At 43.2% G+C, this 144,179-nt stretch overlaps 4 protein-coding genes and 1 long non-coding RNA gene across 5 annotated transcripts; all 5 read left to right on the top strand.

The window, feature by feature from the left end:
* Positions 1-16,311: 16,311 nt before the first annotated feature.
* Positions 16,312-18,297, top strand: LOC311034493 (uncharacterized protein; the record flags this gene model as incomplete). Its single annotated transcript, XM_084042372.1, has 4 exons — positions 16,312-16,528; positions 16,763-16,852; positions 17,951-18,025; positions 18,146-18,297. 4 exons carry the CDS (start codon positions 16,312-16,314, stop codon positions 18,295-18,297), a joined length of 534 nt encoding a protein of 177 aa, XP_083898498.1.
* A 28,579-nt stretch (positions 18,298-46,876) lies between these two features.
* On the top strand, positions 46,877-47,956 carry LOC311034492 (homocysteine-responsive endoplasmic reticulum-resident ubiquitin-like domain member 2 protein; the record flags this gene model as incomplete). The annotated part of the gene is made up of 1 exon (XM_084042371.1): positions 46,877-47,956. One exon carries the CDS (start codon positions 46,877-46,879, stop codon positions 47,954-47,956), a length of 1,080 nt encoding a protein of 359 aa, XP_083898497.1.
* Positions 47,957-50,776: 2,820 nt separating this feature from the next.
* On the top strand, positions 50,777-57,629 carry LOC311034491 (beta-1,4-galactosyltransferase 2-like; the record flags this gene model as incomplete). Its single annotated transcript, XM_084042370.1, has 5 exons — positions 50,777-50,792; positions 51,661-51,830; positions 52,304-52,659; positions 54,261-54,434; positions 54,903-57,629. The coding sequence occupies 5 exons, from the start codon at positions 50,777-50,779 to the stop codon at positions 55,108-55,110; spliced, it is 924 nt and encodes a 307-aa protein (XP_083898496.1). The 3' UTR covers positions 55,111-57,629.
* A 24,938-nt stretch (positions 57,630-82,567) lies between these two features.
* LOC311034921 (26S proteasome non-ATPase regulatory subunit 5-like) lies at positions 82,568-84,076 on the top strand (the record flags this gene model as incomplete). The annotated part of the gene is made up of 1 exon (XM_084042950.1): positions 82,568-84,076. One exon carries the CDS (start codon positions 82,568-82,570, stop codon positions 84,074-84,076), a length of 1,509 nt encoding a protein of 502 aa, XP_083899076.1.
* A 48,326-nt stretch (positions 84,077-132,402) lies between these two features.
* LOC311034755 lies at positions 132,403-136,643 on the top strand. The gene is made up of 4 exons (XR_014599626.1): positions 132,403-132,490; positions 133,782-133,871; positions 135,398-135,469; positions 135,926-136,643. It is a non-coding gene; the product is annotated as an uncharacterized lncRNA (long non-coding RNA).
* Positions 136,644-144,179: the final 7,536 nt, after the last annotated feature.

Genomic DNA, 144,179 nt, shown 5'->3' with positions numbered 1-144,179 from the left:
ATAAAGGACAACTTTGTTTTTTTACAACCAATGTTTATTTTTTAGCTTGTAATTAAAGTAAATAAAAGATGAGTGTTATTTTCTTTTCATTTACTGCTTTCTATAGTTTTAGCAATTTCTGCGATATTTTTTACAGTGGGCGGGGGCATTCTGTCCAGTGGCTAAATGTGCCTTTTTTACACAATAAAAAAGGTCCTGTGGTCTTTCATGGCCAAATGTGAGTTATTGGGGGCTAGAAGAGCTACTGTAAATAATAATAAAGAAAAGTGTCACTGATCTCAGGTCTGTTATGTTTCAGTGTCACCCAAAACTTTACACTTCAAAATAAAACACCTTCACCTTAAGTGAATTTTATGTGAGACCTCTCTATATTGAGCACATTTGGACAGCAGGGACTTATTTTTCCTTTATGGATTTTATGCAATATTTAATATATTTCTGATTGTATTTTAATATTCATGACAAATATGCCTTTTGAAATCTTTATTTATTGCTAATTCCTTGTAGCTTTTAAATCATATTTTAAGGCATGGTAACATAGGTTTCACAAGGGTCGCATTTTAAGCTTTTACAACAAATAACATTTCTTCATGATTTTTGCAGTCACTTGGTATAAAGAAATTTGGTACAATATACAGTACAGCAATTTTTCAAATGTAATTTATTTGAAATAGCACAAAAGGTAGTTGCTCTGTTCATACAGTAGTCCCCCCATAGTATTCATGTGCACAAGAATGACAAATGATTGGAAGTTAAAGCTGCACTATGTAACTTTCCGCTTCTACCCCGGTTTCCAGCAGTGCTGGATTACTTTTACCTACTTTTGCCTGGTTGCTCAGGGGATAAATTGAATCTTAACCTTCAGGTCAAAATTCATGTCAGATCCTGTGTCTAGGTGAGACATGACCTTTGACACGACCTAAATGTCCCAATATAAGTGCAGCGACACAAAATACACCCAGCCTAATTGTTTAAGTTATATTCTATTAACATTATATATCACGCACACACACACACACACACACACACACACACACACACACACACACACACACACACACACACACACACACACACACACACACACACACACACACACACACACACACACACACCACACACACACACACACACACGTCCCAAAAAGAAACTTAAATTAAAAAAGGTGTTACATGACAGAGCCTAGCAGATGTTGTGGTTAGATGTGCATGTGCGTGCGTGTGCGTGTGTGTGTGTGTGTGTGTGACGTGGTTTATTTTCATCTGTCATATGTGATATAAATGTAACGGACCACATGAGGCAGGCACACAGATAAGCCTCTCCTTTGAGTAATAAATCTACGGGGAGGCTTGTCATCATATAGCTAGTCTGGCTCAGCAGAGAACAGGGCTGGCACGGGTGGGGGCCTTTCGCTCCCCCGCCTATTCAGAGTGCAGGTCGCTCCATCATTCTCTCTCTCTCTCTCTCTCTCTCTCTCTTGTAGCTTCAACCTAAAACTATAAATTAGTTTTTTTTAGGTTTTCATCTCCAAAAAAGCTAGCTTGCAGAACTATAGCTTAGAGGGAAGCAGGCCTAGGAGAAAGGGATAGAAATATTGGGCCCGATTCATGAACCGTACTTATGAACAAATTTGTTCTTAGACCCACTTAAGAAGTTTTTTAAGAGATTTTGGCATTCACAAATGTTTTCTTAGCTGTGATTTGTTCTTAAGTTAAGAAGAAATCTACGCATACTAGAGAGCACTCTTAGGGTGGCCTTTGAGTTCTTAAGTGTGATATGTTTGTGCAAAAATAATTAATTCTCGAAGTTTCTTCAATTCTACAGTTGTATAATATAGGATTTAAATTACAATAATATTTTTATCATATCTTTAGAGCAAAAAATGTTCTCAAAGGTGTGGTCTGAGGACCCCCAGGGGTCCTTGAAGCTGTTCCAGGGGGTCCACAGCAAACGAGGAACAGTTTAATCACTTTAACCCTATTTTATACTTTGTTTGAAAATAGCTGATCTACAAGCTCACAACGCGTCCCATTACTGGCAAGTTTGAACTTGTAGATCGGCTATTTTCGAAACATTTTGATAAATCTTGAAAACATTTCCCTAGCAGAAAATATTTTCAGGTGGGGGTCTGCAGCCAAATTACAATCTAACCCAAACAGACGCGGTTGAGTTGAAGCCCAAGCCCCATACCCACCCCATAACCCCCCACCCAACCCACCCTCATCGCCCCCCCATACCCCCACCCCCATATCCCGACATTCGCCACACCCCCATTTTCAAGTCCCCTTCCTACCTGAAAGCCCCCCTATACCCACCCGTCACACCCATCCCCATACCCCACACAGCCCCCTACACCCCTCCTTGCACCACCATATCACCCACCACACCCCTATTTCCACCCCATTACATACCAAGCAGCTGCTACCTTAAAGACCCTCTATATCCACCCACCAGCTTTCAGTACTAAAATGTTTTATATCCACTACTAACGCTACTCCTGAACATGAAATATGGATAACATTTTTAACGGCTAATTTCAGCAAATTTACATCGATATCGAGTGGTGATATGTTGATTAATGTGAGAGAAATAATAAAATACATTCATTAATTAAATAAAATCATTTGCTGTTCACTTCAGAAGTACCTCCACAGAAATATTTATTTATTTTTATGTTTGGGGTCTGGTGTTCCACCATCTTTAGGCTTTAGTTTAGGTATTCTTTACTTCATTCTCTCAACTTTATTTCTCTGTGTGATTTCCTGTGATTTCTGTGTGCAGCAATCACACACAGGTGTGACTGCAGGCAGAGCCTAAGAACATTTCATGAATCTGACTCGACTTCTCTTAGGAATTCACTTAGGAAGAAATTTAAGAAGACAACTTACGAATTTATTGCTGAATGAGGCCCATTGTTATTATCATTAGGGGTTTAAACACTTGTGTTCACATATACACATATAACAAAATATTTAATCACCTTTTTATGGGATTATATTATTGTTTAACAAAGTATGTTTTAACTTGTGAGTTGAGAAGTATGATTATTTAGCTGTAATGAGTGAAAAAACTGACGATGATATCATATACAAAGGTCACTGGGTTGAGCTGACCGCTAGCTAGCTGAACTCAGTCTATCAGCTGTAAATACATGTGCTTTTAGGGGAAAACCCCATTAAAGTACCTAGCGAGTTCTGAAGTCTCACACGTGGCCTAAACTGGCTAAGACACCTGTATACATGTGACTGACCTGGGACAAACATGTGAATCTTAAGGTACATTGTTTACGAACCCGTTTGACCCTGGTTGTCACTCATTCTGAGATGAACCCAGTGAACTTTTAGCCAATTTTTTTTGTATAAATAGTGGGTAAATTCGAGGTAAGCAGGCGCGGAGGAGAAGGTGACTGGATTTACGGCCGGGGAGCCCCCCAACGGGGGTTCCTCCGGACTTAGATTTCTTTTGGATTTCGACCTTTCGGACTTATTAGGTTCTGAACTGAATCTCAATACTCTAACTATTTTTGACTTTTTGGTTTTTATGGGAAAAACATTTTAGTTCCCTGTAAACCTCATTTTACTGACTTTTGACTTATACACTGACTTTCTCTGGGATGTTGGCATTTTAAACCAGTATCTCAGTTTTTGGGGGAAACTATAATTGTATCATGAAATATGACTTATATTTTAGTTTTTTTTTAAAACAGTTTGGTGTACTTTTTATTTTTATGAGTAACTTGTTTCTTGTAACTAATTTCTACCGAGATAAATAAATACATTATAAAAATGATGTTTTTATTTTTTATCTCCTTTCACGAGAATCCTCCCTGGACCGGTACGGTAAGGCACACTGCAACGCATGGCTGCACACGCACTCACACACACATGCCATTATTGATATAAACAACACATGACTCATGACTCATGATTACGACGGGAAATAAGATGGCAGTAGGATTTATGCGTAATTGCCAGACTCATTAGTATTTTCTGAAGTCAGGGCTAATTCATAACTGTTGAATTTAATGACGCTATAATTCAAAACTGAGATAGAAAATAAGGGGAAAAGGGATATCAGTTTGTCAGTACAAGGAGTTTAGAACCACCTGAGTTCCGACCAGTTCTGATAAATGTTTAGGGGGGAGACGGGTACCGCGCATACCGGTCTGTCCTATAGCTGAACAGATATCTCAGAGCTCGTAAATAATTCTAAGTCGTAATCGGTGGTAATAATTCCTTGACAATACTGTATTCGAGGTGGTAACACTCTGAGCCTGTCATTTATTTTTAAGGAAAGTTACCGGAGACGAGTTATCGATACCTTAATGACAGTATTATTATAATGAATGGTTAACGCTGTATTGAGGACATACATCGTTTGGTCTCTCATCTTTTGTGGCTTTGTGGGATATAAACATAAGGAGGCCCTTTCCTCCTCCTCCTCTTCCTTATAACTCCGGGGTACTAATAGTAAATCATAGGTTGTTTGCTTCAAGGACAAAACTAGTGATTTTTGTTGATACCTTAAGTTATTAATAGTGGTCCCAAGTATTGACCGGACGAATTCTGACTTTTGCACTCACGCTAAACTTAACTCATTTCCTTGAAAGCTATCGGCCGACTCGCAAACGCTCAGTAGATCCGTGATCTTTAGTTTGACAGATAAACTGAGCTGTCAAAACGCCAGCGAGTGAATGACAGTTTGACATATGTCTGTCTCTCAATCGTACCTTAGAAAACCCTTTGAGCAGGGATCTCGTCTCAAAATTAGCCGAGTGCGCGTGGGATTGACCCGGATAGTTCTCTGGATGTCTGGGAGATTGATTTATTGATTTTTTGTGTAACTTCAGAGAGTTCATGAAGCTACAGGAAAACTGTTCATCTCTTGCTTCTGTCAGTACAGCCTACGCCAAGTGGTTGATATTTATGAGGAACTAAGCTAACATCATCAGACACGATACAGCCTATATACTGCCGTGGTTCGATGTGTGTGTGTGTGTGTGTGTGTGTGTGTGTGTGTGTGTGGGGGGGGGAGCTACAGGGAAACTGTGGTCACTTCTACGTAGCTACTGTCAGTACAGCCTACCCTACGCATTGTGGTTGATATGTATGAGAAACAAGAAGACTTTCATCAGATACTAAAATGTTACACAAAATATAAATGTTTTATACTTTAATATCTAATGGTTAACTTTTTAGAACTTAACTAGAAGTCAAGGAACAGGTGGCTTTAGCTGACATCAGATGAGGAGGCAACATCCACTTATTATTATTATTATTATTATTTAACCATTATTTAACATTTGTTGTGATGTTTCTAATGATGGACAGTTGTGTGTGTTTGTGTAACTTTAGAGAGATCATGAAAGTACAGGAAAACTGTGGTCACTTCCAGCTGCTTTCAACACAGCTTACTGTCGTTGATATTTACGCAAGATAAACAAAACTAACTTCTTCATAATACAAGGTGTTGCACAACACGCCTAGCAGAGTAGAAGTGATGTTGTGATTTATGTGCGTGCGTGCGTGCGTGCATGCACACACATGAGAGAGAGAGAGAGAGAGAGAGAGAGAGAGAGAGAGAGAGAGAGAGAGAGAGAGAGAGAGAGAGAGGATTATATTGGTGCACAGAGTGTGAGCTGTCATATGTCATACACATGTAACAGTGCTGTCTACGTTTAGGACAATCAATGGCTGTGGCTGAGCATTCTGACAACATTGAGCTCCAAGAGGAAGATCATATAAACTATGAGAATGAGACCATGACTACAAAAGAAATTGATGAAGAGGGTCACTACGAACACCTTGATCTCCAAAACATAGACGATGCAACCTATGAAGATCTTCAGACCAAGACCAAGAAGGCGAAAGACCTACAGAAGATACTGCTGTCCGGTATAAGAGATGTTACTAAAAATGCAAATCACAATTTGTTTTTAAAACTTTTTAAACAAGATATTTAAAGATTTGAACTGATCTCACTCTAACATCTTATTAATGTGTGTGTGTGTGTGTGTGTGTGTGTGTGTGTGTGTGTGTGTGTGTGTGTGTGTGTGTGTGTGTGTGTGTGTGTGTGTGTGTGTGCGTGCGTGCGTGTGCGTGCGTGTGTGTGTGTCCTGCAGACAGAAGACGGAACAGGCAGGTTGGAGTCGGTGTTGGATTGCTTTGTGCTGTTCTAGCTCTCCTCAGCATTGCTGTCCCACTCTATCTCTGTAAGTCAAGTTTCAAAACAATGTATTTTATTACAATGTTATATATATCTGTGATGATCCATTGTGTTGTTTTCAATACACTTGCTTATTATACCTCATAAAATATATTTAACCTACAACCAACCGAGGTTGTCCGAGGAATAATTTTTGAGCATTGAATACTATATTGTATTTGTCCAGCGTGATTGCGGTCAAGGCCAAGGAAGAACCTCCACCCCAGTGTTTTTTTCTAATTGGCCTTGTGGTGGCGCTATAAGGCTGCTTCATATTTTGTCCTATAACTCTTAACTGCTGTACAATACATAAATAAATAAAAATCCCTGAATTCCTGACGCAACTCCCTATATAGCTCACGCCCATGTCCGCCTGATAAGATTTTCTGCCATTTTGCATTGTCTTCAAAACACACTTTTTGCTACTACTTCTACAAATTTGCTATTATATATATATATATATACATACATATATATGTATATGCGATTACAGTACAATTGAAATGACAATCCCATTCACAATCACTTAATTCCTAAGTGAACTCTGCTGCCGTACTGGGGCACTGTAAAGTCAGACACCATACACCCGACGTTTACTTCATAGGCTCTAACCTTTGATTGCCTTTCAATAAAAACAAATTTGATAGACATAAGTATCACCTACGTGTTACTGATTAGAGATCATTTTATATTCTTGTAATCAATTCATTATTTCCTGCGTAATCGATGAATAAAACTGAAGTGTGTAATTTGGAGAGCATTGCATTGCGCAGTGCAAATTGTCTTCTTTGAATAGACTATCGTCTTATATAAACACAAATGACACAAGGAATTGACACTCTCACTTCTGCTGATTATAGGAAAATTAGAATCACAGATATTCATTGAGAATTAGGAGAGAGAGCCTTTGAATGTTGTGCTGTTGTGCACTCCGGCCAACGACATGTCCATTGCAGGCGTGCTCAACCAAACAGATTTGGCACAGCGGGTGGTTTTAACATCGCTTTTTCCCAAATGTGTGTGGGCAAGATAGCAATTTTAACAACACGGCCACGGTCACACCGCTAGGCGCAAATAACGGAATCGGCATAATGAATAGCCGGTATAGCGGCCGCAAGATACCGTTTAGGGACAGTGCCAGCTCCCTTAGGCGTAATTCACGGGTAGCGGGCAGCGGCTGCGGGTATAGTCACAGGCAAGAATAAGGCCCTACAAGTTTTAACATCGGATGAAGCAGCCTGGATGAAGACAGTGTCCATTAGCCGATGTAGACAGCGAATAGGTATTTTAATCCAAAGGACGAATTTCCCCTCAGTGATCAATAAACACTTATCCATAATCTATCTCGGATAGTGGCACTCCAGAATGTCTTGGACTTTTTTTTTACCTCATCAAAGTTGAGCAAATGCTCATTAGAAAACACGTATATATACATACAGTAATATAATATCCTCATGCTTCATTGTTTCCGCCAAGCCGAAAGGCATGGCGAGAGAGTATGTCCGTCTGTCCGTCCGTGTGTCCATCTGTCTGTGACCAGCTAATCTCCGCCACCGTTGGCCCGGTCGCTGCGAAACTGTGCACACACACTCCCTGGATGCCAATTCAGAACCTCTACCCCAAGTTTTTCACATGGGCCTGTTATGGCGCCACCAGGAGGCCGATTTGTGCAAAACACGTTTTTTTTATATTACTCCTGCAGATTGTATCCAAACATCACGCGAATCGGTACACAGTATCTCTAGTCTATAGTCATGTGATCAATACGGATCTGTCCGATTTTCCATATTCCATCTGGATTGGCTAAGATTGGGTTCCAAAGTTTGCAGGATTGGTTCATTTTGAACAAAATGCCTCAAATCATCAACGCAACATGCAGTTTCCGTGAAATTGTGCACGCACATTCCCACTAGGCCGAGGAAGAAATGCCACTTGAAAATGTTCAAATCATGGTGGCGCTATAACAGGCCGATTCGCGTTTTTAATTATAACTGCACCGAAAAAATTTGCACGCACTCTCCCTAAAGGCCAAGGAAAAACCTTTGCCATGCATTTTTCACATCTGCCACCAGGAGGCTGCCTTTTGTACAACTATTTTTTTGCCATTACTCCTTCACATTCTGTCCAAAAATCACTCAAATCGGTACCCAGTATCTCTATAGTCATGTGATCAAGATGGAAGTGTCCGATATTTCATATTCCATCCTAATTGGCTAAAATTGGCTTCCAAAGTTTGCAGGATAGGTCCGTTTGAACAAAATGCCTCAAATCATGAACGCAACGTAAGATTTCTGTGAAATTTTGCACACACATTCCCACTAGGCCGAGGAAGAAATGCCACCCTTTTCACATCGGCCTGTTATAGCGCCACCAGCAGGTCTAATTTAGCTAAACCTTTTATGGTGTGGAACGGGGTGTGGAACAATGCAAATGAGGCATACATGAACGTGCCTTTGATTTACGCACAGCCTGGGATTCATCATTTGATACACCTGTCATCCGCCCAAATTTAGGCTGTACCCTCCCTTTCGTGAATCGCACGTCTGCCTTTACTTACAAATATATATGTTACAGGTAGATTGGCATTACAGGTAGATTGGAAAAGAAGCGCTTGTTTTCACCGCCCCCCCCCCCCCCCCCCCAGGCAATTCTGTAGAACCAACGCCAGAGGGCAATGCAAGCCAGACATGAGTCCCACACCACACACGCACGCATGCACATGCGCACAAACGAGCACGCAAACACGCATGCGCACACACACCTGCGAACAGCCTTATTCCATGCAGTTGAATCACAAGGGGGCGAGCCTGAGGAGGCGGGGCTGGCGGGCTATGTTAGTGCAGTGAGTGGCAGTTGGGGCAAACCATAGAGGGGCAAAGGCAGTCGGTACATAACTCGGACGGCGCTTAGTCGACTAGGAGACCATCGGCCGGTCGTCGTGGGCACTCGCGCCTGGAGACGCTCGGGCGCGCCTCCTTGGCCTCAAGGTCTCCTGAGTCGACACGCCTCCGTCATGGTCCAAAACTATACTTTATCGGCGAAAAAAAAGTAGTCCGCGGTTGTTTGAAAAAGTAATGTCCCAAGCGCGAGTCAAACCCAGACTCCCAGTGATAGTGGATGGGGAGTCCAATGATTATCGAAGTGCCGGTATGTATGTATATTCATGTTGTCGTAGTCGTCGTCCTCGCATCGCAGCCCCGCCCCGAGCCTAAAAACAAGCGCTCCAATCCAATCTACCTGGAATGCCAATCTACCTGTGACGTATACACTAAATTCCAGTGTTGGGAAAGTTCACTTAAAATATGAACTAGTTCAAAGTTCAGTTCACAAATTTTAAAATGAACTAGTTCAAAGTTCAGTTCATAATTCAAAATTTTGAACTAAAGTTCATGGTTCAAAAAATGAACTAGTTCAGTTCTTTTTCGTTCTTTTTTTTTCAATATATATTAGTGCGATTAATCGCATATTAATCGCATATTTTTTATTGGCTCAAACTTGAATGATGAACTGAAAAGCAGTGCATTTTATTGTATATGGAGCAGGATGCATCCAAATATATTATTTATTATTATTACTATACTTCTATTATTTATCCAATTCATTATAAAACCAATGTTATTTATTTAATTTTCTTATACATTATATCCTCTCTGGTGTACATACACAAAGCACCCTATATTTATTATTTCCAGTGGTGTAAAGTAACTAAGCACATTTATTCAAGTACTGTACTTTATTTTTAATTATTTCAAAACTTGAGTTACTAGTTACTTTGTAGATTTTACAAATACATGAATCACTTCAGCCCTATTTAGGTTTTGGCTATTGGAAAGTAGCCGATCTACAAGCTCACAACAGGAGCTTGTAGATCTGCTATTTTCTAAAGATTTTCATTCATCTTGGGGGCGGGCTGGGGGCTTGTCAAAGTGAGTGTATGACACTGTTAACATCAAAAGCCAGATGCAGAAGTCCACTTTTAATGCCAAAATAAAGTCGGGTCGGACGTCCAGACTACAATATGACGGTCATTCAGAGGTTCGGGGGCCGGGGCTACCGTCCTAAAGTCGGCTGTGCTACGACGCATCAGCCACGTTGTTGTTGTGATATCCCAAACTCATCTCGCCGTTCCGCGGTGTTTACTTATTAATTCAGCCCAGCTTCAAGTTAATTTTGTCGGCAGTGAAGCCAAGGAAACAACACCGATACTTTGGAAGAGACACAAGTCAACTTCCAAATGCTTGTGGCCGGGAAATGAGCTTCGCAGAGCGGATAAAGTGTCAGCCCTTCGCCCTGGCCGAGTGACCGTAACTGTCTGTGCTGCTCGGACTCCGCGCTCGGCGCGCTGCGCAGATGAATGTTAGACACAGCCTTGCTTTTCTTTTTTTGGGCTGATGGTGCGTTCAGGACGCCTCGGAAACACAGAATAGGATGAAATACAACATGACAAACCGATGTAACCATGGAAATTTGGGACACTCTTGAACGAAGTTGAACGAAGAGAGAACGCCGTTCACAAACGCCAGAATGAACGCGTTCACAATAACGTTCATCTAGCGGATATACAGTACGTTCAGTTCACGTTCGCCCAAAATATGAACGAGTTCATGAACGATCGTTCATTGAACGCGTTCAGGCACAACACTGCTAAATTCTACCCTAAAATATGGTAGGAAAGTTTACAAACAGCTTAGAGAATGAGGCCCAATGGTCTTGTGAGTCATGTGACAATTCTCTATTTTTCGTTAAAAATAAAGGTGCATGTTGAGGATCCTCTATAGCTTGGTAAACCATCAGGGTCGCGAGTAACCAAAAATTGGAAGAGCCAATCGGCATCTGCTCTCAGGGCCTTGTGATTGACAGACGCAGATTGGCTCCTTGGGGCCAGAACGGTCTGCAGAAGACACATGATAATGTGAGTTCACACGACCAGGATGATTTACCAGGCTAGAGCCTCTATGGTGCACCTTCAAAACCGCTTGTCGTATAAACTCTCCTTGTGTCCTGACGGCTGCACCCCACGACTGACTGTGGCGCGGCGTTATGTACAGTAGGCTGCACATCGTATTGCATTTATTGTAAGATGTAGGTGTTAATGATGGATCTCCCATTTTGTAAATATTGTTTCCATACAGATCAGTCCAACATGGTGGAGAAAGAACAACTGGTGAACAGTTACAACCAATTACTGGACAGCAACAACAACCTAGCTGAAGAGAGGGACCAATTACTGGACAGCAACTACAACCTGACTGAAGAACGAGACCAATTACTGGACAGGAACAACAATCTGGGTAGGCAACCAGGCCCGGCGAAGATCTGCGCTCAGAGGAGCACACTTTCTAGTTATTTTTTCAAATGTAAGTGTTTTAAATTGTGGATTTCATTTATTTAAAATATGGCTTCCATACAGATCAGTCCTACATGGTGGAGAGAGAACGCCTGACAGAAGAGAGGGATTGCCTGAAGAGGATGCGCTGTGGTCAGTGAGACATCACTGTTTTTCTTCATTGTTATATCATGCTCATCATTTGTCTTTAATTTCAAAGGCTAACTTCATTGTTTTGTTGTTAGAATCACCTGGATGGCAGAAATTTGACACAGGTTGTTATTACATCTCTACTGAGGAGAAAACCTGGGAGGGGAGCAGACAGTGGTGTAGAGACAGACAATCTGACCTGATTGTCATAAAGAGCCAAGGAAAACAGGTAGTGTGTGTGTGTGTGTGTGTGTGTGTGTGTGTGTGTGTGTGTGCGTGCGTGCGTGCGTGCGTGCGTGCGTGCGTGCGTGCGTGCGAACGAACGAGCGCGCGTGTGTGCATTGTGTGCATGTTTGAGGCTAACCTATTCCAATTAGTGGAGACTAAATTGACTATTAGACTATATTATACAGTTTCTACATCAGTAACCAGCAGCTTTTCTGTCCAGGACTTTGTTGCCAGTTTGAACAAGAGAGTGTGGCTGGGTTTGACTGACACAGACAGGGAAGGATCTTTCAAGTGGGTAGATGGAACACCGCTGACCACACCAACGTAAGACTAATCATCTTCATTTTACCTTCATCTCTATGAATTATGCAAATCTGTGTGAGCTTGTAGATCCACTATTTTCACTATTTTAAAAGGGTTTAAAGGAATATATTTGGACATCCAAGGTTTCCACCGAACAGCAATGGTATGAAAGTGTAATACCTTATAGTGTAGTTGTACATTAATTAACAGGGACAATTGTGTTTGGTTAATTTAAACATTAGAATGTTCAGGAGCCCCGTACTAACTTTCCTTAACTAGAAAAAGTGCTCCTCGGAACACAGGTCTCCGCCAGGTCAGGTAGGTTATTGTGGCCTCCTGGTGGCGCTATAACAGGGTAATGTGAAAAGGGTGGAATTTCTTCCTCGGCCTTGAGGTCATGATTAAAAACAAACAATTTAGAGTGAAAAATCATCCGTGTACAGATATTGTAATGAATTAAATGTTCCTTCTTCTCCAGGTACTGGGTGCCTGGTGAGCCTCATGGTGAAATCAATGACCCTGAAAAATACCATTTCCCTAATGCAGAATCAGACTGTGTTGAGTATTATGATGGGTCTCATTCTTCCACTTCTATCAGAGGATGGAACGATGCACCGTGTTCTACCAGTGTCACCTCCTGGATCTGTGAAAGAGTTGTGTGCTGAAACCGTCATGTTCATGTGGTAGTGTGTGTGTGTGTTTGCTTTGGTTTGTCTCCCTTGCAGTTCTACCCAATATGCACTGCAGACATTATTCATATTTTCACTATGAACGTTTCTTCTTTTGCTTCCTTTAAAACTATATTCCTGCTCATCTCATATCTTTAAAATAAAACAATTTCAGTGTATGCCTATGCTATGCAAATAAAGTTTATTGTTGCTATTGTTGTTGATATTGTTATTATTATCATCATTGTTATTGTTATTATTATTTCACTTAATTCATCCTCCATCTGTTCTCAGTATGTAATTCCACAGATAATAATGTACAGTTCTTTATTCACATTCTGCAGTTTTCAGGTTTATTGTCAAATATTTTAGTTTGATTAAGTGAACAAAAAAGATAAAATGCTGTCCATACAGTATAATATCGTCTCTGTCGGGTGGAAAACTGTCCAAAACTGCAAAATAACTACAAAAATAGAAAAAATAGCAGATCTACAAGCTCAAAACTTGTCGCTTCGCGCCGCATTTTGAGCTTGATCTGCTGCTTTTGATGCTTTTGTGTGACGCTGTAGTATGATCAAGTAGTAGGGCATTAATTTACGAATAAATACAAAAATGTAGAATATGGAGATAAGACGTTTCTGCCCGACAGCAACGATATATATATAAACATGTAAACTAATAAATAATGTGGATTTCAGGATCCATGTCTATGTCTCCAATGTGGATCTGACTTCATGTGACCAGACTGAGACATCAATTTGGCCCATGTTTGACTATTTTGTATAGTATAGTTTGTTGATCAGTTTGACCGACCCCCCCCCCCCCATGAATATGCATATCTCCTATATTGTGATAGATCTTTATGGATTTTTAACATGTTGTACACATATTCCTTACCTATATTATACCAGATAAGCCCATTTTTGTTCTGTTACTGTAGCCTACTATGTTTTTAACTATGTGTAAATAAATAAACGAAAACTAAAGAAATACAAAACTAAAAGGACCCCCCCCCCCCCATCCTGACAAGCACTAGGAATTGTAAGAGTTTAGGCATCACATTTTGTTAGACTCAGTTTCACAGATACATATTGTGCAGAGAGTCGATCTTCAAGCTCACGAGTCAGTTGATAACATATTCCATTGACAGTAGCCCATCTTGTTTATCCAAATTTGTCCTGATGTTTTAAATAGTTGTAATTTGGAGATTGAAAGCTCTGGCTTGGCTTGCTTAGGCTAGCCTTTGTTGTAAAGCCTAAAAGCTATGCAAACTTTACTAAATAACAAAATGTGTCTTGGACAGTCTGTTTAAATATTCCCAATTCAACATGTTGTTTGTCTTTCTGTGATTGAACTTCACTGTTGTTCATGTTTGCTGAATTTAAACGGATGAACAGCAGCAGCACTGCCAACAAGTTGCTGATGATAAAGCCATTCATTATGGCAGTGGTTTTCCAACTAAATATGACTCAGTCAGGGGATAAGTTAATTCACGTGAGGTGGTAAAGACAGTCTAGTTACATTTTTAAACGTTTCTTTTATTTGTACTTTTCCAATGCATCAATCTCTGCCATGCCAATCTGAAATCCATTCTCCACTATCAGTTTGAAACTAGTGTTGCCAGGTTATGCGAGAGAAGTAAGCAACCAGATCTATGAAAACAAGCCCAAAATTATCGCTTAGATCAGCGGTTCTCAACTTGTGGGTCGGGACCCCCAGGGCGGTCCCCACATGATTTTGGGTGGGTCCCCAAAATGTTTTAATACGTTTTAATACCTTAAAAAAAGAGGAAAGGAAGAAAAGAAAAAGAGCATTACTGCATGAAACGTAATCAACAAACTATACTATAAACACTGGTCAAACATTGGCCACATTGTCAAATATTATAAGACAGAGGCCAGCTATTTTCACAATAGAACCGAGTCAAACAAAATGTAATGCGATGCCTCAACTCTTACATTCCAAGTGCTTGTCGGGGTGGGGGGTCCGAGGTTTAAATATGATTAGAATGAGTAGAAGTAAAAGTGTTGGAAATTGGAAATACTCAAGTAAAGTACAAATACCTCAAAATTGTACTTAAGTACAGTACTTAGGTAAATGTACTTAGTAACTTTTCACCACTGGGTACAGTAATGGTTAATGATGCTGCCTGCCGCAGAGCAGATCAATATTCAGTCGTCTAATCACACTGATTTTTTAGAACTGTGACTTGTCTTGTCATGTCTGTTTGGATCATTGTGCGCAATGGAGCTGTTTGTTGCAATAGCAAGAAATTGAAATGTGATGGTGCAGTTGCTTGCTATATAGGTTTGTGTCATTGAATTAAACCTTGTTGCCATGTTATGGCATTCTTTCGCACTGAGCGCACTGCGCAATAGCATGTTTTGATGTTTGTGAAACTGATAGCAGTGTTTTGTTTTGTGAATCAGTTATGGTACCTGTGGTGAATATGTGTCTAAGCAGCCTGACTTTGCATTAGAGGTATGCTCCTTAACGTAACACGTTAGTCATGGCTTTGTTGTGGTGTGTTATTATCATAACAATCTTGGCTTCATGACAAGTGAAGAGTAACAATTTTAAAGAAGCTCAGCTCAGATAGCAGCATTGGTCTCCTCTGCTTTTGATAGCCCCCCCCCCCCCCCCCCCCCCCCCTTTAACTTTAGAGGAGATCATGAAGCTACAGGGAAACTGTGGTCACTTCTATACGTAGCTACTGTCAGACAGTACAGCCTACCCTACGCATTGTGGTTAATATTTGTGAGAAACAAGAAGACTTTCATCAGATACTAAAATGTTACACAACGTATACAACATGAAATGTTTTATACTTTAATATTTAATAGTTCACTTTTTAGAAATTAACAAGAAGTCAAGGAACAGGTGGCTTTGGCTGACATAAGATGATGAGGCACCATCCACTTTTATTATTTAACCATTATTTAACATTTGTAGTGATGTTTCTAATGATGGACAGTTGTGTGTGTTTGTGTAACTTTAGAGAGATCATGAAACTACAGGAAAACTGTTGTCACTTCTAGCTGCTGTCAACACAGCCTACTGTGGTTGATATTTACGCAAACTACAATTTACAAGAAACTTCTTCATATAATACAAGGTGTTACACAACATGCCTCGCAGAGGAGAAGTGAGGTTGCCTGTGTGTGTGTGATAGAGAGAGAGAGAGAGAGAGAGAGAGAGAGAGAGAGAGAGAGAGAGAGAGAGCGAGAGAGAGAGAGAGAGAGAGAGAGAGAGAGAGAGAGAGAGAGAGAGAGAGAGAGAGAGAGAGCGAGAGAGAGAGAGAGAGAGAGAGAGAGAGAGAGAGAGATAGTGAGAGTGAGAGAGAGAGAGAGAGAGAGAGAGAGAGAGAGAGAGAGAGAGAGAGAGTCATATGTCATACAAATGTAACAGTGCTGTCTACGTTTAGGACAATCAATGGCTGTGGTTGATTGTTCTGACAAAATTGAGCTCCAAGACAACATTGAGTTCCAAGAGGAAGATCTGGACTATGAGAATGTGACCAGGACTACAGCAGTGGATGAAGAGGGGCACTACGAACACCTTGATCTCCAAAACATAGATGATGCAACCTATGAAGATCTTCAGACCAAGACCAAAAAGGAGAAAGATCTACAGAAGATACTGCAGTCTGGTAAGAGATGTTACTAAAAAATACAATTTGTTTTTAAAACTTTTTAAAACAAGCGATTCAAAGATTTTAACTGATCTCCTAACATCTTATTTGTGTGTGTGTGTGTGTGTGTGTGTGTGTGTGTGTGTGTGTGTGTGTGTGTGTGTGTGTGTGTGTGTGTGTGTGTGTGTGTGTGTGTGTGTGTGTGTGTGTGTGTGTGTGGGTGGTGTGTGTGTGTGTGTGTGTGTCCTCCAGACTTAAGACGGTACAAGCGGGTTGGAGTCGGTGTTGGATTGCTTTGTGGTGTTCTAGCTCTCCTCAACATTGCTGTCCCACTCTATCTCTGTAAGTCAAGTTTCAAAACAATACTTTATTACAATGTTTTATGTATATATATAAATGTACAGTATGTGTATATATGTCTAAACTGGCCAAAATCTACCTTGGTTAAAGGAGACATCCGTTCATTTTTAGTGTTATCTTTGATATGTGGCAAATCACTTACCGACGTATAGAAATGCCCATCGAGTTACTCCACAAATCCCCCTGTCGACCCCCACCGTTGGCATAATACGAAGGCGCGAAGATAGCCCAAATTCGCCTATTCTAACAAATGCAAAGTCTGTTTTTTTTCCTGAGCACTCATTGTGGAGCCCCATGAGACCCTTACGGGCGATGAAAGTCCCGACAAGCTAACCGCTAATAACAGAACGGGCTAACGCTCGTTGCTTGTTTCTCTCCGAAACCTGGCAACCTGGTGTTGCCAGGCAGAGAGATAAGCAGCCAGCGTTAGCTCCTTCTGTTATTAGCGGTTAGCTTGTCGGGACTTTCATCGCCCGTAAGGGTCTCATGGGGCTCCACAATGAGTGCTCGGAGAAAAAAAACAGACTTTGCATTTGTTAAAATAAGCGAATTTGGGCTATCTTCGCGCCTCGTATTATGCCAACGGTGGGGGTCGACAGGGGGATTTGTGGAGTAACTCGATGGGCATTTCTACGTTGGTAAGTGATTTGCCACGTATCAAAGATAACACTAAAAATGAACGGATGTCTCCTTAAGACCCAACCTGCAGTATGTCAGATGTTTTTGTACAGGTATATTCAATAGTTTTTCATGTAGCCTATGTGTAACACAGTTATAGATCCTAATCCATTATCTGCATTGTTTGGGGCAGTCCTGCAGGAGATTTCCATACCAACTATACTATATACTATATTGTGTTTCTCCAGTGTGATTGTTGTTCAATATTGTCAAAAATCAATACAAATATTTGAATAATGAATATATTGTTATTTTGTTGTAGCAGCAACAGAAGCTGTAGCAGCATTGGTCCGCTTGGACATAGGCGAGACTTTATGTAGTCTGCACATCATATTGCATTTATTTTAAGATATAGGTGTTTTAAATGGTGGATCTCACATTTTGTAAATTGTTTCCATACAGATCAGTCCAACATGGTGGAGAGAGAACAACTAGTGCACAGTTACAACCAATTACTGGACAGGAACAGCAGTCTGGGTAGGCAACCAGGACCGGCGAAACATCTGCACTCAGATGAGCACACTTTCTAGAAATGTTTTCAAATGTAGTTGTGATAAATGGTGGAACTCCCATTTTGTAAATATTGTTTCCATACAGACCAGACCAACATGGTGGAGAGAGAACAACTAATGAACAGTGTCAACCAAGTACTGGCCAACCTGACCAGAGAGAGAGACCAATTGCTGGCCAGCAACAACAACCTGACTGAAGAGAGAGATGACATGAAGATGAGGCTCTGTGGTCAGTGAGACATCACAGTCTTTCTTCATTGTTAAATTATTTTGTTCATCATTTGTCATTAATTTCAGTGGCCACCTTCATTGTTTTGTTGTTAGAATCACCTGGATGGCAGAAATTTGACAGAGGTTGTTATTACATCTCTACTGAGAAGAAAACCTGGGAGCAGAGCAGACAGTGGTGTAGAGACAGACACTCTGACCTGATTGTCATTAAGAGCAAAGGAAAACAGGTAGTGTGTGTGTGTGTGTGTGTGTGTGTGTGTGTGTGTGTGTGTGTGTGTGTGTGTGTGTGTGTGTGTGTGTGTGTGTGTGTGTGTGTGTGTGTGTGTGTACTTTTTGTGTGTACTTTTTGTGTGTGCTGTAGGCTAACATATTCCTCTTTGTGGAGACTCAAATGTATTGTACAGTTTGTACATCAGTAACCAGCAGCTTTTCTGTCCAGGACTTTGTTGAAAGTGTAAACAAGAGAGTGCATCTAGGTTTGACTGACAGAGACAGAGAAGGATCTTTCAAGTGGGTAGATGGAACAGCGCTGACCGAACCAACGTAAGACTGATCATCATCATTTTACCTTCATCTCTATAAATCGTGCAAGTCTGTCTGTCTGTCTGTCTGTCTGTCTGTCTGTCTGTCTGTCTGTCTGTCTGTCTGTCTGTCTCTTTACTAAACTTCTGCTCTCTGTTTTCTATGGGGATGGATGAGGCATGTGTGGTGGGAATGTCTTCCCCCCCCCCTAGCCTAGTTCTTCTAAATGGTATTAAATGTAATGGAATATTCTTTATTAAATTAAACAAGGAAACAAGTAATTGAACATTTTGTGATTCTACGAATCAGTTCCTAATCGCACTTATCTGCAAGAACGTACAGTATAGCTGCAGTAGGCCTCTCTGTCACCTGTCTAAGTTATGTATCTAAGGTCACATACAGTATCAAAACGATGAGTGAATACTATAATCACTCCTGTTTGAAAATATGCTCACCATATTCAACAGGTTTCCTATAAATTAGATGCACAACACGGTCAATATGTTATTATGCACAAATTGGCCAACACCTGCTGCTTCATCATACAAGAGTGTCCTGCAAATGCTCACAACGCCTCATGATGCAAGGTGGTGTGACCTTGTAGATCAACTATTTAAATATATATATTTTTTAATAATGACAAAAAAGGAATATATTTGGACATACTGTACAAGGTTTCCACCTGACAGCAACACTATGATTTAATCCAAAAGCGTGCACTCAAAAAAAAAAAAACAGCTCACACTGTCACTGAGACATTATGTTATCTACTTCACTATCCAGTTCATTTGCATCTAATATCTAGAATATAATTTTAGGTCATGATTAAAAAACAAAATATTTAGAGTGAAAAACCATCCTTGTAAAAGTAATTATATGTTCCTCCTTTTACAGGTACTGGATGGCTGGTGAGCCTGAGCTTGAAAAAAAGTACTCTAATGAAGAACAAGACTGTGTTGAGTATTATGATGGGTCTCATCCTTCCTCTTCTAAAAGAGGATGGGACGATGTACGGTGTTCTATCTATATCACCTACTGGATCTGTGAAAGAGTTGTGTGCTGAAACCATCATGTTCACAATGTATGTTAGCTGGTGTGTTGGTATACAGCTACATGATGGCTGTGTTTACATGTGGTAGTTTGTGTGTTTGCTTTGGTTTGTCTGCCTCGCAGTTCTACCTAATATGCACTGTAGACATTATATTACAATTTACATTGTCATTATTTAGTTAAAGGGGTACCTATAGAATGTGAATAACATTAATCTAATAGCCATCTGTTCCATTTTAATACCATGTTTCATGAAGATTAATAAAGCTTTATACTTAAATTCTTAAATTAATGCAGAGGAACATATTATACATCTAATTCTCACCATTTTCTCACAATGAAATGTATACATTTTAGGCACTTAACTTAACTTTCTTACTGATTGATTATACGTGCTTAAGAATGTTTCTTATTGCAATGCAAATCATTGTTTATCTTTTTTGCTTCCTTTAAAACGTTATTCCTGTTCATCTCATCTCTTTAATATTAAGCAATTTGAGTGTATGCTATACAAATAAAGTTTATTGTTGTTGTTAGTATTATTGTTGGTGTTGTTATTATTATCATTATTATTGTTATTATTATTACCCTTATTATTATTATTATTAAGGTTTCGAGGCCAATAGAGCGTCGCAGTTCCCGCCCACTTCCAGTTGCCGGAAGTAAATACTCAATGCATTTTTCCCATTGACTTTTCCGAAAATATTTATATAAATTAATTTAAGCCTAGAATCAAGCTATCCAGGATGCTGGTGAATCATGACCCTAAAACGTTTGATTCTGTGAAAAAAACTTTTTTGAAAACGGCAAAACAAAGGGTATTTATTAAACATAGTATATCATATCATTAAATATAAAATTTAAAAAATCACAGAAAAAAATGTTTTATGGTCATGATTCACCAGAATCCTGGATGGCTTGATTCTAGGCTTAAATTCATTGATATAAATATTTTTGGAAAAGTCAATGGGAAAAATGCATTGAGTATTTACTTCCGGCACCCGGATTCTGCGCAACTGCGATGCTCTATAGGCTCGAAGCCTTATTACATCTCTACTGTTTCATGATCTTCCGCCGGTTTTGCCAGTTCTGGTCTAACCGCGTGGTCACTTTTGACGAAATTCGGCAATATGGTAGAGGGCTATGCCAAACGGCGAAAACCCGAAACTCACAACCATTGGCCAAAGGGTGGCGCTGTAGCACTCAATTGAAATATGCCAACTTTGAACAGGTACAACTCATGCCCTGTTTGACCCACAGCCATGAAACTTCGATGCACACATGCGTCTCCTCATGCCTAACAACTGCCACTGTTTGACTTTTGACCTCTGACCTTTAGATCTCCCACCATTTCGAATTCTATGAAAAGCAGTAAAAAGCAGTAAAAATCAAACTCCTCCTGGGATTTTTGAGCAATCTGTACGAAACTGTCTACACATGAACTTTGGACCAATGCCGACAGAACTAAGCAAGCGGATTTTCCATAAGTGAAAACGTTAAGCTTTTATAAGCCAATGAAAATTGCAAGTTTTATGACAATTATTCATCTGCCCCTAACACATACATGCAGACTCACATTTGTTTGACACTTTGCAATATTGTAGAGGGTCATTCCAAGTATCACTGAAACCAATCTTACTCCAATTGGTCAAAGGGGGGCGCTATAGCAATTTTTTGAAAATGCAAACTTTAAACAGGCAAAAGTCATGCCTCGTTTGGCCGACAGCCGTTAAACCTGCTTACACATGTGCCTTGACTCATGAGGAACACATGTATCACTTTGACCAGTAAGCTCTGCTCTTAGATTGTCTGCAATTTTGAGCAGTTTGAAAAACATTTAAATCCAGGATTTCTGAGCAATTTGCGTGAAACTGTGTCAAATACATGTTTGAGGCCCTTTTTCACAGGTTCAAGTGTGTTGGTTCAATAGCTTGATCGCTTAATCATCTGCCTTGAAACCATAGGGTAGCCGGTTCGAATCCCACCTCAGGTAGACTTCATTATAATTGCATTGCACACAACATGACTATATCAATGAATACATGTGCAATTGTTAAAGATGACGAGAAATGCATACTTGAAAGTAGTTATTTTCAATGTATGACGTACTTCATTCGCCCTTTTGTTTTGTTTTGTTGGATTCTCCCTTTTCACTGTCGAAGGCCGTGTATTGGATAGCTCCACCAGTAGAGTGTGAGTCTCATGTGCCGAAGGTCCCTGGTTCAAATCCCACTTATTACAGTCCACATTTAAATTGCATTGTACAAAACATGACCCTGTTAATTCAGACATGTGCAATGTTTAGACAATAACACGAAATGCTTTTGAGAGTAGTTGTTTTTTATGTATGACATACTTTCTTGTGAAAATAGCCGATCTACAATCTCACACCTTTTTAGATAGCAACGCGTTGTGAGCTTGTAGATTGACTATTTTCCACTAGTTTCCATTCCGAAATATATTGAGCAGTTTGAAAAACATTTAAACCAAGGATTTCTGAGCAATTTGCGTGAAAGTGTGTCATGTGTGTGAACTCCCTTTTCACTAGTACAGGTCCGTTGGCCCAATGGCTTAATCATCTGCCTTGATACCGCAGAGTCGCCGGTTCAAATCCCACGTCATGCAGACTTCAACTCAATTGCATTGCACACAACATGATTGTATCAATGAATAAACATGCAATTGATAAATTAAATGCTTATTGAGAGTAGTTATTTTCAATGTATGACGTACTGCATTCCCTCATTTGTTTTGTTTTGTTGGATTCTCCTTTTTCACTGACTATGACTGTGCATTGAATAGCTTGATCAATACACTGTTAGTCTCATGTACCAGAGGTCCATGGTTCAAACCCCACTCGTCACAGTTTACATTTAAATTGCATTGTACAAAACATGACCCTGTTAATTCAGACATGTGCAATTTTTAAACAATAACATGAAATGCTTTTGAGAGTAGTTGTTTTTTATGTATGACATACTTTCTTGTGAAAATAGCTGATCTACAATCTCACACCGGAAGAACCTATAGGACGGAAAAACCTATAGATACCAGTAAGACTCCCTAATCGGGAGATAAGCGACCGTAGGTCACATGTATACAGAAGAGGGCTGTAACGGCGATTGGTTCCTAGTTGTGTGGGCAATGGATAGTTTTGTTTGGTGGTCTAAATGTGGGGTTAGCTGTGACATGGTGGCGTTACGGCATTTTATGTGAGCTGCAGTGGCAGGGGGTCCTCCACTGGGGGCGCCACCACTTTTGCATCCGTTCTGGAGCACCAGGAGTGGGTGGTCCCCGGGAATGCCCCGTGAGCAGCCCCGTTGGGGTGGTCATTTGGTAATTTGTCCACATGTGCTCATTTTTTACACTTGGGGGTCCCCGAGGCAGCTGGGGGTCCCTGGAGCTCCGGGGGTCCTTGGAGGGTGTAGTTTGGCAGGTAAGGAGTGTGTGTGCAAAATGTGGCATGGATCGGGGCAATGGGTGCGGAGATATGAGCAGGGCAAAAGTGTGACGTGTGTGACGGAGTGACGGAGTGACGGAGTGACGGACGGACACCTGGAGCAGCTTTCTGTAGTAAGTGCGACCTACGGTCGCAATCAACAGACACCATCAGGGAGGCCATATCTTTAGCTCAATGAGAAGAGAGGCAGCCTGTGAATCCATAGGTCGCTGGTTCGATCCCTGTCCCCAACAATGCGTTGAGGTGATCATCATTTGGAATTCCCCCTATTCCCATGGATTGGATCCACCCCTCTCACCTGCTCTCACTCATCACCAATCACACCTGCCACATGCACAGTACAATTTTTAGGTACTTTTACTTTACTACTCTACTCTACTACAATTACAGCAGATGACAGCTTTAGTTACTTGTTACTTTGCAGATGTAATTATTAATACAACACCTACAGTAACCACATACAGCCGATCTACAATGTGACGCGTTATGAGCTTGTATGTATATAATAAGCAACCCATGCTGTATGATAACTTACCACATATGAAATCCAATTCTGTCTATCCAATGGCTCAGTCTGTACTGTGGCCATAGCTGAGTGGTTAGTGAGCCCACCTAGAGAGCCAGAGGCCCTGGTTGCCCCAGGTACGATTCCAGGCCAGGCCAGCAAATGTGTCGATGAAATTTGTCCCTGAGCAAGACTCTTAACCCCTAATTGCTCACAGGCCCTCGAACGGACCTGGAATTATCCTTATCCTTTACACTGTCTACCCACAAGTCTATAGGTCCCTGGTTCAAACCCCAATTTAACTGGTCCAAATATAATTTACTGAACAAAAATCATGACTTTGTTAATTAATGCATGTTCACTTCTTCTCTCTCGCTCTCTCTCTTACTGCCTCTCTCTCTCGCTCTCTCTCTCTTACTGCCTCTCTCTCTCTCTCTCTCTCTCTCTCTCTCTCTCTCTCTCTCTCTCTCTCTCTCTCTCTCTCTCTCTCTCTCTCTCTCTCTCTCTCTCTCTCAGTCTGCCACTCTGTCACTGTCTGTCTGTCTGTCTGTCTGCCACTGTCTGTCTGTCTGCCACTCTGTCACTGTCTGTCTGTCTGCCAGTCTGCCAGTCTGTCACTGTCTGTCTGTCTGCCAGTCTGCCACTCTGTCACTGTCTGTCTGTCTGCCAGTCTGCCAGTCTGCCACTCTGTCACTGTCTGTCTGTCTGTCTGCCAGTCTGCCACTCTGTCACAGTCTGTCTGTCTGCCAGTCTGCCACTCTGTCACTGTCTGTCTGTCTGCGAGTCTGCCACAGTCTGTCTGTCTGCCAGTCTGCCAGTCTGCCTCTCTGTCACTGTCTGTCTGTCTGCCAGTCTGCCACTCTGTCACAGTCTGTCTGTCTGTCTGTCTGTCTGTCTGTCTATCTGTCTGTCTGCCACTCTGTCACAGTCTGCCAGTCTGCCACTCTGTCACAGTCTGCCACTCTGCCAGTCTGCCAGTCTGTCACAGTCTGCCAGTCTGCCACTCTGTCACAGTCTGCCAGTCTGCCACTCTGTCACTGTCTGTCTGTCTGTCTGCCAGTCTGCCACTCTGTCACAGTCTGTTTGTCTGCCAGTCTGCCACAGTCTGTCTGTCTGCCAGTCTGCCACTCTGTCACAGTCTGCCAGTCTGCCACTCTGTCACTGTCTGTCTGTCTGTCTGCCAGTCTGCCACTCTGTCACAGTCTGTCTGTCTGCCAGTCTGCCACTCTGTCACAGTCTGTCTGTCTGCCAGTCTGCCACTCTGTCACAGTCTGCCAGTCTGCCAGTCTGCCAGTCTGCCACTCTGTCACAGTCTGCTAGTCTGCCACTCTGCCAGTCTGCCAGTCTGTCACAGTCTGCCAGTCTGCCACTCTGTCACAGTCTGCCAATCTGCCAGTCTGCCACTCTGTCACAGTCTGCCAGTCTGCCACTCTGTCACAGTCTGTCTGTCTGCCAGTCTGCCAGTCTGCCACAGTCTGTCACAGTCTGCCAGTCTGCCAGTCTGCCACTCTGTCACAGTCTGCCAGTCTGCCAGTCTGCCACTCTGTCACTCTGTCACTGTCTGTCTGTCTGTCTGCCAGTCTGCCATTATTCTCGAAACCGCTCATTGCTGCTTGCAGCTATATTTATTATTATTATTGTTATTGCCATCATTATTTCACTTATTTCACCCTCCATCTGTTCCCAGTATGTAATTCCATAGATAATAATGTACAGTTCTTTATTCACATTCTGCATGTTTCAGGTTTATTGTCAGATATTTTAGTTTGATCAAACAGTGTACAAACAAGAAATGACAAGTCATATTGGTGCTTCTCTCTGTGAGCGTGTGTGTGTGTGTGTGTGTGTGTGTCAGTGGCGTACCCACCATATAGGCAGTGCAGGCGGCCGCCTGCCCAACTAAAATCTAGCCTCCCCTAGAAAATAAAGTAAAAGACTGAAAAACAGGCAGTGAAAAAAATCCAAAGAGGATAGTGGCCGTCGGACCTCCTCGTCCATTCACGCGGGCAGGCAGCCAATCACTACCGTATCCATTCAGCAGAGCGACGCCGCCTATAGTGATGCAAATGTGTGCCTTTATCTTCATGGGGTGCCAGGAGTGCCAGGTGTGGGGGTCTGGGCCATCACCTGTACTCACCTGGCATAAAAGGGGCTCTGAGTCTGAGAGCAGCTTGAGCCATTAAACTACAACATGAAGAGACCACCGCTGAATAATTGATTGATTGATTATACTTGCATATCTTTTTTTATTAATGTTTTTCAGTTTTGTAGTCAGTGTAGCGTTGTTGTTAACTTGTTTCCCCCGACATTTCCCCCCGGGGGGGCGTTAGGTAGAGAAAAAAATCTCGCCTGCCCTAAATGTAATTTCTGGGAACGCCACTGGTGTGTGTGTGTGTGTGTGTGTGTGTGTGTTAGCATTCATTTGTTGTTAGCACTTACTAGCACTCTTTAGCATGGTCTGTAGCAAGCAAACATAGTCAACCAAAACGGTCGCGGAGGTTAGACTGTTGCCCAATGCCCACTTAAATGAGCCTCTGAGCTTACACACCTGGAGCAAATGAATTAACGAGCGACATGAAGGTGCACTGACAGCTGGCCAATGATACACGCTCGTCAGCCCCAGCCAGCTGCGTGAAAATGAGAGAGGAGGAGAAGAGAGACAGGGGATGGCGGGGCTTATGATCCCATAGCATGGGAGGACGGCCTCGTTCAGAGTATGGGGAAGCCTCGGGGGAAGTCTCCCCATTGGCTTAAAGGACAGCCAATGATGAAAAAGTGTCGAGAAAGTGCTGACTAGTCAGTCTGTTCTTAAACCCGGCGCTCTTCGAGCACCTGGTAAAAATGTTATGTTGTCCATAGAGTTATAGGCCTATCGTCTCTTTTCGGGTGGAAACTCATGTCCAAAACTGTTACATGTCAGGATTCAAATTCAAAAATAGATCTACAGCACAAGCTCAAGCTTGTAGATCTGCTACTTTTGATGCTTTTGTGTGACGCTGTAGTATGATCAAGTAGGACATTAATTTACGAAAAAAACACAAAAAGATGTAGATAAGAGGTTTCTGCTCGACAACCCCCTCAAGGACCCCTGGGGATCCCCAGACCCCACTTTGAGAACCAATGTTATACAGTACGTATAAAACAATGTTTGGGGATGATGAGTATGTTAATAAACTAAAAACTATTCTGTTGTTGAACACATCCATTGCTCTGTGTGTTGATGACATGGCACCCTGTGTAAGATGTGTTGCACTGCTGTGTACTGATGGTGTAAGAGACATGGCTGCTTTAAAAAGAGAAGGATGTGTTTCCACACAGGCCCGTGTGCAGACTTTTAGAAGGGCAGGTTACCTAATCTAATTGCCCAACCACCCCCACACATATGCAAAACATAAATCTAACTTAAACTGAATTAAAAGAAAATGAAGAAAAGTGTCTGTTCATTAGTGGAGGACAGTAGCAACTTAGAGCCCAAAGAGATGGACCCTGCAGTCAAGCAAAAAGTTTGCATACTTTATATATTAGCTACAAATATGATGTGCAGATTTCAGTTTACAAGTCAGGGTCACTGAACTTGCACAATACATTTTGTGTATTTTGTGTGACAGAGTGGAAAAGTCACAAAGGAAGGGTTGACCCAACAAACGCAGAACTCACACCAAACCCAAGAGACAACGTACTGTAGCCTATACGCAGTTGACAAGAGACTTTACGAGACACAACTTACAAAAACATACACTGTTCACACAAACAATAACAAGCACACAAAACCCAACGTACTACATTAATTACATACAACAAACTAACATAAACTCAAACAACCAACAGAGAGATGTCTCAACAACTTATGATCCAGCACTGATCAAACTCAAGGTCTTATTAATAGTCTCTGGAGCTCATCTCCCAACCAGGCTCAGCTGGTCCTCACAGGTGACGGCACTCAGGTCAATCTGATTCTTCTAGACCACAGGGAGAGAGGAGAGGTGATTGGCTGAGGGGAGGGAGTGAGCAGGACATGGGAGGGGCTGAGGCAAATCAGGGACAAACGGGGAGGGGCTGAGGCCGTGACCATGACAGGAAGGCTTTCTCATTAAAACAATAAACTCAATAAAATAAAAATACAAATCAGACGATGGAGAGACCAATATCGTTGCTGTCGAGCATAACTCCATATTTTAACTTTTTTTCTGTTAGCGCTAATTAACGCCCTGCTTGATCATACTACAGCGTCACACAAAAGCATCAAAAGTAGCAGATTCACAAGCTCGAAAAAGCGTCACGAAGCGATGCGTTTTGAGCTTGTAGATCTGCTACTTTTGAATTTGAATCTTGGAAAGTAACAGTTTTGGACATATGAGGTTTCCACCTGACAGAGACCATATACAAAACAATTATATGCAATGTTGTCCCTGCTTCAGCTAAAACATAGAGCCTGATCTAGAGCAGTGGTTCTCAAACTTTTTCATGTCAAGGACCCCTAAATTGACACTTATTACCCCACGGACCCCCATTTGAAAAGATATGCCAGGGACCCCAATAAGAGAAGATTTTTACAGCTCTCTTGCAGTGATTCTCAACCATTTAATTTCAAGGACCCCCAGTTTGACATGCATTAGAGGCTACGGACCCCCATGTCATGGCATTTATACCTCTGGGACCCCAATTCATATTGTAAAATCAATGTTAATTTAACTCTCAGAGTTACAGACCCTAAGGGTCCATTTGGTTCCTGTCCATCCTTTATCTGGGTACCCCCTGGAACCCCCTCAAGTACCCCTGGGGGTCCCTGGACCCCACTTTGAGAACCATGGATCTAGAGTATATAATAAAGTTGTCTATGTGTCTCTTAATTACTTCCACACCCCTGGTGGGATTGGGCTGAAACTTTCCATAGCAGTGTGTTATGATCCAGGGAAGGTCAAGGGAAGCTTTTTGAAATGTTTTATACTTTAATATTAAAACTTTTAGAACTTTATGGAAGTCAATGAACAGGTGGCATTTGGCTGACCTCAGAAGATGAGGCACCAATGACCATCCACTTTATTATTTAACTTTTATTTAACCTTTCTGGTTTATTTTTATTTGTATAATGGACTGTGTGTGTGTGTGTGTGTGTGTGTGTGTGTGTGTGTGTGTGTGTGTGTGTGTGTGTGTGTGTGTGTGTGTGTGTGTGTGTGTGTGTGTGTGTGTGTGTGTGTGAGATCACATTAAAGAGATCATGAAGCGACAGGGAAACTGTGGTCACTTCTAACTTCTGTCAACACAGACTACGCATTGTGGTTGATATTTACACATGAGAAACTAAACTAACTTCTTCTAAAAGATGTTACACAACAAAGCCTAGCAGAGGAGATTTTGTGTGTGTGTGTGTGTGTGTGTGTGCGTGTGTGTGTGTGTGTGTGTGTGTGTGTGTGTGTGTGTGTGTGTGTGTGTGTGTGTGTGTGTGTGTGTGTGTGTGTGTGAGAGAGAGAGAGAGAGAGAGAGAGAGAGAGAGAGAGAGAGAGAGAGAGAGAGAGAGAGAGAGAGAGAGAGAGTATGATTTGTCATATGTGATGTAAATGTAACAGTGCTGTCTACATTTAGCTTAGTGAAGACATAATCAAAAAGGTAGACATGGCTGTGGCTGAGCATTCTGAAAACATTGAATTCCTAGAGGTAGACAATGTAATCTATGAGGCTACTGAGACCACGACTACAGCTCAGGAGAAAGATCCACAGAAGATACAGCTGTCTGGTAAGAGATGTTACTAAAACAAAGAATCACAAAACAAATATTTGTACACTTATTTTAACTGATCTGATTTTAACTAACCTTCTCAATGGGTGTGTGTGTGTGTGTGTGTGTGTGTGTGTGTGTGTGTGTGTGTGTGTGTGTGTGTGTGTGTGTGTGTGTGTGTGTGTGTGTGTGTGTGTGTGTGTGCGCGTGCGTGCGTGCGTGCGTGCGTGCGTGCGTGCGTGTGTGTGTGTGTCCTCCAGACTTAAGACGGTACAAGTGGGTTGGAGTCGGTGTTGGATTGCTTTGTGCTGTTCTAGCTTTACTCAGCATTGCTGTCCCACTCTATCTCTGTAAGTCAAATTTAAAAATTCATTACAATCTTTTATACATCTATGATGATCCAACATGTGTTGTTTTCAATACACTAGCATTATGATACCTCATTAAATATATTATGCTTTAACTGCTGTTTAACCCTTGCATTGCACCACTTGTGGTGTTAGCGGGTTGACCCGTGATTGAACTCTGCCCAAAATACTCAAAGAATAATTATTTTCATTTATTTTTTTCTCCCACCTCATAGCTGACTTGTAATGCATTCTATCCATATAAACACTTTTTCTACATTACATTTCCTATAATGAAGACAATGGATAATGATATTATCTAGCTATGATAGAATAATTAAGAATAATAATTAGAACACACTTCCAAAAAAAAAAAAAAAAAATATATATATATATATATATACTTTTGTTTTAGTTTTTGAACTTTAAACAAATGTTAATATTATTAAAAAATAGTGACACCTGTGGTGTTAGCGGGTCAAAATGTACCCGTATTCCATAGAAGGTAAAAGGTAATTTATTTTTCATGAACTCAAACTTTATTTTAATCCTGATATCAAATGCTAATTGAGGCCAAGTCTCTCTCACTTTCAAACATGTAAACATTGAATATTGACAATTTGGGGGGAATAGAGCCACACTTCTCTGCCGGGTCAAATTTGACCCGCTAACACCACAAGTGTCACTTTTCTTTTTAAGACCATCAGAACTAACAAAAGTGGTGGTAATTAATTTTGCTCCGTTAAAATAGCTGTCTCTGAGGATATCATGAAGCCTTGTTCCAATAAATAAATGTAAAGGGTATACGTTTTACCTATTTAAACTTGAAAATGGGTCAAAAATTACCCTAACACAATGGAAGGGTTAAGGTTTTACATAGATTACATCTATGTAATCATCATGTAAGCTGGACAGAATCTACCATGTTTAGGCCCATCCTGCATTAGGTGCAGTCAAGGCCCAGAGCTTCTTAGCCACATGCTTTGGTTTTGTTAAAGGCATTGTAGGGAACATTAAGCCTAAATTTAAAAAATATGCATATATATATTTTTTGCATTTTCTCCCCTCTATCAGCCACTATATAATGATGCTGGGGTGTTTTCCTTCATTGAAACACAGTCCTCTGTCTGAAATCCGTATTTTCCCTTCTGTTTATGTTCATGTTGTTTATGTCCGGGTCGTAAATTAACGCACGCATGTGCGTGTCCGTGCGCGTCCGTGCCCGTATCAACTTTTTACTTTCGGTTTTAAAACACTCTCAAACTTCTTTTTTGAGGCACATAATTTACTTTTAAAAAATCGTTTGGATAGAATTTAGTTGTTTAGCTTCATATATGTGGTCAATTTATCATGAAAGAGCCTATTTAAAAATATAAATTCAGAGAACCGTAGGGTCGGGCATTTCCGCGAATTGTATCCGCATAAGGCAACCTATTTTGGGCATGACTCATTTAAAAAGTCCGCCCTGCGTCACCCCCTGGTGGTCGGGGAAAAGAACTGCTGGAGGGGCGGTGTTTGACAACAGTTTTTTTCTTTGATTATGTCTGAACTCCCTACAATGCCTTTAAGGACTGACAGAGATCCGGTAGTCCAGAGCCACAGATCCAACCGCTATGACCATATATGGTCATGTGCATTACGTACAGTATGGGACCGACCCACTTTAAACTCTGCACGCGCTCAGTGGCAAGGATTCGAGGGAGTTACGGTGACCACCGTAGAGTAGTTCGGATATCCAATTGTCCAGAACCGCCGATCCAACCAATATGCCCTTATATGGGCATTCCAATATAGATGTATGGGCATACTGATGACATCAGTATATGGGCATAAAAGGGAAAAGGACTGACAGATATCTCCATATATGGGCATAAAAGGGGAAAAGGACTGACATATACAGATATCTCTATATGGGCATAAAAGGGACACAGGTCAAGTCCCCAGAACCCAGTGGTAATCATTTATGAACAGCTTAGTGTATGAAGCCCAATGGTCTTGTGAGTCATGTCACAATGACACACAGGGTTTTAATGCATCATACCGTATGCCTGTAATTGCCTTCTCTAATTTGTGGGCAGGGCTTATTTTATTTAAAAAAAATAATGTTGAGGAGCCTCCATAGAGGGCACCTCCAAAACCACCAAACTCTCCTTGTGCCCTGACGGCTGCACCCCATGACTGACGTAGCCCTGGGTAGGCAACTAGACCCGGCAAAGATCTACGCTCAGAGGAGCACACTTTCTAGTTATTTTTCGAATGCAAGTGTTTGACATTGTGTTTTTCCATTATTTATATTTTTCCATACAGACCAGTCCAACATGGTGGAGAGAGAACAACTGATGAGCAGTTACAACCAAGTACTTGCCAACCTGACCAGAGAGAGAGACCAAGTACTGGACAGCAACGGCAACCTGACTGAAGAACGAGACCAATTACTGGCCAGCAACAACAACCTGACTAAAGAACGAGACCAGTTACATGTCAGGATCAACAAGCTGACTGAAGAGAGGGATTTCCTGAAGATGAGGCTCTGTGGTCAGTGAGACATCACTGTTTTATTATTTATTATTTATTGTTCATTATTTGTCAATAATTTCAATGTCTTCATTGTTTCGTTGTTAGAATCACCTGGATGGCAGATATTTGACAGAGGTTGTTATTACATCTCTACTGAGAAGAAAACCTGGGAGGAGAGCAGACAGTGGTGTAGAGACAGACAAGCAGACCTGATGGTCATAAAGAGCAAAAGAAAAGAGGTGTGTGTGTGTGTGTGTGTGTGTGTGTGTGTGTGTGTGTGTGTGTGTGTGTGTGTGTGTGTGTGTGTGTGTGTGTGTGTGTGTGTGTGTGTGTGTGTGTGTGTGTGTGTGTGTGTGTGTACTTTTTGTGCATGCTGTATAACCATCTATTATACAGTTTGTACATCAGTAACCATCAGCTTTTTTGTCCAGGACTTTGTTGCCACTTTCAACAAGAGAGTGTGGCTGGGTTTGACTGACAGAGACAGAGAAGGGTCTTTCCAGTGGGTGGATGGAACACCACTGACCACACCAACGTAAGACTGAACATCTTCATTTTACCTTCATCTCTATAAAATATGCACATCTGTGTGAACTATTTTCATGCCAAAACTGAAAACTACCCACCGTACCCTTCCTCTATGCCTGGCCTACTTGTTGTTAACTAGTTGTACGAACTCTTGTTTTATTGTTGTATTGTTTTATTGGATCTTGTTTAGTCGATACACTTATTTGTTTTAGCTCTTACTCATTTGATTTTGCTATTTTGTCTCATCTGTTTAAGAAAGTAGGTAGCTGATATATTGCACTTTTACCTTAGCGCTAGGTATACTCTTGGTTGCTTCTTTTTGCAGAAAATGCACTTCTGGTGATTAGTAGTTTCGTTCCCTACCTATGTTGAATACACTTATTGTAAGTCGCTTTGGATAAAAGCGTCTGCTTAATGACTGTAATGTAATGTAATGATCAATCGATAAGGTGAACCAACTATTGATTAATGATTTTATTGATTTAATACTACACTGTCACTAACACATTGTCTACTTTACTATCCAGTTAATTTGCATCTAATATCTAGAATATCATTTGAGGTCATGATGAAAAAACAAAATATTTAGAGAGAAAAACCATCCTTAAGGTATTATAATTAACTAAATGTTCCTACTTCTACAGGTACTGGCACCCTGGTCAGCCTGGAAACAAACAACCCACCACTAATTCAGAAGAAGACTGTGTTGAGTATTATGATGGGTCTCATTCTTCCTCTCCTACCAGAGGATGGAATGACGCACCTTGTTCTACCAGTTTGAAAAACTGGATCTGTGAAAGAGTTGTGTGCTGAAACCATCATGTTCACAATGTATCCGTTAGGTGGTGTGTTGGTACAGCTACATGATGGCTGTGTTTACATGTGGTAGTTTGTGTGTTTGCTTTGGTTTGTCTGCCTTGCAGTTCTACCCAATATGCATTGCAGACATTACAATTTATATTCTTATTTCATTATTTAGTTAAAGGGGAGTCTATAGAATGTGACACATAACATTAAACTAACATCCACCATTTAATACCATGTGTCATGAATATTAATAAAGCTTTATTCTTAAATTAATTCAGAAGAAGATATTATACATCCATCTCTCAGCATTTTTCTCCCCACGCCGTATCCTTTTTTAAATTCTATTTTCCATTTAACCTTCTTACTGATTGAGTATGTGCTTTCATTTGAAGCATTTCTTATTATTAAACAAATAATTGTTTATCTTTTTTGTTTCCAGTTCATCTCATCTCTTCAATATCAATCAATTTGAGTGTATGCTATACAAATAATGATTGTTGTCATTGATTGTTGATGTCATTCTTATTATTCTTGTTGTTGTTGTTGTTGTTGTTGTTGTTGGCATTTCTTCCTCGCATTTCTTCCTAGTGAGAATGTGCGTGCAAAATGTCACGGAAATCGCACACTGCGTTCATGATTTGTGGCATTTTGTTCAAAACGGACCTATCCTGCAAACCTTGGAAGCCAATGTTAGCCAATTAGGATGGAATATGAAATTCTGGACACATCCATCTTGATCACATGACTATAGAGATACTGTGTACCGATTTGCGTGAATTTTGGACATAATCTGAAGGAGTAAGAGCAAAAAATGTGTTTTTACAAAAGTCAGCCTCCTGGTGGCGCTGTAAAAGGCAGAAACATGCAGGGCAAAGGTTTTTCCTTGGCCTATAGGGAGTGTGCGTGCAAAGTTTCACACAGATCGGTGCAGTTATAGGTGAAAACGTGAATCGGCCTGTTATAGCGCCACCATGAGTCTGATTTGAAAGTTTTTAAGTGGCATTTCTTCCTGGGCCAAGTGGGAATCTACGTGAAAAATTTCACGAAAATCGCAAGCTGCGTTCATGATTTGAGGTATTTTGTTCAATACAAACCAATCCTGCAAACTTTGGAAGCCAATCTTAGCCAATGAGGATGGAATATGGAAAATCGGACAGATCCGTGTTGATCACATGACTATAGAGATACTGTGTACCGATTTGCGTGTTTTTTTCGGACAAAATCTGTCGGAGTAATATCAAAAAATGATTTGGAAAAGTCGGCCTCATGGTGGCGCTATGACAGGCTGATCAGAAAAATGTGGGCAGAGGTTCTGCTGTGGCATCCAGGGAGTGTTTGTGAGCAGTTTCACAGCGACTGGGCCAACGGTGGCGGAGATTAGCTGCTCGCAAACAGAAGGTCAGACGGACGGACGGACGGGTGGACACACGGACGGACGGACGGACAGGCGGACGGACGGACAGACGGACACACGGACACACGGACAGGGAGCAAAACATACTCTCTCACATGCCTTGCGGCCTAGCGGGGACAATAATGTACTTTGCAGCTTTACAGTCCGTGACCCCCCCCCCCCAAATTAAATAATAATAATGATTGTAATAATGTGATATATCTTTATGGATCATTATTATATTTATAACATGTACACATATTCCTGACCTATATTCGTTCAAGACTTCATCATTTTTTTGTCTCCATGCATTAGTACTAATGTATTCTCCTGTCATTGTTTATCTTTCCTATAAAGCCACCTGATAAGCCTGTTTGTGTGTTTTAACCTCTCCGGCACATTTATCTTTCTTATTGTTCTGTTACTGTTACCTACTACTTTTAAGCATTTGTCTTATCCGCCCCTTTTCTCATGTGTTTTTAATTATGTGCAAATAGCTAAACTAAAACTAAACAAAAAATAAATACACTAAAATAATCATATTTGAACTGGGACCACCCCCCCGCCCCCCCCTACCCACCCCGCCCTGACAAGCACTTTGAATTGTAAGAGTTGAGGCATTAGTTTGACTCGGTTTCACAGATAAATATTGTGAAAATAGTCGATCTACAAGCTCACAATGCCTCACATTGAGAGCTACAAGATCAGCTATTTTCATTTTGTTTACCTCTCCTATTTGATATGTGGCCAATGTTTTAATATTTTTTATAGTATAGTTTGTTCATTAAATTTGACGCAGTAATGGTCTTACAATTATATCATTTTTCGTCATTTTAGAGGCATAAAAAGGTAAAAATCATCACAGGTTTAAAGGTGTAAAACAGTGGGTGAAATTAGTTTTTTTGCAACCAGCTCCATCGTTTTACATGTAGTTGTTTCCAGAAAAGAGAAAGAAGAGAGAACAAGTGCTTTTGCACACAAACATTTAGGTCTTTGAAATACTAAGTCACAGGAGAGAAATAATTCACTGGAGGAAGAACAAGAAGGAAAAAAACAGATAACTGCATATCTATATTTTTATGAGTCACAGGAGAGAAATAATTCATTGGAGAAGGAAAAAGAAGGGGGGTAAAAAGAGAAAAGATTTATGTACATGAGATTTCGAAAAATAAAGTGCGTGAGCGTAGCAGCTGGCATCTGTTTACCCCACCTGGGGGTCCCTATCCACAGTTGGAGAACCCCTGATCTATGACATATGACTCCAATTTGTTTTACATTTTGCTTGTGTCAAATTGGTGTGATCTCTCCTTTTATTGTATTTGTTTTCAGCCCGATCACATCCCTAATGACTTCCATTATAAAACATACATATGTTATTTATTGATGATGACTTTAGTAACATGGTGAAAACAGTACGACAGTAAAATTTTACAAGCTACTGCTAAAGGGTAACACAAAAAGCCCTGGGGGCTTGTTCCCATTGTGGTCCTGTGTACTATGTATGTACATATGTGCATAAATATATACATACATACATACATACATACATACATACATACATACATACATACATACATACATACATACATACATACATACATACATACATACATACATACATACATACATACATACATACATACATACATATATATATCTATATATATATGCATGCGTACGCACGTGCGTGCGCACATACATAAATACATACACACACACACACACACACACACACACACACATGGTACAGTATGTACATACGTGGCCCTTGCCCTGACACAGGCTAGTTAAAGTGCAGCGTGTCAAGAGTCTCAAGACAATCTAAAACTTACACAAAATAGGCTAAAATACAATACAGGCATGCACAGGCTCGTAGGACAATAGAGAGCATTGGTTAAAACTGAAGCAAGGCAAAAGTGGAAGTTTAAAATATTAAAAACCCTTTTACAGCGGCCTCTAAACGCCCAATAAAATACAAATACAAATAACTAAACTAAATCTAAAGCATAACCTAACAAACAATAAAACAAGCCGCGATAATGGCAATGATGGGCTGAGAAGCACAGCAGGTAGGAGACTTCACACACCCCCACAGCCCCTATGGAGGACAGAAAGACTGGGCAGATCACAGGTACAATGGATATTTAAGCTGGTGTCGTGGCATAGACACGCTACGTAGGCCAAAAAACGTACAGACGGGGCGGAGTCCATGACTCTGCCGCTGCGGTTGGTGCACACACAGCACTGGCAAATCTCTCTGGGTGGTCCCGTCTCCTTCCTCCACGGCCCCTATGGAGGACAAACTTACGGCAGATCACCCGTATATGACGACTCAAAGGATAAAGGAAACATTCCGTCTACATGTCCAGTTTGCTAATTCACAACTACTACTACTACTTTTGTATTTGAAATATTATAAACTTTCACGACAGCCTAAGTACAAATATAATTTATGAAAAGGCTACTGTAGGCTACAGTGAAGTCAGACTGAATGACTGAAACCTTATGAAAGAACAAGAAGAGAAATTGTATCATGAGTGAAACGGCTATAGTCCATGGGAAACTGTAGGCCTGCATCTAAATGAGTTGCCATATTTACAATTCCTTATAAATTGCAAATCTTTATTAGCTATTATTTCTGGGATAACATTGAAACTCCATCAAGATATTCCTCTACAGCTGTCTGTGCCATGACTTCTGTGCTCTGACTGCTCTCGCCAGGCTCTCTCCCCACCCGCACCCCCGCCCCTTGGTAGAATCCTCAGGGAAAGGCTGTTCGCTGTCAGGAGACCTTCTGCCTGTTAGTGCTGTTGCAGTACAAAATAAGATATAGACAATATAGCTACCAGCTACTGTTCTGATCCAAAAACAGTAAAGCTAATGTGATTAATATAATTGGGGGAAAAGAAGAAAGAAAAACAAGAATGACCAAAGTAATAATAAAGCCGCATGCGGCAGGCTTTTTTGGCCCCCATCTTTTCATAGACCTGATTACTTGTTTTTTGGATTACTTGTTTCTCTCGCCAAACCTGGCAACATTTAGCGTCGCAGATTAACGCTCTAATGTTTTTTATATAAGTGGTGGCAACATCACACGGGTCTTCCCAACAATAGCTAAGATTGAAGTCAGTGTGAACATGGCCAAATAATAACTTAATAGCCAAACTAGGTCTAATGAAGCACGCTAGCATTTAGGCTAACCCTCCCTTTCTCTCTCTCTGCTGCAAAGAAGGAGAGGCGGGTGCTGCAAAGCGCCGTCTCCGGGTGCTGCAAAGCGCCGTCTCCCCATTGGCTTAAAGGGGGGGAAGTGTGAAGGACAGGCAGGACAGCCAATGACAAATAGGTGTCAAAGGAGGAGAGGCGGGTGCTTCAAAGTACCGTCTCCCCATTGGCGTGAAGTGTGAAGGACAGCCAGGACAGCCAATGACACTTAGGTGTCACTAAATGTCACTCGGGTGTCGACACTTTGTCACTCGGGTGTCGACTAGGACTAGTGCTGTTTATAGAGCCGCGCTAGCGCATGCGGCAAAAAATTAAGTGCAGACCACGGGTAGTTGTTCCTGGACAGTTACAGAGGCTGCGGTTTGTCAGTCCAAACTAACACTACTGTATGTGGTTGTTGTAACTTACTGGAACAAGTTACTCCGTTCGTATGTTCCTGAGGACAGATAACACATCATCAAGACCCTTAACCTGGTGTACATTGGAGTCAAAATCATCTTCCTCACACTTCACACACACTTGTCTGCAGTTAACAGCGACTGCCGCACACATGTTTGGCATCCAACCAGTGAATTGCAGCATGTGGCAAACATGGGCACTTCCATTGTAGCCGCAAGGTTTAAAACAAAGAATACATCGATGCAGAAAACATTTAATGATAACTGTAATCATAAAGAAAATTAACTGAAGTCTACTGTATGTTTTGTACTATACAAGTAAATTTACCTTCTGTTACATATCTTATACATACCTTCACAATGAGACAGCTGAAGGCATCCTTCATAGGGTCCTGCAGAGAGGCTGCTGTGCATTTGATCTTCGCTAGATGAGACATCTGGTTAAGTGCTGAAGTGATTGATGTCTTGGAGGCCCTGGAGCTGCTTGTTTCAGTTGGCCAATTTGAACACTTATGTCTTGTACGCTCAAACTGTCTTCGAACCTTCGGCTTGAATGTGGGAACAGAAAAGAAAGGATTCAAGATTTTTTTCAGATGGTGCACCTGAATCCTTTTTTATATTTACTACACCATGAATTTGAACTTTTTCTTCTTTTTTGAGTGTTTTTGGTCTCCCCTAACTCTCTTCTATCCCCAAAAATACCCCAGTTTGAACACTCAGACTTTCACAGCAAAACTGGGGTTTTCTGTAAATTGGTCTCAAAACAAGCCAAACTGATTTGGTCCCTCCCGTTTTTCAGTTCCAACCAAAAAAATAAAAAAAAACGTTTTTATTTTTTTATTTTTCTTAATTTATTTTTTTACTTTTTCCGCCCAGAACCAGGAGATAACATGCATACAAACTGGGTAAATAGCGCCCCCTGCCAAAAAGGACAATGTGGTATTGCAGGTGAAAGTGCTTTATAAGCCAGAGAGAAGTTAGTTGGAATGAGTATATCTGAGGCTTGATTTAGGCTCAAACCTTTTGAAAAACGTTTGAGGGACATAAACAATATTCCTCTATTTTTTTTTATTCATGGTGTAGTCCCTTTAAAGGTGTCAACCTATGAGATATTCTTAATTTTTTCCATGTTTACAATTATGCAGAGAAAATCATAATGACTTCATTAATGACCACAAAAAAACTGATTATAATCAAATAATTGTATTTGTCAACACAGCCTATACGCAGTATGGTTGATATTTACGCACTAGAAACTAAACTAACTTCTTCATATAATAAAAGATAAAAGGTGTTACACAACACGCCTAGCAGAGGAGAGGTGATGTTGTGGTTGTGTGTGTGTGTGTGTGTGTGTGTGTGTGTGTGTGTGTGTGTGTGTGTGTGTGTGTGTGTGTGTGTGTGCGTGTGCGTGTGCGTGCGCGCGAGAGCATGCGCGCGAGAGAGAGAGAGAGAGAGAGAGAGAGAGAGAGAGAGAGAGAGGAGGGGATTATTTATATTGGTGCACAGCATGTGAGCTGTCATATGTGATACACATGTAACAGTGCTGTCTACGTTTAGGACAATCAATGGGTGTGACTGAGCATTCTGACAACATTGAACAAGTGGAAGATCATATAAAAATAGAATGAGACAACAGCAGGAAGAACTGCAGTAGAAATGGATGAAGAGGAACACCTTGATCTCCAAAACATAGATGATGCAACCTATGAAGATCTTCAGATCAAGACCAAGAAGGAGAAAGATCTACAGAAGATACTGCACACTGGTAAGAGATGTCACTAAAAATACAAATCTCAATGTTTTGTTGCTTATGTTGTTCTTTTACTTTTTAAACAGGAGATTCAAAGAATTTAACTGAGTGTGTGTGTGTGTGTGTGTGTGTGTGTGTGTGTGTGTGTGTGTGTGTGTGTGTGTGTGTGTGTGTGCGTGCGTGCGTGCGTGCGTGCGTGCGTGTGTGTGTGTGTCCTCCACCAGACATAAGACGGTACAGGCGGGTTGGAGTCGGTGTTGGATTGCTTTGTGCTGTTCTAGCTCTCCTCAACATTGCTGTCCCACTCTATCTCTGTGAGTCAAGTTTCAAAACAATATTTTATTACAATGATAGACCTGGGATGTTATAGTTTAAGGTTTTACATAGACTACATATATCTGCAAGTAAGCTGGCCAAAATCTACCTTTGTTAAGACCCAGCCTGCATTAGGTGCAGTCAAGGCCCAGCTACATGTTTTGGTTTTGTCCAAACCAAAACCATTGGTATTCAATAGTTTATATATATACGGACTGCCGGAATTGCGGGAAACAATGCAAACAATGGATTAGGATCTATATATATATGTGTATATCTATATATATATATATCTATATATCTATATATATATATATATATATATATATATATATATATATATATATATATATATATATATATACATACACACACACACACATATATACACATATATATATATAGATCCTAATCCATTGTTTGCATTGTTTCCCGCAATTCCGGCAGTCCTGCAGGAGATCTCACAAAGCTGAAGCTATAACATTATAACATATAACACTATAACAAAAGCTTAAGTACACACTCAGAGGTTCCATCTAGAGGTATGTTAGGTCTGGCAACCATTTTTTATCCTACTTCGATGTTTAATGTCATACCAGCAGCATAGGTATGACAATAGTATTATCTCCGCCAGGCCGGAAGGGCTGGGGGGGATAATATTTTCGCCTCATCCTTGTGTTGTTGAGAAGCAAATCTCTATCAACGTGAAACCTTGCACGCACACTACCGATATAGTAGGCCTAGGCCAAGGAAGAACCTCCACCCCACTCATGGTGGCGCTATGAGGATGCTTCGTATTTTGGCCGATAACTCTTGAACTGTAGGGTTGTACAATAATAACATCTGATTCTTTGAGTCATGGCGCAACTTCCTATAGGTGACTTATGTACACATTGTATTGCATTTATTGTAAGATGTAGGTGTTTTAAATGGTGGATCTCTCATTTGGAAATATTGTTTCTATACAGATTATTCCAACATGGTGGAGAGAGAACACCTGACTGAAGACAGGGATTGCCTGAAGAGGATGCTCTGTGGTCAGTGAGACATCACAGTTTTTCTTCATTGTTATATCATGTAGTTAATCATTTGTCATTAATTTCAGTGGCTAACTTCATTGTTTTGCTGTTAGAAACACCTGGATGGCAGAAATTTGACAGAGATTGTTATTACATCTCTACTGAGAAGAAAACCTGGCAGCAGAGCAGACAGTGGTGTAGAGACAGACAATCTGACCTGATTGTCATTAAGAGCAAAGAAAAACAGGTAGTGTGTGTGTGTGTGTGTGTGTGTGTGTGTGTGTGTGTGTGTGTGTGTGTGTGTGTGTGTGTGTGTGTGTGTGTGTGTGTGTGTGTGTGTGTGTGTGTGTGCGCGTGTGCGTGTGCGAGTGTGCGCGCGTGTGTGTGTGTACTTTTTGTGCGTGCTGTAGGCTAACCTATTCCTCTTTGTGGAGACACACATATATTATACAGTGTGTACATCAGTAACCAGTAGCTATTCTGTCCAGGACTTTGTAGCCAGTTTCAACATGAGAGTGCATCTGGGTTTGACCGACAGAGACAGAGAGGGATCTTTCCAGTGGGTAGATGGAACACCACTGACCACACCAACGTAAGACTGATCATCTTCATTTTACATTAATCTCTATAGAGTACAGAAATCCTGACATCACTCGTTCATCCCCAGGTTCGTAAAGTAATTTCGCTATGGAGAATAACATTGGGTCATCTTAGAATCGACTCATATAAGAATTGTGGTCTAAAAATAATCAACACTGTCTCGGCGATATTGTCAGGGAGGAGGTTCTGTATCGTTTATGATAGTCAGTCACTTATATTTGATACAGTCTGTTTCTGGCGAAAATGTAACTAATTCGGCGGAAGTAACATTATCGTTTTCTCACCGTCAGGTGATGCTTCATATCCATAAGTAAAAACCACCAGGGTCATTTGTTTATTTTTGGAACACAGTTCTTATTTGACGCAATATTAAATACGTCTATGGGGATTCATAATGGGGGTGGAAAACCGCGAACCAGGTAGACAAACCTAGGATGTGTAAATTACGTCAGACTTTGGTGCTCTATAAATTATGCAAGTATGTGTGTGTGTGTGTGTGTGTGTGTGTGTGTGTGTGTGTGTGTGTGTGTGTGTGTGTGTGTGTGTGTGTGTGCGTGCGTGCGTGCGTGCGTGCGTGCGTGCGTGCGTGTCAGTAAGATGGTTGTCCAGATTCCCCTAAATCCAAATCTCTGTGTGTGTCTGTCTGTCTGTCTGTCTGTGATCCCTGAAGTAATCAATAAGACATCATAAAACTGACATAGACTGGCTTCCAAATACTAATGGCATGCGTCCCAATGGGCCTGTAATATACATATATTATTAAGTCAACAATTTGATTCTTGTTAGATCAGCAGATAAGTGCCCCATCTGAAAATGATTTGACCCCCAGAAGCAAAGATTTGAGTTAAAAATGTCCGATTTAAAAATATATATACTGTATATTAGTGTGACTCTATATTAACACATTTTGCTGGGGACCCCCTGGTACCCTCCCAAGGACCACTAGGGGTCCCCGGACCCCACATTGAGAACCAATGATCTAGAATATCATTTGAGGTCATTATCAAAAAACAAAATACCTAGAGTGAAAAACCAAACCTGTGAAAAGTATTGTAATGAATGAACTGTTCCTCAGGTACTGGAAGCCTGGTGAGCCTGATCGTGAACGCAATGACCCTGGAAAAGGCCTTTACCCTAATGCAGTAGAAGACTGTGTTGAGTATTATGATGGGTCTCATTCTTCCTCTTCTGTCAGAGGATGGAACGACATACCGTGTTCTAATGCTAGCATGCATGCCACCTACTGGATCTGTGAAAGAGTTGTGTGCTGAAAACATCATGTTCACAATATATCAGTTAACTGGCGTGTTGGTACAGCTACATGATGGCTGTGTTTACATGTGGTAGTTTGTGTGTTTGCTTTGGTTTGTCTGCCTTGCGGTTCTACCCAATATGCACTGTAGACACTATATTACCATTTATATTCATATTTTCATCATTCATTATTCCATTATTGAGTTAAAAGGGAGCCTATAGAGTGTGAATAACAACCATCTGTTCCATTGTAATACCATGTTTCATGAAGATCAATAAAGCTTTATTCTTAAATTCTTAAATTAATGCAAAATAACATAACAATATACATCTATTTCTCACCATTTGCTCCCCATACTGTATACATTTTTTATTTTATTTTTATTTTCCATTTAACTTTCTAATTGATTGAGTATGCTTAAGAATTCTATTTACATTTGAAAGTTTCTTATATTTGCAAATCACTGTTTATATTTTAGCTTCCTTTAACACTTTATTCATGTTCATCTCATCTCATAAATATCAAGCAATTTGAGTGTATACAAATAAAGTTAATTGTTGATGTCGTAGTTGCTGTTGTTGTTGTTGTTGTTGTTGTTGTTGTTGTTGTTGTTGTTATTGTTATTGTTATTATTATTATTATTATTATTATTATTATTATTATTATTATTCCATTATTCCATTGATAGTATTGTACTTAATTCACATTCTGCAGGTTTCAGGTTTATTGTCAAATATTTTAGTGTTTGATCAAACCACGTATGTTGTCCATTCAGTATTATTTATCGTATTGTCTCTGTTGGGTGAAAACCTCATATGTCCAGAACTATTTCTTTCATTCAAATTCAAAGGCATCAAAAGTAGCAGATCTACAGGCTCGCGCCGCGTTTCGAGCTTATAGATCTGCTACTTTTGATGCTTTTGTGTAATGCTGTAGTTAGTATGATCAATAGACCCCTTAACAGACGACGTCACACTGATAAGAACCAGAATGCGTGCAACCAGTATGCGTGCAATGAAACCCATTCTATCAGGTATCGCTAGGACGCGCCTCACTAGCCAACACAGAAGAGGGGGTTGGGATGTGCTGAAACCAGCGCACCCCGAAACAACAGGTTGGGAATTGATAGCGTGAAACAATCACCTGTGCGTCTCAATGTTAGTAAACAAATAATTCGTCTATAGGGCATTAATTTACGAAAAAACACAAAAGGTTAGAATATGGAGATAAGAGTTTTTTTTTCCGGCAGCAACGATATATAAACTAGTAAATAATGTGAATGTCAGGATCCATGGGAACGCTGTGGCTCTAATGTGGATCTGACTTTATGTGACCAGACTGAGACATCATTCATGATGTCAAGACCACACACTGCATGAGTGTCTGATAGACGTAATGACATGGTGAATCAGTGTGCATGCACATGCACAGGGCGGCGACGACGCTGGGAGGGTTAATCCGCCCCTGTGTGTTGACAATGTGGTTGAATGATGTTTATGGGCATGAGGAACTACAAGAAGAGATGTTAAACCACAGAGTCTGGCAAAGGAGAGAAGGAGAGGTGATGTTGCTCCAATCGCTTGTGTGTGCGTGCGTGCGTGCGTGCGTGCGTGCGTACGTGCGTGCGTGCGTGCGTGCGTGCGTGCTTGTTGTTTTCAATACACTTGCATTATGTACCTCAAAAACTATATTATATTAGTTGTAATAGATTTAGTTGCAGCAGCATTGGTAGTTACTAGTTGGACAATGTTATTATTTAACACGTAGGGGTTTTAATATAGTCAAACTCCCATTTTGTAAATATTGTTTCCATACAGATAGGTCCAACATGGTGGAGAGAAATCAACTAAACACCAGGATCAACAACCTGACTGAAGAGAGAGATGACCTGAAGTGGAGACTCTGTGGTCAGTGAGGCATCATCATTGTTTTTATTCATTATACAATATCATGTTGTTCTATATTTGTCATTAATTTGAGCAAATTAAAGAACAGTGGCTAACTTTATTGTGTACAACTGGATATTATACCAAACATTCCCTTTGGACTTCTTCAGAACATCTGACGGTATGCTTACACCTACAGGTCACACTTAAAGGAGGAGTTCACCCAAAAAATGATTTATTTTCTATCAATTACACACCCCATGAAGCCTTGATTTCAAGGATTTATTTTTGTTTTTGTGGCATTCCTAAGACAATAATTTGATGACCGTGTGTATTTCCGGTAGGAGACAGAAATAATCTACTTTGTGTCTCCTACCGGATACATTAGCCGGTAGAAGACGGGAATCAAATTATTAGCTTAGGAATGTGACAAAAACAAAAAAGAATCCATGGATTCAAGGCTTCATAGGGTGTGCAATTGATAGAAAATAAGTCATTTTTTGGGTGAACTCCTCCTTTAATGGACAATTGATATACATCCAGCCAGGGTAATTCCTATGTTAATTCACGCTGTTGACACTCGACAGCTTTTGTAAGCTTTGGCAAGAGATGTCAATGGTTGTCTTTAAGCGATACGCAAGGTAGATGCACTCACACGCGTGTGCACATGAGATCTAAAAGCTCACAACATGTCGCATTGCAACACGTTGTGAGTTTGTATATTTTCAAATAGCCTAGGTATAAAATAGGGCTAAAGAGGATAAAGTATGTTTTATAATGTAATCATTTATATCTACAAAGTAACTAGTAACCAATAATTGTAGTGCAGAGTAAAAGTACAATATTTGCCTCTGAGATGTAGTGGAGTAGAAGTAAAAGTATAGACAATTGGAAATATTGAAATTGAAAAAAGTGGAATGAGCATGCAGTGAGCACTGCACCACTGGTCAATGCAGCAACCCCTGCAACACCAGGGTTATAGGTTTTCAGCCTGTCCTGTAAATAAACTATAGGGACTATCTGATGTCATAAGAATGACACCATATTGATGACGTCAGTGAGGAAGTCCATTTGGACTGGCAGAGATGTTTCCAGTTGCTATGGGTTGTGATAGCCAAACCTTGGCTGAATCATCAAATCAGATCCGCTCTCAGGCATGCTGCTGATGACCGCTGTCCAATCACAGCTCTTCTTTCTGCCTGTGAGTGTCGTAAACCATTACGTACGGCCGTGAGAGTATATAAGCCTGTGTAAAGGGCCGAAGAGTTCAATGAAGAACATTGAAAAGCACCATGTCACACACGTATCCCAGCGAATCGTCCGCCAAAGACCAGCCTCAGGTGCACTCAGGCAGGCTGCTGCGGGACCACCCACAGCTCCGAGATGTGCTCAGGAAGCAGGACGAGTACATGCTGCACCTGGTCAACTCCACTCTTCACGGTCCCGCTGTGACCGGCGACCCGCCGGCCTCTGACTCTGTCGCTGGATCCACGTCCCCCGTCGCCACCATGCCGGGTCACGAGAGCCAGCCGGCCCCGGCCCCCTCTTACTCTGTACCAGGAAGTCACGGCGGGCCGAGGTATCGCGGCGGCTTCCCCCAGTGCAAACCCGACCACCCCGCTCCTTCGGGTGGTGACGCTCTGTGGCCACACGGAGCACAGGGCCCCTTTCAGGGGGACACGGACCCCAGCTGCGTCCCATACGTACCCATGCAAATGCTGTGGTGGCAGCAGATGTACGCCTGGCACTACTACATACAACAGCAAGTAGCGATGGCCGCCTCCCAGCCTCCCGGCACCATCGCCCCTCCCTCGCCTCCGAGCCCCTCCCTCGCGCCCAACGAGGCCGCGCCACAGCAGCCGTCGTCGGGGCCTAACCCCGCAGCCGCCGAGCCCGCGGCGCAGAGCCCCCCGGACATCCGGGCAAACGCGAACGCGCAGCAGCAGCAGGGCGGGGCCGCCGAGGACGAGCCGGGCCCCGATTGGCTGGACCGGCTGTACACGGTGTCGAACGTGTGCGTGCTGCTCAGCATCATGTACTTCTCCTCCTCCGTGAGCTTGTTCGTCATCGTGGCCGGCGCCATGCTGCTGGTGTACCTGCACCAGAACGCATGGTTTCCCTTCAGACCCGAGCAGCAGAACCCCGGAGCGGGAGAGATGGACGGGGGCGGGGCTCCGCGGGAGGAGGCGGAGGCTCGCCAGGACGCCCAGGAAGTGGAGCGGCCGGTGGACGGTGGCGAAGGAGGAGGCCCCGAGGACGGCAATGCCTCAACCGCCCGACGACCCCCGGGCGTCGTCGCCGCCGCCTGGACCTTCGTCTCTACCTTCTTCATCTCGCTCGTCCCAGAGGGACACCCCTATCCCGCCAATTAGACCAGCCATTCTCAGCCTTTTTTTGCACTTCCACGACCCCCAGTTTGATATGCATATTAGGCCACGGACCCTCGTTTGATACCATTTGTCTCTAGGACCCAATTTGGGCCCTATATCTTTAGCCTTATCCCTTATGCCTAAACCTTTTAGAATTATTCTACTGTTTTGAAAAACATTTTTAAGTAGTTGATATTTTTTAACTTGAATCTCCTTGAATTCAAGTCTCCATGGGGTGTGTAATTGATAGGGAAAAAAGTCGTTTTGGGGGTGAACTACCCCTTTAATAGATGGAATCGCTATGTTATTGTCACTATTACATATTCATTTATTGATGTCTTTATTTATCTCTTCATTTATTGTTCTGCTCAAAAGTTACTGTCACCTAGAAGCTTCGTTCAGACCTCACCATGTCCGTCTCCTCTAGGAATAGCCGGGGCCTTATGAAATGTCTTGATATCTTTAACTTTATTTTTTTTAAATGTTTTTATGTAAGAGCTTGTGAGGGTCCTCCATGTGGAAGGACATGGCAGCCTCTCATAAGGGCCCTTCCTATTCATTTATTGTCTCCGCCAGGAGACTATGTTTTCGTTCTCGTCCTTCCGTGTGTCCACCAAGCTAATATTGGTCAAGCTTCACGTGACACGTGACAATATGTTGAAAGGGTGTGCTTTGATTGGCTAGCGAGACGCATGATGAAATAGAGACCTATAAATAGGTGTGTCACTTCAAAAGATCATCTATATCTTTTGAAGTGAGGTAAGACAGGATTAATCAGGAACAGTACTGGCGGAGACCTGTGCTCCGAGGAGCACATTTTCTAGTTTATTTTTGTTCTATAAGGCATTGGTTCCAAAGTTGTGGTCCGGGCAGGGACCCCCAGGGTTCCTCCACGATCATTTTAACCACTTTATCCAATTATACGTTGGCTATTCAAACATAGCAGATCTACAAGCTACATCTGCATGTCGCAGGGACTTACCCTTAATCCAACCCTTGATGCTCAGTGCTAGTGTTTACTGGTTAACAATTCTCCACCAGGTGGCATGATGCCTCTACAGTACCTCCCTCCATCAACACACACACACACACACACACACGCGCGCGCGCGCACACGCACACGCACACGCACACGCACACACACACACACACACACACACACACACACACACACACTTCACTGCAGTCAAGCACTCTACAGTGATGCTGTGAATATATAGTTTTCTGGCAATAACCTGCCGCCCCACCACTCCACCCCCCCCCCCCCTCTCTCTCTCTCTCTCTCTCTCTCTCTCTCTCTCTCTCTCTCTCTCTCTCTCTCTCTCTCTCTCTCTCTCTCTCTCTCTCTCTCTCTCATTCTGCCCTCCTCCTAAATGTTTGTTTTCCTTTCATCTTCCTCTCATTGGTTGCCCCGCTTCTCTTCTCCACATGACTGACTTTCATTCAATTAGTATAAAAGTATTTATGTGTGAGAAAGGAGGTACTGAGTGAGTCAAACACACACACACACACACACACACACACACACACACACACACACACACACACACACACACACACACACACACACACACACACACACACACACACACACACACAGCTTTACCTGTAAGTAGCCTACCTCTGTTATCAGTCATTCACCTGGCTTTCCTCCAAATTACCCAGGTAATGCTTACTGCTCTCTCTCTCTACCTCTCTACCTCTCCCCCTCTTTCTTTCTTTCTTTCTCTCTCTCTCTCCCTCTCTCCCTCTTCCACTCACTCACGCACGCACGCACATGCACATGCACATGCACATGCACATGCACATGCACACGAAAAGCTACGTAAAGCTTCCATGCATGGTGAACCCATGGCAGCAACAGTTTTCTGGCTGGCTCCTCCCTACACAGAAGATGAAATATGTTTATTTGTTTATAGGGTAGCCTACTAGTTGCTATTTTTTAAAACACATTTAAGGAAATGCTTTTCAAAAAACTGGTAAAATATAAAAAACCCGGGTCATTTGGAATATATAGAACCAGAAAAAGTGCTCATCGGAGCACAGGTCTCCGCCAGGTGAGGTAGGTTATTGTGGGTCAGCAATGTTTGGAATTGGCCAATCAGGATGGAATATAAAAAATCTGATGGATCCGTGTCTTGATCACTTGACTATAGAGATAATGTGTGCAGATTTGCGTAATATTTGGACATTTGTAGATTAATATGAAAAAAGGTTTTGCAAAAATCTGCCTCCTGGTGGCACTATAATAGAGCAATGTTAAAAGGGTGGCATTTGTTTCTCAGCGTAGTGCGAATGTGCGTGCAAAGTTTCACCGTGATCGGACGGTGCGTTTATGAATTGCCCCATTTTGTTCAAAATGGGCCACTCCTGCAAACTTTAGATGCCAACTTTATAGCCAATCAGGATGGAATATGAAAAGTCAAATAGCCTAATATTAAAAAAGTTGTTTTACATAAGTGAGCCTCCTGGTGGCAATATAAAAGGCAGATAAGAAAAATGCAGGGCAAAGGTTTTTCCTTTACCTCTGGGAGTGCGCATACAACGTTTTACACAGATCGGTGCAGTTACAGGTAAAAACACGAATTGTCCTGTTATAGCGCCACCATGAGGCTGATTATTATTTATTTTTTCCAGTGGCATTTCTTCCTCTGCTCTCTTATTGTCTCGGCCATGCCGAGACAATAAAACGTGACTCTTATCATTTCATCACCACCTGCAGACAGTTCAATGTCCTCAAATTACTGTTGTTATAAACAACTGTCATGTCAAACAGGTTGGACGTGAATATTTCCCTGCAGGGATCAAAGGTTTATTACCATAATGCTGGCAGACTGCTGTACTGTATTGTGTCATGTCAACGCTCCGCCCTACAGCACCGCACCAAGCATCTGAAGGAAACTTCCTCTTTATACAGTAGGCTTTGAGTAATAACGACTCAGTCTAACCGTTTGTGAAGTTGGTTTTACTTTTATTCCAGGCTAAAACACTGCAGGTATAATATATCATAGCCTATGGATTATCAGCAAGATGAGGAGGGAGTTTGTTAAAAAGATGTTTCTGTGGGCAGTGCTCCTTAGTGGAGTTTATTTGATCACATACAGTATATACTTGTACAGTAGACCTCTCTCTCACTCTCATGGATTGCATGATGGCACCTATGGACATGGAAAAATAAGAGCTACTATAAGAGCTAATATAACAACAACTACTACTACAACGACAGCAGCCAGTGGTGGTAAAAGTACTCAAATCTTTTTTTCTTCTTAAATAAAAGCATCAATACTGCCATGTAGAAATAAACGTCCGGAATTCAAAATGTACTTGAGTAAAAGTTTAAAAAAAAAAGGATTGGTATCAAAATGTACTTAAAAAGTAAGAGTATCCATTATGCAGAATGTCCCATTTCACAGGTTTCAAATGTATAAAAATCTTTTTGAAAATAGCAGATATACAAGCTCACAACACGCGTTGTGAGCTTGTAGATCGGCTATTTGAAAATAGAAGTTTAAATAGAGCTGAAGTGGTTAATGTATATTTTGTAATAATAATCCCCAAATACAAAGTAACAAACTAAAGTTTTCTAATAATTGTAGTGGAGCAAAAAGTACAATATTTGACTCTTTGACGTAGAGGAGTAAAAGTAAAGTTGAAAAAAAAGTTGAAACACTCCAGTAAAGTAAAAGTACCTCAAATCTGTACTTAAGTAAATGTACTTAGTTACATTCCACCCCTGACAGCAGCAGAAGACACCCAGGCTGTGACTGTCCCCATCTGTCCAGACGTCTCTCCTCACCTGCTGGGCCCGTTCAGGGTGGATGTCCACCAGGCGCTGGACCTGGACTCCGTCCGGGAGCAGCTCTCCCCTAGTCTACAGGTGGTCTCTATAGCCTTATGCTTTATTGCATTGGTTCTCCAAAGTGGGGTCCGGGGACCCCCAGGGGTCCTTGAGGGAAGTCCATTTGGTTCCATTTGTACACTCTCAGAGTTACATTAATATTGATTTTACAATTGTCACAACACGCCGCGCTGCAACGCGTTGTGAGCTTGTAGATCGGCTATTTTCAGCGTGCAACCAAGTGTAAAATCAGCCAGTACGACGCCATCAAGGCACAGCCAAAACACATTTTAGTCGACCAAATCAACTGTAGATTTAGTCGACTATAATGTTATGATATTTTGTCGACTAAATCTAGACAAAAAATAAATCTAAAATATGACTGAAAATAAGTGGAACTTTATTCAAAAGACTATGACTAAAACTAAATTGAAATTTGCAGTCAAAATCAACACTGGGATACATTTAGAATCCATCGCACGTTTTGTAATAATATCGTGTTGTCTACACAGCCGGGGGGTCGCTTCACACCCAAGGACTGCGCGGCCCGCCAGAAGGTGGCGCTGATCGTGCCGTTCCGCCACCGGCACCACCACCTGAAGTACCTGCTGCACTACCTCCACCCGTTCCTGCAGCGGCAGCAGGCGCGGTACGGCGTGTACGTGGTCAACCAGGCCGGCGACGACGGCACCTTCAACAAGTGCCGGCTGATGAACGCCGGCTTCCTGGAGGCGCTGAAGGAGGACGGCGGCTACGACTGCTTCATCTTCCACGACGTGGACATGATCCCCATGGACGACCGCAACGCCTACCGCTGCGCCGACCAGCCCCGGCACCTGGCCGTGGCCGTGGACAAGTTCGGCTTCAGGTCAGTTTTGGATATAAGTAAACTAAGTATATTCCCTCAATTGTGCGTTACATTCACCCATTCACACACACATACACCGATGGCGGAGCAAACCACGCAAGGCACCAAACTGCTCATCGAGAGCAATTAGGGGTTCAGCGTCTTGCTCAAGGACACTTCCACACTAACTCTGGGGTATCGAACTGGGAACCTCGCGGTTCCCATCCGGCCGCTCTACCGGCCACTCTACCCCTGAGCCACTGCCACCCCAAAGTGGGGTCCAGGGACCCTCAAGGGTGTGGGACGATATGAAAATTACATGTCACGATTATTGTGGCAAAAGATTAATTGCAATTAACGATATTATCGCGATAATCAAAATATGCTTAAAACCCCAAATGACACTTTTGTTAACCACTTCAACCCCCAGCATCCCTACTCTGGTGGGATGGTTTGCCAAAAATAGCCGATCTACAAGCTCACAACGCATTGCATCGTAACGCATTGTGAGCTTGTACTATAGACTCAGTTCAACACGGTAATAGGTTCTTCTCAATAACTTTTACTAAAGTCTCACAGCCAATCAGTACAGTCCAACAGACGTAAACAATGAATGAATGAATCCCCCGGTCGCTCTCTCTCTCTCTCTCTCTCTCTCTTCTTCTCTCCTTCCCTCTCTAGCTTTTTCCCTCAGCGCCCCCAGCGGAAACTCTCATACTGAACAGTAGTTATTTCTTATAACCTAACAATACTCCATGGCTGCATTTCACTCTTACACTAGGCTATTTTGGTGAATTGATTTGTATAGAGTGAAGTAAGAGCGTACCAAATGCGTTCTTTACAGATCAGTTTTATCAAGTACAGAGGGGTTTAAGTGCTACTGAATTTGCAGCTCAGCAAAAGCTAATTCATCCTAGTGTATTACAGAGGACGTGATAAAATAAAATCTCTGCGATACGATTATTGTGAGCGCACGGTAAACGATAATAACGATTATCGTCGGCAATTCATTTAACAAATTTAGATTAATTTCACACATTTTGAGTATCAATACAAAACATGTATTATTATTATTGGTTAAGCTACCCCGCCTCACACAAAGTCATTCAGTACCACTTTTACCAGCTGCAATATTACACTGCTGAACACATTAATGCATTACTAATTATAATAATCCATTGTGAAATGGGCCTGCATAGTGACTAATGAGTAACCTACACTACTTTTACCTTGGCACTGTAAATATTTTCATTACAGGTCTTTTGTACCATAGGCTAATACTCAAGTATCTTTTTTAATATGGGAACTTTTACTTTGAATTGAGAATTTCTACGTTATGGTATTTGTCTCTGTCGGGTGGACACCTCATTATGTCCAAAAATGTTACTTTTCAGGATTCAAATTCAAAATGAGCAGATCTACAAGCTCAAAGCGGTTTAGAGCTTGTGAATCTGCTACTATTGATGCTTTCGCAGGGCGTTAATTTTACGAAAAAACACAAACAGTTTGAATATGGAGATATACTGTATGTAGATTTCTGCCCGACAACAGCGTATTGCTACTTTTACTTGAGCTAAAAAAAGACTGAAATCTGAATACTTTTTCTTCCACCTCTGGTTCAGGTTGACGCTGCTTAACTTCGTGGGTGGAGTCGTGGCCCTCTCCAAGGAGCAGTTCATGAAGATCAACGGCTTCTCCAACAGATACTGGGGCTGGGGCACGGAGGACGACGACATCTACATGAGGCTGCACTACAAGGGCATGGCCGTGTCTAGACCGTCCGAGCAGGTCGCCAGGTACCAGTGGTGAAAAGTAACTAAGTACATTTACTCAAGTACTAGTACTTAAGTACAGATTTGAGGTACTTTTACTTTACTGGAGTATTTCTAATTGTCCGTACTTTTACTTCTACTCCACTACATCTCAGAGGCAAATATTGTACTTTTACTTCACTACAATTATTTGAAAACTTTAGATACTAGTTACTTTGCAGATATAAATTATTACATTATAAAACATACATTAACCTCTCCAGCCTTATTTTATACCTAGGCTATTTGAAAATTGCCGATCTACAAGCTCGATCGCGACGCGTTGAGAGCTTGTAGATCGACTATTTTAAAATATTTTAGTACTTTTACTTTTGGTACTTTAAGTACATTTTGATACATATATATATTTTAAACAGAGCACTTCTACATTGCAATATTGATACTTTTACTTAAGTAAAACCATTTGAGTACTTTTCTTCCGCCACTGCACAGGTACACCATGATCAAACACGCCAGAGACGCGCACAACGAGGTGAACAAGGCCAACTGGAAGGTCCTGGAGGACTGCAACAAGACCATGGCCACGGACGGGATCAACTCCGTCCAATACACCGTGGTGCAGAAGGAGACGCACCCGCTCTACACGTTCATCACCGTCGACGTCGGCCACCCTGAGGCAGTGGCGCCGGCGCCTGTTTAATTAAAAGACACTGTGTCTTTTGATCTAGTCCAGTCCAAAAAGAAAATGTGGGGGAAAAAAATGAAAAAAGATTCAGTCCAGTCCCCCACACCTCACGACCACCGCAAGGTGGGTCCCCGCCGCGGTGCTCGCCGCGAGGTGGTAGTCCATTTGGTTACAGCAGACTTTTGGGCTGAAGAAAAAAGAAAAAACCTCCGACATCTACACTTCATGGAGTACATTTTTTGTACCGAATTAACCGAATGAACCAAAATAAAGTAACAAGAAAAAAAAAAAGAAGTAACAAACCCAGAAAAAAAAACACTGGGAACGCATGCACGTGTGCGCATGCGTTCCCTTCGGTGTCCCCCTTTGTCATTTTCCATGCCAGTGCCCCTGGCCTGAGGAATAACCCGGCGTGGGACGTTTTATTGATGTTTGACTATGATGATAAAGCTTTATAATATTTACATAGATGCTGTGTTTGTAGACGCACACTTCCTGTCCTACAAAACATACAGTATTCTCACACTCGCAATTCATGCTTGACCCATTTAGACCGGGAAAGAATCTGTGGCATTTTTAGATTTCTTTGGCTATTCAAAAATAGCAGATCTACAAGCTCATAGTGCGGCTACGAGATTGTAGATCTGCTATTTTTGAAAAATCGTAAACATTTTGTGCAAATCTTTGAGTATATATGTATTTTTAAGGCAAACATTGGTAACTCAAATCTTTGCTTCTGGGGATTCTACAAATGTCTTCTAAATCGTAACAGTTTTTTGAAAAAACATATGTTGCTATAATATCAGTGGTTCTCAAACCTTTTCCATGTCAAGGACCCCCATAATGATATGTATTTGGCCACGGACCCCCATCTCAAAATATGTCGTTCCAGGGACCTCCCAGAAGCACAGATCGGAGTAAAAAATGTTCGCTTTAAAACATATATGCAAAGATTTGCACGAAATAATTTTCCACGATTTTTAGATCTGAGCTTGTATATCTGCTATTTTTTAATAGCCAAAGTATAAAATATGGATAGAGCGGTTACACAGATACGTTCCCGATTTGAGTGGTTAAAGGGATATTTCACTTTCAAACATGTTTAGGGTAATTTTAACGTCTAGTCGGGCTGTTAAGAGCACCTAATGCATGCGGGTGCCGTGTTTTTTCAATTTGACGTTTTTTCATATTTTTCTTTTAAATGTTTGGGGAAATGAGAATATTAGTAATTGACAAAAGTAATTGACAAAACACGGCCCCCCACGCATTAGAAAGACGATATCAATCAGGAGAAACCAAGGACGGGTGTTTTTGAAGAATCTATCATGGTTAAAATGGAGTTTGAAGTTACAATGGGTTTGCATAGGAAGGAGGCGTGTCTGATAAAATATATCGAATATCAAATATGTAAATACTGAATCAAGCAACTTAAAAACTGCCTTGTGTGCTCACAAAAGCCTGAGTAGACTCAGGTAGACTAAAATATAAGATAATGGTTAAAATGGTTAAAATCTAAAGTGACAGATGCTTTCACGGTCTTAAAGGGTTAAAACAACGCAATACAAATGCACTTGAGCCCTGTGACTGAGCGGCGTGAAGTCCGCTTCTGACAACTCAACACCGTTCGTTCGAGTTGCATACAGACAGGCTTAGCTCATGCAGTCTATAGGGCTTGATTCTAGTTCAATGAAGGCTATTTTTTGCACATTCATAATGTTAAATTATTTATTATAATGGACACTAATATGAATATCATATAAACACACATAACAATACAGGATGCTACACCTCATATCACACAAGAAGGAAGTAACATAATGTAGAAGTTATGTCCATTACACAGAATGACCATGATGCAAATGTATGTTTTGTACAGTATGTGTTCTCCTCTAATTTAAATACGTTCTCTGACATTGTATGGCAACCATTTCTAGATCTGTTAAAAGAAAAAGAGCACAACAAAAAGTAGACCTTGTTGGTCGAAAAGTAACAAAACTATTGACTAGGAGCTATTATTATTAGCTATCATTTTACAGTGTGCAGAGTGACTCTATTTTCTTTTAACCATTTCTAGATAACCTCACTTGATCACATCGGACCTGTTTGTTCAACAGCAAATTCAACAGAGTGTGAATGCCATCCACTGCCATCCCATATCTATTTACTATGCTGGAAGGGGTGTGAGTGATAGCCTAAGTATGTTTCTGCTGGGTTGGGTGTTTAGTGGCTCTGTAAATTCAAAATTGTCCTGAAAAAACATCTATCAGGAGACCACTATAGGGGAGGTAAATGTAAATTCCCATCGAAAGGATGCACTGCTGCGGTTTTTCCTTTTACTCCTTTGTACATATTAGTGTTTTGTATTTGTTGACGACATGTATTATTGTGTAATTTTGTTATGCTATATTGATGAATTGAATACATAGGACCACAATAGAAACAAGTCCCCAGGACCTTTTTTGTGTTATCCTTTTGAGCCTTAATGTCTGACTCTACCACGTGCTGTTTACATTTCTGACTAATAAAGCATTCAATCACTCAACAGTGTGAATAGAGCTCTGCTGTGTGGGTGTGCCTGGGCGTGTTCAGGTAATGGGCGAACCAGCCTTGTACCTTTTTGGGTGTTGGTTCTTAGTGATGGGCAGTTGTGTGTGTTCGTGTGACTGTTTATAGAGGTCATGAAGCTACAGTTAAACTGTGGTCACGTCTAGCTTCCGTCAGTACAGCCTACGCATTGTGGTTAACATTTACGTAAGAGAAAGAAACGAGAGGAATTTGAACAGATTAGATCAGATGTTAAACCACAGAGCCTAGGAGAGCAGAGGTGACAAACCGGTCGCGCTGGATGAAATTCCAACGCAAGACATTAAGAAGAGGAACTGTATCTCTCTCTCTCTCTCTCTCTCTCTCTCTCTCTCTCTCTCGTAACTAAAGTTTTCAAATAATTGTATTGGATTAAAAGTATAATATTGCCTTTGAGATGTAGTGGACTAGAAGTAATAGTATTGAACATTGGAAATACTTTAGTAAAGTCAAAATACCTCAAAATTCTACTTAAGTACAGTACTTGAGTAAACGTACTTAGTTACTTTACACCACTGCCTATTAGAATACTGCATGGCAATCGAGAGTTAAGGGCTGTCGTCCACACCAAGCACTATAAGATGAGACCATTACATATTTCTCACTTTTATTTACCCAGGGAGCTGAACACAGGTGCTCATTTCCAGCAACGCCCTGCACACACACATAGACACACACAGACAAACACACACATTAAAACCTGGGAGCTGACGAGTACAACCACAGCCTGGTACTGTTGGCCACTGAGCAGCTCCACTGGAGCAGTTGGAGGTTCAGTGACTTGCTCAAGGGCACTTCAGCGGTGTTGGGGGAGCCTAGGCGTGAGTGGTGGCCATTCACTTCCCCACCCCGATTTTTTTTCCTGCCGGTCCAGGGAATTGAACCGGACAGCGGCGTCAATCGGGGGGAGACGCGGGGGACTTGTGAAGTTTACGTACAAATGCGATAATTATCGTACATCTGGCAACACTGGTCTTCACCTCGACTCGTCCTGCTCACCCCTCGGCCCCTCCCCCTCTCTGTGCAGCGGTTGGCTGAAAGACTGGTTCCACCTGGGCAACCCAGCTGAGGCTGATTGTGTCCCCCAAATATAGACCCCCAAAATAATATGGATTTGGCCGCGGACCCCATCTGAAAATATTTGGTTCCAGGGACCACCCCCCCCCAGACACAAAGATTTGAGTTAAAGATATGCAAAAACTTTCAATATTTCTCAAAAATAGAAGATCTGCAAAACTATGAGCTTGTATATCTGCTATTTTTGAACAGCAAAACAAATAATGATCTAAAATGACACAGATGCGTTCCCGGATTGAATGGGTTAAAACAAATGATACCCGATACTGGCCCTCAGCATCAAGGGTTGGATTGGTGGGCTAAGTCCCTGTGACATACTAGCAGTGGTGTAAAGTACATTACAAGTACTGTACTTAAGTACAATTTTTAGGTATTTTTATTTTACTGAAGTATTTCCAATTTTCAGTACTTTTACGTCTCCACTACATCTCAGAAGCATTGCAAATATTGTACTTTTACTCCAGTACAATTATTTGAAAGCTTTAGTTACTTTACAGTAACTCGTTTTTGTTATAATATAAAACAAACACTAACCACTTTAGCCCTATATTTTATACCTAGGCTATGTGAAAATAGCCGATCTACAAGCTCACAACACGTCCCATCGCGACGCGCTGTGAGCTTGTAGATCGGCTATTTTCAAACATTTTAGTACTTTTACTTTTGGTGCCAAAAGTAAAAGTATATTTTGATGCCAATACTTTTGCACTTTTTCTCAAGTAACATTTTGAGCACATGCCTTTTACTTGTAACAGAGTATTTCTACATTGTGGTATCGCTACTTTTACTTAAGTAAACAAGCTTACAAAGCGGCGTGACACACTGCATGACCAATTGTAGATCAGCGCAAGCGAGTCCCTCACACGAATAAACGTTTATGAAGTAAATAGCCGACTCTCACGTGTAATGAAGAGAATGAGAATTTTGTTTACAGTTTAACCTCACGACCAAAGGCTAATATAACTTGGAATAGATATGTCCCTGTATAGGGGAAAAAGAGATGCAACATAAGGTGGGAGTGAAACCCGTTTTTATTTAGAACTTAATGTATATTTACATGAACTTAAATATACTTTAACATGTGTGTGCGGGCAGGGGTGATGGCCTCCATAAGATGAATTTGAGAGCGGAACACACACGTGTTGCACTTGCATAATGAACTACATGTAAAAACGTCAGAGGCGGACTTCCGGTAATGGCGGCGAACAGGACGGTCGCGTAAAGCTGAGAGCTCCCGTTCACCAACTTATTTAAAACCGCGCTACAAACTAGAAAACAGGACTATAAGAGTATAAACTGATGGGAAATGAGCGCAAGACAAAGTACGAGAAACCAGGATAGAAAGAAAAAAGAAAAAGACCAGAAAAGAGACGGAGAGAAGTGCGCGCTAGCGCCCGAAGCTAACAAACAAAACATGGAATCGCTTCAGACAAGTTTGGATGGGATCAGCAATCAGATATCGGCCCTTCGGAAAGAAATGAAGGACGACCTGAGATCATTCAAAGAAGAAATTACAGCCCAAATGGACAGTAAACTGTCTGGATTCAGCGAGGACATTAATAAGAAATTCACCCAAGTTAACACGGTAATGGACGAGCAGAAGACTACAATGGAGGCCGCGTTGGAACGCACAGAAGAAGTGGAATTGTGGAGCACAGCAGTAAACCAAACACTACAGGAGTTGCTGGAAGAAAGAAATAAGATGATAATTAAATTAGACGATTTAGAATGTAGACAAAGACGAAATAATATGAGGATTTATAATATGGCAGAAGAAGCTGAATCGGGAAGTGAATCGATGGCACAATTCATGGCCGAATGGCTAAAACAGGAGTTGGCAATTGACATTGATTTGTCAATACAGCGCGCCCACCGGGCGTTGGCACCGAAACGTAGCCCAGATAAGCCACCGAGATCAATAATCATCAACTTCCAGCAATTCGATGTGAAGGAGAAGGTTCTGAAAACAGCTTGGGGAAAGAAAGTAGTGAAATTTGGCGAAACAAGAATCTACTTTGACCATGACTACTCTGACAGGGTTATGCAAATAAGAAAATCCTTTGCAAAAATTAAGAGTACATTAAAAGAAAAGGGTATTGGCTTCAATACACCCTTCGACAAGCTGCATATCCACTGGGACACTGGGAAAGTTATCTATTACAACGCCGAGGATGCAGCCAAGGACATGCGTAAGAGAGGAGTGGGGAACCAGGATGCAGAGGACGGAGCGGGGGACGGCGCGGCGAGCGGCGTGGAGAACGGCCCGGCGAGCGGCGTGGAGAACGGCCCGGCGAGCGGCGTGGAGAACGGCGTGGTGACCGGCGTGGAGAGCGGCGTGGTGAACGGCGTGGAGAGCGGCGAGGGGAGCGGCGGCGAGGACGAGACGGATGGAGGCGGAGGCGGCGGAGATGCGGGAGAGGACAGAAGAACCACTCTTATTGAAAATCTACAAGCGGCCAAACTCGCCTCTTGGTTAAGAGTTGATAGAAGAAGGGGTCGAGTCACGGAGACGGGCCGGCGCGCGAGAGGAAGGCTGCAGAAATATGTTAACTGACTTTCTATCAGACAAGCAATCCAACGACGTGAGTTTAATTAATGAAAAAGGGGGACAAATGGGGTTATTTAGTGTTAACATAGGGTGTTAAACATGTACATTCCCTGTTTAGATGTGTGCATGGGGACGGGGGGTGTGTGTGTGTGTGTGTGTGTGTGTGTGGGCGTGTGCGGGTGGGTGCTTGGAGCAGGGAGACAGCTGAGGGAAGGAATTTGAGGAATGTATGGAGAGGAGAAACAGAAGGGGGGGGGGTGGAGAGAGAGAGAACTTGAAGCCAGAAGGAGAAACGTTAAGAGGGAGAGGGGGGATGTGTGTGTGTGTGTGTGTGTGTGTGTGTGTGTGTGTGTGTGTGTGTGTGTGTGTGTGTGTGTGTGTGTGTGTGTGTAGATATGAGTGGAAAGGGGGGGGGGGGGGGGGGGGGGGGATGGGGGATGACTCATTTATAAGAAGCGTGGGTGCACAGGCAATCGAGCAAAAAAGGAGGTATTTGGGATTGGAATTTGTTTAAATAATTTGTCATTATATCTGTCACTGGGAAATATATTTAAAAGATTTTTGGTTGGTTTGAAGGGAAGCGGAACAGCTTTTCAACCTAGTATGGGTTTTCCTTTTGGGGTAATCGATACTGGATGGGGGCCCCTCTTTAATGTAGGGCTTTCCCCCACAAAAATGGAAGGAGGTCAACGGGAGGCGAGGGAGGTTGACATCTCTTTTTGGAAGTCCAAGGTGTTTTTGTTGTTGTTGTTTTTGTGTTTATTTCAAGATATAACTGAAGGATACTATTTTATGTTTTTGCACTTTACATGTTTGATCACTGTTACCTTTGTATGTGACCGCAGTATTAACCTAGGGGGGAAACGCTATAACCAATTGTACATTCCAATTTTATATAACCATACATGAATACGAAGCAAGAGATTAGACTTATGTCTTTGAATGTGAATGGTCTGGGAAACCCAATCAAAAGAGCTAAAGTGATGACTAAAATTAGGAAAGAAAAGACACAGATACATTTTTTGCAAGAAACTCATCTGTCACGACCAGAGCACGAAAAATTTAAGAAATTTGGATATAAGCATGCTTATTATAGTTCACATACTAACACACGTAAAAGGGGGGTTGCAATTTTAATCTCCAACCAAGTTAAATTTGAGTTTCAAAAAGAAATAAGAGACAAGGAGGGAAGATATATTATTGTCAAAGGAACGATTGATGAGTCAAAAGTAACACTGGTAAATATATATGCACCACCGGAAAGCGACAAGCAATTTTTCAAATTATTATTTGATACTATAGCACTGGAAGCAGAAGGAATTTGCTGGTGTGCGGGAGACCAGAATGTTATTATGGACTACAACTTAGATACAACCAGCCTTAATAGAAGTAAAAAACCTATATCAAAATTAGTGAAGCATACATGGGAAGAAATGGGTTTTATAGATGTTTGGAGGGACTTTCACCCCCTGCAGAGAGACTATAGCCACTACTCACAAACCCATTCTGTATATAGCAGATTAGATTACTTCTACACGCAGAAAGAAAACAGGGAACTAATTCAAGACTGTTATATTGGAGTAACTGATGTGTCTGATCACAGTGCAGTATATATGAGGGTTTGTTTGTCAGACAGAAAGAGAAATACGTTATGGAGATTGAACGCAGGGCTACTAAATAATACCCAAGTAGTAGAACAAATCAAAAAAGATATCGAAAATTATTTGATTGAAAATACTAACGACGAAACTAATCCAGCAATTTTATGGGATTGTTTGAAATCTGTCCTGAGGGGAAAACTAATTGCAATTTCAAGTGGAATAAAAAAGGAAAGAATAGCAAAATATAAACAATTAGTAGGGGAATTGAAAATTTTGGAACAAAAACATAAAGCAAAGACCGAGAATAGAATTCATAAACAAATGTCAGAGGTGAGGAAAAAGATTGGAGACCTGTTACAGCAGGAGGTTGAGATGAAAACAAGATACTTAAAACAAAACTATTATGAAACAGGTCCTAAGGCGGCGAAGCTGCTGGCAAGACGCCTAAGGAAACAACAGGCAGATATAACAGTTCATAAATTATATGACCCCAAATCAAACCAATTAAATTACAAACCAAGAGAGATAGAGGATATATTTAAGGATTACTATAAAGAATTGTACACTCAAACACCCACCTCCAGCGAAGATGATACTAGAGCATTCCTAGATAGTTTGGATTTACCCAACATTGGCAAAAAACAAAACAAGGTAATGACAAGGGAAATAACTATAGATGAAATAACCAAAGCCATTGGAAATGCTAAAGCAGCTAAGGCCCCTGGAACAGATGGGTTCCCTAGTGAATTCTATAAAAAAATTGTCAAAGAACTGGCCCCACTATTACATTCCACTTGCAATTGGGTTAAACAGAATGACTCTACTCCCCCCTCCTGGAAGGAAGCTGTAATTACCGTTTTATCGAAACCGCACAAAGACAGGAATTACTGTCAGAATTACAGGCCAATCTCGATGCTGAATGTTGATTATAAAATGTATACTTCAATTCTGTCCGACAGGCTTCAGTCAATTATACCAGAGTTGATAGACGAAGATCAGACTGGCTTTGTAACAGGCAGGCAAACACAAGACAACATTAGAAGAACGCTACACATTATGCACAAAATAAACAAAAACAAGACACCAGCAGCAGTGGTTAGCCTGGATGCAGCTTCTGCTTTTGATAAGGTTTCATGGAGGTTCCTGTTCCTAACATTAGAGAAATTTGGGTTTCAAGAAAAGGCGATTCAATGTATTAAATCAATCTATACCAAGCCTACGGCCAGAATAAAAATAAATGGCTCACTGACAGATAGATTTGAATTAGAACAAGGTTGTCGGCAGGGTTGTAATCTTTCACCTTCGCTGTTCGCGATTTTCATCGAGCCACTGGCACAGATGATTAGGCAGAAGGAAGCAATACAGGGGATAGAAATTAATAACCAAAAACATGTCATAAGCCTATTTGCCGATGATGTAATGGTCTATTTAAAAAATCCAGTGTCTTCATTTGAACATCTTATACAGACCCTGGATCAGTTCAGCTTATACTCAGGCTACAAATTGAACAAAACCAAAACTCAGATTCTCATGCTTAACTGCACACCAGACCAGAAACTCAAGGACATGGACCTAAATTGGGGAGCAAAAACAATTAAATATTTAGGCATAAATATCACAAAAAATCTATCAAAATTATACAAAAGTAACTACGAGGAAATTGACAATAATATAAAGACAGACATAGAAAGATGGACTACTTATCCGATGGGGCTTAGCGATAGGATAGATGCGGTAAAAATGAATATCTTGCCACGCCTGTTGTATCTGTTTCAGTCCTTACCTGTGCCGGTTCCACTTACTCAGTTTACGAAATGGGATAAACTTATATCAAGATTTATTTGGGAAGGAAAAAGACCTAGAATAAGATTCAGTACACTACAGTTGCCCAAAGATAAAGGAGGGATGGCTCTCCCAAATTTAAGAGAATATTACCATGCAGCACAAATGCGCCCACTTATTTACTGGTGTAGTGCAGACTACACAGCTCGATGGAAGGAAATTGAGACACCTGGGTTTGCATTCCCGATTCAAACTTATATTGGAGAAAAGGAGGTTCCGGCGGGGGTAAGGAGTGCGATAGAATTAGACCCAATAACAAGCTACACTTTAAATACATGGTACTCCATTGTAAAACAATTGAAACTGGGAAAGGAACTTGGCCTGTTGAAATGGGTTGCATACGATGGAGCATTTAAGCCAGGGCTACTGGACCTGAGGTTTAGACAGTGGACGGAACTGGGTGTGACAACCATGTGCCTGTTGATTAAGAAAAATGAAATGATAAGTTTTGAGGAATTAAAAAACACATACGATTTGGCAAATCAGGATTTATTTAGATACTTACAAATAAGAGACTATTATAACAAGAAAATTAAAACAGCCGAGGATGACATCCATCCCTTAATAAAACTCTTTATACGGGCATATGGTGAAGTTGTACCCAGGACTATATCTAAAGTATACTCATGCTTGATGGAATCCAAAAAATGCTCAACAATATATGTTAAGAGTAAATGGGAAAAAGAATTGGGTGAGGAGATTCCGGAGGAGACGTGGTATGGTATGTGGGAAATGCATCAGACAACAACGCAGTCAAAGGGATGGAGGGAATTCATATGGAAGAATCAAATCCGGTATTTTATCACACCCCAGATTAAAAGCAAACAAATTAAGAATCAACAGCTATGCTGGAGAAACTGCGGAAACTCTGACTCCAATCATACACACGTCTTCTGGAGCTGTACGAAAATCCAGCCTTTTTGGGAAACTCTGCACTCAACAATATGTGAGGTTTTAGGCTATGAAATTCCCCATTCTTGTCTTGTAATGTATTTGGGTCATATGGAGGGAATTGTACATCCAGGAGACTGTTATCTAGCCAAAATCCTCCTAGCGGCTGGGAAAAAGGCTATCACCAGGAACTGGCTCAAGACTGATGCACCGGACTATACACAGTGGAGAAATATAGTGGACAATATTCAGGACATGGAAAAATTGACATTCAAACTGAAAATAAGGGAAGATCTCTATGAAAAAAGATGGGAAAAATGGATAATATACATAATCTTAAGAGAAGGGATGTGATGACGTAAGAAAATGAGGTTAATGTGCACCCCCAAAAAGGTCTAAAAAGGTAATATGTAAATATAATTTCTGTTTTGTTTTTTGTTTTGTTTTTTGTTTGCCAAAGTTCTTGTAAATGTCTGTTCTATGATTTGTTTTGTTTTATTGTATTGGAAAAAGTGATAAATGTAAATGCTTGAAGTATCCTCAATAAACACAAAGTTAAAAAAAAAAAAAAAAACGTCAGAGGCTTGACATGTTTGACATTTCAAATCTGTTTCAATATGCAAATAACTTGACCTGTGTTGTTAGAAGGGTGCATTCCAGATCGTTCGGTTACGCTGTAACCTTTGTTCTCTGAGTGAAGAGACTATCTCTCCACCCAACATATTGCATATGTATGGGGAATGACCCCACCTCGCATAGAACGTGGATATTTCTTTAAGACACACCAGTCCTACTGGCACGCCCAGCCCTACAGTATATAAGGCCCGGCTGTGCGTGATTACACTGGTTTTACTTTGATCGACACCGCTGACGAGCGACATCTAGGTGGAGAGATAGTCTCTTCACTCAGAGAACAAAGGTTACAGCGTAACCGAACGTTCTCTATCGTATCGAGACTATCTCTCCACCCAACATATTTCATATGTATGGGGAACTCTGTAAGACACCTCGTGAGGAAGCGAAGCAGTCCCAGACCCCAGAGCCAACACCAGCGGGCTACGACCCCGCACATACCGACGTTAAAATATTCTACAATTATTTAAAATATTTACAGGTATGTACAATTAGCATATTTCCAATTATGTACATTTTACAATATGTACAGTACAACTATGTACAATTTTAAAATATTTACAACTATGTACAAATTTACAATATTTACAACTATGTACAATTTTTTAAATATTTACAACTATGTACAATTTATAATATGTACAAGTATGTACAATGTAGAATACTTACAAGTATGTACAACTGAAAATATGTACAACCCCTGGGGCGGCCGGACAGCCAGACGCCATCCGCCGCTAAATGCCCGGGCGCAAGGCGCTACCCAGAGCCTGGCCCCGCAAGACGCTAAGGCCAGTGACCACAGGGGTGAAGTGCCGCTCAAGCCAGCCCGCCAGACGCAAGGCCGACTTGACTGGTGAAGGTGACAGTGACACCTACCGCTGAGCCGTACGCAAGACCGACTCCCCAAAGGGAGCGGATGCCGCCACGTTCAGCCGGTAGATTGATTGATTGAAATTTTTATTAGGCAAAAAGAATGTAAAACAACACAGTTACATTTATAATGCTTTTGACTAAAAGGTCCGGCCAAAAAAGTCCTTGCGGGCTTGTTTCCATTGGGGTCCTTGAATTAATTTCATAGACATATATAGTAGCAACCAAACAGTTCAAAAAACAACATAAGAATACAGAGGGGAAAAAAATATATATACCATTATGTACAAAAAAGGTCATGGGAAAATAAAGAAATATATACAAAACAAAACAAGATCAAAGTAAAAAAAAAAAAAAAAAAGTGTGTACAAAAAAGGGGGAGGGGGGGGGGGGTCGTCTGTCTACAGGGAAACTGGTACTAGCTCCTCTTTAGGCCTCCAGAAAGATGAGTTTTTAGGGCTGTTTTGAATGAGCCCAGTGAACTGCATTTTTTGAGGGATGGGGTTAGACTATTCCATTCCTTGGTGGCAGTGCTATAGAAGGAGAATTTGCCCATGTTTGTTTTATGGGTGGGTGTTACCAGATTGTTGTTTACGCTCCCTCTAGTTTTGTGACTGTGGGTGTCACTAACTTTTTCGAGGTACTTATACAGATATGCAGGTATAGGGGGCATTTCGGGCAAATCTGCATTTACAATTTTGAAGACCAGTCCCATTTTTAATTGTATAACCCTGTCTTCCACCCTGAGCCAGCCTAGGCTGGCAAAGTGAGTGGGAGAGAGGTGGGTCATGGGCCCCAGTCCGAGAAGTAGTCGAATCAGTTTGTTTTGGGAGGTTTGAAGCTTAGTCTTCAGTGACACTGAGGTGTTGGAGTACCAAGAGGAGCTAGCATAGTCAAAAAGGGGCTGAATCAGGGCCCCTGAGAGGGTCCTGAGTGCCTGAGGGTTGACAAAAGAGGAAACTCTGCCCATAAATCTGGTTCTCTGGTTTACTCCTTTGAACACCTTTGTTGCCATGCTTTCACCTGTCAGGTGTTTGTCAAGAATACATCCCAAATAGGTAATCTCTTCTTTGCTAGTGATGATTGTGTCATCGACTTTGACCTTGAAGTCATTTACCTTCATTTTACTGAGGGAATGTTTGGTCCCAAATAGGATGGATTCGGTTTTCCCAAGGTGTAGTGACAGTTTGTTATCGGTAAGCCAGGTACGGATTTTTGAGAGTTCAGAGCTGAGAGCTTCCTCGACTTGCAACTTGTCCTCTCCCGAAATCAGGAGTGCCGAGTCATCAGCGAACAGGAACAGTTTGCAGTTACAGGCAGCATTCATGTCGTTAATGTATAGAAGAAACAGTAACGGCCCTAGAATGCTGCCTTGAGGAACCCCGCAGCTCACCGGGAGGGATGAGGACATGGTTCCGTTGATGTCAACCACTTGTTCTCTACCCTCCAAGTAAGATCTCATCCAATTTAGTGATGTGCAATCAAAACCAATCGCCCTCAGCTTATCAAGTAGAATTTCGTGGTTTACAGTGTCAAATGCCTTTTGGAGGTCCAGCATGACCATGCCGCAGTATTTGCCCGAGTCTACCTCACGTTTGATGTGATCGGTCAAATACAGTAGGCATGTGTCAGTGGAGTGGGATGTTCTGAAGCCCGATTGGAATTCAAACAACAGCTTACGCTCGCTGAGGTAGCTGTTGATTTGTTCTTGGATTGATCGCTCTATAACCTTTGAGATTGAACAAAGGATGGAAACAGGCCTATAGTTGCCAGGATCTAGTTTGCTTCCTTTTTTAAATAGAGGGATTACTCTTGCCAACTTGAATTCTTGTGGGACATGACACTGACTTATGGATAAGTTTGTAATATGGGCTACTAAGGGAGCAATGGAGACCGCTGCGTCTCTGAGGAATCTGGTGGGGATGTTGTCAAGGCCGGTGGCCTTGTTTGGCTGTAGGGCGAGGAGTTTTTTTTGCACATCAACAGTCAAAACAGGTTTGAAAGAGAAAGAATCCTTTTTAGCCCCTAGTTTCTCATAGTGAGCTTGAATGTGGTCGGGGCCATACAGACCTGAATGCTGAGGGAGTTTGCTTACCAACTGGGTTGCAACTGTGGTGAAGAAACTGTTAAAACAGTCCGCTACCAATTGCTTGTCGGTAGTGAGCGAGCCACTTGAAATAATGCAAATGTTTGTAGATTTTGTCTGAATTTTTCCGTTGCAGCCTAATTGTTTTAGTGCCTCCCACAGTTTTTGTGGGTGGCTTTTGTTAGCCTCTATGTTCTCATTTAAGAAATTCTTTTTGGCATTTCTGATCAAATTAGTAACTACGTTTCGTAGTTTTCTGCACTTTTCAAGTAGCTCCTCACTTTTGTTTTTTCTGAACTCGGAGAAGCTTTGGTTCCTGAGTTTGATGGTATTCAAAATATCACCCTTCATCCAAGGTTCTGTGCTAGCTTTGACCCTCACCACCTTTGTGGGTGCGATGTTATCAAGTACACACAAAAAAGCTTTTTTGAAACAGGACCAGGACTCCTCCACAGAGGTGCAATTTAGGACATGGGACCAGTCCATTTTTTCAAGAGCTGTTGTTAGAAGATCACTAGAGTAGTGTTTCATAGACCTGCAGCTGATTGTCCTGTGACAATGAGCTCTAGGTCCGTGAATCTTCCGAGTGCAGAAAATGATATTGTGATCACTTAAACTGCACTCAATAACACCGCTCTTGGAAATTCTGGACTGGTCCGTCGTCAACACTAGGTCTATGATTGATTGAGAAGCAATGCCCACCCTTGTAAAATGCTTTATCAGCTGGGTAAAGCTGTGCAGGTCACAGAACTTTCTGAGGGACTTAAAGGTAGCTGAGTCTTCCTTCAGAACACAAGTGTTAAAGTCACCAATTAGTACCGTCTCAGTGTTTCCTAAACCCACAACATGTTCCTCAATCAAGTCATAAAATGCATTTTGATCTGGGGGTCTGTATATGGCGCCAATTATCAGTGGTTTTGCATGTGGGTATAAGATTTTGACCCAGACCGATTCTGTGGGGTTTTTATCCATATCTGGGATCACCTCGTAAATAATGTCTGATCTTACATAGATGCAAACCCCACCCCCATAGAGATTTCTGTCTTTTCTGATGACATTGTAGCCCTTTATTTCAATCTCAAAGTCTTTGATGGAATTATCCAACTTAGTTTCTGAGAATGAAATAATGTCCACCTTGCCATTTCCAAACATGGATCTCAGCTCAGACATTTTGTTTGAGTTTTTAAGACTGTTAACATTCAAGTGAACAATGTGAGTACCTCTAGTTGAAAAAATGGTGTCCATGTCTTCAGTTGAGTAGTAACCATTGTCCCTTTCAGCCTCTGGGGGGTCGGTGGGGGGAGGAGGAGGTGTGGGTGGGGGAGGGGGGGACTTTGTGATGTCTGCGGGGGAGCTGTGGATGTGATTTGAGGCAGCATATCCTTCCTTGGACCTGTCTCGGGGGAGGGGAGGTGGGGGTGGTGGTGGTGGAGGGGGATGTGGGGGAGGGGTGATGTGGGGAAACCCTTGAGTCGACCTCGACCAATATCCCCCAGGCAAAGGACTGTTGGGAAACTCAGAGAGAAAAAAATCTCTGTTTCCACGACGATCCCACAGGGGAAATCCTTGCAGATGACCAGTGGCCGCTTGAAATACAGGGAAAAGAACTCCATTTCCCAGCATTCCTCTCGGTGGGATGCTGTGCATTTGTCCTGGTATCGGCTGGTGGTGGTGGAGGAGGAGGTGGGGGGGGGGTGGGGGAGGGGAGAAGCCTTTGTCCCGCGTCGACGCCAAGCAGTAATCCATCCAGGGGATAGAGGAAAAAACACCGTTTTCATGTGCTTCCCTCTGGGAGAAGCCCTGCGGTTGTCTAGGGCCCATGTAACCCATGTGGCGCATGGGGAAATCCTCTTGATGACGTTGTTGGGAAAGCCCTTGTCTCGTCATCACCGGCACATTCCTCATTCCTTCAGGCGGTGGTCTGCTCGGGAACGTATGTCTTGGATCCCACACGGACGTTAACCGGGACAGATAATCCATTCTTGTTTCTCCAGCTCTTTGCTGGGGTTCATTCTTATCAGGTGAGGTGGTCCGTTGCCAAACAAAGTTATTCGTCTGCATGTTGTGGACCGGGCATCGTCGGGCGCTTTCGTCGCGTGCGTAAACAGCTGTGTTGTTTTTGCCATTGTAGTTGTGATCATAGCTAGTCTCCGTGCTGTCCACGGTCGGTGGGCCGGGATTTGGATGTACGTTTCCCGATAGCAATAGACTCAACCAAATGATCTTTCTTACTGTAAGGCCGTCAAGCTGGTTTGGGGTTCTTCTCCGTGTTGGTACCGATTTACGCGCGTCGAAAACTTTCAAAAGTAACGTCGCTGCGTCTTGTGGTATAACTCCGTTTGCACTCGCTCTCCGTTGAAGCTGCACATTGTGGGATTCGATGAAAATTAATCCTTGCAGTATAGCAGCGTAGCACAATACCAGGTAGTTGCTGGCTGTGATACTCCTCTTTAGGCGAAGATGTTGTTTTCGCCGCCGAAGAATGGAGCGCGGGGTGGAATGCGTGGAATGCGGGAGAGGGGAAAAGGTGCGACTGTCCTCTCTGAATGCCATGACTGACTGACTGAGAACCGGGTGAATGTCGATGGAGTCGAGCATGTTGCTGCTGTGCAGATCTCTGACAGCGACGCACCATTCCATAGAGCCCAGGAGGCCGCCATCCCACGGGTGGAGTGTGCCCGCACACCAAGCGGCACTGGTACTCCTCCCTGCGTGTATGCCTGCTGGATCACTTCTGTGATCCAGTGGGACAGTCTGGCCTTCGACAGCGGTCTACCCATGCACTCCTGCTTAAAGCACACGAAGAGCTGGTCCGTTACTCTGTGGGCACGTGTGGCCCTGATCTATGACTCCAGTGCCCTAACAGGGCAGAGAGGGGACCGATTCTGTCCCCGTACTCCATCTGTCTGTATGTCAAAGAGAGGACCGAGCTCGATCACCTGGTTGAGATGTGCCTCTGAGATTACTTTGGGGAGAAAGGTCGGGTTGGGACGTAACACTACTCCTCCATCGTCCGGCCTAAACCTGCAAAGCTCCTCATGGACTGACAGAGCTTGCAACTCCCCTATTCTTTTTGCCGACGTGACCGCCAACAAGAATGCTGTCTTGAGTGACAGCCATTTTAGACTTGCTGACTCCAGGGGTTCGAAGGGGGCTCGTTGTAGAGCCTCCAGGACCAATCCCAGGTCCCAAGGTGGAACCAGTGGGGCCCTAGCCCGAGCCCTGAGTCCCCGGCCTTCAGGAAGAGTGTAACCAGGTTACAGCATTCTGCCGAAAGCCTGCACTCCCCTTCACGGGCAGCTGTGATGGCAGCCACCATACCCCTAAGGGTTGAGAAAGCTTTTCCTTTGTCCAACTGATCCTGGAGGAAAAGTAGGATCTCTCGTGACCCACACAAGAGTGGGTCTGCTTGGTGCTCCCGACACCATGGCTCAAATAACCCCCATCTGTATGAGTATATGGCCCTTGTAGATGGAGCTCTTGCCCCTTGCAGGGTTCGCACCACCGTGTGTGGCAGACCCATTGCCAGAAGGCCGGCCCTCTCAGGGTCCAGGCCCAGAGCCGAAGTCCCTGCTTCTTGGGAAAGGGGTGACAGGCTCTGTGACGGACTGAGGGGACAAGGGGGAGAGCTGGGTTCCTGCTGGCGTCAGGACGAAGGCGACGTCCCTCGGGGGCCTCTGCCCCGAGCTCTGCCACCACGCCGACCGCCGCGCCTCCGACTACTCTGCCTAGAGGCATCCAATATAGTCCTCAGGTCGTCCGAGAGCCCCTGAGGGTTCCCATCCTGCTCCTTGCCTGCAGCCGCTGGTGTCCTACGCACACCCCTGCGGCGGCCGAAGGAACCGGACATTTCCTGTGCACATCTACGGGCTTCCTGAGCTCGTTGCAGCAAGACACTGGCTCCTTGGCCAAACATGGCCGATGGCTCAACAGGCAGCTTCATCAGACAGGCTCGGTCCTCCTGCTGCAGCCTGGACTGGGACAGCAGCAGATGGCGCCTCACCGACCAGAGAGCAGCCAGCGCCTTGCCCGCTGCCTGTTCTTTGAACAGCTTGGGGAGTATGCACGCTAGTTGCTGTAGCTCTTCAATAAGATCGGGGCTATTCTCGTCCCCCAAGCGCCGTGTGAGCTGGCGCTGGTATAGTGACAGAATAGCCCCTGTGTTAGCTAGCCGCGTCTGGACCGCCATGGCTCCGTGCATCTTAGCCAGTAAGGCCTCCATCACCCTACAGTTCTTACTGGGGGAACCTGCCACGCCCAGAATAGATTTTGAGGGCAAGATCAATGCGGCCAAGGTCCTGTCCACAGGGGGCAGCCGGTCACAACCGATGTTACCCCCATCCTTGGTAGCAGCAAGTAGCCTGCCCTCTTTGGAGAGGCGGAAGGGCCGGGAGGGGTCAGCCCACTGCCCCCGGATCAACTTCTCGAAATCTTCGAGGATAGGCACTGAGAAGGGAGGCGCTGTAGCCTCCCCGATGTCATCGAAGAGGGAGGGGGCAGAGGCCTCTGCTGAGGTAACGATCCCCAGGGTCCTCGATGCCCTTTCTACCAGACCCTGAATGATGGGGGCCAACGGAGTGCGCTCATCGCCCTCTTCATCCTCTGTATCCTGTGGCTGGGCAGAGGGAATGGCCTCCTCATCTAGGACTGATACGACATCAATCTCCTCATCCTCGTCGTCTTCGTCAGCCTCTTCCGACCAACTTACACCAGGCAGGGCGAGTAACTATGTTTATATATGTTTATTATATATATGTGTATATATATATATATATATTCTCTATTTCTTCTCTTCTGTTTGGCCGTGCTTAGAATAGGGATTTATAGGAATTGAGCAATTTATCAAGCTTGCATTACCTAATCAAGGCAATAGCCGGTACCCTAAGACCCTGCATGGCACGGGGCTCCAGCCTCAGCCTGGAGCTCCCCAAACACTTCCTGCTTCTGTGTTGTGGAACGCGCACCACAATGCAGAATCGCACCTATGTGTAGCCGGCTCCACCGTACAACACACCATATATGGTGCGCCCCGCTTGGCCCCCGGCAGTATGGATGCTCTCCGCTGGTATTACCAGCGAAACTACGCCACAGCTGCGTAAACCGACACAGTCGGCGATACACTGTATAGCGCGCAATGACTGTCCAGGGGACCCCTGGTAGTGATGTGTCGGTCATGATCGATCCGTTCTTAAGAACTAGTTCTTTGCCGTGAGCGTGAACGAATACGTTCATGACTCGAAACTGTTACGTTCATGATTTCGTTCATACCCCCTCCCCCCTCCCCAGCACACCGCACACACGACGGGCGGGCTGTTATTCCTCCCGCGACAGACAGACCATCAGAAAGCTGTGCTGTAGAGTTTTCCAGTATAGACATGCATGCGTATTGCAATTTGAATTGAAATAAAGGTAGCCTACTGTTGTTCCTGGACAAAAGACAGATAGTGTTAGCACGACATTTAAGTATCAAAAGAAATAAACAGCATGGTCCTAGACAAAGGACAGATAGGTCAATTAACACGTTTTAGTTTGAGTAGAAGATGCAAACAGTATGCTACACAGCTACTATTCATGAAGTTAATAGTAGGCTAAAGACATGGTTGGAAATCGATAGTCATGTGAGTGTACTGACTTGGGCTGCTTTGTATACAATTATTATTGTTATTATAAATAATTATCGACAAATAAAAATAACTTTACATTATATATTGCAGTAATGTATTACTTCTACACATTATATTACAAAGAAGATGGTGCAATTAGATTGTGAATGACAGTGCTGTGTTTCTGTGCAGACTGTGCAGTCATGTCAGTGGGATCAGATGCACAGTTTCATGCAGTTACCGTTTCGCATCGCATACGCTCCGCCGGGACCGCAAGCGCTACTGAACGAGAACGTGAACGAATCATTTGAACGAGTCTTTGCCGTGAACTGAACGAGACTCGTTCGTTCACCGAAATGAACTGTTTTTCCCATCACTAACCCCTGGCCAACCAGCGTGTTCTGTCTAGTGCCACTGCCACCAGCTCCATAGACAGAACTCCGCCACGAACGCGTGAACCGACACGATCGGTACAACGCCGTATAGCGGGCTATAATGGCCACCCAGGGTATATTTTGACAGACCACCAGCGCGCCTCGTCAAGTGTTCCCACTGACGAGACTCCGCCACGAACGCGTGAACCGGCCTCGCCGGTAATGCGCCGTATAGCGGGTATAATGGCTGCCCCGTTTGTTATGTTTGCAACAGGCCACCAGCGCGCCCCGTCAAGTGTTCCCACTGACGAGACTCCGCCACGAACGCGTGAACCGGCCTCGCCGGTAATACGCCGTATAGCGGGTATAATGGCTGTTTTAAGTGTGTTTAATCAGACCACCAGCGCGCCCCGTCAAGTGTTCCCACTGACGAGACTCCGCCACGAACGCGTGAAACGACCTAGCCGGTGATACGCCGTATAGCAGGCTATTAGTGACTGCACACTTACTCACTTTGTTTGTTTGGACTACACACGAGCGGTGACAGCAACCCCGAGAGGAGCGCCTTGGCACCGGCTCTCTGACTGCACCTTGCCGTGGATTTCAGTGGCTGCCAACCCGTGAGTAGTTTCTACTAAAAATGTGATAATATATTTGTTTTACAAAGATACTGTTTTCCTAACTATGTAACTATTTTCTGCTCCGAAGACCACGCTCTTGACTGCTTGGTGGAGATCAAAAAATCAGTGTAATCACGCACAGCCGGGCCTTATATAGGGCTGGGCGTGCCAGTAGGACTGGTGTGTCTTAAAGAAATATCCACGTTCTATGCGAGGTGGGGTCATTCCCCATACATATGAAATATGTTGGGTGGAGAGATAGTCTCGATACGATAGAGAACATTTAAGGAGTGCTGCATACATCCCTAGGTATGTGCAGGAACCGGTTTATAAATTCATGGTACAGAAAGTACATGACGCGAACATCTGTGCAAAATGCACATGCAACGGCCACGTGAATGGCAATGACGTGTGGTAAAGCACGTTAAGTCACATTTCATAAGACTTTCAGAGGTTCTCTCTCTCTCTCTCTCTCTCTCTCTCTCTCTCTCTCTCTCTCTCTCTCTCTTCCAGGAGATAATAAAACACCTTTCTATCTACTCAGATAACGCCCAATACAAATTCATTAACATTAATATATAATAGTTTTGTTTTAAATGTTCTAGCCTTGACGACCATGCAGTCTTATGCAAACGTTGAAATGTAAATTAGATAGTATTTTATTAAGACAGATAAGTGTGTGTATAGTTTCAATGTACATCATTTATTCATTGTTTTGATATTATTATAATGTTTAGACTGATGATAGGTTATTGGTTTATTATCTATGATCCTAGATTACTGAGTTTATCTTGCTTACTGTAAATCACGTCTGCTAAATGCCAAAATTGTAAATTGTAATTTGGCTTTTGTAATTTACACGGTGTCCTAGTTATTTGTGTTTGTGAAATAGCCTTATTATTAAATAATAGGCTCTTCAATCTGACCAGGATTCAACGGGTTTCCCATATCTAAGTTGAGAACACTATCCATTCTGCTACCACTACTACAGACACTACACTGTGCATTTAGCAAGACTGACTACAGTAATGTTCTAATCAATGTGGAAAGCAAAACATCGGACAGGGATGATCATATTCTTGTCATCTGAACTTTACCCACCAAGTGCAGCCTAGTTATTTCCAACAGCTCAAACAAATCTATAATATCAGATACAGTATAATACCATGTAAACCATCTTAGATTAGATGTAGGCCTATTTGAGGGTGTTCACTCTCCATTCCAACATCTCACCACTCCGACTAGTGGCTTCCGCGTGCGGTTAGGGTTAGGGTTAGGGTTAGGTATAGGGTTCGTCAACGTCGGAAAGGCGACATGTCGGAAAGGAGAAATGCACCCCTATTTGAGAGTGCAGAGGCATGGTCAGGATTCAAACACTTCACTACATCACTGTAAAGCTCTTACACACTACGGCAGGGGTCTTCAACGTTTTCAGGCCAAGGACCCCCTAGCTGAGAGAGAGATGAAGCAGAGACCCCCTCTGTGTTGTATAAAAATGTGTTTCAGATACATTTTTGCAGCTCTTTTTCCCCTCTACACCTATAACTCCAAAAATAGCCGATCTACAAGCTCTCAACGCCTCGCAGTGCGAGGCGTTGTGAGCTTGTAGATCTGCTATTTTCGGCTAATGTTCCCCTCAGAAAAGGAATTCTAGGGTTCAAGTGGTTAATGTAAAAAAACGAAATCCTATCACACAAAGATTTGGTGGACTCCCTAAAGTAGCTCTGAGGACCCCCTAGGGGTCCCGGGTCCCCTGTTGAAGACCCCTGCACTACGGTGCACACTACAAACCACACACAGCATGCAGTGGATAGGAGGGGGGCAAGAGCCCTCATTTCAATGACTGATTGATTGATGTACTTTATTTAGTAAGACATGAGATCATCAGTACATGGAAGTACACATTCACAATACAAGGGCAGATGTGACTAGAAGTCACATCTGCCCTCCAGACAGTTCTCCCCCACAGTGCGACTGCAGTCGCCTCCAATTATCTGGGTAACAATTGATTGATTGATTGATGTACTTTATTTAGTAAGACATGAGAACAGTACATGACAGTACATGGAAGTACAAATTCACAATACAAGGTCTACTAAACTGGAAATCTCATTAAGCACTAAGCTTGTTTAAGATGAGAACCCCATGCACACAAATCATGATGAAAGGGTTAGAAGACAAGACATGACAATTAGCAAGTGGCAGTTGCGGGTTAGCAATGAAATACAAGACAATACAAAAGTAGTAACAACGGTCTAAAATTAGGGGCAAATTAAGGCAGCAATGGAGCTAAGGAGCTACGCCTATAAAACAAAGCAAAATGCAACAGTTAGCCCCCACAATGCATTATAATTATACATCAACAATACATTATAAACAATATACAGAACACTGTAATACCTCAACAGTCAAGGTCTGTGCACCTGGTGCATGGCAGGAGTGGGGCACACTTGCTAGTACACAGGGGCACAATGTGGAGTACACAGGGGGACAATGGCTGGAGTACAAGCCTACAAGTATTTATGTTAGAATGACAATATGAGGGCACAATATATACAGAGGCAACATTACTCCACTTACCTCAGGTTACGTGAGGTTTGGCCCGAACGCCTGGTCTACAAACAGCCTCTTAATTGGCCTTTGATCCTCGACCTCAACACTGAGGCATATAGAAGTGCCCCAACATAGAACCATTAAAAATAAATACAATGGTCTAAACAAATACGTTTAAAAGCAAAACAACAATCCATTGCCTACCTTGCTCAGACAAGCCAATGCATATAGAGAGCCAAGCAGAAATAAATGAATGAGCGCCAGGCTTTATAGGGAAGGGGATAATCAGTGATTACTTACACCTGAGTAATTGCAATTGGGACGTGGACACAGGACCCTCAATGGAGACAGGCAGTGGTGGAACAAGTACTCACATGTTTTACTTAAGTAAAAGTATCAATCCTGCAATGTAGAAATACTCTGTTACAAGTAAAAGTCCAGAAGTATTGGTATCAAAATGTACTTAAAGTACCAAAAGTAGAACATACTCATTGTGCAGAATGTCCCTATTCACAAGTTTTCAAATGTATAAAAATCTTGAAAGTAGACGATCTACAAGCTCACAATGTGCTGCATCGCAACACATTGTGAGCTTGTATCTGGTATTTTCAAATGGCCTAAATGTATATACGGCTGAAGGGGTAAATGTATGTTTTGTAATAATAATCAAGTAACTACTAGTAACTAGTATATATTATATATATAGCAATATTTGACTCTGAGATGTAATGGAGTATAAGTAAAAGTACTGAAACTTGGAAATACTCCAGTAAAGTAAAAAATACCTCACAAATGTACTTAAGTACAGTACTTGAATAAATGTACTGTTTTACACCACTGGAGACAGGTCTCCCTGTTACACATGCCTGCCTGAAGAAGAGCCCCACAGAAATAAAGGATAGACCAGCAAAACTTGGAGGAATTAAAATAAATCTGTTAATCTATGACATCAGTCATCTATGATGATGTCAGTCATCTAGGATGTCAGTAATATACAGTGTGACATACAGTGTATCTATGACGTGTGATTCCATATTTGGGGAAAAGATTTCAGCGCCGATCAGAGTACCTTTGACTTTCTGAGGTTGCTCTGCAGTCTGGGACAGTGCAGTGGGACGGTTGCCCTCGTAGACCGATAACCAACAGCCGCGGTGAATTCATTCGAACGGCTAAACATCATGACGCATCGTTCTGGCTACATAATTCTGTGTAGGAAAACATGAATTTACATCCAGGTGGATCTCTACAAAGCTGCAAGTGAAAAGAGACCATTGTCTGCACGTATGCAAGAAGTTTTGAATGATTTCCTCCACTGTGCAGGTGACAACTACCATAAACAGGTAGCAGACATGGTGTCCAAACACAGACATGAGATTCTTGAACTGAAGAATCCACCTAAAATCAAATGGCAGATAGGCGGGCTGGCGGGGATGATGCTGAGTTGGAGGTTTTGCATGCCTAAAAACTTTAACTGAAGACTAAGAGTGAAACATTTGAGTAAAAATATCAAATATACATGAAGTGTGTGACAGTGTTCCGCAGTCTCTTGTACAATATATCAAATAACAGCAGATATCAAATTATTACATAAAATGCATAAAGTGAATGACCCTGTCATTCATTCACAGGTCATTTGCCAGTGCAAATGAGTGCATGAGAGACTTGCATGGCCATCTAGTAGCCGCTTCGAGTAACAACAGGTTACAGAGATAATTGTCGATCCAGTCAAGAATATCCCAGTGGTTCTCCAATTCTCAAATCTGAAATGTCAAGGACCCCCAAATTGATATGTATTTGGCCACGGACCCCCATCTGAAAATCTTTTGTGCTAGGGACCCCAGAAGAGAAGATTTATGTAAATGTGACAGGGTCAAAAACCAGTGATGAAAATAAATTTTGTACTATTTTATTGATGCGTAAAAACCTGTATAATGCACTGAAAATAACCATCATCTTAAATGTATCCTATGTAATCTCTCACTGAACGTTTTAACCTGGCAATATATTTCCCCACGGTCCCTGAGACACTTGACAATGAACCCCATGATAGGCTGCATGACTTTGACCGTGTGACTCCAGCCAGCCAATGTCCCCAGGTCACGCTGTTGGCAGAGCGAATGGGAGTAGGATAGGGTGTGGTCCACACTGTTCAAAAGTGGGCGCGGGCATTTGGACAGCAGAGAGACAGGCACACAGGGCAGTGTGAAGGTGACAGCCGAGGGAGCAGGTTGTGCACAGGTATAGGAGAGCCACGGAGCAAAGGTGGAGAACAAGGATACAGCGAGACGCACCAAGCCACAAGCAGCGGACGGTGAGCTGAGACGTGCCCGCTTCCAGTGACAAGAAGCCGCAGCGGTAGACGAGAGCGACGGGGAGGAAAAGGAGACGAACCGAACCAAGGAGCAGAGGAGACGGCCAGTGGCGATAACGTTGCGCGCTCTACACACTCATAGCCAGACGTTAAGTCTGGCGTGCGTGTAAGTACCTTCCTATGCAACGTTACCTTTATAAAACCACGGTCCTAAACCTCCCATGTGAAGTTACATTGAACAGATGAACTGGTTCTAGTTTCTATAATTGCAGGCAGCGCATACGAAGAACTGAAGAGGCAGAGATTCCTGGCCTAAACCCCCGATCCATTACACCCATATAAGGACATTCCCCACCTTTTGCATTCAAACCGTGATGAGTATTTAGCACTTTAAATCAGCACCTGTCACTTTACTGGTTCAGTAGAAGTAGGCACTTTATGCTAGATTTATATTTATTTGCTAAATTTGCACAAGCCCTGTGTTTTAAGCCTTGTTGTTGAGTTCCTGTGATTGTGTATTTTAGTTAGTTAGCGGGCGCCATAGGAGGTTGAGGGTTTTAGTGTTTAGTGTTATATTTTTGTTTATGCTTTTCATTGTTTTATGGCTTATAGATGCCGTTGTATTAGGACAATAAAATTAATTACCTTTTTATACAAACCTGTTTCCGTCCAGTTTTCTCCGAGGGATATTTTATAAAGTGTTGTTCTCATTCAAAAGTGTTATACTTACCTGGGTAAACTCGAACCTGTGAATAGCCTAAGAAAGTGTTGCAGAGGACCCTACCTCTTAAACAAAAGGGTGGCGTAGTCTTGCAGTATTTGACAATCATTATTATTCTCACAGTAATTACGCACCCCGCACTTTATTGTGCAACTGATATTTTATTATTGTGAGTTTAATGTGTATTGTTATTTATTTATTTATTGAGAAAGAGTAAAGAGTGCCAGCATTCTAGAAAGAAGTGGCAAGTCACATGTGACAACCTGGCCACCGTCACATAAACAACTAAATTCCAAACATTTTGTATCTAAAAAAAATAATAAAATAATAACAATTTGATATCAAAATAGCAGATGTTCGAGCTTGTAGATCTGCTATTTTTGAATAGCCAATGTACGTACCAATGGATAAAGTGGTTAAAATGATTGTGATGCTATATTAAATAACTTTGCTGGGGACCACCTGGGGGTCCCGTGCTCCACTTTGGGAACCACTACAGTATATCCTATGGGTGAAATGTGCGGCAGGGTTCAGTTAGGGTTTGCCGTTAGCTTTAGAACGTTTTCGGCTGGAAACCGGCATTGAAATTCAGTTGAATTTCACTGCCATTTAAGTTATTTCCAATTTTCTGTACTTTTACTTCTCCACATCTCAGAGGCAAATATTGTACTTTTACTCAATTACAATTGTTTGAAAACTTTGGTTAGTCAATTTGTTGATATAAATTATTAAATTAGCCTATTATAAAACATACATTTACCACTTTAGCCCTATTTTATACCTAGGCTATTTGAAAATAGACGATCTACAAGCTCACAACGCGTCGCATCGCGACACATTGTGAGCTTGTAGATCTGCTATTTTCAAACATTTTACTTTTGTTACCTTTAGTACATTTCTATACCAATACTTTTGTACTTTTACTCAAGTAAATTTAGAATTCCGGACTTTTACTTGTAACAGAGTATACTTCTACATTGCAGTATTGATACTTTTACTTAAGTAAAACATTTGAGTACGTTTTCCACCACTGAGTGTGTGACGTCATTGAAAAACTCTGAGCAGCATATATAAACAAGGTGGTAACACTATTCGTGCTATCTTATTAGATCATGTTTAGTGCACCGCACAATAGCCTCTAACGCTAGTCAGTTAAAACATGGCATCTTCCATTGAGAGCCTGCTGGAGAACATATCTGGTGTTGACAATCCAATCGAGCATTTGCAGAATCTGAAAACGGCCCTTTTGTCCATCCCCGCGAGCGGCCTCAGGGAGGTCGTTCACGGGCAGTGGCTCGACGTGATCTTCTCCCTTTTGTACACGAATGAAAGAGAACAGATCGAGCTGTGTGCGGACATCCTCCATCACATTCTGCCGGCGCTCAGTCCTGTTCACGTGGCCCAGAAGCTCCAGTCGGAGCTGCGGGCCGGTTTGGTCCACCCCGATAAGACGGTCAAGACACTGGCTCTGGCGCAGATGAGCAGGATGGCGGGGGACCCCGAGGCGGCTTCCGAAATCCTGAAGAATCACGACATCCTTCGCGAAGTGATCCGTTGCGTCAGCGGAGAGGAGATATCTGTGGCAAAAGAGGCGGTCGGCTCCCTGTCCAAACTGAGCCGGTCCAAGGCTGGATTAGAAGCGTTGTTCCAGAGCAGCATGCTGAATGATATAAAGGATGTGATGGCTGCAGGCGACATTCCCAGATACAGAGTATATGAGCTGGCGATCAACATCGCATCCGTGTCAGCCATCTCTCTTGGTTATTGTGCCAATATCCTCTCTCAGTTGCTGGAAGAATTGACTGGAGATGACGTATTGATTAGGGCGACAGCCATTGAGATGGTGACCAATTTAGCCCACAGCCAGCCAGGGCGACAGTTTCTCGCGCTGCGTGGCATAATGGACACGTTCTCCAACATGATCCAAGGAGCCGACGCGGACTCATTCTCCTCTCTATACCTGCCCAGCTTGGTGACGTTTTTTGGGACGCTGGCCATAGTGGAAAGGCCCCGGCAGGTATGCGAGCGCTACCCAGCCTTCCAGAATAAGGTGTTTGAGATGGCTCTGGGCCCAGACCCTGCAATGACCGGGGTAGCTCTGGACACTCTGGGGCTGCTCGGATCCAACGTGGAGGGCAAACAAGTCCTGCAGAAAGCAGGAGAGAAGTTCAAGGCGGTGTTGTCTAGAATGAGTCAGCTGGCTGCGACCGGAGCCACGGAGATGAGAGTCCGCTGCTTGGAGTCCATCTCGCGTCTGCTCCGTCTGCGGGCAGAGCAGCAGACGCCGGACCTTTTGGCTCTGACGGAGTCCTGGTTCCGCCTTCTGTCGGACAATCCAATAGATATGATCCTCAGAGTCAGCACGCAACCCTTCCCTGAGCTGAGCTGTGCGGCGCTGAGCGTGTTCACGGCAATCGCTCCTCAGCCTTGGGGTCAACGGTTAATGATCGGTACCCCGGGATTCATGGAGTTTGTCGTAGACCGCACAACGGGAAGAACTAAGGAGGTAAAGGATGCCAAGTTTGAACTGGTGAAGGCGCTCGCGAACTCAACGACAGCAGCGAGTGTCTTAGGCAGCCAGCATTACCTGCATCTGAAGAGCTACCTCAGAGAAGGGCCCTACTATGTTCAGGCTGGGGCTGCAGTCGCCACAGAGGAAGCAGATTGATTCACTGGCAACCCAGCCACAAGAAGCCCAGCATACTGGGTGTTGCAACGTGACCTATTTCCGTGCGCTATTTTCGGTTAAGATATGCTGTAGTGTACAGGGAAGAAAGGATGTGGCCTTTTATAGACCCCCGGGGGGACTCCAGTCAACTGGGGTGTAAGTTTAAGTAAAGGTTTTAGAGTTTTATCACATTATCACATTGGTTTGTTTCTCATACATCACTTACAAATCACTCTGGTGCAGATGGTTATTATAAAGACAAAAATTGCACAGCTTCTCCATTGGTGCAAATGGTATTGACGCTGAACCCGCTATTCTTGTTAAAGATGTTCCAGAATACACAGGAATAGATTTGATTTCATTGAGAGGATGGATGGAATCTATCAAACTCTGGATTTGTAAGAATAAGGGGAAGGACTTATGATTCTAAATATCATCACTGTCAGGCAGAAACCTTGTATCTCCAAATGTCAACATTTTTGTGTACCTTTGTCATTTAATGCTCTAGTTCATCATACAAGAGTGTCAGGCAGTTGTGAAAACAGCAGATCTACAAGCTCACACCGTGTCACATCACGTTCTGACCTTGTAGATCTGCTATTTTTGCTATTTCCTGAAAAGTAACGGTGTTGGACATGAGGTTTCCATCCGACAGCAACAATATCAAAGTCTAACTGTATTATGAGAGTGTGTTGTAAAGGTGAACACCAAGACATCATATCAGTAGTAGCCTATGATGTCAATAATCTCCATATTTGGGCAAGGTTATAGCTCAATCCGACCTCCAATGACTCTACAAAGTTGAATAATTAACAATAATATTTAATAGGTCCCGATCTGACCCCCGTTGACTTCCATTAAAGAAATAAAGCAAAATGATGTTCAAAAACAAAAAGCATGGAGGTACTTCCTTGGCCTATCGGCAGTGTGCGCAAGGAAAGTGTTACGTATCGGTCCAAAGGCTTGTAAGAACCCTCTTCTGGACAGCCCACCCCACAGGGGTCACGTCTTTAAAACCAAGACCAGGAGACCTGGTTCTGCCAGACCCAGAATAGATTCCTAGTATGTAACACATACAACCACCCCTAGTGGTTGAAATCTGAATGGCCGGACTTCGCTTGACGTGTGTGCAGAGGAAAAGAGGAATTCAATTCCGACATCCCCATATATGGACAAAAGAGGGACAGACATTTATGGCCATGTATGGACGAAACAGGGACAAAGCCTCATGTAGGCCGACCCTCTGGGTCTGGCAAAAAAGGTGACGGCAGCAGAGAACTGTTTGATTTAGATTTGCCCAGAGAGCCATGGCTGTGCCAATGAGCAAGCATAGACAGTAGTAAGCAGTACTGTACTGACACACCTAAATCATGATATATTAGCCAAATCTCACGCCTCGCCACTAGTGTCACACATCTCCTAAGTGACAACAATTTTATGTCAGATCTCGCAAACGTTGACTCGAATAAGGAAGAGAGTTTAAGTGACAATTCATATGAATGGCCTGTAGTTTTGCTGTTTTACCCCTGCTGGTGTCAGAAAGAATTTATCTCAACGCAAGCGGATGGGTTTTTGACGAACTTTAGACTTGATTTTCTTACCTTAATAAACATTGTCATAAATACTATATGCTTCCAGTCGCTAGTTTAAAGTCTCCTTTCAATCATCATCGATATTGAAATTCCTGAACAATCGGCTTCATTTACGGTCTGTAGCAACCAATGGCGTCGCTTCGTCCATTCTTTTTATACAGTCTATGGTTACAATGCTGACACAGACAGGTCTTGAATAAAGATAATTTTCTCCTGAGTTTTCCGTTTCTCAATGGATTTGTCATCTAAGAGGGTTATTAAACACATTTAGCAGGGGTGTATTTTTAGGGGCGGGGGAACTTTTTAATGGTTTGATCTACAATGATTACATGGTTTCAGAGCTTATTTTGGTCAAGGAATACATTGGTGTTTATATAATGATTTGACCTATTTTTGACCTTCAAATGCAAGATGGCTGCCAATTATGAGCTCCAAAAGTTTTTTTTTTTTTTTCAAAATTGTCATAGAGTCATCTTGGCTCTAATGAAAGCTCTGCTCATGATGAGTAGAATAATATACAGTCTAAGTACACAGAAGTAATTTTTGAGGTCAATAAAGTTAATGTTTGTGTGTAAACAACAGTTACTGATTTGCGGTTTCCCATTAAATAGTGTAGGCTACTGAGAATATGGTGTCCAGTTCATGCCATCACATTTTCATATAATGAAAAAAAAAGAAATTAGCACTAGCCTAACATAAAATAGTATTCTGTATGCAAAGATAGAAAGGTTAGTTGCTTGAGGTGAATTTAAAGGTGTAGTGAAATGAAAAATATGTTTTTCACACTTTTAGAGCATATCCGTGGTCATCATATGGGCATACCTAACAATAGATGCCAAAAATAATGAAAAAAAAACATTTTTGTGTATTTTTACATCTAAAGTCCCTAAAAAGCCAATCTTAATTACTTCCTGTAAACGAAAACGTGCTGCGTGATGACATAATACAGCCTTCACGAATATAAATGAATCTTGATTACATGCACCTGTTTGATTCCCATAGCTGCACGTTCTTCAAACACAGCTGATTTTAATTACAGAGATACTCCGTTTTGAATCTCATTGAAGATGAGTGTATTACTCATTTTAAACTTCATCTGCACACTAAAATATGTATCTGAAAACATTATAGGTTAGAAATAATCCAGGTAGTAGCAAACGTGCTTCACTGGCCGTCTCTCTCTCACTTGTAAACAAACACTAGCCGTGTGCCAGCACGGCTGAAGTGATTGAGATCCAACGTCCCATAGCCTGAAGGGATGGGACCTTCTGATTGGTTTAGAGTCGTTGAGCCGACGTTTTGGGCTGAACCTTCAAAATAAAATGACCGAAAATGTCACTTCAGTGCGTCTTTAAAGGTCAACTCATTTGTCACCCTTATTTTGTAGTATTGCTCCCAGTGCACTGGGAGCAATACTACAAAACTAACTGCAGACACTGTTTCCTGTCTGGCTAGTTACCTGCCTTGTCTAACCAGTCTTGTGATTTTGTCAGTGTTTCCACCTGTGTCTTCTTAGTCCCCCAGCCTATCCCAGTGATGATTGTCTGTTGAGTTCACCTGTGTCCTGTTATTTAATCCCTGTCTATATAGTCCCTGTGTTTGCACTGTAGGCTTGTTGGTCTGTAGACCTTTGTCATGTGAGGTTGTTGGTCCTTGTTCTTTGTGCTCAAGAGTCTTGGACAGGGGTCCTTGAGGGATTGCAAGGGGTTGCCAGTTAAATGATAGGAACCAAATGGACCCTTACAATTTGTGTCTGTAACTCCGAAGGCGTGCACATGGAACCAAATAGAACCTTAAAGGGATAGTTCACCCCCAAAAGGACTTTATTCCTATCGATTAGTCACCCCATGGAGACTTGAATAAATGGATATTTTTTTGTTTTTGCCACATTCCTAAGCCAATAACGTGATGACCGGCAGCGGTTCCGGTAGGAGACACAAGAGTCTCCTTTGTGTCTCCTACCGGAACCGCTGCCTACCGGTCCGCTGGTCATCAAATTATTGGTTTAGGAATGTGACAAAAACTAAACAATATCCATGAACTGAGAGCAGTCAGTCCGTATTCAGTTTATTAAACCAATTCAGTCACGATCAGTATTTGTTTTGTTTTGGGGTTTGAAAATAGAAAGTTAGGAAGTATGCAACTTAATAGCATTCAAACATATCGTTACTATCGGATGGAAACCTTGTATGTTCAAAACCATCAATGTCTTATGTATAATCGAAAATAGCCGATCTACAAGTGTGTTGTGTGTGAGCTTGTAGATCTGCTATTTTCACTAATTTTATGCAACACTCTTGTATGATGGAGTAGGGCATTCATTTACCAAAAACAAAAAGTTGAAATATGGAGATACAAGTTTTCTGCCCGACAGCAGACGATATCATATCATAAATCATATATCATAAATGTCCTGTATATGTACACTTGGTTCATAGAACTTCATGCTGTACAGAACACACTGTACATTGCACTGTAAGCAACCAGCAGAGAAGATTCCGAAGCTAGTCAGAAATGAATCAGCTTTATTTGTCACATCACAGGTTCACACAGGTGTAAAGAAGTGGGTGGAATGTTTCTTTCTTTTGTGCATGCTCCATCATTTCAGTGTATTTTTTTATTATTTCAAAAGAGTTTTTTGATTTTCAAAATAACAGAAATGTTCAGATCTACAAGTTCATAATGTGTCACATCGTGACGCATATATTTTTGTATGTTTGGGTCCTTTCGGGTCTCGAGCTGAAGGTTTGGGAACCACTGGAGTAGATGATCACAATGACTGACTGACATGTTTGCCTAGACCTGGTCCAAAACGTCAGAAGTTGCTGAACTGTGATCTGCTTTTCATGAAACAAATCTAAATCAGTGGTAATGATCATTAGACTCGGATCATTAGCAATAACCCAACTATCTCCCAGACTCCCTCCCCAGTCAGAGTTCAGAGTTTAAATGAATCTAGAATTATGTGCAGGATATCATTTACATAAAGATGTGAGGGAACTTTAATTGACTACATTTTTTAAAATGTAGTCAATCCTTTCCCTCCCCTGTGCCAACGTTGGCACCCGTGCCTAAGGTTGCCTCCCATGCCTAAGTTGCCTCCCCCTGCTTTACACCTTTCAAGCTCTGCTCAACCGATGCTCATGTGAAAGTTATGGCGTTGGCACAACAGATGTTCAGGAGGCGGAGAAACACACCTTTACTCCACCCACTCACCCATCGAACTGGCACTATTTATACCGTGCCCATTCTACCCAGAAGCCTCTATGCTTTTCGTATTGTACCAAGCTCGCTCGCGCTAGCTAGTACCGCTCTCATAAGCAAAATGAGTTCTATCGACCTTTTCACGTCAGAAGACGAATCCGTCATCCCACCCAGCCAGTCCAGCAACCAGTCTGGACATACCACCACTTCACGCCACACCAGGAGTAGCTTACCTGCCAACCAGCCTCAGAACCGCCGCCACCGCCACTCCATTTCACCCAGCAACTCCGTCTCTTCCGCCTTTTCCAGACAGTCCAGTTTCTCCCGTCGCTCCTCCTTCATCCCACTTTCGGGTCTACCCTCCACCCCAACTCCAGGTCGGTCCCGCACATCTACACACCACCACCCGAACAATCGGGAACAGGAACGGGGCCGAACCTCCAGGAGATCGGACCAACTACAACACAGAGCGGCTCGGAGATCCCCGCCGGCTATCCCCGCTACACCGAGGAGCCAGCGTCGGCAAAACCGCTCGACTCGCTCCCCTGACCGGAGCCACCGAAGCACCCGGACCCCGCAGATGGAAATAGGAGATTGGACCGTGGCGGGTCTACAGCGGCAGCTCCGAAACCGTGGCATCGTTTTCCCCCGTTCTTTGAATAAGGCAGGGTTGTTCCAGCTGTTCGTTACAGAACAAACAACACCGGGGCCTTCTTCAAGCCGGGCGTCACCCGATGACGTCACGCGTCGCACCGCTCCAGCCAGAGCGGCGCCCCCGGATGACGTCACCCACCACCCTAGGGCTGGCCAGGCAGCGCCTGCCCAGATCACCGTCTCCACCAGCCAGCTTGCAACTACTTCCTCCCTACCTGCCACTACTACTGCCACCACCACTACTACATCCTCCCTACCTGCCACTACTACGATGACTACTACTGCCACCACCACTACTACTGCCAATACAATTCCGTTTAATGTTAACCCTGTGCCTGCCACCCACCCTCTAATGTCGTTTTTGTCTGCTTTATCATCCCTTGTCCCGCAGGCTGCACTTTCATCCCCCCCTCCCCCTCACCCATCCCTACATCCACCTCAATCTTCCTCTGTCACTTTTTCTCCAATACCAAGTGCTGTAGTGGCCACACCTGGCACCAGTACAACCCAGGCTACGCCTTTCAATTTCTTTTCCACTCCAGGGCATGCCACCCAGCCAAACATCGCTGCCACTAACAGCGGTGGCATCGCCTCTCTACCACCCTCTTTGCTGTCCTGTCCTCCTCTCAATAACCCCTCCCCCATCCTCCCTTTTCCCTCTCCACAGCCCTACCCGTGGACCCACCACCCAACGCCATTTCCAGGAACCCCCAGCCCATCTCAACATCCCTCCGCAACCAGATCCTCCTAGGTAACGCCGTCGACCTAAGTGCACTCCTTCGCCCCTCCAGCAATAATGAACCCCGCTTTGTGGACTGCGGCGACATATCAATTCAGCTCCGCAGCGCCGGCCCCACACGATCACCCGTCCTCACCGTAGCAGAATTTTGCCTGGCTTTCGGTATCTACCGGGATGTTATCTGCTCCGTCTTCCCAGCCCGCCGCCAAGAACTAGACGACTACCTGGCGGTGGTACTAGACCAGGCCGTTCGATTCGGAGGAACCCTTTACCAGGAATACCACCGCCAATTCGCAGCCACAGCTGCTGCCAGGATCCAGCAATGGAACCTGGCCACCTACTGGGGCCAACTAGATTTGGAGCTGTACTGCCGCCTCTACGCTGGCAGGGCGGCAGTTAATTGCAGCCTCTGCGGGAACCCCGCCCACCCCGCCAGCCTGTGCACCCTAGCCGCTTCCCGGCCATCAACTTCCCGTGCCACCACAGCCAGACCAGCCCCCGGCCCTCCCCCCCACTCCCTCCTTGACCTACCCACTGCGCCTCCCACACCCTCCTCCATATACCCCGCACACAATAAAACAACCGACCGGCGTGGGCGCCCGGTGTTGTTTTGCGGAAAATATATGGTCTGTAACAATTTTAATGATTTAGGTTGCAATTCAAATTCCTGCAAACTGCTGCATGTTTGCAATCACTGCGGCGGCACACACGCCAGGGCTTCCTGCCCCCAACACCCCACCAAACCTTCCCGCCCTAGCTGACATTTAACGCATCTCTCTACTCCCATAAATATTCCCGCCTTGGCTGCCGAACTTTCAAATCACCCAGACCCAGCAACCGTCTGCTTCCTACTAGGAGGCCTCAATTTCGGTTTTTCCCCTGGCCTCATCACCCTCCCCACCGATTCACACCTCTGCCGCAACCTCCAGTCCGCCACCACGGACCCCGACACAGTCACCACCCTGTTGGCCAAGGAAGTGGCCAACGGATTCATGATCGGCCCCTTTTCCACCCCACCATTCCCCGCCTTCCGCATCAGTCCAATCGGTATTGCCACTAGGAAATATTTCGGGAAAAAGAGAGTCATTGTCGACCTTTCCTCCACCCACGGCACTTCCACACCTAGCATTAACAGCCTCATCCCTAGCCAACACTATTCCATGCAATATTCCACTGTAGACGGCGCCATCAACCTGATCAGGCTAGCCGGTAAAGGTGCGTGGCTTGCAAAAGCAGATGTCACCGCAGCTTTCAAGGTCCTCCCACTCCACCCAGACAGTTGGCCCCTTTTTGGGGTTTTCTGGCAGGACGCCTACTACTTTGCAGTCCGTTTAACATTCGGGTGTAAGAGTAGCCCCAAATTATTCGACACCCTGGCCGAAGCCCTTTGCTGGATTTTGACCAACAATTACAAACTCCCTTACGTCACTCACCTGCTGGACGATTTCTTAGTAGTCACCCCTCTTTCAGCCCATCCTGCCTCCGGCCTCACAACACTGACCTCAGTTTTCAACGCACTAGGCGTCCCCCTCGCCCTGGAGAAAACGGAAGGTCCTTTCACTGCCATCGAATTCCTCGGAATCACCCTGGACACTGTCACTTTCCAAGCCTCCCTACCCCCCGAAAAACTCAACCGGATCACCCTGCTCCTTTCCAATTACCTGGACATCCTTCAGTGTAGCAAACAGCAGCTCCTTTCCCTACTCGGCCACCTCAACTATGCTATGCGCATCATTCCCCAAGGCCGTTCGTTCATTTCCAATCTCCTACACCTCTCTGCCTCTGTCCCTTCCCTCCATCACCAGGTCACCTTTGACCCCCAGTGCCAGATGGAACTCCGACTTTGGCATCTCCTCCTTTCAAATTGGAACGGAATAACATTTTTCTATAATGATTTCATTTCCTCCCCAGAGGACATTCAGCTCTACACAGATGCCGCCCCCTCCGCAGGATTCGGAGGCTATTATGCAGGACGATGGTTCTCGTCCCCCTGGCAAGACGGCTTCCACCAGCTCGACCCGGATCACACCCAATCATCCACTCTGTACGAGCTCTACCCCATCGTAATTTCCGCAGCCCTGTGGGGATCAGAATGGACCAGTCACAGTATCCTTGTTAAAAGGGCCAGGACATAATGGGTGCATGTATCTTTAAATGCTCAGGTTACTATAGTAACAGGCAGTGACGTAGTCACGTTACGTGATTCAGCCCGGGAAGAATGGGGGCGTGTCCTCCAGCTCTTTGTTCTTCAAGATAAAGTTACGTTGAAACTATCCGAGTATTACCTCAGTTTATAATTGTCTGACAGTCCAGTGTATCTTCACAAGTTTTATAAGTCCATGACAAAAAGTAAGTGCATGCATGGTTATTGTATTGTTGTGTGTATATGCCTCGTTATACCCCATTCATGTTGTGTAAGAAGATGTAAAAACATATACCCGACGTCATTTGTATAATGTTCATATGTGGCTGGATGAGCTAACTAGGTGCTTTGCTAACCATTTCTTTATGACACGAGAAGTGCTGTACCGCCATTACGGTGCCTGTAAAGTGACCAACTTCGTCTTGTTCATTCAGTGTTGTATTTGTTTGGTGAACGTCATTCTCTGCTGCCCCTTTATTCAGCCACCAGGGGTAGTTATTTTCCCATTTATAACTGGACAGTTCGTTCATGACTGGAAAGTGAATTACATCATTGATGTCAACTTTAAGCTTCTCTCCAAGTATGAAAAGAAATACTGTTAATGTTTACAGATGCTTTGCTTAAATACTGAGTTTAAGGGGTTATTTGCCACCATTGTATAACCTGCATACTCTTTGTGATTACAATGGTATATTTTGGACTAACTGTTTATATATGACAATGCCTAATTATAGATTATTCTATTTGTTATTACAGAACTGCTGTAAATTATACTGTGAAGAACTGGACAAATACAGATACAAACTAAGTCACGTCTCCTCCTCCTTTCCTTGCATCCTGACCGATGCACCATCTTTGGTTATTGCATATACCTGAAAGAACTAGCATCCAAACTATTCCCTATTCAACACTGGTCCTTCGAAGCCGAATGCAGTATTCAAGATGGAGTCGGATGGAGAGATGTACCCTGATGTGAGGCCTAAAAGGCAAACACAACGACCTACTAAACTTCAAGACTTCGAAGTAGACTACACAGGATATCGTCAGAGAAACCTGTCACAGTGGGACTCACCACTTCGTACCGCAGAGAGGGGAGAGCTTATTCCTCATGAGGCCTCAGTTCAGAGAACCTCCTACCAGTCACCCCAGTCTCACTCTGGTAGCTTCCATGGGAATGCTGCTCACCATGAGAGTCCTCAGCTAGGCCCAGGTCGCCCCCAGAGGAGATATCTGGAGGATTATGCCATGCCTGAACATTTACCCTCATATCAGAAAAGCCCACCCCTGGATTCCCATTTCCACAACAAAGTCAGAGCTATGCAAGAGGAGAATGCTAGGCTGCTCCAAATGCAACAGGCCTTCCAGTCAGGAATAAAGCAGCTAAACGAAGCACGAAGTGAGATTAAAGAGCTAATTAACGTAGCCTGTTCACTGAGAGCAAGTCAACTAAGTAGTCCAGCATCAACCTGCAGCACCCACCAGTCCTCACAAGCCAGTGCTACACCCCCAAAGAGTTGCCCTGATGCAGGACAACTAGAAGAGGAAGAGGAGGAATGGCCTGCGTCTTCACCACCACCACCTGCACAATATGAAGACCTGCACGACCACATGCACAACCTTGACCTTGAGGAAGATTATGCCCCTATAGATATCAAATATCCACCCTATAATCCACCACCTGTACAAAGGCATCCTCAAATCCTGCCCCCTGCCTCCAGTAAAGGGATCTCATCGTACCCCCATGCACAACCCTTTCAGTCTCACTCAGCCCCCATTCCCAATCAGGCAGGTCCAGTGCACTTAGCCCGTATTCCAGCCTACCCAGGCTCAGCGCACTCAGCTCCTATTCCAGCCTATACAGGATCATCATCCTCAGTCACTATGCCAGCATATGCAGGTCCAGTGCACTTAGCCCGTATTCCAGCCTACCCAGGCTCAGCGCACTCAGCTCCTATTCCAGCCTATACAGGCTCATCATCCTCAGTCCCTATGCCAGCATATGCAGGTCCAGTGCACTCAGCCCGTATTCCAGCCTACCCAAGCTCAGTGCACTCAGCTCCTACTCCAGCCTATACAGGCTCCATGCACTCAGTTCCTATGCCAGTCTATGCCCATTCAGTGCACCCAGCTCATACTCCTGATCCTGCAGGTCCAGTACACTCAGCCTCTATTCTAGCATATGCAGGCTCAATGCCCTCCGTCCCTATGCTAGCTTATGCCCATTCACTGTACTCAGCCCCTACTCTAGCGTATGCAGGCTCAACGCCCTCAGTCCCTATGCCGGCCTATGCCCCTTCAGTGCACTCAGCCCCTATTCCGGCCCAAGCAGACCCGAGGCACCCAGCCCCTATTCCAGCTCGAGCAGCGACTATGCCCTATGTGCCTACACAAGCCTATCACCCCATACAGCCACAAATAGCTGAACAGGTATATAGAGGACCTAAACCCACTATTCCAAAGTTCATCCAACCAGACCCCAGTGAGTTTGCGAGGCTTCGTATAGCGCTAGAGAACCTGCTCCCACCTACTGCTACAGAACTTTTCAAGTACCAAATACTTGTGGACCATTTAAAGCTGGAGGAAGCTAAGCTCATAGCTGATGCCTACCTAAACTCTCAGACTCCCTACACTGACACGATGACAGCCCTCCACGACAAATTTGGTCAGCCTCATCAGCTTGCCTTAAGGAAAATAGCAAGTGTCCTCGATGCACCTGAAGTCAAGCGTGGAGACACAGTAGCGTTCCAGAAGTTCTCCCTCCAAATACAGTCGTTAGTGGGCCTATTGCAGACCTTGGGTCCTGCAGGGGAGATTGAACTGAACTGTGGCTCACACGTCGCTCGACTGCTCAGTAAGCTCCCTGCAGAACAGCGAGCTGATTTCCGCCGGCATCAGTTCAAGCAGCCCGGCGCTACTCATACTCTATATGACCTGTCAAATTGGCTCCGCTATGAGTCGTGGTGTCGGAGCTTCGACAGCCAAGCCACCAGAGGGAGCAGTAACGAGAGGCAGCACACAAAGATCGATGGTCGTTCTGGGAAGCAAACAGTGACAGTGCTACATGGCGCTGAAGAGCCCTCAGAGACTGTCTTCCTACCACCCGAGAAGAAAGCTAAGAGTAAACCCTACTGTGCCTACTGTGAGAGCACTGAACATTACCTCAGTCAGTGCAGTGATGTCGCCAAACTCTCCAAAGACCAACTTAAAGAGTGGATCCAGGTTAACAAACGGTGCTGGCGCTGTGCACGAAGCCATCTGGCAGCCCATTGCACATTGAAGAAACCCTGCAACCTCTGCCAGGGAAAGCATCTCCTGGCTCTGCATGAAATAAATACAAGATATGAGAAGGACAGTAAGGCTGGAGCAGTAAAGGAAGAGAGCTGCTTTAATACCTCCGCCCCGGACTCCCTCTACCTTGACCGACCTGGAGCCGGGAACCGCGTCATGCTCAAGGTTGTCCCAGTGATCATACAGTACGGAGTGCGGACCCTCAACACGTTCGCCATCCTCGACGACGGGTCAGAGAGGACAATGCTGTTACCAGCAGCAGCTAAGTCACTCGGAATCAAGGGCACCCCTGAAGCCCTTCCTCTGCGTACTGTCCGTCAGGACATCCAGGTGCTTCACGGTCACACAGTGTCTTTCCAAGTCTCCCCAGCGGCCAACCCTCAGACCAGCTATAAGATCAACGGTGCCTTCACAGCTGGCCGCCTCAGCTTAGCCCAACACACCTACCCTATCGACCACCTTCAAAAGAAGTTCAAACATCTGCGTGACATTCCCATACCTGCATTAAGAGAAGCCAAACCGTCACTTCTTATAGGCTCTGACCAAACCCATCTAATAACACCTGTTGAGCCGGTCAGACTTGGCCCACCTGGTGGTCCAGCAGCGGTCCACACTCGGCTCGGTTGGACACTTCAAGGCCCTGTCCAATCCATGGGGCGGCCAGCCCACACTGCACAGTGTCTGTTCATCTCATCACCGCCACTGATGGATGACCTATACAAGCACGTCGAGAGGCTCTGGCAAGTTGATACCGTACCTTACCGGCCAGAGAGAGAGGTGACACGGTCAAAGCAGGATCAGCAGGCGGTAGCATTACTGGAAGCCAAGACTGTCCGTGTAAAGGTGGATGGAATTCCCAGGTACGCTACACCACTGCTGCGTCATGCAAATATGCCACTATTGCACGCATCAAAGGAGTCAGTCATGCCTATGCTGCGCAGCACTGAGAGGCGTCTCCTGAAAGACCCCAACCTAGCAGACGCCTACAAGACAGAAATGCAGAAGCTTATTGAAGCAGGTACTGTGCAGGAAGTCACACAGGAGAATACCCCTAATGAAGGCTGGTACATCTCTCATCATCTAGTCAGCCACAATGGAAAAAATCGCCTCGTCTTTAACTGCTCTCATAAGTACCTCGGGCAGACCCTGAACCAGTACCTGCTGCCTGGTCCTACGCTCGGTGCCTCCCTGCTGGGAGTCCTAGTGAGATTCCGTGAACGTCCCATAGCAGTCAGTGGAGACATCAAGGGGATGTTTCATCAGGTACGCCTCCTCCCTGATGATCGTCCCCTGCTAAGGTTCCTGTGGCGTGACCTGAAGGTGGATGAGCCCCCAAAGACATTTGAATGGCAGGTCTTGCCTTTTGGCACAACATGCAGCCCCTGCTGTGCAGTATACGCTCTGCAGCGGCATGTCGTTGACCATACCAATCCTGATGATGACCTACGATCCTCTATCGAAAACTGTTTCTATGTCGACAACTGCTTGCAGAGTGTGAGTACGCCAGGAGAAGCAAAGCTGCTGGTGGACCGGCTCAGGGATCTTCTGGCCTCTGCAGGTTTCGAGCTGCGTCAGTGGGCCTGTAACGACACAAGCGTCCTGAGTCACTTGCCCCAAGAAGCCAGATCCGAAAGCCTGGATCTGTGGCTGGCCCAAGATAAGTCCAACCCTTTGGAGTCAACGCTTGGGCTCAGCTGGAATTGGGAAACAGACTCCCTGAGCTACAAACAGAGGCCCGTGACCTATGAGGCACCAACCTTGGGGAACATTTACAGAGTCTTAGCTTCTCAATATGACCCTTTGGGTTATATGTTACCTTTCTCCACCCGAGCGAAGCTCATCATCCGGCAGATGTGGGATAAACAGCGAGGCTGGGATGACCCAAGCTTACCGCCCGAACTCCTGCAAGCCTGGTCCACCTGGGAGGCCGAGCTAGAGTCTCTACCTCTCCTCACCTTCCCACGCACGTATGCGCCTGCAGATACCAACCTGGAGGGTGCAACTCGTGAAGTGCACATTTTCGCAGATGCCTCAGAGCAAGCCTATGGAGCTGTAGCCTATATGAGGACTGAAGACAAGGAAGGCAGAATACACCTGTCCTTCATCCTTGCTCGTTCGCGAGTGGCCCCAAGACGTCAGCATTCCATCCCACGCCTAGAGCTCTGCGCAGCTCTCGTAGCAGCGCAGTTGGCCCGTGTCCTTGAGAGAGAACTTACCTCGAAGATCGCTCGCACAGTGTTGTGGTCAGATTCCACTACTGTGCTAACCTGGCTCCACTCTCAGTCTTGTCGTTACAAGGTCTTTGTGGGTGGCAGAGTAGCTGAGATACAGGAGCTAGCAGAGAACTGCACTTGGCGCTATGTGGACTCTGCAAATAACCCTGCTGATGACCTGACAAGAGGAAAGACCCTGGTAGCCCTTATAGAACCAAACCGATGGTCACAAGGACCTCCCTTCCTTCTCCAGAACCCAGACACGTGGCCCGCGAGACCCAGCACAGAACCGCTCGAAGACAAGGCAGAGCTAAAAAAGGCCACCTTTTGTGGAGTAACAGTTACCTCACCTGAACCTAACAGCTCAGATGACAAAGTCTACAGCAGCTGGCAGGATCTCATGGACACCACCGTTCAAGAACTCAGAGGACAGAGCCCCTCCCATTCTCCACCCAGTGCTGAAGATTATCAGCGAGCCGAGACGATCGTCCTTCAGCAAGCCCAAAGGCAGTCTTTCTCTGACGACTACAGACTCCTTGAAGCAAGGAAACCTATCCCTTCTGGGAGTCGCTTACTCACCCTAGCCCCGGAAATGGACACGTCCACCAACCTCATAAGAGTGGGTGGTCGGCTCCGCCGCCTAGAGGGTCCAGATGACTCGACATTGCACCCCGTGGTCCTGGATGCCTCACACCCAGTCACACACTTGCTCATCCAGAAGTATGACCGCGACCTACACCATCCAGGTCCAGAGCGTGTCTTTGCAGAGCTGCGGAGGTCATACTGGATACTCCGTGGGCGGGAGGCAATTCGCAGATATCAGCATGTATGTACCGAATGTCAGCGCTGGAGAGCCAAGCCTTCCATCCCTAAAATGGCTGATCTTCCAGCTGCACGTCTCCGTCTGCACAAACCAGCTTTCCATTCCACTGGCGTGGACTGCTTTGGACCCATGTTGGTGAAAGTGGGCAGGCGCCACGAGAAACGATGGGGGATCATATTTAAGTGTCTAACAACCAGGGCAGTACACTTAGATCTCCTCAAAAATATGGATGCGGATGCTTACCTGATGGCTCTGAGGAGATTCATCGCTAGAAGAGGAACCCCTGCAGAGTTATGGTCCGACCGAGGGACCAACTTCAAAGGAGGAGACCGTGAACTGAGAGAGGCCTTCGCAGACATGGCTCCAGCTCTGCAGAAGCAACTCGCCCGCCAAAGGATTAAGTTCCAGTTTAACCCCCCAACACCTGTGTGGGAGCACAGCCCGTTCATGAGGAAGTCCTACTCAACGTCCTCCTGGAGGTGGAGGCTATTCTAAATTCGAAACCATTGGGGTATGTCTCGGCTGACGTTGCCGACATAGACCCGGTAACGCCCAACAGTATCCTGATGGGGCGGCCAGATGGATCGCTTCCCCAAGTGGTCTATCCTGAGACGGAGATCCTGAGCCGCAGACGCTGGCGGCATTCCCAGATTCTCGCTGACCAATTCTGGTCCCGGTTCATCAAGGAATACCTCCCCAGCCTGCAGATCAGACAAAAATGGCATACTACTCCTCCCGAACTCCTGGAGAAGGCCGTCGTCATGATGGTGGACCCACAGCTGCCTCGGGCGCAGTGGCCTATTGGTCACGTAATAAAGACACACCGCAGCGATGATGGGTGCATCAGATCAGCCGACATCAACGTCAAAGGACATATCTACACCCGACCTGTCGCCCGGTTGGTGATGCTGCCAGCCCTCCCATCCGGGGACGAAGCTCTGATCTCCAGATCTCCCACACCAGACTGAGAAGCCTTTTATTGTGTAGAAAAAAACGTGCCCTGCACATTTTGGGGCGGCTGTTAAAAGGGCCAGGACATAATGGGTGCATGTATCTTTAAATGCTCAGGTTACTATAGTAACAGGCAGTGACGTAGTCACGTTACGTGATTCAGCCCGGGAAGAATGGGGGCGTGTCCTCCAGCTCTTTGTTCTTCAAGATACAGTTACGTTGAAACTATTAACTATTACCTCAGTTTATAATTGTCTGACAGTCCAGTGTATCTTCACAAGTTTTATAAGTCCATGACAAAAAGTAAGTGCATGCATGGTTATTGTATTGTTGTGTGTATATGCCTCGTTATACCCCATTCATGTTGTGTAAGAAGATGTAAAAACATATACCCGACGTCATTTGTATAATGTTCATATGTGGCTGGATGAGCTAACTAGGTGCTTTGCTAACCATTTCTTTATGACACGAGAAGTGCTGTACCGCCATTACGGTGCCTGTAAAGTGACCAACTTCGTCTTGTTCATTCAGTGTTGTATTTGTTTGGTGAACGTCATTCTCTGCTGCCCCTTTATTCAGCCACCAGGGGTAGTTATTTTCCCATTTATAACTGGACAGTTCGTTCATGACTGGAAAGTGAATTACATCATTGATGTCAACTTTAAGCTTCTCTCCAAGTATGAAAAGAAATACTGTTAATGTTTACAGATGCTTTGCTTAAATACTGAGTTTAAGGGGTTATTTGCCACCATTGTATAACCTGCATACTCTTTGTGATTACAATGGTATATTTTGGACTAACTGTTTATATATGACAATGCCTAATTATAGATTATTCTATTTGTTATTACAGAACTGCTGTAAATTATACTGTGAAGAACTGGACAAATACAGATACAAACTAAGTCACGTCTCCTCCTCCTCTCCTTGCATCCTGACCGATGCACCATCTTTGGTTATTGCATATACCTGAAAGAACTAGCATCCAAACTATTCCCTATTCAACAATTCTGATCCATTCCGATAACCTGTCCGTCGTCCACATCATCAATAAAGGCCGTTCCTCATCACTCCCCATCATGTCACTCATGCGCCGCCTCACATGGCTTTCCGTCACCCACCAATTCATTATCAGAGCTGCCCACATCCCAGGTCACCACAATGCAATAGCTGATTCACTTTCCCGCTTTTCGTTTCAGAAGTTCAAGACACTGGCTCCACTCTCCGACCCGCATCCAGTCCCGGTTCCTCCATTTTCGGACATCATCTTCCCGTAGGCCATTCTCTCCACCACCTCATCCTCCAGTCCCAGCAGTCTGCCCTCCAAGGCGTAGCCGACTCCACCCTGTCCTCCTACTGGACAGCCTGGAGAAGTTTTAAGTATTTCCACCACACTCACGACATTCACTTTCCCTCCCTAGACCTCATCACTCTGTCATCTTACATTAGTCACTGTCACTCCGCCCGTTCCATACGCTCTTCCACAATCAGAGCTTACCTCTGTGGAATCACTTTTTTCACCAAACTCATCACGGGTTCACCCCATCCGTTCACTCAGCACCCCCAAATTGGCCTCATACTCAAAGGATTGCAGCGCAACGAACCGCGCCTTCCTCCCAGTCGTTTACCCCTCACTTTAGATATACTCACCGCCTGTATCCACACCATTAGATCCGGCTACGCCAACCCCCTCACAAACTCCACGCTTGAATCCATGTTTCTGTTAGCCTTCTTTGGTTTTCTTAGATGTTCCGAATTCACCACAGCCAATACTGTTTTCGATCCCTCCATCTCACCCTGCCTTTCCGACTTAGCAGTCCACGACAACAACACGCTTGTCTTCACAATCAAACAGAGCAAATCGTCCCAGTACAGGCTAACACCCATCTATCTGTTCCGCCTCAATTCCCCAGTTAGCCCTTTCGAACCCTTGGCTAATTATGTCCGCACCAGACTTTCCCTAAACGCCCTACCATCAGACCCGCTGTTCATTAACGAACATGGAACCGCAGCCACCCGCAGCTGGTTCCTTCACCACCTCCGCCAAATCCTCACCCGATCCGGATTCTCCGCAGAGAATTTCTCAGGCCATTCGTTTCGCATCGGCGCCGCTTCAACTGCCGCTAGCCAAGGCCTCCAGGACCACACCGTACAGTTGCTAGGTAGATGGTCCTCCCAGGCCTACCAGAGGTACATCCGCACTAACCTCCAGGACCTCAGAATTGCACATAATTCACTTATCTAGTTTCCGATCCTTGCTATCTCTTTGGGGGTAACAGCCTAAACGTGCCGTGCCGATGACTCCCATTACCTACCTCGAGCACCGTGATGGCCACGCTAACGACCTCCACCCCAGAGACTCCAGGGTCGGCGAGTGAGGGGAGGGGAGGTGAGGACGGTGCGAGGAGGAGGAATGTGGCTGGGCTGAGTGCGCTTGGAGAGAGAAGCAGCAGCTCTACTCCTCCATACAGAGAGACGCAACTGATGTATACTTCTCCATACAGCGGTGTTTTACCGGATTTGTGATTTTTGATCAGATTGTGCTGTTTGTGTAGGACTTCTAAACGCCTTTGTTTGAACGGCTTTTAGCGCGTCTAGGAACCGATATGCAGAACCGAAATTACAAATTTGTTATGGGTACCCGGTACCGACCATTTCTTTATCGGTTCCTACTTGGAACCGTATTTCGGTACCCAACCCTAGTGGTGAGTGAGGGGAGGGGAGGTGAGGACGGTGCGAGGAGGAGGAATGTGGCTGGGCTGAGTGCGCTTGGAGAGAGAAGCAGCAGCTCTACTCCTCCATACAGAGAGACGCAACTGATGTATACTTCTCCATACAGCGGTGTTTTACCGGATTTGTGATTTTTGATCAGATTGTGCTGTTTGTGTAGGACTTCTAAACGCCTTTGTTTGAACGGCTTTTAGCGCGTCTAGGAACCGATATGCAGAACCGAAATTACAAATTTGTTATGGGTACCCGGTACCGACCATTCCTTTATCGGTTCCTACTTGGAACCGTATTTCGGTACCCAACCCTATCGGCGACCCTCCCCCGGAACCATCCACCCCTCCATTCCATTCCATTATTATTATTTATTACATTACATCACATTACATTACTTTATCCAATTCCATTCCATTTCATTTCATTCCATTCCATTCCATTCCATTTAATTTCATTCCATTCCATCCCATTTCATTCATATTCATTTTATTCAATAAAACCCTTAAACGTCCATGAAGGTGTGTTTTCTTTGCCTAGTGAAATGGCGTTGGCACAACAGATGTTCAGGAGGCGGAGAAACACACCTTTACTCCACCCACTCACCCATCTAACTGGCACTATTTATACCGTGCCCATTCTACCCAGAAGCCTCTATGCTTTTCGTATCCCTCCACCACCCCTTCTCCTCCAAAGCTCCTACTACTTTCTCTTTCTTCTTTCTCTCTCAGTCCCTCTCCTTCGCCCTTTCTCTCTTTCTCTTTCTATCCACAGGTTCCTGCAGGGGGGTAACAGCCTAAACGTGCCGTGCCGATGACTCCCATTACCTACCTCGAGCACCGTGATGGCCACGCTAACGACCTCCACCCCAGAGACTCCAGGGTCGGCGACCCTCCCCCGGAACCATCCACCCCTCCATTCCATTCCATTATTATTATTTATTACATTACATCACATTACATTACTTTATCCAATTCCATTCCATTTCATTTCATTCCATTCCATTCCATTTCATTTCATTCCATTCCATTTCATTTCATTTCATTCCATTCCATCCCATTTCATTCCATTTCGTTCATATTCATTTTATTCAATAAAACCCTTAAACGTCCATAAAGGTGTGTTTTCTTTGCCTAGTGAATCAGTTCTCTCCTCTGTGTGGTCACAGTTGTTTAGTTTCCGTTGGTGGAAACTAAAGAACAGAGAGGACAGGAAGACGTGTGTGCAGCCACAGGGGCTCAGCATTTTACTGCGTATTATAATATAATATAAAAGTAAATGAAATGTGATTTTTTTATCATGGTAAATGTTGCACACGGTTAGACCATACTCAGTAGCTGGTCCAGCTATAGTTATTAGATATCCAATCACGTAAAAGGCTGTGTGATTGTTACAGTGGTCGGTTATTACTGTAGAAGTGAATCCTCCTGACCTTCATAAAACTAAAAGAATATCAATCACAATGTATTGCACAAGCTTTATTTTCAACACCATGTTTCAGCTCACACATTAGGTCTCATCAGGCCCTATTGATCTGTGTCCATATTTACTGCTACTTTCATTGCAGCAGACTTTGTGTTTTTTAGCAGGATAACGTGTGCAGAGTTCACCATCGTATAGAAAAAAAGTCACATGGGCAGGATGTTGCATGCGAAGGAGTAGTCATTGAGGGCTTGCTGTGGTGTGTGTGTGTGTGTGTGTGTGTGTGTGTGTGTGTGTGTGTGTGTGTGTGTGTGTGTGTGTGTGTGTGTGTGTGTGTGTGTGTGTCGGTCATTGTGGGGTGTGGGGGAGGGGTTGGGGGAATCAGGTTTTGGAGGGAGTCCTCGCCGCGAGTCATCTACGCCAGTGGTCCTTAAACATTTTAAAGTCAAGGACCCCCAAAAATTAAGGATTTTGGCCGCAGAACCCCCATTTGAAAAGGTTTTGTGCCAGGGACCTCCAGAAGCAAAGATTTGAATGACAAAATATTCGCTTAAAAGGATTTGCACACATTTTCCAAAAAAAACTAAAACTAAAATAGATACAAGTTTCTATCTGCTATGTTTGAATAGCCAAATAATAAAATATGGTTAAGGTGGTTAAAATGATTGTGATGCTATGTTAACTAATTTAGCTGGGGATTGCACTTGTTATTGCACTCTCTACCTACCTAACCACAAAACACAGGAATCAGGAAAGAAGACAACAAAACCACCAAAATGAAACGGTCGTTGAAATTAAGTGGGGTGCAAAATAGACACTGTACTACTACTCTGTATGTTTTTACTCAGGTTTTCTAAGTAATGCGAGCAGTTTCTGGAACCTATAAGCTGACCACAATGTCCGGGTAACACAGGGCCATTTTGGTCCCTTCGCTTTGTTTCTTCTAAGAACACAAAGGTGTTAAAACCACACTGCTCAAGTGAAGCACATGCCTTTCACACGTGACATGTCAATGTGTTTAGAGCAACTTTCCAACCGCAAATGCAAAGTGTTGCCATTACTATCATACACTTATGGTATGAAACATATTGCATTACATTAATCATAACAAATATTGCATTGATTGCATAATATTAATATTTTTTGTATTTTGCATTTCTTGTCACAGTGTCAAAGGGCTTTGTCATTCATGTCAATAACAGGCCCCAAAGTCCTACTGAGAAACTGAAGAAACAGCCTGAACGTCACAAGACAGAAACCATCATGTGAGTGTTCATCCCTCAAGTTTATCTATTATGACTTTAGAGGGGCTATAACTACTCCATGCAATATCGGCCCTTCAACTCTGTGGGGAGAAAAAGCACGGTCAAAACAACAGCATTAGAAGTTGTCTAACCCTCATCCCATGTCGTGTTAAAAAAAAAGAAAGAAAGAAATAAGTGAGAGAGATTAAAAAAAGAAAAGAAAAGAAAACTTGGTTCTCAGATAGGGAAAAGTACATGTTCCTGCAGATAGGTGGACACACACGTATGGTACAATGATGTGCTAAGAATTTGTCTGTACTGTTTTGCTTTTTACTATGTGGTACCTGCCCTTTGGCCTCCTGGGTCTTTATATAGTGAGAAAAGGCATTGTACTTATATTGCTGCGTCTGAAAAACCTTTCACCAATACATTGGTGCCCCCTGGCTACCAGAGAACTGTAGTGTGGCTGTGACATTGAAATGTAAAACTAACAGCAGCCTACCCATTAGGAGAGTGTGTGTGTGTGTGTGTGTGTGTGTGTGTGTGTGTGTGTGTGTGTGTGTGTGTGTGTGTGTGTGTGTGTGTGTGTGTGTGTGTGTGTGTGTGTGTGTGTGTGTGTGTGTGTGTGTGTGTGTGTGTGTGTGTGTGTGTGTGTGTGTGTGTGTGTGTGTGCGCGTGTGTGTGTGTGTGTGTGCGTGCACGAGCGCAAGCATGCTTGCATGTGTGTGTGCGCACGTGTGCGCGCGAGCGCATGCATGCACATGCTGGCACGTGCATGTGTGTGGGTCCACAGACGCTGTGGGTCCCTGGTGGCTGGTGCTGAATGGAGCACCGGGCAGGAGGAGAGGAGAGAGAAATGAGAGATAGGCAGAACACATACAGTACATACTTTGATTCAGTGCAGTTACGTGCACCGTATGTCATAAAATGTTCACTCTCTCTCTGACAAAAACACCAAGTACCTGATCATCAAAAAATGAAAAAATCCTGTTGCTATATAGCAACATCTAAAATGACACAGATGCTTTCCCGGTTTTAAAGGTATAAACACATATGCTTTCCCGGTCTTAATGTTAAACATAATGGTATCGACTTGGGGGTCCGTGGCTTCATGCATATCGAACTGGGGGTCCATGAAATTAAAATGTGTGAGAATCACTGGACTTTAATTAATATAAGCACATGAAGTCTGTTTAGCCTCAGTTTAGCCTCAACGTCACACCTCACCAGTGTTGATAAATCACACAGTCTTTCTTCTTGGGGTCAGTGGTGGACAAAGATGCTCAAGTAAATATTTGAGTATCCAAAAGTACAAATTATGAAGTACAATTCCTTTGCTGTATTGAAATTTGAAACATTTGAAAAAAAGTGAAAATAGCAGATCTACAAGCTCACAGCATTGTCAATGACTGACTGACAGTTTGAATGTACTGTGTTTTTCAAACAGTAAGTAATGTATTGTATTATAGAGCTGCTTCTGTGCAGCTAGGGGGCAGAACGCAGCACTCTTTACAGCATAATGTGGAACTCATCCATCTAGTTTGAGACAGACTTGTACTTGAGGTCACGTGTTCACACACTGCAGCCCAATGCTGTTGCTGACTTTAACCACAGCTGTGCAAGTTTCAGTCAAAGTGGTTTTGCCCCCTGAATGCACGCACACGCGCGCAAACACACACACACACACACACACACACACACACACACACACACACACACACACACACACACACACACACACAAACAAGATAACTTTTAGCCAAAAAGGAATGGGCTGAAGCCAAAGCTTATTTTGCCCACCTTATGACCATTTAAATGAATTATCACAGTAGCATGAATAAAACGTAGTGTACGTACTGTACATCACAATAATGTTACATGTGGGAGCTATAGCTATAGTACAGATACATGATTGAATACTGTATGATGAGTTAGACTGATATCACAACACACAATGGGATCTGTGCCCCCCCCCCCCCCCCACCACCACCACCACCACCACCAAGGGGGGCCTGGTTTCACTACAGCTGTGCTGTATGAACAACACTGTTGGGCGATGATGTATAAATTAGGCATTTGGCCAATTGATGTCTTTCATGTTTATCAGTATCAGTGCTCTCAGGAACTAAACAATGTTGTCGTTGACTAAATGTGTCTCTTTGATAAGGGCTAGGTAAAATCAAGACGGAAAAAAATTATAGTGGCTAGATGATTTTTTGTTTCCTATTTTGGCCACACATCAGCGTAACCACTACACACACCCCCTACCCCCTGTATTGTAGACCTGGAAGTCATGTGATTCAGTGCTAGAGTGCTCTGTGCATCAAACACATGCACACTGTGGTGGAGTTGCAGAGTATGTCCCTACACAGCTGTATTAATAGAAAATACTGATATCTCAACCATCATACTGCACACTTGAGCCTGCCATGTTCCAAGTACAATGTACTGTAGCCTTGGTCACTAAAAGATTCGTTCTCAATCTCAAGACATCATCGCAAGACAAAGCAATCAGTTTGTCCAATCACACACAGCCACACCTCTATTGTGTTCTAGTGGTCTACGTCTGTAAACTGTTTCCACTCAAGACACAAACTTGAAGACGATGGCAGCACCACGGATCGTCCTGCATCTCATGTGTCTACTTCTATGGGAAGAAGGTAAAACACCACAATTATTTTACCCACAACCAAAATAAACATCCATCCTTACATGTTTTATTCCAATATTTTTATACTGTATATTTATATGCATGTATTTCTGTTTCCAGTTCATTTTGTTCAGTTATCAGCGATAGAACAGCAGAAGGGTTTCATAATGGCCGATGTTGGAGACACCGTGACTTTGCACTGCTTCTATCAAGAAGGCTTCAAGTCCGTCTACTGGTACAAGCACAGAGATAAACCTGAGCCGTTAGTGTCCCTGAACACGTACAATGACAAAGTTACTTTGTCAGAGAAATTTAGGAACGATACCCGTTTCTCCGTGGTCCCTGAAAAAGGAATAAATCATCTCACAATCTCAAATGTGCAAATGTCAGACTCTGCCATGTATTACTGTGGGATCCAACAGTATTCTGACATTAAGTTCCAAGAAGGAATTCTGCTCCGTGTCAAAGGTTCCTCATCCAGCTTCCAAGGTATTGTCCAGCATCCTCCAGAGAAGTCAGTTCAGCCTGGAGACTCTGTGAATCTGAACTGTACCGTCCACACTGCTGGTGCTTACTACTGTGCTGTGGCCTCATGTGGGGAGATAGTGGGTGGGGACGGTGAGGAAGATGAGTGTCGTAACCAGATGAAGATCCTGGTGTTTCTCTCCATCAGTAGAATTGGAGTTGTGCTCTGCATCGTCCTCATCTTCACCATCATCTACATGAGCAGAAAATAGACACGATACATTTGGCAACGTCAGCCTGTGGACAAATAATACACCAGTTCTGTTTTACGCTCGTTTAGCTTATTGAATATTTTCATATTACTTCATGTCAATTGAATCTTAATGCTCATAATGTCACGATTATAATAATGCCATTTGCATTCAAAATAATGACTTTTTCATCTGGCTTTATGAACAAAATATATGTATGCTATACTGTACTATCCTATTCTAGAATTGTTTATATTATCTTAATTTTATTATCCTAATTACTTAATTATAGTTCTTATTATCAAAAAGTTCCAATTAAACATCACATTGTTCTCTATTTCTCCTATGATGTGAATCATTGTTTTTCAAAGGTTCATTTACTTTAGATTTGACTTTAAAAAGTATACAATGTGATGTACCGTCTTTCCTGAATAATAAACCTCTTCTTGACATTAAGACATTATGGAAAGTTCTTAGTGGTCACTATTGCCTTGGGTTGGCCGTAGCTTATTGGGCAGAGAGGCCGTCTGGTAATCAGAAGGTCACCGGTTTGCCTCCCAGTCCCGGTCTTTGTGTCGAAGTGTCCCTGAGCAAGACAACTGCCCGCCTTAGTGCTTATCATAACCATCTGAGCAGTAGCCATCAGCTGGGTGAAACTGACACCATGACAACTTAAATTCTCAGGGACGGACTAAATAGGTAATTAAAGAGATAGTGCACCCAAAAGCCAATAATTTGATGACCAGCGGACCGGTAGGCAGCGGTTCGGATAGGAGGTGTCTCCTACCGGAATCAAATTATTGGCTCAGGAATGTGACAAAAACAAAAAAACAAAACATGAATTCAAGTCTCCATGGGGTGACTAATTGATAGAAATTTTGGGGGTGAACTATCCCTTTAAAAAAAATAATGAAAAGAAAGGGGGGAATCAAATCACTGCCAGTGGTTCTGAACCTTTTCAGGTAGCGACCCCCCAAAATAATCATATTTGAACTGGGTACCCCACAAAATAATCATATTTGAACTATGGACCCCCAAAATAATCATATTTGAACTCCCACCCTAACTTGGAATTGTAGGAGTTGAGGCAATCTATTTAGTTTGGCTCGGTTCCACAGATACATAATTGTGAAAATAGCAGATCTACAAGCTCACAACGCCTCGCAACGCAAGGCGTTGTGAGCTTGTAGATCAGCAATTTTCACAATGTTTGCCTCTTTCTTATATTATTTGACAATTTGGGCAATGTTTGACCAGTTTTTAGAGTATAGTTTGTTGATTACCTTTGATGCTATAATGATCTATTAAACTGACACAACCAAACCTACGAGGATAACAGGAAAACCTGTACATCAGTTCAGAGTTCAAAGAACAAGTGACATCTTGGAATGGTGTCTCATTCTGCTCACATATGTACATGGTTGCCTCCATTTCCTTTATTCTCACATTACTTCACATTACTGCGTCTGGGCCGAGCTGCTGACAACTTCCATTACTCTACTCTGTATGAAGACAGATGGACCATGAAATGACAGTGTTTGTGTCTACTCTGGAATTAGACAATAGAATGAAGTAGAGCGGTAATTTATACTAATTTATTTAACCGTTTACCCATGATTAAATGTAAAAATAAGAAATATATATATATTTTTTTAAATGTATCCAATGTGTGGTGTCTTCATATGATTGTATATCAGGTATGTTCTCCATGCTTGCAAATATATAGTCATTATCACACATAGATAGAGCATGGTCTTTCAAGTGTCTAAATACTTTGTTGTTCTCATAAATGTTGCGGCAGTTTGCACCTTTCAAGCTCAACCGATGCTAATCTAAAAGTTTCTGTTTCACTTCTATGCGGTTACAGTTTAGTTTCCGTTGGTGGCAAGTTAAGTACCCTACAGCAAGGACACGGAAACTGGTCTGCAGCAACAGGGGCACAGCATTTTACTGTGTAGTAATAAATATAAAAGCAATATACTTTCCTAGGATGAAATGTGGCACACGGTCGGACCATACTCATTAGCTGGTCTAGTTATAGTTATTGTGTCAGACACTGAATATCCAACCACGTAAAATGCTGTTATTGTCACTGTGGCCGGTTATTACTGTAGACATTGAACTTTAAAAAACAAAATAATATCACACACAACCTATTGCACAAGCTTTATTTTCAACACCATGTTTCACCTCACGCAGGAGGCCTCATCAGCAAGGGCGTATCGTCATAGAGGCCAATGGGGCCATGGCCCGGTCTGGAAAACTCTGCTCCCCCACTGCCCCCAGGGGGAAAAAAACAAAAAATCTACATAACAACATTAGCACGCCTTTGTTTTCAAATCGGGCTTATTTGCATTCGGCCGGATAGTTAATGGGTGGCCATTAAAAAACGGTTTCCCCGTCAAACCGGTTCTCTTGCCAGGTAAACAGTTGTTTTATTAGTTTTATTGTGTTTTATTCACGTCTCTCTCTTGCATTAACGCTGATGGTAATTCTCAATAGACTGTCACTTATCAGCCGTCGTTGCGCGAGCCCCCCCCGCGAGGGGGCGGGGGCGGGCGGTTTAAGAATCTGGCCCGGTCCACGTTAGAACCCACCATACGCTAGTGCTCATCAGGTCTTATTGATCTACAGTATATACATCTTTACTTTTGCTTTCTTTGCAGCAGACTTTGTGGTTTTTAGCAGGATAACAGAGTGTGCAGAGTTCACCATAGTAGGAAAAAAAGAAGAAAAACTGTCGGGTGCAGGATGTTGCATGCAGCATGTTGAACATGAAGGAGTAACATGTGGGGGTTGGGGAGGAATCAGGGTTGGAGGGGGTCCTCGCCACGGGGGCTGTTCCAGTTCAACAGGCCGGTCCAAATCCAGGTGAGACGTTTTCAGGCGATCCAAGGAAACGTGCTCCGACTTTCCAATGACATCCACGACAACGAAGTGTCATGGACGAACTCCATGACACTGAATAGGGAGGCCTCAGTGTCTTTATGTTGGATGGAAACTAACTGCCAACTGCAGAGGAGTGGGGACATGAGACTGAGGGAGGCTGTGGTGTACAGTGGGGATTGGTGCAAAAGCAGTGGCTTTAACTCATTGATGGGAAACCAACCTGGGAACCGTGGCATTGGGGATGAACTCTGATGGTGGAACCCTGAACAGTGTTTGTATGAAGTTTGGTGCGGACCGGAGCAACGTCCGGATGTTACGTTTGTGACGTCCACCGTCCACCCATTGTGTGTGAGAATGAAAATGTGAGGTGTGATGTACAGACCATGTTTCCTGTATAATAAACGTGTTCTTGGTATTATGACAGAGTGGAAAGTTCCTAGTGGTCTCTACATACGTCACTCTTTTGCAAGACGATGTACATCAGTCACTTTAATTCTTGTACAGTACCTCTTCCAAGCATGGAGCATAAAAAACAGTGTTTTAGCAGAAAGTTTGAGGATCCAATGGAGTTAGCTGGTTTTGTCAGAACAGAAGCGCTTTTTGATACTTTTCATTGGTTCTATATTTGTTTTATCAGCACACTAAAGTAAAGGGTGTTCAATACCACTGATTTAATGGAGTTAAATCAGTGGTTGGTTTCTGCCCGACAGCAACAGTATATGAATTAATCATCAAGGGAGGAGAAAAGAGGGGGTTAGGATGTATGTGTTCTACTCTGTATGTTTTCATTTTTTCAGCTTTTCTAAGTAATGTGAGCAGCTTCTGGAAACTAAGCTGACCACAAAGTCAGGGTACATAGACTTATTTTGGTCCCTTCGCTTTGTTTCTTCTAAGAAGACAAAGGTGTTAAAACCACACTGCTCAAGTGAAGCACACATGTCAATAACTTTGTATATAACTTTCCAAGCGCAAATGCTGGTGTGTTGACGTTACTGGCATGTAGCCTTCTTAAGGAGACCTGTAATGTATGTATGTAACTTTTATTTTACCAGGAAAATCACATTAAGGTTCGAGATCTGGCTAAAATAACTTAGAACCTAATTTTTGTTACATTTAACATTCAAAACACCCCTCAACAAAATCGAAACAAACAAAAACAAAATCATGCAAAATTAAAACACAAACACAAAAACTAAAGAAAGCATCACCAAAGGTACAGGGTCCAACACACCTTTTCACAGAGTACTCAACCTGGAAGTGCCCACTACATTTATAAGTGGTTGCCACACCTTAAAAGCCTTTGTAATTATCACGTATGATGTATGTACATTTCTCTAAGGTTACTTCTGTAACTATACATGGCTTTACTGACATACAGTAGATTGTTGAATGCTGAATGAATGTAAATTGATATGAAGTAAAAACAGAATGACTTGCACTTATTCTGTCCATTGTATATCGTGTCCTGTCCTCTTCTTCTTGCCATGTCACTATGCTCTAAGAAAGTGTTTGTCAATCTGTACATTATTACACAAGTTGACTGAAACGATTTTGTCCTTGACTAAAGGATTATGGTGGCTAGGTAGGTGTAGATTGTAAAAAAATTGATAAAAAATACTGATTTATCAACCATAATCATAGATAGTGCATGTTTAAACCCACCATGTTCAAAGAACAATGTAGCCTGGGTCATTAATAGATTTGTTCTCAGTCTATCATGACATCGCAAAACAAAGCAGTCACATTGTCCAATCACACACAGCCACTCCTCTTAAGAGGTGGTCTATGTCCGTAAACTGTTTCCACTCAAGAGACAGACTTGAAGATGATGGCAGCATCAACGATCATCCTGCAACTAATGTGTCTACTTTTATGGAGAGAAGGTAAAACACCACAATTAGTTTGCCTACAACCATAACAAATATCCATTCTTAAAATAATGTGTTTTTATTCATTTATATATTTCTGTTTCCAGTTCATCAGTTATCAGTGCTAGGACAGCAGGAGGGTTTCATAATGGCCGTCGTTGGAGGCAATGTGAATTTGCGCTGCTTTGATCAAGATCAAGGGTTTAATGACAAGGGCTTCTACTGGTACAAGAAATGTCTTGGAGACAAACTACCTGAGCTGTTAGCGTCCAAGAACAAGTACAAAGGGAACACCACTTTGTCTGATACATTTATGTATGATTCCCGTTTTTCCGTGGCAGCAGGAGAAGGAATACATCTCAAGATCATGGATGTGCAACTGTCAGACTCTGCAATGTATTACTGTCTGATTATGCTTTATAATCAAATAATTTTCAAAGAAGGAATCAGGCTCCATGTTAAAGGTTCCTCGTCCAGCATCCAAGCGATTGTCCAGCAGCCTCCAGAGAAGAAGCCAGGAGACTCTGTGACTCTGAACTGTACCGTCCACACTGCTGGTGCTTACAACTGTACTGAGTCAGGGATACTGTCTGGAAATTGGACCAGGCTGAACATTGGCCTGTGTGTGGCACTGGTCATTTGCATCATCCTGGTTATTGTCTTGTCTTCCATCATCTACAAGTTGAAACGGGAAACATGTGGTCATAGTGGTAAGTGAGCTAAAACACATTTTGATTTTGGTGCATTGTAACACTGGTGCTGTAGAGCACAGTGTTGGGTAACGTGCGTTAGTAACGTAACGTCGTTACGTAATATATTACCGAAATGCGGTAACGGGTAATATGACGCATTACTACAAGGAGAAGCTGTAATATAGTAGTAAGATGACACTACGTTACTACGTTACACGTGCGTTACCCACCAGTGAAGGTGTTTTTTGTATCCACTAATCCACCCACAAAGCCGCAGCCTACATTCCCGGAAAACTACAAAACCCACTGACCCGTTCGATCCATTATTATTTCCTGTCGGCGCGCTTTGCGATTGTGAATGTGATGCACCAGTCCAGTAGCCTGGGATCCAGCCTGCTTCGCTACGTTCGGCGGACTTTTATTTCTTAGAAATAAAAGTCCGCCGAACGTAGCGAAGCAGGCTGGATCCCAGGCTACCAGTCCAGCACACCACAACAAACAACAACAACATTGACACCAGGTAGAATGGCAGAGTCTGAGAATGAGATATTGGTTGAGGACAATGAGGAGGAGATTGAGGAAAATGAGCCGCTTGGGGAGTCTGGGGACCCGGGCGTTTCGTTTTCTGCGTTGTGGAAGGCATGAAGCCTCTGTCAACAGTGGAGTCGCTAGCCCTGAAACATGACTGTCATATCGTGACCGTCATGGATGAACTTAAACCTGGTATTTAAACCTTCTCTCTTTTTGTCCGTACATCTACATAAACATTCATATTTTACATATAAAGTGCTGACCTCATGGCCACGGATGTTACAATTACGTACGTTCCCTCAGAAGTACCCGAATATTCTGAATTGTTAAATAAACAGCATTTTAATCCGATTGGTGGCCATTTCCCCCGTATTTTCTCCATATGCTTTCAACTACGTGACCCTATCGGTTGGGAGCTGTATTGCACTCTGATAAATTATAACTCTATGAAAAAATGGCCACCAATCTGATTAAAATGCTTTTTATTGAACAATACGGAAGATACGGGTACTTCTTAGGGCCCGTACATAATTGTAACATCCGTGGCCATGGGGTCAGCACTTTATATTTGAAATCTGAACGTTTATGTTGATTTATGGAGCAAAAAGTGAGCAAGTGCAAACACCAGGTTGAAGTTCATCCATGACGGTCGTAACAGACGAACTGGTGCGTGTATACGTTCTCATAGAAGCACATGGCTCATTTGCATGCAAGACGTGGATCATGGTGGAAACTGGAAAGTAACTAAGTACTTTTACTCAAGTACTGTACTTAAGTACAATGTTTAGGTATGTTTAATACTTTATTGGAGTATTTCCAAATGTCAGTACTTTTACTTCTACTCCACTACATCTAGCAGGGCGGAATTTTGATACCATAGTGCACTTGGTGATACAAGCGCGAAATTTGGCACAGATGACCTTCATATGACCCTAATTGATAATCAACCTCTGGCCAAGCAGAATTCCTAAGATTTCAAGATGGCCACCACCAGTTTTCAAAATGTCTGCAACTGGGCCAATGTGTTGGACTATATCGCTTTGCTGGGGCAAAGCGATAAGAGAATATGTTCTGGAGGTATTCCTACCAAGTAAGATAAAAAATAACATTAGGTTCCAATATGGCGGCATGTATTCCAATATGGCTGCCGATAAATTGCAGAAATGTGCACCTGCTTATGGTTTATCCACATGAGCTTGTTGTACATGTATTTGTATTAATTACCATACACAGAATCCATTTATGGAACATTTGAAAGTGATTTATTAGCTTGGTAAAGCTTAGTGCTTACTTTTTGTTTTGTTATCAAGTCATTATAAACACATTTTCATTTACAATGGTGGCTGGGCAAGTGACAGGCCAGTGTACTAGCAACTGCAACCACAGAGGGGTGTGCAGATAAGTCCAAACTTAAAGCGTTTGCAGTGTCCAGAACATGCTATTTTACATCCACATCGTGTCAGCTTCTGGCATAATTTGGCAAACAGGACTGCACAAGAGTCACTGGCCCCATATATGTCCTGCTTGGAATGCACTTCACTTGCATTCACTTCCTTGTAGGAACTACTTCTATGAAGTTCTATCGTACATGAGTACTATGAACTCCTCAATGACTTGCATATGTTTATCATTTATTGCAACAGGTGTTGAACCTAATTTGGAGAAGTTGTCTGCCATGCTGACCTTTTTCCCTTTCCATGGAAGGACGAAACTGTGTGGCATCCCCTGAATGCATGAAAGAAGCAAAGACCTGATGACTTTGATTCAATAGCTGATGCAATTTCATGAACGGGATCCATCTGAGATCCTTCCCTCCTTCCAAAGGCAATCCACAGCTAATTCAAGCCAAGTCTTTGAACAAGTGAAACTGTTATGTCAACAATGTCAGTATCTGAGGCAGAGCTGCAGAGGATAGCATCTGACACATCATGATTCGCAGCTCAGATACTGACGTTGTTGTCATAGCAGTTGCACTTGTTCAAATTAAATAAGTCTGAGACTTATTGTCAGTATCAGCTGAGAACTCAGGGGTCTTATAGACCCCCTGGTATTGCTGAGGTGGAGCGCCACACTCACCGTACCTACTCATACACTGATCCTGATCGAACCCATGACCATGTGATCCGAAGGTGAAAGCTCTACCGACTGAGCAACCCAGACACAAAGACTTGGCTTGAAAAAGCTGTCGAAGGACCTCAGATGGATCCCCCTTCATGAAAATGCATCAGCTATTGGATCAAAGTCATCAGGTCTTTGCTTCTTTCATGCGTTCAGCAGATGCCATACAGTTTTGTCCTTCCACGGAAAGAGAAAAAGGCCAGCACCTGTTTGAGAAAATATCCCTATATATATCTAGGTTTTTGTATTTAGTTGCCCTAGGTCGTTAAAAAGCTACCAAATCACTTTAAAATGTGCTATAAATCGATTCTGTGTATGGTAATTAATACAAATTCATGTGCTTCAAGCTCATGTGAATGTACATTTATGCAATTTATCGGCAGCCATATTGGAAAATATGCCGCCATATTGGAACCTAATATTATTTTTTTATCTTACTTGGTAGAAATACCTTCAGAACATATTCTCCTATATTAAAATAAGAGGGAAATCAAAGATTTACAGCCCCAGCAAAGTGATATAGTCCAAAATGTTGGCCCAGTTGCAGCCATTTTGAAAACTGGTGGTGGCCATCTTGAAATCTTAGGATTTTTGCGTGGCCAGAGGTTGATTATCAATTAGAGTCATATGAAGGACATCTGTGCCAAATTTCACGCTTGTATCACCAAGTGCACTATCGTGTATTGAAAACGGCAAAATTCCGCCCTGCTAATCTCGGACGCAAATATTATACTTTTACTCCACTACAATTATTAGAAAACTTTAGTTTTACAAGTTACTTTGTAGATTTGGATTAGTATTACAGAACATACAGCATGATGTGTTTGTTCATTACTTATTTAGCATGTCCTATAGCAAATGTCTAGGTCTTTCTACTTTCCATATGACCGAACTCCATGCATATGACCGAAATTGACCCCTTTTTCAAGGCATATTAAAGAAAGCACTTTAAACGTCATTTGCATTCTATGCTGCTCATGCCTTGTCCTTGTTCTGTGGACTTTAATTTTAAAAAAAGTATAGAAAGAGGCTTGTCTTGTCATGTCATTATAGGCTACATTATAGAAGATATATGTCTATTTATGAATTGATTAATTTGAGTAAGTAAATTGATTCATTAATGTCATTTATAATCATATCTTATAATTTAAATGCCTGCCCATCTGCCATCTCTGTGTCCCAATTTCCAAAAATAATTTGTGGGCTAATAATAATAATACAAAATCTAGATTATTATAGTTAGTATAGTATAGTTCAATTTTAGCTTTTTATTTTTTTTAAAGTAACTAAAAAGTAATATGTAATATTAACATATTACTGTTGCTCAGACAGTAATATGTAACGAAATGTATTACTTTAAAAGGAAGGTATAAGTAATAGTAATATATTACTTAAAGTAAAGTAACTTGCCCAACACTGGTAGAGCAGCATATACATTTTTCATACCAGTAACCTGTAAGCTGACTGTAAGATGTTCTGCATTGTAGTGTATATCTGTCTGTTTTCTTAAATGTCATCATGATTTGAGTGCGTGGGGATCTCATTTTAAATAAGCCATTGTGCTTTTATGAGCGATCCAGTTTAGAGAACCTTGTATTGTGAATTGTACTTCCATGTACCGTGTCTTTTCTAAATAAAAATTATTATGTATATTTTGTTTTTAGGTCATTCGTTTGCTTCCTCCGCGTGTCCCACAAACACAGCGGTAGGTTTTATTTATTTTACCTAATGTCTGTCCTTAAGTTTTCCCACGGCCACAAAAGTCCATGCCAGGGTCTTGTTTCTCTGATCATCAAGTTCTTCTTTGTTTTTTTGTTTTTTGTTTTCAATTAAAGAACCAGGATGAAGACAACCTCCATTATGCTGCTGTGAGTCTCAGCAAGAAGAGCAGGTCAAGACCACAGGGGAACAACATGGACACAGACACTGTGTATTCTGGTGTTAGACAATAGAACTGATCTACTATCTCCACTGCTAACTGTACTATCTACCAACTTTGTGGGCACGGGACTCTGAGATCACAACAAAAAAATATTTATTATACTTAGCTTCACCTTGTGATAAAAAAATGCTTTGATTTGTGCATTAAATGATAATAATTAAATAATAATTTGGTCCGCAGTAAATTCCCTGCGATCCTCCTCGGTCTTATGTTGTTTTTATGCCATTGCTCTTTTATGCCAATGCTTTTAAATCCTGTAGCACTTTGAGATTTGTGAAAAATGGAAAGTGCTTTTCAAATAAAACGTATTGATTATTATGATTATTATTTTTATTATAAGTGTCTTGCTCAGGGACACTTCGGTACGTAGACTGGGACAGGGACGCCGCCTCAGTCTCTATCCACTCAGCTACAGCCGCTCTAATGATGCATGCAATAACAATTAATCAATCCGGCAAGAAAACATTTGTCATTTTTTTCTTATTTCTTTCAACTTATTTTTTTTTCTATTTCATTTGGGGGTCCCATCAAAGGTCAGAGTAGCTTGCTTTTGAGTTATGTTTATTAATATTGAAGCATTACTGCAAAACAGATATTAATGAAATGCAAGGGGTTGCATGGGTTCAGTGCTTACTGTTCCCTCAGAGCAAGGAAACTATGTGTGCATGTTCTCCTCATGTTCTAAGGAGTTTCCTCCCGCACTAAAAGACATAGGCACTGTCAGTGTCCTTGAGCAATTCCTCACTCACTCATACAGGTACAAGCCGCTCCACAAGACTGTGCTAACAATAACAATTACAAGGTACTGTAACAACATAATAAGTGTAATAATAATAATAATAATGATAATACTGAATGTAATACCATACAATGGCCAATGGGGGTCACCCCATCACACATTATAGACGAGCTGTCACTGCCTGGTCATATCATAGTGCTGTCATATCTTGTAGTGCATTGGTTCTCAAAGTGGGGTCCGGGGACCCTCAGGGGACCTTGGGGGGGGGTTCCAGGGGGTCCCCAACAAAAGTAGTTATAGCATCACAATCATCCTATGACCACTTAATACATTTATATGTTTTTGTACATTAAAAAATCCAAACAGTTTTTTTTTACACAAATCTTCTGGTCCCTGGGATAAAACCTTTTCAGATGGGTCCGCGGCCAAATCTATATCAATTTGGGGGTCCTTGCCACAAAAAAAAAAGCAAAGTCATCTTCAGTGTTAGACAAAACTATTAGCCAATTGATAACAAAACACATTAAAGCCTGCTTAATGCTTAAGACTTTGCATATGCCCATTTCCAGGAATTCAATTCAATTCAATTCAATTTTATTAAAGTGTCAAATCACAACAAGTTGTCTCAAGACACTTTACATGTAGAGAAGAGACCCAACATCCCACCCTGAGCAAGCAATTTTGCGACAGTGGCAACGAAAAACTCCCTCTTAATTCAACAGGAAGAAACGTCAGGCAGACCCTAGGCTCTAGGGCGGGGGCCTTCTGCCTCGACCGTGTTGGGGGAAAGAAGAGAGAGAGAAAGGGAGAGACAGAGGAGAGACAGAAAGAGATACAGTGCAAGCAGTAACAATAACAATAATAGCAAATATAATAGTGTAAGATACTAGCATATGATAGTATAATATAGTACAGCAATAGTGTGTATGCAGTATATAATGGAATAATATAAAAATGTTTAAGATAATATAATATGCGGTATAGTGTAGTGTAGTAGAAGTCCACGGTCGTGTCCAGGTCGTGCTCCATGGAGAGAGGCCCGGTCCGGTCCGCAGTCACAGTCTTGAGCCGCAGCTGGGGGTCCGTAGTAACAGTCCATAGACTCCATGGAGAGGCCCAGGCCCGGTCCGCAGTCACAGTCTTGAGCCGCAGCTGGGGGTCCATAGTAATAGTCCATGGACCTGCGACGTGGGTGGTAGAAGAAACTCCGGGGAACGAGTCCCCGGTTGTAGAATTAGTGGCAGGCCTTACTAGAGCGTGAATCCGTACAGGGTTAATTACGATTGTACCAATGGGACACAAACCCACACAACCAAAGGGAGGACGGGAAGAGAGAGGACGAGGGGAGAGAGGAGAAAGGGGAAGGTGGGGGAGAGAGGATGACTATAGGGGGACTGAGTCTATACACTTCGGCTATAGGCTTTATCATAGAGAAAGGTTTTTAGTCTAGTTTTAAATATACAGAGTGTGTCTGCTTTACGGACTGAGACTGGGAGAAGGTTCCACAGCTGAGGTGCTTGAAACTTAAATGCTCTACCTCCTGTTCTAGTTTTTTGGGGGTTTACTGGAACCGTAAGCATTTTTTCATACTGTGGACGCAGTGGTGTTCTGGCTGGTTTACGGGGCTCGATGAGTTCTTTGAGATATACTGGTGCCTGTCCATTGAGAGCCTTGTATGTGAGGAGGAGAACTTTAAACTCTATTCTGTATTTAACCGGGAGCCAGTGCAAAGAGGCCAATGAAGGAGTGATATGATCTCTTCTTCTGGTTCCTGTCAGTATGCGCGCAGCGGCATTCTGGACAAGCTGCAGGCTATTTAGGGACTTACTTGGGCAGCCTGATAGTAAGGCGTTGCAATAGTCCAGCCTAGAAGTAACAAATGCGTGGACAAGTTTTTCTGCATCATTTTGGGACAGAATGTGCCTAACTTTTGCAATATTACGCAGGTGAAAAAAGGCATTTCTTGAAATTTGTTTTATGTGGGACTGAAAGGACATGTCTTGGTCAAACGTGACTCCCAGATTCTTTACAGTGGCCCTGGAGGTCAAGGTAATACCATCTAGGGTAAAATTCTCATCGATTAATTTATCTCTGAGGTGCTTAGGGCCGAGTACAATAACTTCAGTTTTGTCCGAGTTGAGGAGTAGGTAATTACGGGTCATCCAACTCTTGATGTCTATAAGACATGCTTGAAGTTTAGCCAGTTGATCTGTTTCATCTGGCTTCATTGATAGATATAATTGTGTATCATCTGCATAGCAATGGAAATTTATAGAGTGTTTCCTAATTATCTCACCTAAGGGAAGCATATATAGAGTGAATAGTATTGGTCCAAGTACAGAGCCTTGTGGGACTCCGTATTTAACCTTTTCGCGTAGTGAAGGTGTATCGTTAACGTTTACAAATTGAAATCTGTCAGACAGATAGGACTCAAACCAGTTCAATGCAGCACCCTTAATGCCAACCAGATGCTCAAGTCTCTGCAACAAAATATGGTGATCAATAGTATCAAATGCAGCACTGAGGTCCAACAGAACCAGTACAGAGAGAAGGTTATTATCGGATGCAATCAGGAGGTCATTTGTGACCTTCACCAATGCCGTCTCAGTGCTATGGTGTGCTCTGAATCCTGACTGAAAAGCTTCAAATAGCTTGTTGTTATGTAAAAAATCACATAACTGCTTGGCGACTGCTTTCTCAAGGATTTTAGAGAGAAATGGGAGGTTCGATATAGGTCTATAGTTAGCCAAAATGCCTGAGTCGAGAGTAGGCTTCTTGAGGAGGGGTTTGATGACAGCTACCTTAAAGGACTGTGGTACGTAGCCCGTCACCAGAGACATATTGATCATATCGAGTAGGGGTGCACCAACCGGGGTCAGGGCCTCTTTAAGCAATTTAGTTGGGACTGGATCCAAGAGACAGGTCGTTGGTTTGGAAGATGTGATCATTAAAGTGAATTCGGAGAGCTCGACCGGGGAGAAACTGTCCAAATATACACTGTGTCGTACAGTCACTTCTGAGGATATTACGTCGGAGGGCGGTCCGGTAGGGGCTGAGAGTAGTAGGTTATCAATACTATCTCTGATAGTATTGATTTTACCATTGAAAAAATTCATGAAATCATTGCTGTTAAGGGATATAGGAATGCGCGGATCAGTAGAGTCATGACTTTTTGTCAATTTGGCTAGAGTGTCAAAAAGGAACCTATGGTTGTTTTTGTTTTCCTCTATTAGAGAGGAATAATAGGTGGCTCTGGCATTGCAGAGAGCCTTCCTATATATTTTAAGGCTGTTCTGCCAGGCTATACAGGATTCTTTCTGTTTGGTTGAACGCCATATCCTTTCAAGCTTACGTGACGTTCGCTTGAGATTTTTAGTTCCAGAGTTATACCATGGGGCTAGCCTCTGTTGCTTTATTACCCTCTTTCTTAAAGGAGCAACAGAGTCAAGCGTTGTCTGAAGGGAGCCTGTGACATTATCAACAAAGTGGTCGACCTGAGAGGGGCTATAGGTATAAAGATCTTCAATTGTATTGGAATATACTGAGTTGATGGCTGATGGTATTGCTTCCTTAAATTTGCCCACAGCACTATCAGATATATTTCTACCAAATACATTTTTGTCCAATGGTGAGTAATCAATTAATGTAAAATCAAAAGTTATTAAATAGTGGTCGGAGAGGTTCTCATTATATGGGAAGACTATGAGATGTTCAATTTCAATACCATAGACCAAAACAAGGTCGAGGGTATGGTTGAACTTGTGAGTAGGTTTATCTACACACTGAGAGAAACCAATTGACTCAATTAATGTAATAAACGCTTTACTGAGGCTATCGGTTGCAACATCCACGTGGATATTCATATCGGCAGCCAGAATGATTCTGTCAGAGTCTAGGACTAGGCGTGATAGAAACTCTGAGAATTCAGATAGAAATTCAGTGTAGGCCCCAGGAGGGCGGTACACTGTAACAAACAATAGAGGCTGTAATGATTTCCAGCTTGGGTGCGAAAGAGTGAGAACCAGACTTTCAAACGTTTTGTAAGTCAGCCTGGGTCTGGGGCTGATTATTAAGCTTGAGTTGAATATGGCTGCAACGCCACCTCCAATCTGGCCGGTGTCTCGGGGAATATGAGCATTTATGTGACTTGGTGGGGTGGCTGTATTTAGGGGGACGTATTCTTGCTCACCCAGCCATGTTTCAGTAAGACAAAGTAGATCAAGATGGTTGTCTGATACGATTTCATTTACCAATACACCTTTATAGCGTAGGGATCTAATGTTCAGGAGTCCACATTTAATTATTTTATTTTGTGGCACTACTGCATTAATTTTGATCTGTGCCAAGTTTTTATGCACAACTCCTCGAGCCCTTGGTTTCACATGCCTAGGGGGTCGAGTAGTTTCAATTGTTCTGATTTGTAGGGTAGGTGGCTGCTCTGGTGGAAGCACAGAGAAGCGTGTAAGACTGCAACTCTGCTTCCTGGTCCCAACTCTGGGTGGTCATAGTTTATTGTCGATAAACTTGTCTATATTTCTAGAGATGAGCGCTGCACCATCCCAGGTTGGATGTATGCAGTCTCTCCCCATCAGACCAGTTTTCCCCTCGAAAGTTTGCCAATGGTTTATAAAGCCCACGTTATTATCTGGACACCACCTTGATAACCAGCGGTTGAATGAAGACATACGGCTGTACATCTCATCGCCAATCATATTTGGCAGGGGACCAGAGAAAACTACGGAGTCCGACATTGTCTTTGCGTATGTGCACACAGACTCAATATTTATCTTTGTGATCTCTGATCTCTTAAGTCGTGTGTCATTGCCACCGCAGTGGATTACTATTGTATCATAACGTTTGTGTTTACTTGTAGCCAGCATTTTTAAATCTGATTCGATGTCGCCCGCTCTGGCCCCAGGGATGCATTTGACTATGGTCCCTGGTGTCACTAACTTCACGTTTCTCATTATAGAACTACCAATAACCAGAGTTGTTTTCTCAGTGACATATGGAGGGGGCGTGTCACCGAGTGGGGCTAACGTCTCACTGCTAAACTCAACGGGTGTAGCAGCGAGTGGGGAAAATCTGTTTGAAACGTGAAGTGGTTGGTGTCCCGTGTGCTTTTGTTTACTAGGCCTACTACGCCTACGACCAGGAGCAGTCACCCAGCCGTCTTGGGTCGTGGGGTGCGTGTGGGGACTATGATCAGTCACGATCGGTGACCGTGACTGGTAATGTCCCCCTGTTCCCTGTTGCACGGGAGCAGAGGCTAGGCTAATGTGAGCACCGCTAGCTATAGTTTCCTCTAGCCGCCAGAGCCTCCTCTCCAGCGCTGCAAGCACACAGCACTTGTTACACACATCCGCACATTCAATAAAGGCGTCGGAGCTGTAACTATGCATGTGACATTCAGCACAGGAGCGAGGATGAGAGCGAGAAGGGAACCGGGGGGAGGAGTGAGAAGCCATCGCCCAGCAGGCCAGGGTAGCCGCTAAGCTAAGGCTAGGCTAATTGTAAAGCCAACAACCAACGGCAAAGTTAGTCCCTTAGCTAGACAATCAGCCCAAGCAGCGATAAAGTCGCCACACAGTAGAGAGATAGGGTAGTAGTTAGCAGTGGCAGTGTGTGCTCAAATCACAACAATACAATAATATCAACGTTAACGTCTTGCGCAGCTAAACGATACACGTCTCGCTAGCTCAGACAATACAGGAAGTGACGCAATACGCTTACCGTCAGGGCTACGTCAGGGTTGCCAGGAAGTGCCCAGTGTCACTTCCTTGGGCCCCAAAATTGTACTTAAGTAGCCTACAGTACTTGAGTAAATTTACTTAGTTACTTTCCACTGCTGCCTATATGTATGAGCATGTTCTTCATGGAATATTCTGCATCTATGAATAGCCTCATGATCTCAAATCTGGTAGCATAATTGCTGCCTCATGTAGCTACTCATTATATAGTTTAGAGTTAATAACTCTAAACTATAATTGTTAGGGTTGATAAGGGAGCTGATAAGGGTCATAAATCCTGCTCTATGTTAGTTAAAACTATTTGTAGTTAAACAGCTGAAAACCCAGTGTAAAAAGGATGTGACGAAATCAAAGACAAGACACAGGCCAGTTCTCAAATTAAAAGGTTGAGATTGTATTAAGAGAAAGAATCAATCCACGAGGCACCATACAGCAAAAATCTCTCTCCCTAAACAGTCAATGATCACAAGTTATACACAAATGAAGTTGTTATCAGCTCTGACGATGACTGACAGTGGCCATGAGGAGCCTCGCTCGTAGGTTGAGAGAGAAGATGGCAAGCGGATGGTGTGACAGTTTATGTTGGACAAACAGCGTTCAAATGTCTCAAACAACACGTTGACCTTGGCTCTGACTGGCCTCGCTGGAGGTGTTGTGGCTTTGTCATAGATGGTCAAGTTAACTCCAATGAGCTGCTATTGTATTCCTCCAGAGATAATCAGTGACCTCGACTGGGCCTGCGCTCTGTACAACTCAACTTAGTAACAGTTTTGTTTTGAGACACTTGAAATATTATGTAGTAATGTAGGCTATGTGGTAATAACTAAGTTGTAATGTAGCCTAACGCTGCCTATTCATTTGTATCCAGTGGCTTATGGGTTTGCGGTAACTGAGTGCACCATTTCTGAGAACCTTAACAGTTACAAGATTTGTAAATAGTGATGTGTAGCCTACTGGCAATCAGCTGCATACTACTTTACTTTCACTTTCAGTCTATGTCCATTTCTTGGAAATTGGCAGAAGAAAGCTAACTATAATACCTGTGTGTCACTGAATAGGGGAAACATCATTTCACCCTCTTACACCTCAGAAATCTAAAATCTCACCTAACAGATGGTCTCCCCCCCAGCCCCCAAACCTGTAATAAGCAAGCAAAGTTGTCAAACTGTGACAAAACATAGAAAAATAAACAACGATAAGGATAACATAAAACATGTAACGCACATAAAACATGAAAGAAAAAAGCATTTAAGAAATTAAATTACTTCATTGACTGCATAATGTCAAAGAAGGGACCTGAACGGACACCCAAAACAACAAACGACTGAAAACAAACTGAAACAAAACAAACAATCAATTAAACTCATAATAAAACATGACATACAACACATTGACAAGAACATAAACGTTGACATGTAAAATAAAAGAAACCTTGGTCCAGTGACCATGCTGCAAACAAACATTGTGCTCACGGTGAGCGTCACCGACACTCTGTGCTGTGAGTGAGGCTTCAACCCGGTCGAGACCATATAAGGGAGCGGCCGGAAGCTGTCACAATACAGCTTCCGGACAGCTTGTCAGAATAAAAGGATTATTGGCAAAAACAAAATAATTACAAAACTAATAAGCCGTAGCTGCAGTTACAATTTTAAAACATTCCCAGCTTTGTACCCAGCCTTAATTTACTCATTCACTAGGCAAAGAAACACACCTTTATGGAACATTTAGGGTATTTATTGAATACATGGAATGTAATGGAGGAAAAGTGAAAGGGGTTCCGGGGAGGGTCGCAGACCCTGGAGTCTTTGGGGAGGAGGTCGTTAGCGTAGTCGGCACAGCGGCTGGACGGCTGTTAGCGTAGTCAGCACGTCACGCATGGACTGTTACCCCCAGCAGGAACCTGAGAAAGGGAAAGAAAGGGAAGGAAGGAGAGAGAGACGGAGAGGTACAGAGAAAAGAGCGGAGTGGTGGAAAGCACAACCTGTGGAGGTGAAAGGGGTGGTGGAGGGATGCAGAACGCTACGAGCTTGAGTACGAAGTACGAAAGCGAGTAAAGGGGTTTCTGGGTAGTTCTGAAGTGTATAAATAGCGCCAGGTAGATTGGTAAATGGGCGGAGTAAAGGTGTGTATCCCCGCCTCCCGAACATCTGTTGTTCCAACGCCATTTCACTAGGCAAAGAAACACACCTTTATGGAAAATTTAGGGTATTTATTGAATACATGGAATGTAATGGAGGAAAAGTGAAAGGGGTTCCGGGGAGGGTCGCAGACCATGGAGTCTTTGGGGAGCTGGACGGCTGTTAGCGTAGTCAGCACGGCACGCATGGACTGTTACCCCCAAAGAGAGACAAAGAGAGCAACTACTAGACTAAGGGATTATGGCTGCTCTGTTTTGATAAGCCCCATAAAAAACACTAAAACTGGTCTGGACTGGGGAATTCGGAAATTGACCGAGTGGCTAACTAAGGAGAAACTGGGGTGTGGAGGTGTGGGAGGAGGATGGAGTGAGGGGAATAGACACGTGTGAGAAAAGAAAGAATTAGAATTCAAGAGAAGTTGGTGAGAATGGCAGAAAAAAAGGGAGGATTGTTAGAACTCCGGGGCGGGAGCCTGGTGGAGCAGAGGTAGCGTGGTGGTGTTGTTGCCGTAAGCAGGACTAACAAGGGGGGGGGGGGGAGGACGATTAGCTAGGGCTAGGGGGTTTGGGGGGGTTCTGGGGGCATGAGGCCCGGGCGTGGGCTCCGCCGCAGTGGCTGCAAACATGGAGCAGCTTGCAAGCGCTGGCTGAGCAACCTAGATCGTTATAGTTGTTGCAGACCATAGTCTTGCCGCAAAACATGACGGGGCACCCACGTCGGTCAGTGGTTCTATTGTTGGCTGGGTAGATGGGTGAGGGTGTGGGGGGAAGCCCAGGGGAAGCTGAGGAGGGAAGGGGAGCTGGGGGCTGGAAGGCCACAATGGCTGGAGACGGGGTGGGGCTGGGAGTTGCGAAAGCGCACGAGCTGGCGGGGTGGGCCGAGTTGCCGCATAGGGCGCAAGTTTCTGCCACCCTGCCTGCGGACAGCCGGCAATAAAGCTCAAGATCTAGGCGACCCCAGTAAGTGCCGAGGTTCCACTGCTGGAGCCTGGCAGCAGCTGAGGCGGAGAACTGGCGGTGGTACTCCTGGAAGAGGGTTCCTCCGAAGCGGACTGCTAAATCGAGTACCACCGCCATGTAGTCGTCCAGCTCCTGTCGCCGGTCTGGGAAGGTGGAGCAGATGACGTCTCGGAAAATGCCGAACGCCAGGCAGAACTCCGCCACAGTGAGTGGAGCGGATCGGGTAGGGGTGGAGTTGCGGAGTTGGATTTGGATTCCGCCGCAGTCCAGGATGCGTGGCTCGGTGTTGCTGTCGGAAGGGCGGAGGAGGGAAACCAGGTCGACGTGGTTGCCCTGGAGAATCTGGTTGCGGAGGGATGGTGGGATTGGTTGGGGGTTCCTGGAAAGTGCGTTGGCCGGTGGGTCCACTGGACGGGCTGTGGAGAGAGAAAAGGGGGGGTTTGGATGGGGGGAAGGGTTATTGAGGGGTGGACAGGAAAGAACAGGGGGGGAAAGTGAAGCGATGCCACCGCTGGTTGTGGCAACGGGATTTGACTGGGTGGCATGCTCGAAAGTGGGAGGGAAGAAGAAAACAGGCGGTGCCTGGGAGGCGCTGGTGCCAGGTGTGGCGACGGCAGCACTTGGGTTTTGGGTGGCAGCAATAGTAGGAGAAAACTGGGTTGGATGTAGGGATGGTTGGGAGGGGGGGTGGGATGAAAGTGCAGCCTGCGGTACAAGGGATGATAACAAAGACAAGAGAGACATTAATGGGTGGGTGGCAGGCACAGGGTTAACATTGACAGGTAAAGTGCTGGAAGAAGGAGTAGTATTGGTAGTAGTAGTAGTAGTAGTGATTGGAATAAAGGATACGGCTGCAGGCTGGCTTGTAGAGGTGGTGTTCTGTGCAGGCGCTACTTGGCCAGCCCTGCGGTGGGTGACGTCATCAGGAATCGCCGCGCTGAATCGGGAAGCGCGACGCGTGACGTCATCGGGCGGCGCCTGGCTCGACAGAGGCCCCTGTGTTGCTGTTGTTACTAGCGGTGTTGCAGCAAACAGCTGGAAGAGTCCCGCTTTGTTTGTGGAACGGGGGAAGGCGATTCCTCGGGCTCGGAGCTGCCTCTGGAGTCCCGCCACGGTCCAATCTCTGATGTCGGGCGGCGGGGTACGGGTGCTTCGGTGGCTCGTGTCGGAAGAACCGCGAGGCGAGCGGTTGGAGTTGCTGGAACGCTGGCTCTGTGGTGTAGCTGGAATAGCCGACGGGAATCGCCGAGCTGCTCGGCGGTGTTGGTGGTCTGAGCTTCTTGTGGGTTGTCGGCCCCGCTCCCGTTCACGGGGCTGCGAGCGATGGTGTGTGGATGCACGGGACCGACCTGATCTTGCTGGAGTGGACTGACCGGGTTGTGAAGCGATGGAGGACCGGAGAGAGAAGCTGGATTGCCTGGAGAAGGCTGATGAAACTGAGGCACTGGGGGAGATGGAACGCCGGGACTGGCTAGAAGGTAAGTTACTTCTAGTGCGGCGGGAGGTGCTGGGTTGACTGGACGGGATGGTGGGCTGACTGGGTGGGATCACGGAGGGCAGACTTCTCCTGGTGATGGGCTTCGGGCTCCTCGGGATGATCCCGCTGATGTTGTCGTCGTCGGACGCGAAAAGTTCGAGTGAACTCATGATGCAGAACGCTACGAGCTTGAGTACGAAGTACGAAAGCGAGTAAAGGGGTTTCTGGGTAGTTCTGAAGTGTATCAATAGCGCCAGGTAGATTGGTAAATGGGCGGAGTAAAGGTGTGTATCCCCGCCTCCCGAACATCTGTTGTTCCAACGCCATGAGTTTTGGTATTCCCGGCCGATCCAGGGGTGGCGTAACCTGACACCATCAAATGGAAGAAGCTTGCGACACACATTTGTTGGGAGGGGGGTTTACCAGGCTAGGGGTGGCGCCCATAGAGTTAAAAAATAACATAGCTCCATTTCCCCATTTCATTGTCTGTTACGTCCTAGCCTGCTCCAACGCTCCTGATTTCGTGTATAGAGGGGCGGGTGTATAGAGGCGCAGAGAGATTGCGCCTGATCCCATTGGTTCACCGATCTGTCCGTCAACCCCCGCCCCGTTAACACAACATTACGAGCGACGCCCACTGCACTCTGGTTGGTTGGGGAAATCCCACTTCCTTATACCCAGGACAGGCTATGGTTGGTCCAGGCTTTTATTTTTTAGCAAAACTAAACAATAAAAGCCTGGAAATCGAGGCTAGTTACGTCCTAGGCTGGGCAAGACCTGGGATGTTGGTTGTCTAGGAAGTTGACAACCGGAAATTATTTTTAAAAATGGCACTTAAAAGTGTTCTAGTATGCGCCATTTAAAAGACATACATCCTAAATGTATTTTTAAAATAGATTTGTGTCTTTTAAAAAACATAAAAAATGTATGATCTTATTTTGAAGGCAACCGGAAACCTTATTTCTGCTAGCTCGAAAACCGGATGTCCTATTTCTGCTCACGGAACGGAGCTCCCATATAAGTCCAGAGCTGAAATAGGGGCGTGAATAGAGAGTACCCAAAAATCCTGAAGGGGGCGTCAACAAGTGTCTTTTGGTAGCGGCGGCCATGTTGGGATGATTGGTCTTAGGGTTGAGGGTACATGAACAGCTTGTAAACAGTGACCCGACCGTGTTTGTTTTTTAAACTCACATTCACAATGGTGAGGACTTGCTCAGTTCATAAGTGCCATAGCACAGTGGTTCTCAAACTTTTTCATGTCAAGGACCCCCAAAATTATATGTATTTGGCCGCGGACCCCCATCCAAAAATATTTTGTTACAGGGACCCCCAGAAGCAAAGATTTGAGTTACAAATGTTCGCTTAAAAAATATATATTCAAAGATTTGCACACATTTTCAAAAAAAATCAAAAATAGCAGATCTACAAGCTCATAGTGTGGCACTCGGTGCCGCGCTATGAGCTTGTAGATCTGCTATTTTTGAATAGCCAAAGTATAAAAGGTCATAATAATTCTGATGCTATATTTACACATTTTGCTGGGTACCCTCTGGAACACCCTCAAGTACCCCTGGGGGTCCCCGGACCCCACTTTGAGAACCAATGCCATAGCAGGTCGGGTCGAGGTGACGTGGTAGATGAAGCAGTACAATTTGTCAGCTTTCCAGCATGGAACATCACGGAGCTCAAATAGATGTAGTATGGCTTGGATCTCAGCTGTACGACGCACAGAATTAACGTTCAACAACCTGCCCAAGTACAGCCGTGTTTGTTCACTTCACTTTCTCAAAGGTTTTTTTTTTTACCAAAAATATGAAACTGCTATTTTGTCTCTGCTAACTGAAAGTAACTAGGTAATGTAAGTAGGATGTTAAGCACTGACAGGAGCGCTGCTCTGCTCACAGACCGAACATTCCACTACCGTGCGAGGTCTCCAACTTTAATAAAAATAAACAAAGCTATTTTGCTACTCACCGAAACTTTCAACAACACAAAACTGCCTTTGTTTCGGTGAATAGTGAAATTGTTTTGTTTTGTTTTTTATTAAAGTTGGAGATATGAAACTGCTATTTTGTCTCTGCTAACTGAAAGTAACTAGGTAATGTAACTAGGATGTTATGCACTGACAGGACGCACTGACAGGCGCGCTGCTCTGCTCATAGACCGAACGTTCCACTACTGTGCGAGGTGTCCAACTTTAATAAAAATAAATAAAGCTATTTTGCTACTCACCACAACTTTCAATAACACAAAACTGCCTTTGTTTCGGTGAATAGTGAATTAGTTTTGTTTATTTTTTTTATTAAAGTTGGAGACCTCACACGGTAGTAGCAGCGCGCCTGTCAGAGCGTTAGAGAGAGAAAAAAGTCACTAACACTCTAGACCGCCCTAGGCTATCCTAGTCTAGTTACATTACCTAGTTAGTTAGCAGAGACAAAATAGCAGTTTCATGTTTTTGGTAAAAATGTACCTTTGAGAAAATTACGTGAACAAACACGGCTGTATTTGGGCAGGTTGTTGAACGTTAAATCTTTGTGTGCTACAGCTGAGATCCAAGCCATACTAGTCTCTTCTCTTACATTGTTAGCCTCACACTTTATTCAATCTTGAAGAGGAGAGCTGCGACATGTGAACAGCTTTCTCATAAACCAGCCACACATGTACAGTGTGTACTGATCACTATGTAGTCGGCAAAGAAGTTAATGTTTACAAACACAAACCACCGTCACTCTCTAGTCTTAAGCGCGTCTCTATATGTACAGTTTTCCTCCCAAGGGGCTGGACCGTCGGAAAAGGGGGCGTGGCTAACTTTTGGTGACGCGACGTGATCACAGTCTATATGGCGTGAGCTTTTATGGTGAAGCGAAAATGAAAGGGAGTGCCACTGCTGTGTAGACTGCGAGAGAAATCAGGCAGATTTAACCAACTCTAAAGCACACGAATAGTCAAAGGTAAGATAATCTATTTTGAAATGAGCAGTGTTGGGCAAGTGACTTTATTTTAGCAATATATTACTATTACGTATTACCTTCCTTTTAAAGTAATACATTTCGTTACATATTACTGTCTGAGCAGCAGTAATATATTAATATTACATATAGCTTTTTAGTTACTTAAAAAAAAAAGCTAAAATTGAACAATAATCTAGATTTTGTATTATTATTATTAGCCCACAAATTATTTTTGGGACACAGAGATGGCAGATGGGCAGGCATTTAAATTATAAGATAGGATTATAAATTACATTAATGAATCAATTTATTTACTTAAATTAATCAATTCATGAATAGATATATACCTTCTATAATGTAGCCTATAATGACATGACAAGACACAAGCCTCTTTCTATACCGTTTTTTAAGTTAAAGTCCACAGAACAAGGACTAAATGAGCAGCATAGAATGCAAATGAAAGTGCTATAAACAGTTTAAGGTGCTTTCTTCACTCCAATACAGTATTAAACATACCTATGTTTACTTAGTACAGTACTTCAGTGTTCGGAAATACAGCACTGAGCGCACTGGCCAATACAAACTAATAGGCGAGTGTGCTCCGGTGCGCAATTTCCGAACGCGCCTGTACTTTCCAGTTTCCACCACGACCGCATGGCTCATTTGCATGTAAGTCACTAGCGTGGCAGGAAATTCTTCCTAGGGTGCGTTCGCCCCCGCCCAAAAGGGGGCGCCTCGCCCCTTCCGAGTTATGTACCGATAGGGACAGAATCGTAAATATTTTTTTGCCCCACTGACTGCGTTTGGGACAGCCCCAGACAGCCGGGACCAACGGCGCGGAGGGACGGTTGCAAGTCGGACCTTTTTTCATGCTACACTGAAAATTAGTCACATCCGGTGACGTCACCCTCTTCCTCTTCGGGCGAAAACATCAGAGACGATTATTTCCCCAGTTCTGATCAAGATTGGCAGAGTTGAAGCCACTTTTGTGTATATCCATATTGTAGTAAAAAAAATACTCTATTTGAGTGTTTTCCATTTGTACTGCTGTGTTTATTTGGTGCCGATTGTAGGCTCAATGGATTTTGTCTGGTCAGAGTGCTGATTATCAGCAGATCAGCTGCTGACCAGCATATGTGTTTATTTAAAATAGCACGTACAGTCAAGTTCTTCTAATTATTAGAGGAGGAACTTGACTGTATTTTACGGTAAAGTGAGCTAATAGTCCAGTAAGCCCTTTCTTTTTCTCTGATTAGTAAGCTTAAATATGTTTTATTCATCCATGTTTTAGACATGAAAATTACAGGAAAAGTGAAGCAGAAATATAACCTGGCGAAGATGAAGAAGCGGGATGATGTCATCATTAAAAACACACAGCTTGGTGAGAATTGGATAATTGAAAAATATGTTCTCTCTATATCATACATCGTGTGTGTGTGTGTGTGTGTGTGTGTGTGTGTGTGTGTGTGTGTGTGTGTGTGTGTGTGTGTATGTATATATATATATATATATATATATATATATATATATATATATATATATATATATATATATATATATATATATATATATATATATATATTATTATTATTATTATTATATAATTATTATTATTATTTTTATTTATTTTAAACTAAGTCCCCTCACATCTGTATGCAAATTACATCCTGCACATAATTATCCATTCATTCAAACTCAGAACTCTGAACTTTGACTGGGGAGGGAGTCTGGGAGATACCATAGTCTAATGTCTAATGATCATTACAATGTCCTGATGTTAAAGAAAATATCTGTTGGAAATATACATTTTTGATGTGGTGTCATAGATGTAATGTTGGTATTATGACACACTGACTATCAAGAAAATAAAAACATGGCACTTCATGTCAAAAAGGTTGCCGACCCCTGCTCTAGATGTAGTCTACCTCTGCTAGACTGATTGTTATGTCAATGGTTCATCAAAACAAAAATGTACAGTATGTCATTGCAGGTCAGCACATCTGTGATCTAATCAGCATTTCTTTACAAATGGTTCAGAAGTACTGTAAATTCATCCCATCTCATCTAATGGTCCAGTAACCCCTCCCTTCCTTGTTTGGTTGGGCTATAGCCAAAGCTGTCAGACAACGTCACTGGCTGGCTGCCTGACTGGCTGGCTCGCAGATCTCTGTTAACAAATGTATTTCCATCAAAAGTAAATTATTTATGTGACCTTTAAAAAAAACCCTGCTATTTAAGCTGTTGCCCTGACGTAGGCTACCAGGAAACAGCTGTCAATGAGCTGCAGTCAGTTCAGAGCACAACTGTGTTTGTTTGTTTTGACATTATTCTAGAGATGATATCAGTGTACAATGCCCCAACTCATTGAACATTATTAGTGTGTGTTAGTTGGGATTTAAAGGCAACACACAAAATACAAGCAGCATTTTAAATAGTTCAAAGAACCACAGGTGACAGAATTGAAGGACCCAAAAGCAGATTCACAGACATGAGGTAGTGAAAACCCCTTAATGAATAATCCTAAAGAACTATGAAGTACAAGAAACAGGAACTATGAAGTACAGGAAACAGGAACTATGAAGTACAGGAAACAGGAACTTTGAACACAAGACTAGGAAACCACCGGGAGACTGAAAACGATCACACTGGCAAATGTTGGTACCAAGAGTTGTCACTGAAAAGGTGGTTTGATGATCTAACAATTTACTTATAATATAAACGCATATTATAGCCATAGAGCATAAAGGCCCTGATTATGTCAATCTCTGACATCACTCTGAGACATCACAAACTCACGGGGCTGAGACCGTGACACCTTTACATTTCATGACCCAGGATATCTCCTGTACCAACAACAGCAGTCTTGTTCTATTGTCAATAAACCCACTCTTTTATGTTGTGTTGCAGAGGATGGAGGGAACACACACTCCATTCATCCGCTGAGCAAGAGAGGAAGTATGGACTGTCTTCCTCCAACGAGTGAGTCCATGTTACTCTTTCAAACTTTTTGTGATCATATTGCTTACTTCTATTAATTCTATTGATGTATTCAGTTTTATGTCATGACGTCAAAAAATTGACAAGAACTAGAAAATCCACTTGGTTGAAATAGTGCTGTTGAGGTTTATGAACACATGAACATTACAATACAAGTCTGCTTGTCTGACCTTCTATTTGCTGACAACAGCCCCATAGCATCTCTTAATGACATCACAGATTAAAGTGTAGGTCTAGACTTTGCTCCAAAGTAGTCCGTAAAAAATCTTCCAACTTAAAAACACAAATATTGTGGCTGCATGACTAAATGCCTCGTTTCTGTCTACCTAGACTGTTTGATTGATTGTTGCGTGTGTGTGTGTGTGTGTGTGTGTGTGTGTGTGTGTGTGTGTGTGTGTGTGTGTGTGTGTGTGTGTGTGTGTGTGTTTTTTGTTACAGTGGGTGAAACAAACACAGCAGAAGGATGTGAAGGCCAGAACCAAGCCTTAAATTCATTGAGACTGGTCATCCAATCTCTGCACTCCTTAAGGTGGACTAGAAAAGATACAGTACCTGTTCTTAAAAGTGTTTTGTCAGTTTTACATAACCATCACTATACACACCGAATACAAGATATCCCTGTTGACTCATCAGAGCATCCACGGCAACGCTACCTCAAGGAACTAGTCTCCCGCTACCCTCAACCCGCAGCCGCCGCTCTTCAAACAGTAACCTCCTCAAAACCCACAAGGCCAAGCTACGTACCATGGGCGGCCGAGCAGAAAGCCCGAACTGTGGAACGTCCTCCCTGTCCACCGGAGAGCACCACAGTCGGTTGTCTCTTTTAAGAGAGGACTAAAGACCTACATTTTTTAACAAATAATTATTTTTAGTGACACTGGTTTTACCTCTAGGCTTTATGCCCCCAAGATTTAATTGTTTTGTTTCAGTTTCTCAGATGTTTTTAATGATGTGATTCTTTTTATAGAACTGCCTATTATAGCACTTTGAGATTTTTGTACTGAGCTACTGAGCACTACTGAGCATAGCTCAACTATAACTATAACTACTGAGCGTTCATAGCGCGGCACCTTGTAGATCTGCATTTTTTCTTTTTTTGTATCTGTGCATCTCTCTCTCTCTCTCTCTCTCTCTCTCTCTCTCTATCTATCTATCTATCTATCTCTCTCTCTCTCTCTCTCTCTCTCTCTCTCTCTCTCTCTCTCTCTCTCTCTCTCTCTCTCTCTCTCTCTCTCTCTCTCTCTCTCTCTCTCTCTCTCTCTATATATATATATATATATATATATATATATATATATATATATATCTCTATCTATCTGTTCCGTGCTTCTGGGGGTCCCTGGGACAACATATTCTGAGATGGGGTCAGTGGCCAAATACATATCATTTTGCGGGTCCTTGACATGGAAAAGTTGGAGCACCACTGATATAGCAACATACTAGGATTTAGAAAACATTTTTAGATACGTATTTGGCCGCGGACCCCCATCTAAAAATGTTTTGTTCCAGGACCCCCCAGAAGCAAAGATTTGAGTTACAAGAATGTTCTAAAATATCAGATCTACAAGCTTATAGCGTGGCACACTGACAATGAAAGGAGCCCACTAACGAAAAGCAAAACTAACCTCTTGGATCTGTCCCAAGACAAATTTTAGCATTTTCATGCTTATTCTTGACTATCGGGTTACAGTGCCTTCTGGTGAGACTAATCAAGCATTTCTGATCAGTATGTATGAACACATGAATATTACCATACAATGAAGGTCATTAGGTGAGAATGAACAGCCCCTTGATGACATCACAGATTAGAGCATAGACTTTGTTCCACATTAGTCAGTTAAGTACATTTTCAAAACATAAAATGTATTGGCTACATGTCTAAATGTCTCTTCCCCTCCACTGTGATTCCTCTCTCCACTACAATACAGTATGTGGACTGTTTGATTGCCAAAATAGTGAAAATAGCTGATCTACAAGCCTATCTTTCCAATCTTTTGAAATCATATTCGTTTAATGTAGAAAGTAAAAAGAAAAAAGGATACTTACTCGCGACCCATAAAAATGTGTCCGTGACCCACAAATTGGTCCCAACCCATTGTTTTGAAACCATTGCTCTAAAGCAGGGGTTTTCAACAGGTGGTCCGTGGACCACTTGTGGTCCTTGAAGGTATTGCATGTGGTCCCTGACCATGTTGCAATATGTTTCTCCATGGAACAGTGCATATTATCGACCTGGTGACCTATGATGACATGTCAATGTTGTCAGTTTCTGGGAAGTCGGAGGTCAAGAAATTCCACAGAAAAGGGAGTTAGAATCTCAAGAAGGGGAAGTGTACCGGATTGCCTGATGGAGTCATCATTATTAGGAAATGTGGCCATATAATTGCATGTGTCTGTGTAGTCCATGGACCACTGGTTGAGAAACAGTGGGATGTAATCATGGAATGCATGCATACAGTAGCAAGTGTTAGCAAAGGACTAATCTTAGCTCTAATCTCACCCAACACAACAGTGGTCCCCAGGTTGATTCTTAAACAGGGTGGTGGTCCCTGGTTCACAATCAGTTGAAAACCCCTGCTCTAAAGGATGCAAGGGATGGAACCGATCCTTATTCAATTATTTGAGGCTGTTCATCCAATCTCTGCACTTTGTTACATTGGCATAAAGAAAATACCTGTTCCTATAGAAGAGGGGTTCCATTTAGATACTTTGAAGAGGGAACAGAGAAGCTCACTGGACTTCTTTAACAACAACCTCATCTGATATAGAAGAAGAACATTTGGGGTCATGTTGTATAATGCATGTATTCTAATGAAACTGTATACTGACATTTTGGTACAATTTATAAACTTGTGTGATTATGGATGGTGGTGGTGTGGCAACATCAGAGTGAGAATAATGTGTTTTCATGAGTGCCCTTTTATTTGCTTGAGGCCCTGCCCCCCAACAAGGCTGTGCACTGCCCAGTAGATTAAGCTGGCCTTACACTACAAGACTTTTTCAGTTTTAAACGATTTTGAAATCGGGTATCATCACACACTACAAGATAAGAATTCAAGATTCTCTTATCAGATGATCTTAAACATGCACACACTACACAATTAAAAAAATCGGGGGCATCTCACGCTTCAAGATTCTATCCAGATTCTCTGGCTTGCCCGAACACAGTAATAATAAATAGAAAAATATGTTTAAAAAAATAATTATTAGTAATTATAATTATATAAGATATTATATCAGTAGCCTATATTATTTTGATATTAAATAAAGTTACACATTACAATCCGTACATTTTCATATGTCAATTCAGTGTTTTTTTTATCGCCTTGCAACACACACACACACACACACACACTGTAATGTTTGTTTGTTTTTTAAACAGAACTAAAACCCAAAACTATGAAAGAATATGAAAAAGGAAACTCCCTGAATGCAGAGAAAAAAAATCTGTCCAGTAGCCCTTTTCTTTTGTTCTATTGTCAATACATCCTCTGTTTACGTTGTGTTGCAGAGGATGGAAAGAACCCATACACCCCCAAAACAACACTTTTTGGAGTCACTGTAAAAATAAAAAAGAAAGAAAGAAAAAAAGACCTGGTGATGCCTACAGTTTTATGTCCTGACATGAAATACTGTATATAAAACAAACATGTACTGTTGACAATAAATAGAACGTCCACTATCATCACATAGTAGACCATAGACTGCTCCACATCAATTACATTTTTAAAACATACAGTACATGTCAAGTGGATGGCTGAGTTCCCACATACTATTAAAAAAATACAAGGGTGAACCATATAGCTATAGTTACTATACTCATACAGTATATGGATATATATGGGATATGAGCACTCAAAGTGTGTCATGGTCCGCTTGTTTGACGGATGTGGCACTTGTTTTCACACACATGATTTGGCAACCCGGGAGCCAGCGAACACATAAACGCTAATAAACAGCTGACATTTGGGGAAAGCGAAACACGGTTTCATGATTTTTTGGGGGTCCCCAGATGACAGTAAAGTGACAATTTAAAGATTTTAAAGACCTTTTTAATACAAAAAAAAGAAATGTAAATAAGAAAGGACCATTACTGCATCAAAAGTAATCAACAAACTATACTATACAAACATTGGCCAAATTGTAAAATAATATGAGATATGAGATATAATATGAGCAATTTCTTTTAACAAAAAATAAAAAGTAATGCCTCAACTATACAATTTCAAGTGCTTGTCAGGGTGTGGGGTCCCCAGTTCAAATATAATTATTTTGGGGTGTCACGGCCTGAAAAGGTTGAGAATCACTGTTCTAGAACACTGTCTTCTGTTGTGATGAGTGTCTGCACTTTGTCTTTACTTTCTGCAAAGTGACATGTGCATCTATGGTGCACGTGTAACTTTGTTGCACCGCCCGTGCACCTACTTCACTGCTGAAGGTGTATGGTGATGTTTCACCTGAGATCAAGTTCTACTCATGATCACACCCATACTTGAATAATGATACTGCCAATCCCTCACACAGACAAAGAAATGCACACGTAGGCCTACTGGTATGTGTAAAAGCCGGTACACTGAATGTAAATCAGGAATAGTTGTCTGTCTGTCTCATACACCAAGGGAGGCAACAAGTCATTATTCAACGTTTACAGTAAGGTACGGTTTCAGGTGTGTAAGAGGAACTGGAAGAGGAAGAATATGATATCAACAAAGGTGCATTCGAAAATACGAGATGTGTGAGAATCTGCCCAGATTTCAGAGTGCTCTGGTGTTGACATCATAGAGTGCTCTGTTGATTTATGAATGGTCAGACTAGATCAGTGGTTGTCAAACTTTTTCGGCTCAGGGCACCCCTGTAAATATTTGTTTTCATCCACGGCACCCCTGATTGACATTGTTACTTTATGGCACCTTACATAGATGCCGTGACACATATTACGGGACGTAAAAAATTAATTATTTCCTCCTAAGATACAGTATGTCACAAGGACAACTGGAGAGAATGTCAGTTTCCATTAGGACAGATTGAAGATATGCACTTGAACCCCAGCATCTCTAATCTTGTGGTAACGTTCACCAAAAATAGCCGATCTACAAGCTCACAACGTGTCACTTTGTGACACGCTGTGAGCTTGTAGAATTGTAGAAATCGACAATTTTTGGTGAAGAGATAAGGTGTAGATGTAAAAAGAGCGCACCAAGCAAATCAAGTGTCACTCATACATAAGATACAAACCAGTATATCAGTTAACATGATTTTAATGGAAGGTTGGATAAAGTAAGGAATAAGGGTAATCGTGGGATAGGAATAGATCAGTGGTTCTCAACGTTTCTTTTTTAGCTCTGGACCACTCACAGGAGGATGAGATGTGACACCAGTCAGGAGTTCAGTCAGTGTCAGGAGGGAAATGATGGTGGTGTGTGTGTGTGTGTGTGTGTGTGTGTGTGTGTGTGTGTGTGTGTGTGTGTGTGTGTGTGTGTGTGTGTGTGTGTGTGTGTGTGTGTGTGGATGTAGTGGGGGTAAATAAAGAGAACCTGGAAAGACACATGACAGACCACAAGTCATTTGACACGTCATGACAGACCACAAGTCATTTGACATGACTTCTCCAGCCAAGAAAAACATAAAAGGAACTGATACCTCTGCCGTATGTACAGTTAAGTATATGTGTACCGTACATGAAACTGGATAATATGTTGTCAGCAGGGTTTAAATGATGTATTTGTCTCATCAGCAACAACTGTACAGTGATGGGGAAGGAAGAGAACATGGAAAGACACATTCGAACAAACCACAATTCATGTGACTATAGGAACTGCAATTTCAACTGTGTACTGTACATGAACCTGGATCAAATGCTACCATCATCAGTTCGCTGGATCTACACATTATATATTTAGCATTATTTGGAGGCTGTCTCGGCTGCTTAAGTCTTAATTCCATGCTTTTCAAACTAGAACCAGCCAGCATGTATGTATCTGGTCTGCCCTCTACTGGAGGTGCATGGTGATGTTTGATCACTTGAGTCCTGATAACTTTCTACTTGTGATCATGTGACAAAGGTGAAATGGGGGTTTTCTTAAAACTTTTGTAACTGTTTTTATTGGTGCTTAATGTATAATTATTTTCTCATTTAACCACCACCATCTTATTATTTTCTGTAACAACCGTTTGCACTGTATTGTTTTACAATTGTTTTCCCCCGGTCCCTTGGTTCACTCATTGAGAGACAGTCAGTGGCAGAGAGACAGTCACGCGGTCACGCCCAAGGCCACGGTCATGGCCAATGTCCCGAGACAGTACGTCACCACGGGCGAATGACAGGAGAGCGAGGTGTGGTTTTCCCAGGTACAAAAGAGGAGGCGGGACAGTTGAATGAGAGAGCAGAGCCCCAAAGTGACAGAGCGTCAGTAAGGAGAAAGACAGCAGCGGGAGAGGGTGTGTGGAGAGACACGGAGGAGACATAAGAGAACGTGAGTGTAGTCACACCAGCCACCGAGAGTTGGAAGCCGAGGTGTGCCTACTAAGGAGAGACGAAGAGGGAAAAGCGATCGAACCGAAGGGGAGGAAGAGAGCGAGACCAGATCGAACCAGATGACCATATAAGGCGAGACCAGACCATATAAGGAATGCTGAGACAGAGAGTGGCGATAACGTTGCACACGCAACCTACTCAGCGCTAGGTGTAAAAACCTGGCCTGTTCGTAAGTACCGATCTATGCAACGTTCATCCTTGTAAAACCACCTACCTACTGAAAAGCGCATGTACGTTACCAAATGCACAGTGAACTGGTCCTAGTCTCTATCATTGCAGACGGCGAGAAAGAAGAAAAGAAGACAAAGACGACGGGCCAAATCCACTTCCCTTACCCCCATATATGGACATACAGCATTTCCCCCTGACAACCCGTGTTGAGTATCTCGAAGCACTTTATTGGCATTAGCACTTTACTTGAGAAGTATTTGTTGCACAGAAACCCCCCTTGCAAAGTGAACTCCTATTGACAAAGCCCTGCGTAATTTGCACAACTTTATAATTCATTTTATAGTTGTTGTGTAAATTATTGCTTTGTGTGTTTTAGTTAGGTTTTGTTAGTATAGTGTTTATTTTGATTGTTTTAAGGCGCAGATGCCAATGTATTAGGGACCCAATAAATGTTACTTACCTTTTTGATACACTGAATCCGTGTCCAGTTTCTTATGGGATTTTTCTGAAAAGTGTTGTGTTCTCAAAACCAGAAGTATTGAAACTTACCAGTTAACTCGAACCTGCGAAAGCCTGAAAAAGAAGTTAAAGTGTATTCAAAGGGGACTTTCCTCTATAACTAAAGTGGTGTAGTCGACAAACAAACAAATTCAGATTGGACTCTCAATAATTACGCACCCAGCTCTTTATTGTGCATTTATATTTTATTGTGAGTTTGATTCGAATTATTTATTAAAAGAGAAGTGTGCAATAGCGCAAGCTAATTGCAAGTCAAATGTGATACAATTTCGGCCCTGTTCACAATCACCCACACATACTCGGATCATGATACTGCCAAACCCTAACACAGTTAAAGGAATTCACATGTAGGCCTACTGTGTGTGTCTAAAAACAGGTACACTGAACGCAAAAAGTAATAGTTGTCTGCCTGTCTCACACCCACACAATACACCAAGGCAAACAGTCAATATTCGATGTATAAGGTAAAGTGGAACACACACAAAAACTGTCAAAGTGCGTGTGTTTAAAATGAGCAACCTTTTACATAGTCTGCAAAACATGGCACGGCACCAATGGGTCTTAAAATGAAGATTCTACAATTAAGTCGTTTTCATAGCCATCGCTGTGTTTCTGAATGCATTGATTAAATTAATTTCACATGACTAATACTTAGCCTGGGACCAGACGAATCTGCGAGTGCAAAAAAAAATTGCACTCTGGGATTTGGGCCTGGCACCGCTCCATAGAGAATCCATTTCCTGTCCCAGAAGACGTGGGGCACCAATCAGGGCCCAGTATTCGAATATGGGCGACTGTAATTGGTAGTTGGTTGTAGGTCTAACCAATTGCGTCGAGGGACATTGTTTTGCTCCCGCCCCTTGGGAAACAAAACGTCCTCATGGAAGCACCAGACTCATATCCACGCAGTGATATAGTCTAGCTACGCCAGGCTAACTAATACTGGCCATATAAAATCTGCCTTTCGCCACCATTGTTCCCTTGACCGGACTTCGGACATGCCTGATCTGTCTAATGTTGTCAGCAGCTCTTGGTGTGCAACTGTGCCATCATTTCAATAAAAGCAGAGATCAAGTTGTTGCAGACGAAAAGTTGTATTGAATAAGAGATAAAACATTTTGGTAATTAGACTCTGTTAACATTTTACGTATGAGATTAGCCCTTAATAGGGAGAACCCCCCGGAGTAGACGCTGGTGGTGGCAACCACGTGTGTAGTGCAACCTCCGTCAACCTCCGAATAACATGCACTGCAGCTAACTTTGTCAAGACAAGATGGCGGAGAGAGAGAGAGAGAGAGAGAGAGAGAGAGAGAGAGAGAGAGAGAGAGAGAGAGAGAGAGAGAGAGAGAGAGAGAGAGAGAGAGAGAGAGAGAGAGAGAGAGAGAGAGAGAGAGAGAGAGAGAGAGAGAGAGAGAGAGAGAGAGAGAGAGAGAGAGAGAGAGAGAGAGAGAGAGAGAGAGAGAGAGA

The sequence above is a fragment of the Gymnoscopelus microlampas genome (assembly GCF_963454915.1).
Source record: "Gymnoscopelus microlampas genome assembly, chromosome: 19".
Lineage (NCBI taxonomy): Eukaryota > Metazoa > Chordata > Actinopteri > Myctophiformes > Myctophidae > Gymnoscopelus > Gymnoscopelus microlampas.
The sequence above is the reverse complement of the archived record's forward strand: the minus strand, read 5'-3'. Positions and strand labels throughout refer to the sequence as shown.